The 144179-nt window shown below is 34.9% G+C and overlaps 3 protein-coding genes, 1 long non-coding RNA gene and 1 pseudogene across 4 annotated transcripts; all 5 read right to left on the minus strand.

Annotated features, from left to right (window-relative positions):
- Nucleotides 1–69397: 69397 nt before the first annotated feature.
- On the minus strand, nucleotides 69398–77162 carry LOC124360912 (probable cytochrome P450 6a14). The gene is made up of 5 exons (XM_046814914.1): nucleotides 77008–77162; nucleotides 75074–75263; nucleotides 72645–73597; nucleotides 70826–71041; nucleotides 69398–69672 (listed from the first exon to the last, which is right to left on the minus strand). Exons 3-5 carry the CDS (start codon nucleotides 72742–72744, stop codon nucleotides 69413–69415), a joined length of 576 nt encoding a protein of 191 aa, XP_046670870.1. The 5' UTR covers nucleotides 72745–73597; nucleotides 75074–75263; nucleotides 77008–77162; the 3' UTR covers nucleotides 69398–69412.
- Nucleotides 77163–80514: 3352 nt separating this feature from the next.
- On the minus strand, nucleotides 80515–92210 carry LOC124360913 (probable cytochrome P450 6a13). Its single transcript, XM_046814915.1, has 4 exons — nucleotides 89900–92210; nucleotides 88004–88219; nucleotides 82551–82795; nucleotides 80515–80707 (listed from the first exon to the last, which is right to left on the minus strand). The coding sequence occupies exons 1-4, from the start codon at nucleotides 90858–90860 to the stop codon at nucleotides 80576–80578; spliced, it is 1554 nt and encodes a 517-aa protein (XP_046670871.1). The 5' UTR covers nucleotides 90861–92210; the 3' UTR covers nucleotides 80515–80575.
- A 1125-nt stretch (nucleotides 92211–93335) lies between these two features.
- LOC124360914 (probable cytochrome P450 6a14) lies at nucleotides 93336–100298 on the minus strand. The gene is made up of 4 exons (XM_046814916.1): nucleotides 99423–100298; nucleotides 98376–98594; nucleotides 95949–96194; nucleotides 93336–94421 (listed from the first exon to the last, which is right to left on the minus strand). Exons 1-4 carry the CDS (start codon nucleotides 100219–100221, stop codon nucleotides 94237–94239), a joined length of 1449 nt encoding a protein of 482 aa, XP_046670872.1. The 5' UTR covers nucleotides 100222–100298; the 3' UTR covers nucleotides 93336–94236.
- An 8259-nt stretch (nucleotides 100299–108557) lies between these two features.
- LOC124360915 lies at nucleotides 108558–119620 on the minus strand (annotated as a pseudogene).
- Nucleotides 119621–126176: 6556 nt separating this feature from the next.
- On the minus strand, nucleotides 126177–126966 carry LOC124360916. The gene is made up of 2 exons (XR_006922287.1): nucleotides 126802–126966; nucleotides 126177–126219 (listed from the first exon to the last, which is right to left on the minus strand). It is a non-coding gene; the product is annotated as an uncharacterized LOC124360916 (long non-coding RNA).
- Nucleotides 126967–144179: the final 17213 nt, after the last annotated feature.

Here is a 144179-nt window from a genome sequence, read left to right on the forward strand (position 1 = left end):
ATTTAGAATCAAAAAATATTACTCTAGTTAGAAAACAAGTAAGAAAATTTGATAAAAGTAACATAGACATATTTCACAAACAATTAAGCTTAGAACATTGGTTAGATGTCTCTCAATCTACCATTCCCCTTAAATATGATAGTTTTTTACAATATATTTAAGTATTACTTTGATGTTAATTTTCCAAAATTGTATATTACAGAAAAGTTGGATAGTAGAAATAAATGGATTAATGAGGAGTTAAAACTAAAAGCAAACTGAAATAACTTATTTGGAGTCTCAATTTTAGAATATGTAAAGATAACGAATTAAAATTATTAATCAAAAGTAAAAAAGCAAGATCTACGAAATAATGTAATTTAGTAATAAACAGTTATACTTTGAGGAAAAAATTATGAATTCAAAAAATAAGATTTAAAACTACATGGAACTTAGTAAATTTAGAAACTGGGAAAACTGTCAAAAACCTACACAAACACTAAATTATTTCATCTGGGTCACTACATAACTGATCCATCTGTTATATGTGAAACATTTAATGAATTCTTTGTGAATGCAGTTAAAGATCTAAGTAGTCCCAAACATTGAGCACTCGGCAAAAGCTACTTTATTAAATGTTAGTCAAGTCAACACAAAATTTCAATTCAAAATGGTAACAGAAAATGAAATTGCAAAAATAATAACATCCTTCGATTAATAAGTACTCTTCAGGATACGATGACATTCCTATTACAATTATAAAGGCAGCTTTTGCCTTTTATTTGTATTCCGTTAACTCATGTAATCAATCATTCCCTAATCTCAGGTATATTTTTCCAGATAAATTTAAAAATAGCCCGAGTTTATACCTATATTTAAAAAGGGTAATTTAGAGGATGTGAAATGTTTATAGACCAGTATCGGTACTTCCAGTATTCTCAAAAAATTTTAGAAAAAGTAGTATATAGTCAATTTTCTAATTATCTCGAAACTAAATGAGCTATTAGATAAACAACAACATGGCTTTAGGTCCAGTAAGTCTACTACAACGGCAGAGAGTTGAGTTTATTGAATCAATAATTGAATCTGTTGATAGAGGGCAAAAAATAATTGGCATTTTTTCTGGATTTGTCAAGGGCCTTCGATAGTGTTGAACACAGTAAGTTACTGAATGTACTTTATACTCTTGGAGTGAAAAGTACAGAATTGACATGGTTTTAAATCATAACCTGTCAGAAAGAAAACAATTTGTTGAAATTAATCATTATAAAAGAAAATGTAAAAGTTAGATATAAGGAAAAATATGCTTCTCGTCTTTTTAACTGTTCAATATGGTGTCCCCCAGGGATCGATATTGGGCCCATTACTGTTCCTATGCTATTTGAAAGGTCTACCTGGAATAGTATGGGGCAATGATAATAAAGTTTGGCCTTTATGCAGATGACACAAACATAATTGTAACTGCGGAAAGTGAAGAGCAAATAGAAAATTTCCTCTCACATTGGCTTGTCGTTGGTTGAAAGACTTTTTGGACAGTAAAAATCTCCTTTTGAATTCTAGTAAATCTAATTTTATTTCCTTCTCAACAAAGCAAGCTAAGAATAAATTACGGCCCACAATATTTGTCGAAAAATAAGATACTGGACCAAGTACAAGAAACTAAATTTCTAGGATTAGTTATAGATGAAAACTTAACGTGGGATGAGCATGTAAATCTTGTTATGGCGCAAAACATCAAGTGGCCTTTATGCTCTAAGAAGAATGGCACTATCATGTAACATAGAAACATTAAAATCTATTTACTACGCCCTTAATCCACTCCCACATTTCTTATGGTATTTGTATATATGGCACAACAACAAAACGAAATATGGACAGAATCTTAATCCAACAAAAACGGGCCTTAAAGATTATGCTCCATTTGAAACAATCCGACTCTGTTAAACATATATTTTCAGAATTGAAGATTTTTACAGTGTACAGCAGCTTATATATTTTTGAGACAATAAAAATTCATACTTTTAAAATAATAAAACTACAATAGGGAAAAAATGTACATACATATAATATACTAGATCACATCGACAAGTTGAACAACATAGATTTTGTGTTTTTTTCGAAAAGAAAACTTCTTTTAAAGGAAACAAATTTTTTGACTGTTTACCGCAAAATATTAAACAAGAGAAAAATCCGAACAAATTTCTTAAAATCATTAAAAAATTTTTTAATAAAATCTGCATTTTACTCAAACTGAAGAGCTACTTACTCTAAGAAAACCATTGAAATACATTGTGCTTTTCCCCTTTTCGTTTTATTCAAAAAGAAAATTGTTAATGACTACTCTAATAGAACAGGTATGAAAGTTGAAAGAAGGTGAAAACACTTAATTTTAATATTTTTATTTGTAGGCTCAATGTTTGTATGATTGTTTGTAAAACCTGTATTTAGAACTAATGTTGTTCTGGCCCGAAGAAGGGGAAAACCCCTAAACTAATCTGCACGAACCTAGTTAAGAATGTGTAATTTTGTGTATAAAGAGGTTCTTGTTTTTCTGTTTTATCTCATTTGTTTTTATTGTTCACAGACATTGTAAATGTTTAAATTAAAACCAATTACTTTGTTGACACTATTTCTTGTACGATATGTACATTTTTATGAAATAAAGATGTTTGATTGATTGATTGATTGATTGATGTCTAAAATAAATGTAAAGCCGCATGGAATATTTTAAAGCTAAAAAAAAAAAAAAAAACGCAGACTCACAATCTCATGAGTCTCCTATTGATTCTAATGTTTTTGAATGAATATTTTATAAATGTTGCACTAGATATGAATAAAACACAAGTACCTGCTGATTTTACTTTAACTCTTAACTTAGTAAATAATTATGTAAATAGTTGTACTCCAAGAAATATGTTATATTGGAAAGTAATTGTTGTAGAAGATGTCCTAAAGTGTGCTTCTGAATTAAATCTATCTGGTAGCGAAGATCTATTGGTTTTTTGAATAAGATTACTAAACTTATCAGTGTCATAACTGAACCACTAACTTAACTTATATATTTAGTCAAATGTTAATTGAAGACATATTTCCTCAATGTTTAAAAATAGCAAAAGAGGTTCCTATCTATAAGAAGGGTGATAAAACAAACCCTTCCAGTTATCGTCCCATATCTTTAATACCTATTTTTAGCAAAATATTTGAATACTGTATTAAAAACCAATTACCAACCTTTTTCATGCTAAATGGTCTATGTAAAGAATAGTTTGGGTTTTTACCAGGACTGAATACTACAAAAGTTGTAGAAACTGTAGTTGGTAATGTCATACATAATTTTGAACATAAAACAACATCATCTGCAACCATAATTGATTTGTCTAAAGCCTTCGACAGCATACCTCATGAGTTACTTATAAGTACAATTTATTGCTATGGTGTTCGAGGTAATGAGTTGAATTTTTTAGTATCTTATTGGAAAAATAGAAAACAAATGGTTGTTCAGGGTTCTAATTCGTCTCTTATAAAAAAACCATTCAAATCGGTGTGCCACAAGGCTCAGTTTTAGGTCCTTTTTTATTTATCGTTGCAGTTAATGATTTTGCTTTCAATTTATCCTGTATGTCAGTTTTGTTTGCTGATGATACTACTTTTCTAAATTACCATAGTACACTTAATAGTTTAATAAAACAACAAGAAAATGAAATGAAAGTAGCAACTGAGTGTTTTCAGGCTAACAGGCTTGTTTGTAAACAATATCAAAACAGAAAATATAATTTTTCAATGGTCAATGCTATTTACAAATGTTTTGAGCCTGTTAAACTATTAGGAACTGTTTAGACAGTAGACTAAGCTGGGAAAGCCTTATAGAAAGTCTTTGTAAGAAATGGTAATAACTTCCTACTATGCCTTTTTCCACTCCCACTTAGTCTATGGAATTATCGTACTTTATGGGGAAATAGTTGCCATTCAAATAGTGTTTGTCAAAAAAGGCAATAAGAATTATAAAAAATTTTAATGAAAGGGAATCTTGCTGCAAGCTTTTAGGGACTTAAATATCATGAAATTGCCCTGTTTCTATATACAGTATATTATTGTTAACTGGATGTGAAAACAAATCTGCAAAATTATACTGTTAGAGAAACCATACACACTTATAAAACTAGAAACAAGTACATGTTAGAGCTGCCAAGGACCAGGCTTGAAAAAACAAAAGGTAGTCATATCTTATGAAAATAAGACTATTTAATAAATTACCAAAAGGAGGATGGATTGTAAATATAAATAGGTTTAAAAGAGTTGTAAGCAAACGGCTTAAAGAAAAGGCATTTTATTCTGTGAAGAAACATTTGGCCTGTGATATTAGTTCCTTAAGTTTTTAATTTTATCAAGTCAAGTTTTAAGTTTTAACTGTTGTTTTATAGTTTCAGATTTTAAGCTTTAACCACCTGATTTACATATTTTAAATATTTTTACTGTTACATTTTCATTGGGTTTTAATTGTATATGTTCTTGTTCAATTTGTGTTTTTGATTTTTTTACCACACAATGCTTTCATTATTTCTTAAATAATTTCCTATGACCACTCTCTGTTTATACCAGTTAGTTGTAGTGTAAATTCTTGTGTCTTATGCAATGTTCCTTTTAATTTTAAAATAAGTATTTAGTTTAAAAATTATTATTTTTTAAGTATTACTGCCCAATAGTTTGACGAAGTCTATTGTAACTTGTTATGTTGCTTAGTGACTAATAAAGACATCTTGAATCTTGAACCAAATTGAATCAATTTTGTGGGATTAAACCATACGTATGGTATTTGAGTAATGGCCGCTAGAGACAGGAAATACTTTCGTTTTCAACACTTATTATAAAATAATGATTTGAGTTATTAGGTTCATGTGGCCTGGTAACATGTTATCGGCTAATCAAATCTCGGTAAATTACTTATAGAAATTCATAACTAATCATTGCCAGCTGATTAACGATATAGTTGAAAATAAATTTAATTCAGTAAAGTAAAACCATTTACGTATCAGTAGTAATCAATGGTGATTAACGAGGTTTGTGTGTAATAATGCTTTCTTTAAACATTGGGCAATGTCTCAAATGGTTGCAAGAAAATGAACATGTTTCTTTAAACCCGAATTGTCCTGTTTGTGGTGAGATGATGAAAATTAGAATTAGAAGTGAAAATCAAGTATTGTTTCGTTGCAAGAAAAATCAAATCAATCATGAAACAACAAAAACGCACCACAGAACACTTTTTTCAAACACTATAAATTTCGTTTAATGAATATAATGTTAATAATATAATATTTCACTTTGAATCAGACCAATTATGACTTTTTAGTTAACGAGTGTAGTTTTAACAGCGTCAGCGCATGTAGAAACACAATTTCAGATTGGCTATAATTTTGTAGAGAGGTTTGTTTTGTTTGGTTGGATGATAAATTTCAAAGTGAAGAATTGTTAGGTGGTGAAGGAGTTGTAGTAGAAATTGGCAAGGCTAAGATAGGAAAGAGAAAATATAATCGTGGGAGATTACTAGAGGGTACATGGGTGACAGACATTATGGAAATAAACACAAATATAGACATTTCCAAAAGGGAAAGAAGATGTAGTAGGTTCCGTTTGGAGATTTGCCCACAAAATAAACGGAATGTAGACTAACTTATCCCGTAATTAAAAAACATATGAAACCATGAACAATTATTGTAACAGATTTGTGGAAAGCGTATTTTGCCTTGAAAACATAAGGTTATGACGAATTTAGTATAAACCAAACTACAAATTTTGTCAATCCAATAACTCATGCAAATACGCAAACAACTATCCAATGGAGAGCTACTAAAAAATCTTTAAAAGCAGGTCTCAGGAGTGACTGCATTGCTGAATCTTCTTGCAGAAAACATGTATAGAAGAGAAATAATAATAATTGGAGGTGATCCATTCCAGCATTGTTTAAATGCAGTCAAACACGTTGACCCTGTAATGTAATAATTGTAAGTCCTACAATGTCAAACTTAGTAAATAAAGTTGTATTATTTTCTATAATCTAAAATGCATATATTTCTTTTCCATATAGTGATATAGCTCACTAGATAATACAATTAAGTCTATAATGTAATTCAGTTCAATATCACTGTTCAAAATTAATTGAAACAAAGATGAATCATATGTATTGTATTTGTAAGTAATGGCTGCTACACAGAAGGGAAATACTGTTGTTTGTCAATATTTATTACAAAATAACATGTTTGAGTTAATACGTTCTTGGAAACCTGTTACCGTGGTAACATGTTAATATACAAAAATTTAACTAATTCACTAAAATGTAACAAACTAACTTAATACATTTATAAATGAGTTAATTCAAATTTCACTATGTAACACAATTATTGGGTACTACAAAATCCTTATCTACTAATTGTTATTAGGTTAATATATAAAAAGTTAAAAATAACCTTAACAAGTGCTTACGTGATCTGAGCTTGAATTTGGGTACTTTCTCGAGGGAAGTTCTTCTTTTTTGCCAGAAGTGCGGGGTGGTACCAGGTGCCACACTTCTGGCCAGGGGGGGTTTCAGTTTGGTATTTTCCTGACCTCAGATTATGTCCCAGATCGTCAAACTTCTAGGGCGTCAGATCATGTTGTACGATTTAGGAAGTGGTCTAAGATTGGGAAAGTACCAATTGGTACTACTAGTAACATATTTACGATAACCTGATCTAAATCTACTTATATCACATGATATTAAAATTGCACAGTGTAATATTTCCATTCCTAGCCTCATTGCTTTGACAAAATTATACTAGTTACCAATTAACCCAAAACCAAAAAATCGTCCAAGTCAATACAATAAAACCCAAATTGCATTAAGTCATTTTTGAAAGTGTAAAGCATGAATTGGAATTGTTGGGGTCAGCTAACACTACAATAATTAGTTATCTTTCCCAACATTAACGCATATATGTAATATTTAGTCAACAATATGTCTACGGTATATTTTTAATGTTGAAATAAAATATAGCCTACATATACATTTAAACTAATTAGTGTTTATAAAGTAAAAGTTTCCAGCATCTCTTATTTTGTAAAATTTTACAAAATAACTAATTAAATACAACTACATATTTTACAAGATATAGGCTACTGTAACAATGGTTACAGTAAATTCATAATTTTAATTAATCTAATGGTTAAAAAATTTTAATAATTAATACATAGCCTATTTTAATGTTTGAAACCAACTTACTGATGTATTAAGTTGTTATTGAAGTTGTAATTTTCATAGGATGAAATAACCACTAAGTTATCTGTAAAAATGTCTAACCAATAAAGAAGTAATCGACAATGAACAATAAAGGAAGTGTTTTAACTTTCTATGTTTGATTGATACACATAAACATTCACCGCACAGTTAGCAGACAACCACCACACCTCCATAATCAAAACATAGATGTAATGCAGGGTTACCACCAACGCGAAACTGTATTACTCTAGAAATATTTTAAAACTACTTTAAAATTCAAAAGATTATAATCACAGATTCACAGATTGTTCAAAACGTTTTGGTCGTTCAACTTTTCATCCTAAAGATTATGTATTCAAACTAATAATTAAATAAGCATTGTATTTGCACAATTCAGAGTTCAATCAAAGATATTATAACAATCCATCTGCTCTTTTTCTCTGGTTTACTTTTAAAAGAAGTTTTTGATGACGTCATGAAGACCCGAGGCACACTTACATGAAATTACTTCTATTATTTATATTTGATAGGAGTTTGTAGCATTCAATATGACATGCAACGATGTATAGTAAAGTTTGAGGCATGGTTTACGTAAAAATGTTAAATACAAACATATATCAATTTTTTGGAATTGACCGAAGGGTGTCCTATCAGTGAAAAAGTGTGTTAAAGATGGAAGTTTCTGAGGGTGGTTAGCATGGAGGATCGGGAGTCAGGAGATAAAATTTCTTCTTGTTTGAGACACGAGCTCCTCGTGGGCCACATTCATGGGCTGATCATACATCTCGGAGAGAAAGAGTGGGGGTGGAGGGGGCCCTCCTGTCAACTACAGATAGTCCGTGTATTGAAATAATGGAATGAGCAGTATCACGCAGTCTCGCTCTGTACTCTTCTGGATTTAATTTAGTTCAGTACCTGGCAAACCTATTAAAATGTACCACTGTTCAGCTTATACTCCTTTCAGAGTTAAACACCTTTCAGAAATTTGTACAGAATACGTATATTTAAATTACATGTTCAAGCTGAATGTTGCAGGATGCAGCACAATTACATTTATTTAATTAAATCTTTATTTTACAACGCAATTAATAACAGGCAATTAATCTGGAAAACCTCTTTAAATGTACCATTGAGTGTTAAGCTTATACTCTGAGTCAAATACCTTTCAATTTTATATTTTATTTATGTAATTTATATATAAAAAACGTAACGTTCTCTTGTGTAAGATTTAAAAATATTAAAGAATACAAATCTCAAGTCAAATATTATTTAAAAGACCGCTATATTTATGGTTGTGTACATACAGTTTTTGCGAAAATTTGATTTTTTAAATATGTTATAAAATCAATTAAACGCATCATTGCATAACGTGAGCATATCAGGAATAATTTTATTTCTTTAGGTAGATCTACTATAAAAACACGTTTTGATTAACATTTAATTTTTTTGTCGTGCACTCTTAGATTTTTGGTAAAACTGTCTACCATAGTTAGACAATCTTAGTAGAAACTTATCGATAAGTATAACAATAAAAGCGAATGAAATAAAAGATTTGAAATAGAACAATCGGCAAACTAAAGGTGTTGTACTCTTATTTCTTCGTTACTACTAACAATGTCAGCATTTATCATCAAAAAGTTACTAAAACACAACTACACTCAACAACGAGAGATAAGAATGATGCCTATATAATCGGCAGGTGTTCATTGGCATTACTCGATCTGTCCGTACAACATATACTACATTTTTTCTTTTTTGAAGACAAAAAGAAAATATGTTGCCATCTCCCCTATTACTAAACATAAAAGCAGTTGGAAACCCTTCTGGGCTGACATCTAAAGTTAGGCATATGAATGTGTTACTTCTCCCTATTAATTTTAATAGCTTTCCAATAAATATATTTTCCGTCGTTTTAAGCCTATATGCAAAATATGGTGAATTGATAACAATTTATTCGTTGTGCACCATCTCACATTTTTTTCAAGTGCCTTGGAGGTGTAGTGTACGTTCTATATAATTTCTGTGGTTTTCAGATATGTTCGGATATAAAACAACTCATTAATTTGTAATAAATAATAGAAATCAGTACCGTTCTGAACTGAGGTCGCTGATCAGCCGAATGTTCGGGGGTTTGTTGGAACTACGTATTCGGCTCTGATCCTTCTGAGGATCTATAATCAAGGGTACTGATCGGCTCTGCCTCCACTCTTTCTCTCCGAGGTTTATGATCAGCCCATGTAGGTGGCCCACGAGAAGCTCGTGTTTGGGACCCGTCAGACGTACCTTGAAGGGTGGGGGTCACGGTTTGAAGACCAATAATCATGTACACATTAATATGTGTTTAAAGTTATTTCAAGACCCGTATTTATAAAATACACATAATATAAGGTAATATCAAAATTAATTAAGTAACTTATGGTTTTTCTGCTCCTCATGTACAATCGAAATAATATAATGAAGTAAAATAACTTTATGAAGTGGTATTGATAGATGCATTACCTATTCTTAATCAATGCCCCTCGCCTATTAACGAATGTGGAGCCCTTGTTTTTCTTTTAAACGACCTGACGGACGGTATGGAACACAACCTATGCACAGGGAGTTAGGGTTTTAATTGTTTAAAAAATGTTAATTACTAAAAATCCCTTTTCACGCTGTTTTAACAATACAAATCAACAAAACAAGTACATTTTTAACTGAGAACCATGAGCTTTTTACTTTTAATAAGTTAAAATAAAATGAAATAACATGACGCCGTGACGCGAGTTTGAATATCATGTTGAATATATAACAGTGTTTTTCTTTTGTAGTTTTCCCAAAGCAGCAGACATACCTCGTCTTCGCTGCAAAGTTTCCTTTGATTAAATGCACACGATTAATCTAACTGTAAAGTAAAAAAAAAATATTTTTCATAATAACAAGAATTTATAATAGCCACATTAGGTAAATTATTAATAATGAATAGAGTACACTCTAAGTGCAGCACTAACAAAGACGTTCTTGTCTGTTTCACGCTACATACTCAATAACCTCTAGATAATTAAAACAATTTCACATAACATTGACACATGCCGTGAGATCTGTTGGTTATGTTGGCAAAGGAATTGTGTAGAAACATGTTTAACGTTTGGTTATGATTTTTAAGTTACATTATTTATAAAATACCGCAAAGAGTTGAACTTTCCTTCCAAAAACCATGCTGCGCGTCTGTAAAGAGACAATGATAAATCAGTTGTTTTATCACGGTTGTCTTTAGGATCCTATTAAAAGATTAGTAATATTGTAATCGGCCTAACATTTTATCCTTTTTGGGTTTATTTATCTTTGAAGTAGACACAACCAGTTCTAAATGCACGACACCAAGAAAGATGTTTGGACTTAAAGGTTCATCACCACAGCTGAAGAATTTGCAATGACTTCCGCAACATATTTAATGCTGCCACTGATAATTATTCCTAGGTATCCTGGCAGACTGAATATTTTGGATTCATGACTGTTTCTACAAGTTAGCTCTTATTTAGAGCATTTTTCTAAAGGTAAAAACTCTTTAATTTCAGTTTCATCAACTGTAAGTTGAATAGACGAAGATTGTTTAACTTCTCTCATTGTTTATTATACCCAAGCGGCTTATGAGCGATTGTCACTAAAACAAAGTTATTTATTGACGTACGCTTTTTCCCTCTAATCACTGTACGGTATATCCGTTTGTGTGATTGTAAAAATGTTTTAAAATTTTGTTCATTAGACAGTTTTGCTTGTTTGTGGGAAATTCAAATTTTTTTATTAATACTGAGATACTTTTAGTAATCCATTTAATTATTCTAACAATTTTCTAACCGTATATTTGTTAGTTAAATATAAAATAAGTTATATAACAAAATATGTAACATAAACACTAAGAGGCGTGTGAATACATGTTATTATTCTATCCTACTTTTAACTGAGGAATCCCCGTTTTGTATTTGACGTAGCTTTATGGGACTAGAACAAGTCAGCAACGCCAAAAAGAGTATGTTGCCGAGCCCTGAGCAGTTCTGAACTGTGTAAGTTTACCTGGTACTTGTTTAGTTTGTGATGACTTGTTACCCGGTACAAAGTATCTTCTGGAAGAGTCTCGATATGATCAGTTGTCCCAGTAGTGAGTATGTTGCCGAGCTCTGAGCAGTTCTGAACTGTGTAAGTTTACCTGGTACTTGTTTAGTTTGTGATGACTTGTTACCGGTACAAAGTATCTTCTGGAAGAGTCTCGATATGATCGGTTGTCCCAGTAGTGAGTATGTTGCCGAGCTCTGAGCAGTTCTGAACTTTGTAAGTTTGTTGTCATTCTTTTGAATGTTATTTTTTTATTCATAACGTATATCTATTTTACAAAATTCTGAAGGTATAAAAATTTAAATTTGAGGTATAACAGTTGTTTTAAGTCATTACAAGTATTCCTGGCGACAGTAATTTTTATATAACTGGTACCCATGTATGACAAATTTAAAATTAGGTTAAATGAGACGACAGACTCCCCTGAGTGAACAACTGAATTTCTTGTAGAGTTTAATTATCCCAGATAGGCTTACTGATGATTGGTGGTAGAGTGATTACACTGCTAACTTTATGACTTTTACTTTTACTGGCCCTCCACTTTGCCCTCCTTTCACTAGTTCAAAAGTACAATAAAATAACCATTTTAGAACCTAATATACTCGTATAAAACATTTCCTGGGGCCTCCCCTTCTGATCTGTCGCTGTTTCCATAACCCTGATTCAACGGTGTACCGGAAACCCCCCCCCCCAGAGAAGATTTCTGTGTGCGCCACTGGTATACAAATATCGATTTTCAGTATTAGCATAAAATAATCTGTTTACAATTAAAACCTATTTGCTTTGACATTCTAAATCTGAATACTCAAGGTCAAGAACGTAATCAAAAAAAAAAAAAAAAAATGTTGGGAGGGCTAAGACAAGTGATATTTTTCCCGTAGTGGACAGAAAATAAGGCCCCATTTTGTTGCTTAAAAAGTTCTTGGTCCGTTTTTATGTTGAGAAAAATCTTTCAGCAGTACATGTATGTAGTACTGAAATATTTAAATAATAATAATTGTTTAGTAAAATTTGTTTTAATTGCAAATGTGGGGGGGGGGAGTCTGACCCCTCACTGCCTACGTCCATGCTCAAGGTATAGATCCTAACTAGTATTATAACACTGTTGAACTGAGTTTGTATGTTTGGTTTGCATTACAGTGAATAAATGCTATATTGAAAAAAAAAAACAATTAAATGTAATCAACTGTTCTATGTAAACATTGTTTCATGTCAACACACCATTTATGTTTGTTTAATTAATTGAACACTACGATTATAAATATTTTACATTTACTGTCTTGAAAGTATAAAGTAAGCTTGATAGTATCCACACTTCTTATTTCAATCTGTTCTGCATACCCAGAAGAATCACTTCTGGCTAATTTATAACTTCCGAAAATATCGAGATTCTGAGGTGCAAGGGTAATTCAATAGGTCTAGTCTACTGCGGGAGATGGCTGTTGGAGTTGGTGGGGTTCGTTCACTAAGTATCAGAGATTCTTGCTAGCCTCAACAAGGGTGTGCCACCCCTTCGTGCTTTGACTGGAGACACTGATTCAGAGCTGGTCTCCCCTTCTTTCGAGAGGACATGACTTGAGATTAGTGTCCTAAATTCTTCCTCGTGGATCTCAATAGGAGGCGGCTCCTACTCCCTAACCTTACCCATCCTGAATATCCTGTCACTCCAGAAGCAGCGCAAAGGTCCTTTTAAGTCTAGGTGCAACTCAAGGACATAGACAGAGAAGGTATCTAAGGGACCCGGACCTCCCAAATTTTAAATTTTTCAATTACCTTTTTAGCAACAAATATAAATAATTCAGTATTACGGACATGTACTGCTAAAAGATCGTTATCCGCTTTGACATGGCGTCAAGAAATTTTTAAGGCACAATGGCGAATGTGCGGTTGAATGCACTTACTTGCTGTCCACTACAAGAAAATATCAGATCCCCCCTTAATGTTTTTCCTGGCTACATTCTTGGCGCAATTTATAAGCTTCTTGTTCTAAGAGAACAACAAACCCTTTCTGCTACATACTATTGTTGAGTACAGAATAACAAAAAAGTTCTAGTAAAAATATAGTTTTAATTAGGCCTACTGTACAGTAGATTTTAGCAAATATTAAGTACTAGCAGTTGCCCGCGGCATTGCTCGCAATTTAGTACGTTTTTTACCTGTAGTATGAGTGCTTCTGGTTCGAGAGAAATATATTTTCGACGCCAATGTTGAGTTTGTATTCTTACCATAATCACGAAAATATGTTTAAAAGTGTATATTTGTCGTAATTGTAATTTACTTTGTTTCATAGCTGATTATGCTTCTTTCCCGCTCAAGAAAATATATATATACATACAAAGTTCTGAGAAGCTTAGACTACTTCTGTCAAAAGACAACTAATTTAGGTTTCATAACAGTCTTTAAATATAAAGTAAAAGTTAGATTATTGTCTCTTAAATCAGCACTGCTAGCAGTTACCTGCGGCTTTGCACGTGCATTTCCACTGCTGGTTCGAGTGAATTATATTTCCGACGCCTATGTTGAGTTTGTCTTGTTACCATGATCAAGAAAATGCGCCAAAAGGTTTATAATTATAGCAATTGTAATTTTCTTTCTCCTTAGTATGTTTTACTCTACTGTTGACTTTGATTTACTTCCCGATCAAGAAAATATATATTACAGATCGGAGAAGCTTACTTCTGTCAAAAGAGAACTAAGATGGGTTTTATACCAGTTTTTAAATTTATAGTAAACTTTTTTATATATTTTAGATAATTTAGAGTTGTAGCTGGTACATTCCTTATGTTTAAGGATATTAGGGCCTATCTAAGGTAGATTGGTATAACGTAATCGCTGGAATCCAAATCGACTTTGAATATATATATATATATATATATATATATATACATATACATTTATATATACATATATATATATATATACATATATATATATATACATATATACATTTATATATATATATAAATGTGAAAAACTGAAATATATAAACGATGTTTCAAAATAGTTTTCTCATTAATGGCAAACTTGTGACAGGTCGATAGTTACTACACTGATCAGTGTGAGGTCGTCTTGTTTGAAGATTTGTATTACTTTTGAAATTACAGATTTATTAACACAAGCCTCAAGGGCATTCTTATATGCTTCTGAGGATTTCTAATGAGCACATTGACACAGAGTTGAGATGGTTGATATTTTTCTAGGACCTGCTGAATTATTCTGTTGATCTCTTCCTCAACGACGGGAGTCAGGATTACGTGTGCTGCTGGATTCTGCCTAAACTTGTAGCCCTGCCAACCACAAATTTATCCATAATTTTATTGTTATTATCGCCCCAAACAGGTTTCGAAATGTTTTGTGGAATAATTAATTTATTTTAAGACATATTTTGCAGCTTTGGTCACTTCACTGTAAATGGTGTATAGTTTCTTAGAAAACTTAAGTTGTCAATTTTGGACTATTTCTGAGAATATATTTTAGTTTTACTCTAGAAACCACGATTATTTTGTGATACTTGATTTTTCTGGCGAATTTTACAGTATTTAAGGTAGAGATTCAGGTAAAAAAATGCAGTAAGAAGTTTAAAATGTCGGACTGATGCAGGTCGAGCAAAAGTTAAAGAATTTCACTTTCGTAAGTGAAAGGTTGACACAGTGCGACCTTCTGGACTCGGGCCCCTCACTTACTGGTCTGTAAATTTTGAACTTTAGTTTGAAATCTTCTGTTTTAATTGTGGCTTCTACGCGAAAGTGACAGGAAAGGCAGTGTTGACCACAGATACTGCGCAGGCTTGGGACGGTTGGGAACGGTATCTACAATTTTACAATGTTACTTAGGAGTGCGGAAGCTGTATTGGACAACGTGATGGGCAGTGACATCGAGTTTGGGTTCCACAGGACGGTAAGACTGAGAGTGCTGCTCGTGCCGGGCCCAGCTGTAGGCTGAGGCAGTCAGTTAGCACCAGTCGGCCAAGGTTAAGGTCACTGACCCGTCTAAAGAACGTTCACTTCCCAACCTCTATTGGACAACGTGATGGGCAGTGACATCGAGTTTGGGTTCCACAGGACGGTAAGACTGAGAGTGCTGCTCGTGCCGGGCCCAGCTGTAGGCTGAGGCAGTCATTTAGCACCAGTCGGCCAAGGTTAAGGTCACTGACCCGTCTAAAGTACGTTCACTTCCCAACCTCTATTGGACAACGTGATGGGCAGTGACATCGAGTTTGGGTTCCACAGGACGGTAAGACTGAGAGTGCTGCTCGTGCCGGGCCCAGCTGTAGGCTGAGGCAGTCATTTAGCACCAGTCGGCCAAGGTTAAGGTCACTGACCCGTCTAAAGTACGTTCACTTCCCAACCTCTATTGGACAACGTGATGGGCAGTGACATCGAGTTTGGGTTCCACAGGACGGTAAGACTGAGAGTGCTGCTCGTGCCGGGCCCAGCTGTAGGCTGAGGCAGTCAGTTAGCACCAGTCGGCCAAGGTTAAGGTCACTGACCCGTCTAAAGTACGTTCACTTCCCAACCTCTATTAGACAACGTGATGGGCAGTGACATCGAGTTTGGGTTCCACAGGACGGTAAGACTGAGAGTGCTGCTAGTACCGGGCCCAGCTGTAGGCTGAGGCAGTCAGCACCAGTCGGCCAAGGTTAAGGTCACTGACCCGTCTAAAGTACGTTCACTTCCCAACTGCACGGCACAACTCTGCCGGTCTGTTCTTAGACAATGCTCCCACATCTACGCCTTACCTGTACACGGGGTGAATCTAAATCCTGGTGATACATTTAGGATATTTTAAAAAAGTTATTAAAAATGCTTTATTATTCTTTTTATTAGTTAAAGGTTTATTAAACTGTTAATAATATATTAATATAGTACACTTCAATAAACCACTATACAAATATTATAGACCGAGCGTTAGCTAAGCCTGTCACTGTCCGCACGATGACCAGAAAACTAATTGACATATTTTTTGTACATTTTGCTCAAAGCTTCAGGTTCGATGATAATGGATATGTCACTTAATGGGAGTTCGCTTGGCGTTAGTGAATATTTTTACATTGGTCTTATGGGTACCTAACAGTGATTAGAAAATAGAAGAATTCATAAATATTTGTAAAGAACTGAGTTATTTTTAACATGGGACATGTTAGAACGTGCCTGTAGAATAACTTGTTCAACGCACACCGCATCGTGTTGAGATGGCTGTGTGTAGACTTTCATCCATAGAGTTAAAGGTCGGTGACAAGATTGTTGTCTCAGTGCACAGTTCAGTTCACAGAAACTTGTATTATTTAATTAATGCTATTAAAGTTAACGAGTAAAACTGTAAATGTAACATATAGCAAGACATTCGAGAAAGATTTAATCTGTACACTTCAAGTTTTGCATGGAACTACATTTTTACTTTGGCAAGAATGAGTTCTACTGTGGTACATGTCCAACCATGGAATTTGGCTGAGCGTCATTGAAGTTTATCATTGTCCGCAGGATATATCGAGAATAAAATGAGGTATATAATTAAAAGATTACCAGAAAAGTTTGTTGAGCGACACGTGGCATGGCGTACTCCTACATTCTCAATAAATGATGATGCAATGTTGTAATCACTGGATACAAATATTGTTACGCTCCTCACAAATCAACTTAATTTAGAAACAATCCATAGAAACCATAGAAATAAATACAATTTTGTACTAAAGTTTCGACACTCTAATTCACGGCATTACTTCACTCGTATTCAATTAATTTTACGAATTATAGGATTTATCACATTTGCCATCGTTATATGTTACAAAATGTGTAACACATGACAAATAACGTTATAAATTTTGTAACACATAACGATGTCAAATTTCCGAAATCCCATTACCCTATCAAAGATTTTATCGTCAATAACAAACTTGAAACAAAGAACAATGTAATAATTGTCGTTATTTCAGTACAGAGGTGCATTATATTACTATTATCATTTGTTGATGGCCGATACCAATTAATAACTTTCATGGCTTTTTTTAAACCAAGAAGAATTTGTTATGAGATTTAGTATCTCCATGAGTGGAGCACCACTGGTACACCCGTACTCGGTGGTCAGACTAGGTATATTCTCCTGGCTAGAATGTATATTTTTATTTAAGGTTTATGTCAACAAGGAGTAGGCTATAATTTGGCCCCATAATAATTCAATGTCAATACAATATTCGGTCCTTGCTAGTAATGGTTTATTGATAATACATGTTATCAGTCCTACTCCATGTAGGCTCTTATTGCAATATTTAAATTTGGAATTTCTTATACCATAAATGCAAGCCTCGATTAAAATGGTCGCAATGGAAACAATATCCGCGAAAGTAAGCCTTGAGATTTTGTGTGGACGCCTTAACAGTAAAACCTATCGAAACCGTGTGTCTTAAGACGTGGGTTCGATTCTAGTGTCGAGCGAAGGTCGTGACAGATTCGACCGTCTCGCTTGCTCGACTTTCACGCCACCTACACCGGTTGGTCACACTTCAACTGGAAGTTGCAAAGCCCTTAACAATTGGCCAGACTTCTGGTTAGTCAGTGGAACTTGCATCAGTTGATGTTAAGTGCCACTCCATGACAGGACACAGTAATACCGTTGTTAATGTCAAGTGCCACTCCATGACAGGACAACGTAACACCATTGCTTTAACTGACGCACAGTGATTTGCTTGATACACATGATTAACCCTTTAGGTGTTGTATGGCTTATCCTGGTCCAGGAGAACTAAAACTGGGTACAACACAACTGACGTCACAACATCTAGATACCTGGTCCTGGGCTGGTTAGGAATACGCGGTCCATGATTCGTGTTCACAGAGGATGGTGGCTGGAGTAAGTGGGGGTTTCCCAACACAAGAGGTTGTTTACCTGCCGAATTAGATCGATACAGAGTATAACAGAGCTGACCTTCCTCAATGTTCATGCTGAGAAACCTGTAATCCACCATCTTTGCCATCCCCCGCTCCTCCTATCCAACATCTTACTCTTATCACTACGGAAACCACGAATCCAAGGAAATTGTCTTAGTGTTTGCCATCCCCCGCTCCACCTATCCAACATCTTATTCTCATCACTACGTAAACCACGAATCCACGAAATTGTCTAAGCGTTTGCGTTCCCCCGCTCCTCCTATCCAACATCTTACTCTTATCACTACGGAAACCACGAATCCAAACGAAATTGTCTTAGTGTTTGCCATCCCCCGCTCCTCCTATCCAACATCTTACTCTTATCACTACGGAAACCACGAATCCAAGGAAATTGTCTTAGTGTTTGCCATCCCCCGCTCCACCTATCCAACATCTTATTCTCATCACTACGTAAACCACGAATCCACGAAATTGTCTTAGCGTTTGCCATCCCCCGCTCCTCCTATCCAACATCTTACTCTTATCACTACGGAAACCACGAATCCACGAAATTGTCTAAGCGTTTGCCATCCCCCGCTCCACCTATCCAACATCTTATTCTCATCACTACGTAAACCACGAATCCACGAAATTGTCTAAGCGTTTGCCATCCCCCGCTCCACCTATCCAACATCTTACTCTCATCACTACGTAAACCACGAATCCACGAAATTGTCTTAGTGTTTGCCATCCCCCGCTCCTCCTATCCAACATCTTACTCTTATCACTACGGAAACCACGAATCCAAGGAAATTGTCTTAGTGTTTGCCATCCCCCGCTCCACATATCCAACATCTTATTCTCATCACTACGTAAACCACGAATCCACGAAATTGTCTAAGCGTTTGCGTTCCCCCGCTCCTCCTATCCAACATCTTACTCTTATCACTACGTAAACCACGAATCCACGAAATTATCTTAGTGTTTGCAACCCCCCGCTCCTCATATCCAACATCTTATTCTCATCACTACGTAAACCACGAATCCACGAAATTGTCTAAGCATTTGCCATCCCCCACTCCTCCTATCCAACATCCTACTCTTATCACTACGTAAACCACGAATCCACGAAATTGTCTAAGCGTTTGCCATCCCCCGCTCCTCCTATCCAACATCCTACTCTTATCACTACGTAAACCACGAATCCACGAAATTGTCTAAGCGTTTGCCATCCCCCGCTCCTCCTATCCAACATCCTACTCTTATCACTACGTAAACCACGAATCCACGAAATTGTCTAAGCGTTTGCCATCCCCCGCTCCTCCTATCCAACATCCTACTCTTATCACTACGTAAACCACGAATACACGAAATTGTCTAAGCGTTTGCCATCCCCCGCTCCTCCTATCCAACATCCTACTCTTATCACTACGTAAACCACGAATCCACGAAATTGTCTAAGCGTTTGCCATCCCCCGCTCCTCCTATCCAACACCCTACTCTTATCACTACGTAAACCACGAATCCACGAAATTGTCTAGGCGTTTGCCATCCCCCGCTCCTCCTATCCAACACCCTACTCTTATCACTACGTAAACCACGAATCCACGAAATTGTCTAAGCGTTTGCCATCCCCCGCTCCTCCTATCCAACATCTTACTTTTATTACTACGAAAACCACAAATCCACGAAATTGTCTTAGTGTTTGCTTTCCCCTTTTCCTCCTTATCCAACATCTTACTCTTATCACTACAGAGACCACGAATTCAAGCATTTGTCTTAGTAGTCCGTGTGCGGTGGATTTTCCCCTAGAATAAAAAAAAAAAAACAGAATATTAAACATTTTATAAGAGAAAGTACAGGTTTGGGACGGTTTATAGTTTCATTGGCTACATACACATGTTTACAATACAGACGATGAAAAAGTGTTTGGTGAAAAAATTGATTTGGCTTCCTTTATTTCCTAATTAAGAATATATTACATATATCAAAAAAATTAGGATAAAAAATACTGACTTATAAAAGAAATAAAAACAAACGTATAAAACTACTGAAAAGTTCTCTTCATGCCAGAAGCATGCGTTATTTTCGTCTTACTTTAATTTCCTATTATTGAATAACAGCTCCATAATACCACTGCAGGGCAAATAACGGCAGTTTAAGAACAAAAACAGACCAACAACTACTTACATCTGAGCAATACGGTTGATGAGGTGAGGGATCTGGGTGTCATCACTGCTCCTTCCGTATCTCCTTTCCCTCATCTCCAACACATTTCCTCAAAAGCTTCTTCCCTTCTTGGTTTTGTCCTCCGCTCTACTAAAGAACTCAAATCTCCCCATACCCTTGTTATTCTTTTTAAAACCATAGTTCGTCCTTTGCTGGAGTACTGTTGTCTTGTTTGGTCACATCATCAAGCCTTTCACATTGAAATGCTCAACAGAGTGCAAGTCCTCTTTATCAGAGTTCTGGGAACAAGGTTTGGGTATCAGTACATGGAGACCCCAATCCACACCGTGGAGGAACTGTTCGACATCCAACCACTCTTTTTGCGGCGGGCTTATCAAGACCTCAACTTTCTGCGAGGGCTGGTCAACGGCGATATAGACTGTCCTGACCTGTTGGGAGCTGGGACTTTCACAGTGCCGAGAGGGACTCGCTCGAATTCAGTTTTCAGTAGGCGATTCCAGCCAACTAATTATACTCAAAACCACGGCATATCCAGACTCCGAGGAATGGCGAAGCGGCTTCTTCCTCTGTCAATTTCTTCAGGAATTCTTCTTTCAGGACGGATGCTATTGGTTTCCTGAGAGACTGGAAGTAATGCGTGGTGCATGAGCTACGTAGTCTCTGTTTTACAGTTGATTCATATCTGTTAAAATACATTGATATTGTTTTGTTTGATTGTATACTTATTATCTATTGTTGGTTTCATTCGGATCTACTAGTAATATTTGTAAAATTGGTGTTGTACCGTTGAAATAAATAAATAAATACGAGGTAACTAACAACTAAATGCATCTGAGTAATATTAAGTAACTAACAACTATGTGCATCTGAGAAATATTAAGTAACTAACAACTATGTGCATCTGAACAATATTACGTAACTAACAACTATGTGCATCTGAGCAATATTACGTAGCTAACAACTATGTGCATCTGAGCAATATTACGTAGCTAACAACTATGTGCATCTGAGCAATATTACGTAGCTAACAACTATGTGCATCTGAGCAATATTACGTAACTAACAACTATGTGCATCTGAGCAATATTACGTAGCTAACAACTATGTGCATCTGAGCAATATTACGTAGCTAACAACTATGTGCATCTGAGCAATATTACGTAGCTAACAACTATGTGCATCTGAGCAATATTACGTAGCTAACAACTATGTGCATCTGAGCAATATTACGTAGCTAACAACTATGTGCATCTGAGCAATATTACGTAGCTAACAACTATGTGCATCTGAGCAATATTACGTAACTAACAACTATGTGCATCTGAGCAATATGAGGTAACTAACTCGAACAGTAACAGAAGCTCATTTGGGCTGATTTAAATAATCTTTGAATATAAATTTGCTCTGAATCACTTACATGTTTGTAAGGTGTAGTACATTTTTACCAGTGACTTAATCAAGATATGTCAACAATTTTCCGCTTTGGACACATTTTTGTAATTATTCCCTACTTAAGTGTAACTGCTTTAACGCTGTATTAAAGTGTGAGAGTAAATTGTAGCATAGGGGAGCTCAGAACCAGGCACTGTAAACCATCTGACCTGATAGTACGATTTTAATGTCGCTAGCCTACGTTAGAAGAAAGGCACTATTAGCGGCACAATTGACTATTAATGTTTAATAAATTATAATCACTAATGTAGTAGCAAGCATTAAAGTCTTTAAATTGTCCGTTAAACGTAGAAGCCCCGAGGAAGTTGCGAACAACATACAATAACCTCAGCCTTGTGCGTCATCTGAAGGTCTCATTTTATTGACACAATACAGAATAAGAGTCACATTCGATCGTTCTTGTAGTTTTTATATCTTATTCCTAATTTTAATCCACATAAAGAGGCACTGAACATATTTGAGGACGTCGGAAAAATCCTTATTACCCATTAATATTACGTCAGAATGGTTTAATTTAGTGTAGTAACTAAATTTTATTTCAAGAAAACGAAATTATTTTCAACATCGATGTACTTAATGTTGGGTTTAGCTCCGGTTCACCTTCCTCTCACGTGCAACATCTGAAATCTGATGTTGCAGTCCTGACACCTAAATCTGGAGTCATGTTCGCCTGAAGGGATCTAAAAATAGTCGGGGACGAAGAACGAAGGAGCTCAAAACGAAGCTCATAGTTTCGTCATCAGAGACACCTAGACTACAAAAAGAAGTGCAGTCTATTGAACATACATTCTCACGTGAGAGGAAGGTGAACTCAAAATTCTCATTGAATAGGTCCTTCCCACCAGAGCTGCGTTATGTGTGGACGACCGGTGTAATAATATAAACTAAGCAATGATATATAATTGGCCCCAACATAATTGAAACACAATATTAATCAACTTATGAATGTAAAATAACATATTTAGGTGAATATGTTACAGTTGTTTTTAAGAAACGCGTCAAAACCGCACAGTACGGGAACTACAGATCACGAGGTCACACTGATAACATATTTAGGTGAATATGTTACAGTTGTTTTTAAGAAACGCGTCAAAACCGCACAGTACGGGAACTACAGATCACGAGGTCACACTGATAACATATTTAGGTGAATATGTTACAGTTTTCTTTAAGAAACGCGTCAAAACCGCACAGTACGGGAACTACAGATCACGAGGTCACACTGATAACATATTTAGGTGAATATGTTACAGTTTTCTTTAAGAAACGCGTCAAAACCGCACAGTACGGGAACTACAGATCACGAGGTCACACTGATAACATATTTAGGTGAATATGTTACAGTTTTCTTTAAGAAACGCGTCAAAACCGCACAGTACGGGAACTACAGATCACGAGGTCACACTGATAACATATTTAGGTGAATATGTTACAGTTTTTTTTAAGAAACGCGTCAAAACCGCACAGTACGGGAACTAGAGATCACGAGGTCACACTGATAACATATTTAGGTGAATATGTTACAGTTGTTTTTAAGAAACGCGTCAAAACCGCACAGTACGGGAACTACAGATCACGAGGTCACACTGATAACATATTTAGGTGAATATGTTACAGTTGTTTTTAAGAAACGCGTCAAAACCGCACAGTACGGGAACTACAGATCACGAGGTCACACTGATAACATATTTAGGTGAATATGTTACAGTTGTTTTTAAGAAACGCGTCAAAACCGCACAGTACGGGAACTACAGATCACGAGGTCACACTGATAACATATTTAGGTGACTATGTTACAGTTTTTCTTTAAGAAACGCGTCAAAACCGCACAGCACGGGGAACTACAGATCACGAGGTCACACTGATAACATATTTAGGTGACTATGTTACAGTTTTCTTTAAGAAACGCGTCAAAACCGCACAGCACGGGAACTGTAGATCACGAGGTCACACTGATAACATATTTAGGTGACTATGTTACAGTTTTCTTTAAGAAACGCGTCAAAACCGCACAGCACGGGAACTGTAGATCACGAGGTCACACTGATAACATATTTAGGTGACTATGTTACAGTTTTCTTTAAGAAACGCGTCAAAACCGCACAGCACGGGAACTGTAGATCACGAGGTCACACTGATAACATATTTAGGTGACTATGTTACAGTTTTCTTTAAGAAACAGGTCAAAACCGCACAGCACGGGAACTGTAGATCACGAGGTCACACTGATAACATATTTAGGTGACTATGTTACAGTTTTCTTTAAGAAACAGCGTCAAAACCGCACAGCACGGGAACTGTAGATCACGAGGTCACACTGATAACATATTTAGGTGACTATGTTACAGTTTTTCTTTAAGAAACGCGTCAAAACCGCACAGCACGGGAACTGTAGATCACGAGGTCACACTGATAACATATTTAGGTGACTATGTTACAGTTTTCTTTAAGAAACAGGTCAAAACCGCACAGCACGGGAACTGTAGATCACGAGGTCACACTGATAACATATTTAGGTGACTATGTTACAGTTTTTCTTTAAGAAACAGGTAAAAACCGCACAGCACGGGAACTGTAGATCACGAGGTCACACTGATAACATATTTAGGTGACTATGTTACAGTTTTCTTTAAGAAACGCGTCAAAACCGCACAGCACGGGAACTGTAGATCACGAGGTCACACTGATAACATATTTAGGTGACTATGTTACAGTTTTCTTTAAGAAACAGGTCAAAACCGCACAGCACGGGAACTGTAGATCACGAGGTCACACTGATAACATATTTAGGTGACTATGTTACAGTTTTCTTTAAGAAACAGGTCAAAACCGCACAGCACGGGAACTGTAGATCACGAGGTCACACTGATAACATATTTAGGTGACTATGTTACAGTTTTCTTCAAGAAACGCGTCAAAACCGCACAGCACGGGAACGGTAGATCACGAGGTCACACTGATAACATATTTAGGTGACTATGTTACAGTTTTCTTTAAGAAACAGGTCAAAACCGCACAGCACGGGAACGGTAGATCACGAGGTCACACTGATAACATATTTAGGTGACTATGTTACAGTTTTCTTTAAGAAACAGGTCAAAACCGCACAGCACGGGAACTGTAGATCACGAGGTCACACTGATAACATATTTAGGTGACTATGTTACAGTTTTCTTTAAGAAACAGGTCAAAACCGCACAGCACGGGAACGGTAGATCACGAGGTCACACTGATAACATATTTAGGTGACTATGTTACAGTTTTCTTTAAGAAACAGGTCAAAACCGCACAGCACGGGAACTGTAGATCACGAGGTCACACTGATAACATATTTAGGTGACTATGTTACAGTTTTCTTTAAGAAACAGGTCAAAAACCGCACAGCACGGGAACTGTAGATCACGAGGTCACACTGATAACATATTTAGGTGACTATGTTACAGTTTTCTTTAAGAAACAGGTCAAAACCGCACAGCACGGGAACTGTAGATCACGAGGTCACACTGATAACATATTTAGGTGACTATGTTACAGTTTTCTTTAAGAAACAGGTCAAAACCGCACAGCACGGGAACGGTAGATCACGAGGTCACACTGATAACATATTTAGGTGACTATGTTACAGTTTTCTTTAAGAAACAGGTCAAAACCGCACAGCACGGGAACTGTAGATCACGAGGTCACACTGATAACATATTTAGGTGACTATGTTACAGTTTTCTTTAAGAAACAGGTCAAAACCGCACAGCACGGGAACTGTAGATCACGAGGTCACACTGATAACATATTTAGGTGACTATGTTACAGTTTTCTTTAAGAAACAGGTCAAAACCGCACAGCACGGGAACTGTAGATCACGAGGTCACACTGATAACATATTTAGGTGACTATGTTACAGTTTTCTTTAAGAAACAGGTCAAAACCGCACAGCACGGGAACTGTAGATCACGAGGTCACACTGATAACATATTTAGGTGACTATGTTACAGTTTTCTTTAAGAAACAGGTCAAAACCGCACAGCACGGGAACTGTAGATCACGAGGTCACACTGATAACATATTTAGGTGACTATGTTACAGTTTTCTTTAAGAAACAGGTCAAAACCGCACAGCACGGGAACTAGAGATCACGAGGTCACACTGATAACATATTTAGGTGACTATGTTACAGTTTTCTTTAAGAAACAGGTCAAAACCGCACAGCACGGGAACTGTAGATCACGAGGTCACACTGATAACATATTTAGGTGACTATGTTACAGTTTTCTTTAAGAAACATTTAAAAACCGCACAGCACGGGAACTAGAGAGCACGAGGTCACACTGATAACATATTTTGGTGACTATGTTACAGTTTTCTTTAAGAAACAGGTCAAAACCGCACAGCACGGGAACTGTAGATCACGAGGTCACACTGATAACATATTTAGGTGACTATGTTACAGTTTTCTTTTAGAAACAGGTCAAAACCGCACAGCACGGGAACGGTAGATCACGAGGTCACACTGATAACATATTTAGGTGACTATGTTACAGTTTTCTTTTAGAAACAGGTCAAAACCGCACAGCACGGGAACGGTAGATCACGAGGTCACACTGATAACATATTTAGGTGACTATGTTACAGTTTTCTTTTAGAAACAGGTCAAAACCGCACAGCACGGGAACTGTAGATCACGAGGTCACACTGATAACATATTTAGGTGACTATGTTACAGTTTTCTTTTAGAAACAGGTCAAAACCGCACAGCACGGGAACTGTAGATCACGAGGTCACACTGATAACATATTTAGGTGACTATGTTACAGTTTTCTTTTAGAAACAGGTCAAAACCGCACAGCACGGGAACTGTAGATCACGAGGTCACACTGATAACATATTTAGGTGACTATGTTACAGTTTTTCTTTAGAAAACAGGTCAAAACCGCACAGCACGGGAACTGTAGATCACGAGGTCACACTGATAACATATTTAGGTGACTATGTTACAGTTTTCTTTTAGAAACAGGTCAAAACCGCACAGCACGGGAACTGTAGATCACGAGGTCACACTGATAACATATTTAGGTGACTATGTTACAGTTTTCTTTTAGAAACAGGTCAAAACCGCACAGCACGGGAACTGTAGATCACGAGGTCACACTGATAACATATTTAGGTGACTATGTTACAGTTTTCTTTTAGAAACAGGTCAAAACCGCACAGCACGGGAACGGTAGATCACGAGGTCACACTGATAACATATTTAGGTGACTATGTTACAGTTTTCTTTTAGAAACAGGTCAAAACCGCACAGCACGGGAACTGTAGATCACGAGGTCACACTGATAACATATTTAGGTGACTATGTTACAGTTTTCTTTTAGAAACAGGTCAAAACCGCACAGCACGGGAACTGTAGATCACGAGGTCACACTGATAACATATTTAGGTGACTATGTTACAGTTTTCTTTTAGAAACAGGTCAAAACCGCACAGCACGGGAACTGTAGATCACGAGGTTACACTGATAACATATTTAGGTGACTATGTTACAGTTTTCTTTAAGAAACAGGTCAAAACCGCACAGCACGGGAACTGTAGATCACGAGGTCACACTGATAACATATTTAGGTGACTATGTTACAGTTTTCTTTTAGAAACAGGTCAAAACCGCACAGCACGGGAACTAGAGATCACGAGGTCACACTGATAACATATTTAGGTGACTATGTTACAGTTTTCTTTTAGAAACAGGTCAAAACCGCACAGCACGGGAACTGTAGATCACGAGGTCACACAAGCTTACAACGCGATCCAATGGCCGGATCTAACAACTGCCTTTGGTGTGTATAACTCTGTTTATTTCTCGTAATTATCAATCTTCGTCAATCATTTGTACTTGGATTCTTTTTGGCAGAGTATATTTGATTTTTTCAAGTATGTTTGGCGCGATTTGATTTTAAACTGCTTTATGTTTTAAATTGTTAAATAATACGAGCAAGTAGAATAAAATACTTGACTTACGGCTACTGTATATTGCATTATCATCACATTTTAATATGCTATTATATTGAACTTTTAGTTTATTGTTTACTGATTTACTTGAATTGAAATAACTAACGTATTGAAATTGAAATAAATATCTAACGTAAAACACTTATTTCTTCTAGGGTGCCGACAAACTATTATAATGGAAGTGTGTGTATTACCAAATACCGTGGTCCTTGTAGTACTCAGTGTAGGTATGACCATAATCTCTGGTTGGATGATTTAGTCGCTGAGGCAGTTGGTTCGTTCACAGAAGAGAAAGTTAGATTTGTCATTCGTGGGACGTTATCCTTTTTAAGAACATCGTGAGTCAATATAAATCAAGATCCTTAACTAAAAGTGAGAATAGTAGTATGAATAACTTGCAAATGAAGTGTTCAAGGTCAAATGTAACATATCCCAAGATTAGGTGCTATGCAGTGGTGGTGCTGTTGTAAGATCACTTTTGTCAGCCGAACTTATATCCTAATTACACCAGTAACTGTAAAATATCTCGTTGATTTCAGTTTTGCAACACGTTTTCCTGGTATCGAAGTTGAGTTTAGCTCCATTTCACTTTCTGCCAAGAGCAGCGTCTGAAATCGCACAATCTAGACATTCAGCTACAATCAATATTTGAGTTGAGTCAACTCTTCCCGCCGTAGTTACGTTATTATTGTGGAACGTTGCATTATTTGACGCAGTAGTGAAATGTTATAAATGTGGACGTGGATGTGTTATAAAATAGTTCTTGGGGTCACCCTTGCCAGTCAATTAAATGGGTACCTACTTCTTCAGAATGGAAATTAACTTCTCGTATAATTCACTCATCATTCAGCTACCTACACTAGGCCTACATCGAAGAGAAACAAACCTCACTTGTGTGGGATTATGTCTTACCACAATTTTGGCAAACGAAGTCAGAAGTTTCTAAAATTAGTATTGACAACATTAATATCAATTAAATTTGAGAAGTACCTACATCTGAACGAACAATACAGTTTGAAGATAAGTATAGGTACAATTAATTAGTCATCGATCCTAGAAAGTTTACTTCGCTCTGGTATCTAGCTAGAAGGTTCACCACGGCTTCGTCCATGCATTCATTCATAAGCTAATTATCATCGAATTGCGTAGTGCGTACCCATCATCTCATATTTCATGAGGGGTTAACCTATCATATCTTTTATGGAATACAAAGTAGTCTAAAGATAAGAGCGTATCAACACATTCTAAACGTTCGATATGCTTGTATTATTGGATTAACATTTAATGTTGTTGGTAAATATCTACGGTATTTGCATGTTCAGTTCGAGTGGTGAAATGGTGGAAGTAGTGCATCACTCAGAAATAAATATTTTAATATTTGATCACACTGACTCTAATTCTATGAAAACTACCATATGATTATATATTCGAGTCATTAGCACATATAAGCAGAAGACATTCCTTATAGTAGTCTCAGCTTGCCCTGCTTACAGTCATGTCGATCTCTATCTGTCCGTGCAGTAACTATTGGTGAACTGGCCAGACAATATACAAGTTCTTCTTGGTCCTAGGAGGAGTTAGTTTTGGGGCGCGAGTCAAGTAGGAAGCTGCCTCCTACTCCTCACTGGGTACGCCCACGGCTAGTGCAATCGGTCAACTCACCTTTCTAAAGTATCAGCAGTATTATGTATTATCTGTTTATGTAAGCAGGGCTGCCTGAAATACTTTAATATCAAAGAACTTTGTGCAAGTGAGGATAAAAACAATATGCTTGGCCTATAAAACACGCACCTGGCTGATCCAAGAGCGAACTGAAATCCAAAACGCAGTCCTCTTTGGGGCCCGAAGACGTCGTATTGAAAGGCGCAGGGGACATGGTCGTCACCGGTGTCATGACACTTGTTCTTCACTTCTCACTGACACACACATCTCACTAGCCGGTCACATGGCAGTATATATCAAGGAACAACACTATTTTAAAACGATACAGACACAACTAAAATGTGGAAGATAACTCGCGGAATACCCGGTGTTTAAAACAATAGTTGCAGATTGAGGAGACTAGACACTGACACCACGTGTCACGAGCACACACAGCTGTAGTATGTGGTATCAATGTGGACACTCCGTGTAGTATGACTCACACTACAGTCCGGCACCGACTGCGAGCGGAAGGTAACCGGTGCAGACAGCCACGTTGTGGCCCGCCCCTCCCGCCCCCCGACACTGGTGATAACTTATCAGACCGCGCCGACCGCAGCCGCGCGGTCAACTAAGAGCATTGCGTACTACAGACCTATCGCGTTCATATCTCGTTCTGGAAAATCTGAGAAATTATTATTGCTTTTAGAGATAACGTTAGAAATTAATTAATCTACATCAACCACAAGCTTTCAGAGCGAATATATATTTTAACACATGGAGTACGTCAAGCTAAATAATATAGTGTATATTACAATGTTAGTTGTAAGAGGCCCAAGATAAGTAAGTTTCACCAAGGCCACACAAGCTGTGCAATATTAATTGCATTGCATTGGATGCCAAATTTGCGTAATGGCTGTCGACTTCGACTGGAACATATGTAAATCTCATAAAATAACAATATTTTTGTTTTCCTTATGATGGAAGAGAATTTAAGGATGGTTTTATACTCTGAACATTCTGGATAATATTCTAAATAAATCGTGTTTGAATTTTATCGATATTTTCATTGTTATAACCAAATTTGAAAAATATATCGAATATATATATATATATATATATATATATATATATATATATATATATTTTATATATTTATGACGTGAATGCACATGCTATGGAAAACGTTTAAGAAGAAATAATCAAAAAACTGCAGTAGCTTGTCTTCTTCTCAAGTGAAACTGGTACGAAAATTATCGCTAAATGTAATACTTACTTTAATAAATTTTTATAGCAGCATGACAAAGAGTTTATTATATTTCCCACTGTGCGATTCTTATTTTACTTCTATAATATTAAATATTATATTTATTTATCAAGCGAATATTGCAGTATTTATTGTTTCATATATTTAACAATTTTTATATACGATTTTCAACATTTTATAAAAAACCGATAGAAAAATTGTCGTATATACATGCAATATAACGAGTACATATGTTGCTTGAAAAAGGATTTCGAGGAAATTTGTCCTTGTAAATATTACAAAAAATGACAAAAAATATTTATTCTTAAGGCAAAAAGAAAGTTTTCATTGCACTATGGGATATATCAAAATACACTGACAAACAACGAAACTACAATCAATTTCAAAAATAGAAGGTTCTATTTTTTCCAGCATATATTAATTATGAACAGGTTTGGTGATGTAAACACTGTGAACCAGAGATAAACTGTAATGCGTATCTAGAGCGATCAAAAGAGAAGTTATAGTAAACAATTCAAGTGTGTGAATTGTGCTGAGATAAGTGAAGTGAGGATTAATAAAACTCTGCTAAGTGCGCAAGCCCGTGACACACCTCTGAGTCGACAACCTCGACAGTAGCGGCCCAACGCACCACTAACCTGCAAGAAACTAGTCCGATGTCATTAGGCGGAGATACCGTATCTCTACTGAACACCAGCTGCGACAGTAGCGGCCCAACGCACCACTAACCTGCACGAAACTAGTCCGATGTCATTAGGCGGAGATACCGTATCTCTACTGAACACCAGCTGCGACAGTAGCGGCCCAACGCACCACTAACCTGCACGAAACTAGTCCGATGTCATTAGGCGGAGATACCGTATCTCTACTGAACACCAGCTGCGACAGTAGCGGCCCAACGCACCACTAACCTGCACGAAACTAGTCCCATGTCATTAGGCGGAGATACCGTATCTCTACTGAACACCAGTTGCGACAGTAGCGGCCCAACGCACCACTAACCTGCACGAAACTAGTCCCATGTCATTAGGCGGAGATACCGTATCTCTACTGAACACCAGTTGCGACAGTAGCGGCCCAACGCACCACTAACCTGCACGAAACTAGTCCGATGTCATTAGGCGGAGATACCGTATCTCTACTGAACACCAGCTGCGACAGTAGCGGCCCAACGCACCACTAACCTGCACGAAACTAGTTCGATGTCATTAGGTGGAGATACCGTATCTCTACAGAACACCAGCTGCGACAGTAGCGGCCCAACGCACCACTAAACTGCACGAAACTAGTCCCATGTCATTAGGCGGAGATACCGTATCTCTACTGAACACCAGCTGCGACAGTAGCGGCCCAACGCACCACTAACCTGCACGAAACTAGTCCGATGTCATTAGGCGGAGATACCGTATCTCTACTGAACACCAGCTGCGACAGTAGCGGCCCAACGCACCACTAACCTGCACGAAACTAGTCCGATGTCATTAGGCGGAGATACCGTATCTCTACTGAACACCAGCTGCGACAGTAGCGGCCCAACGCACCACTAAACTGCACGAAACTAGTCCGATGTCATTAGGCGGAGATACCGTATCTCTACTGAACACCAGCTGCGACAGTAGCGGCCCAACGCACCACTAACCTGCACGAAACTAGTCCGATGTCATTAGGCGGAGATACCGTATCTCTACTGAACACCAGCTGCGACAGTAGCGGCCCAACGCACCACTAACCTGCACGAAACTAGTCCCATGTCATTAGGCGGAGATACCGTATCTCTACTGAACACCAGTTGCGACAGTAGCGGCCCAACGCACCACTAACCTGCACGAAACTAGTCCCATGTCATTAGGCGGAGATACCGTATCTCTACTGAACACCAGTTGCGACAGTAGCGGCCCAACGCACCACTAACCTGCACGAAACTAGTCCGATGTCATTAGGCGGAGATACCGTATCTCTACTGAACACCAGTTGCGACAGTAGCGGCCCAACGCACCACTAACCTGCACGAAACTAGTCCGATGTCATTAGGCGGAGATACCGTATCTCTACTGAACACCAGCTGCGACAGTAGCGGCCCAACGCACCACTAACCTGCACGAAACTAGTCCCATGTCATTAGGCGGAGATACCGTATCTCTACTGAACACCAGTTGCGACAGTAGCGGCCCAACGCACCACTAACCTGCACGAAACTAGTCCGATGTCATTAGGCGGAGATACCGTATCTCTACTGAACACCAGCTGCGACAGTAGCGGCCCAACGCACCACTAACCTGCACGAAACTAGTCCCATGTCATTAGGCGGAGATACCGTATCTCTACTGAACACCAGTTGCGACAGTAGCGGCCCAACGCACCACTAACCTGCACGAAACTAGTCCCATGTCATTAGGCGGAGATACCGTATCTCTACTGAACACCAGCTGCGACAGTAGCGGCCCAACGCACCACTAACCTGCACGAAACTAGTCCGATGTCATTAGGCGGAGATACCGTATCTCTACTGAACACCAGCTGCGACAGTAGCGGCCCAACGCACCACTAACCTGCACGAAACTAGTCCGATGTCATTAGGCGGAGATACCGTATCTCTACTGAACACCAGTTGCGACAGTAGCGGCCCAACGCACCACTAACCTGCACGAAACTAGTCCCATGTCATTAGGCGGAGATACCGTATCTCTACTGAACACCAGTTGCGACAGTAGCGGCCCAACGCACCACTAACCTGCACGAAACTAGTCCCATGTCATTAGGCGGAGATACCGTATCTCTACTGAACACCAGCTGCGACAGTAGCGGCCCAACGCACCACTAACCTGCACGAAACTAGTCCCATGTCATTAGGCGGAGATACCGTATCTCTACTGAACACCAGCTGCGACAGTAGCGGCCCAACGCACCACTAACCTGCACGAAACTAGTTCGATGTCATTAGGCGGAGATACCGTATCTCTACAGAACACCAGCTGCGACAGTAGCGGCCCAACGCACCACTAAACTGCACGAAACTAGTCCGATGTCATTAGGCGGAGATACCGTATCTCTACTGAACACCAGCTGCGACAGTAGCGGCCCAACGCACCACTAACCTGCACGAAACTAGTCCCATGTCATTAGGCGGAGATACCGTATCTCTACTGAACACCAGCTGCGACAGTAGTGACCCAACGCACCACTAACCTGCACGAAACTAGTCCGATGTCATTAGGCGGAGATACCGTATCTCTACTGAACACCAGCTGCGACAGTAGTGACCCAACGCACCACTAACCTGCACGAAACTAGTCCCATGTCATTAGGCGGAGATACCGTATCTCTACTGAACACCAGCTGCGACAGTAGTGGCCCAACGCACCACTAACCTGCACGAAATTAGTCCCATGTCATTAGGCGGAGATAATGACATTAATACAATAACAATAGTAACATTTCATAGTATGTATACATTGTATGCGTATTTAGTGTCAGAAAAATTCACGAATAACGATAAAAAGTACATCATATTATTCTATATAACTTATTATAGACCCAAAGTCTGAAGTCTTAGACCGCTCGGCCATCGGCACTCCCAATTTGTATCAATAATTATATACTGTGTAATTTATTCCTTATTTTGTCGCTATTATTGTACATTTATGTCCTGTACTTAGATGAATAAATCATTCAATTTAATTTAAGTGTACCTTGGTAATCATTCGCATTCAAAAAATTATATGCTCCCAATTTTAGGAAAGAGTGCTTAATAATTCAGAATCCATTAGCAAAGTGTCCACCTTTATTCGAAAGCTATAGAAGAGATACAAGGTACTATCACTATCCGATATTTTACCAGCTCATAACAGTTCATTTATGAAAGTATTTTACAATTCCAATACAATATAGAAGTTGAAACCCGTTTTGTTTACATGAGAAAAATGTTAATGTGTAGACAAACAGCAGTGGTGATATAATTGATGACTAGTAAATATCTAAAACAGAATAATGCTAGGTTTTATACTAAGGGAACATTTCAAGAAATGGGAAAACTATAAACGCAACGAGGTCAAGAGGTAATGCATTCGTGGCAAAAACATTTCCGTTAACCCTAGAACTTGTTAGGGTAATGCTGAAAAGTACGCTCTGAGTAAAAAGATGAATACATTATCATCATTCTACAAGCACACCTACGTGAGTGAACTGTTAATGATGCATGGCTAGAACAAATATGCACGTGAGAATTTTATATTTTCCAAGAGTAAACAGCAGTGAAGGCCAACTTTCCTAGGAACTTGTGCACGAGGCATGTTTATCATCTCATCTGTCAGAGCAAGCTGTGCGAGGCTGCAGTTTGTTTTCTGAGTCTCATGCGGGAGGTGGATGAGTCAGTGATATTATTTCATCAAAGAGAACACACGTGCAAGTGTCAAGTCTCCGCACCGTGCTAGCAAGAGTTACTGCACAAACGTACAAACAACGACACGATGTTAAGAAGGATCTGTCGCGTGTAGGAGGAAAGAGTGTACATAGTACCTCAGTCACAGACAGGGTTCCCAAACCGAGTATGGCTACCTGATCCTGGCTGTGTAAGAACCGTTCCGTTCGCTACGGAAAGGTTGGCTACAGGGGTGGATTAAGAGGGTGAAGAGGAGGGGCGACCACCCCCCCCCCCGTATCTCGGCTGGGTGGCCTCTCGGCCTGGAACACCGGGAATTGACTCACAGGGAAAGACGACGAACAAGCCGGAGTGTCGCTGTATACGACAAAATCTAATAATCGATTTTTATCCCTCAAAGATTTGATTAAATCGTGATATAAATTGAGCAGCGCTTGAACCGGAGTTGTATAATCCCGTACACGAACCTCGAGGATGTGTAAGGTCCCACCTCCGAGATGGCCTCACTATTGTAGCTGAGTTGCTCCTACCCCGTCACCTCGCTCGTGGCGATTCAGAGTACGTCACTGTACTCATGTAGTCTTGTACTCATGTAGTCTTGTACTCGTGCAGTCTTGTACTCGTGTAGTTTTGTACTCGTGTAGTCTTGTACTCATGTAGTCTTGTACTAGTGCAGTCTTGTACTCGTATAGTCTTGTACTAGTGTAGTATTGTACTAGTGCAGTCTTGTACTAGTGTAGTCTTGCACTCGTGCAGTCTTGTACTCATGTAATCTTGTACTCGAGCAGTCTTGTACTCGTGCAGTCTTGTAATCGTGTAGTATTGCACTCGTGCAGTCTTGTACTCGTGTAGTTTTGTACTAGTGTAGTCTTGTACTAGTGCAATCTTGTACTCGTGCAGTCTTGTACTCATGTAGTCTTGTACTCGTGTAGTCTTGTACTAGTGTAGTCTTGTAATAGTGTAGTCTTGTACTAGTGCAGTCTTGTACTCGTGCAGTCTTGTACTCATGTAGTCTTGTACTCGTGTAGTCTTGTACTAGTCTAGTCTTGTAATAGTGTAGTCTTGTACTAGTGCAGTCTTGCACTCGTGCAGTCTTGTACTCGTGTAGTCTTGTAATAGTGTAGTCTTGTACTCGTTTAGTCTTGCACTCGTGCAGTCTTGTACTCGTGTAGTCTTGTACTAGTGTAGTCTTGTACTAGTGTATAGTGTAGTCTTGTACTAGTGTAGTTTTGTACTCGTGCAGTCTTGTACTCGTATAGTCTTGTACTAGTGTAGTATTGTACTAGTGCAGTCTTGTACTAGTGTAGTCTTGCACTCGTGCAGTCTTGTACTCATGTAATCTTGTACTCGAGCAGTCTTGTACTCGTGCAGTCTTGTAATCGTGTAGTATTGCACTCGTGCAGTCTTGTACTCGTGCAGTCTTGTACTCATGTAGTCTTGTACTCGTGTAGTCTTGTACTAGTGTAGTCTTGTAATAGTGTAGTCTTGTACTAGTGCAGTCTTGTACTCGTGTAGTCTTGCACTCGTGCAGTCTGTACTCGTGTAGTCTTGTAATAGTGTAGTCTTGTACTCGTTTAGTCTTGCACTCGTGCAGTCTTGTACTCGTGTAGTCTTGTACTAGTGTAGTCTTGTACTAGTGTATAGTGTAGTCTTGTACTAGTGCAGTATTGTACTCGTGTAGTCTTGCATTCGTGTAGTCTTGTACTAGTGTAGTCTTGCACTCGTGCAGTCTTGTACTCGTTTAGTCTTGCACTCGTGCAGTCTTGTACTCGTGCAGTCTTGCTCCGCGCGCTGGTTGACGATTGACACAAGAGTTCAGTCGCTTCGTACAGTTTGTCACGTCTGAGCTGTCCCACGCGCTGGTTGACGATTGACACATGAGTTCAGTCGCTTCGTACAGTTTGTCACGTCTGAACTGTTCCGCGTGCTGGTTGACGATTGACACATGAGTTCAGTCGCTTCGTACAGTTTGTCACGTCTGAACTGGCCCGCGTGCTGGTTGACGATTGACACATGAGTTCAGTCGCTTCGTACAGTTTGTCACGTCTGAACTGTCCCGCGTGCTGGTTGACGATTGACACATGAGTTCAGTCGCTTCGTACAGTTTGTCACGTCTGAACTGGCCCGCGTGCTAGGTTGACGATTGACACATGAGTTCAGTGGCTGGTACAGTTTGTCACGTCTGAACTGCTGCGCGCGCACATGGCGACGTGACAAGTCGGACTGTTATCAGTAGCTTATCTCCTGCCTGTGTGACGGTCTTCCTGTTTATTGTACTGCCTTTCCTAATTTGTTCACCTATTAGTATCAACAAGTTAAATTTTGTCATCTTCATTCTGTTGTAGCTTTAAACATTGATTCAACAATTTCTTGTTCCGCGATAAGAAAATGTTCTCTTCTGGTTTATAGGATGACCACCAAAATTACTTTCCGGTTGCAGCTGTAGCACTTGTGTGATATCTCGCAATAAAACGCGAACGACCACATTCTTGTTCGTTGTAAAGTCCCACACACAAACACAGCTCATTGGCCAGTGTGAACTATTAATGTTGTTTCTCGAAACATTTTATGAGACAAAGTTCTCATATGTACGTGTGTGGCCGGCCATGGTCTCGGTATCGTACACCTACTAGAATAACGCCCTCGTCTCTGTTGTTGTGTTGACGAGCTGATCACGTTTTATATGGTGCTTTCATATTATACGGTGGCCATTCTGTCTCTATTTAATATTTGTTACTACGCGATTTAAACAGGAAATACATACTTACGTATTATATATAAAAAAGAAATTAACCTTCACGACAACTAACATGATATGACCTTGAATTCAGGTACTATCTCAAAGGGATGGTATTCTTTATCGAAAGAAGTGGTTGGAGCCGTGTGGCCAAACTGGGTACGTCCCCAGTACAGTCCTCTGCCGAAGTTACCCTCCCACTGTCGATGCTGGCGAAGCGTCAACCATCAGCATTTCGCAACAGTAACGGTTGTGTGAACGTTAACAGTTGAATACAAATGCAGAGATACGTCCCTGGTCCTCTGCTGACATTGCAGTCCAACTGTCGATGCTGGCGAAGCGTCAACCATCAGCATTTCGCAACATTAACCGTGAAATACTAATGAATACCTTATTCAGACATGGTTGTGTAGAGGTCTGGGTCCATTCTCTCACTGTTTGTTTTGTATTATTATATTTTCAATGCCATAATTATTTTAGGTGTTAAGTAGTGTATTTATAGTAAACAGTAGCAGTGTACAATAACATTTTGTAATGTAGCTGGAGCAATCTTTTAATTGTTTTAGGTGTTAAGTAGTGTATTTATAGTAAACAGTAGCAGTGTACAATAGCATTTTGTAATGTAGCTGGAGCAATCTTTTAATTGTTTTAGGTGTTAAGTAGTGTATTTATAGTAAACAGTAGCAGTGTACAATAGCATTTTGTAATGTAGCTGAGGCAATCTTTTAATTGTTTTAGGTGTTAAGTAGTGTATTTATAGTAAACAGTAGCAGTGTACAATAGCATTTTGTAATGTAGCTGGAGCAATCTTTTAATTGTTTTAGGTGTTAAGTAGTGTATTTATAGTAAACAGTAGCAGTGTACAATAGCATTTTGTAATGTAGCTGAGGCAATCTTTTAATTGTTTTAGGTGTTAAGTAGTGTATTTATAGTAAACAGTAGCAGTGTACAATAGCATTTTGTAATGTAGCTGAGGCAATCTTTTAATTGTTTTAGGTGTTAAGTAGTGTATTTATAGTAAACAGTAGCAGTGTACAATAGCATTTTGTAATGTAGCTGAGGCAATCTTTTAATTGTTTTAGGTGTTAAGTAGTGTATTTATAGTAAACAGTAGCAGTGTACAATAGCATTTTGAAATGTAGCTGAGGCAATCTTTTAATTGTTTTAGGTGTTAAGTAGTGTATTTATAGTAAACAGTAGCAGTGTACAATAGCATTTTGAAATGTAGCTGAGGCAATCTTTTAATTGTTTTAGGTGTTAAGTAGTGTATTTATAGTAAACAGTAGCAGTGTACAATAGCATTTTGTAATGTAGCTGAGGCAATCTTTTAATTGTTTTAGGTGTTAAGTAGTGTATTTATAGTAAACAGTAGCAGTGTACAATAGCATTTTGTAATGTAGCTGGAGCAATCTTTTAATTGTTTTAGGTGTTAAGTAGTGTATTTATAGTAAACAGTAGCAGTGTACAATAGCATTTTGAAATGTAGCTGAGGCAATCTTTTAATTGTTTTAGGTGTTAAGTAGTGTATTTATAGTAAACAGTAGCAGTGTACAATAGCATTTTGTAATGTAGCTGAGGCAATCTTTTAATTGTTTTAGGTGTTAAGTAGTGTATTTATAGTAAACAGTAGCAGTGTACAATAGCATTTTGTAATGTAGCTGAGGCAATCTTTTAATTGTTTTAGGTGTTAAGTAGTGTATTTATAGTAAACAGTAGCAGTGTACAATAGCATTTTGTAATGTAGCTGGAGCAATCTTTTAATTGTTTTAGGTGTTAAGTAGTGTATTTATAGTAAACAGTAGCAGTGTACAATAGCATTTTGTAATGTAGCTGGAGCAATCTTTTAATTGTTTTAGGTGTTAAGTAGTGTATTTATAGTAAACAGTAGCAGTGTACAATAGCATTTTGTAATGTAGCTGAGGCAATCTTTTAATTGTTTTAGGTGTTAAGTAGTGTATTTATAGTAAACAGTAGCAGTGTACAATAGCATTTTGTAATGTAGCTGAGGCAATCTTTTAATTGTTTTAGGTGTTAAGTAGTGTATTTATAGTAAACAGTAGCAGTGTACAATAGCATTTTGTAATGTAGCTGAGGCAATCTTTTAATTGTTTTAGGTGTTAAGTAGTGTATTTATAGTAAACAGTAGCAGTGTACAATAGCATTTTGTAATGTAGCTGAGGCAATCTTTTAATTGTTTTAGGTGTTAAGTAGTGTATTTATAGTAAACAGTAGCAGTGTACAATAGCATTTTGTAATGTAGCTGAGGCAATCTTTTAATTGTTTTAGGTGTTAAGTAGTGTATTTATAGTAAACAGTAGCAGTGTACAATAGCATTTTGTAATGTAGCTGAGGCAATCTTTTAATTGTTTTAGGTGTTAAGTAGTGTATTTATAGTAAACAGTAGCAGTGTACAATAGCATTTTGTAATGTAGCTGAGGCAATCTTTTAATTGTTTTAGGTGTTAAGTAGTGTATTTATAGTAAACAGTAGCAGTGTACAATAGCATTTTGTAATGTAGCTGAGGCAATCTTTTAATTGTTTTAGGTGTTAAGTAGTGTATTTATAGTAAACAGTAGCAGTGTACAATAGCATTTTGTAATGTAGCTGAGGCAATCTTTTAATTGTTTTAGGTGTTAAGTAGTGTATTTATAGTAAACAGTAGCAGTGTACAATAGCATTTTGTAATGTAGCTGAGGCAATCTTTTAATTGTTTTAGGTGTTAAGTAGTGTATTTATAGTAAACAGTAGCAGTGTACAATAGCATTTTGTAATGTAGCTGAGGCAATCTTTTAATTGTTTTAGGTGTTAAGTAGTGTATTTATAGTAAACAGTAGCAGTGTACAATAGCATTTTGTAATGTAGCTGAGGCAATCTTTTAATTGTTTTAGGTGTTAAGTAGTGTATTTATAGTAAACAGTAGCAGTGTACAATAGCATTTTGTAATGTAGCTGGAGCAATCTTTTAATTGTTTTAGGTGTTAAGTAGTGTATTTATAGTAAACAGTAGCAGTGTACAATAGCATTTTGTAATGTAGCTGGAACAATCTTTTAATTGTTTTAGGTGTTAAGTAGTGTATTTATAGTAAACAGTAGCAGTGTACAATAGCATTTTGTAATGTAGCTGAGGCAATCTTTTAATTGTTTTAGGTGTTAAGTAGTGTATTTATAGTAAACAGTAGCAGTGTACAATGGCATTTTGTAATGTAGAGGGAGCAATCTTTACTGAAATTAAAACTTGCAGTTACGTGGATTCGAAGTGCAGCGTTCTCAATAAATTCGGGTCTAGGCTCTCAACTGTTTTTGATAAAACTTCAGTAGGCAGAATGAGACGTAGTCAGAGTTGCAGGGAAAGAATGCGTGGAGATGTTTATCCATCCATCTTATCATTTCTTTTGTATTTTATCCTTAACCCTTGTCTTTTTTATTTGTATTGCTTGCATGGTAAGAAAATGTTTAGCAAATAATGTTAATATATTGATTTATTACTTAATGAAGACAGTGACAAGCAATATGTAAATATAAAACACCAATATTTTGTATTAAGCTAATATTGGAAAGTGTGAAGTCCGACACTCGGTGAGAGAAGTGGTAACCCTCCAAGGCACCGACAGCTGTATACGAGTATGTCTCCGGTGTTATATCCAACAATTTTATTTTTATCATTACATTATTAAGATATTGTAAACAATCTGTGTGAATTTAGAAATTTTTACAGGATTTTAATTGGTCATAATCCTTAATTTGTGTATATATATCAATAAATTGTTATTATTGCATAAAGAACATTTTGAAGAGATGAAGTGGAAGTTACTTAAACATCCACCGTTTTTAAATATCATATTATTTACAAACTACTATCAAAACAAATGTAGCTATTCCAAACTATTTTAAACTAACACAACACTTTTTTAACGGTGATAGGATCAAAAGACTACCAGTTCAAAGAAAAATACAATAATTAAAGAACATTACAAAAATAATACAATTCTTCTGCAAAACTTAAAGTTTAGGTTAGTATTATTGTTCATAGTTCAAATAACTATCACCCTTATATTTAAATACTAGACACAATTTCAAAAATTAAAACAATTTTTATACCTTGGAGACAAATATTGAAGCTCTTTCAATCATGAAATTGTGTTCTTTGTACACTTAGGTTACTAAATTAATTATGTTAAGAAAATATTTTTTTTTCCAACAGACCCCCAGTTCATTATATTGAATTATTTCCAATATATTACAAATTACAATTAGAACTAGTATTTAGATTCAATATAAAACTGAGTAAAACCTCTCACACAAAATTCTACAAATTTATTTTTTTGAAAACTACTTCTATTAGTTAATTATAAATTAAATATACAAAAATCAAACATTAAAAAATGTATCATCCACAATTTTACAGAGTCACTTAGCAGCTTTAATTTCTCCTATCCCAATGAAGTCTCTGTTCACTTAACTTAAAATGATATTAATTTATTTAAATAATATTTGAAGATATCTTCAGTTGTTAACACAGTATTTGTAAATAAATGTTTAATATTGGATTTGTGTTTATGTGCACCGAAACAGAACAGTTACCTACTTTGTAGCTTAAAATGATGTTAATTTATTTAAATAATATTTGAAGATATCTTCAGTTGTTTAACACAGTATTTGTAAATAAATGTTTAATATTGGATTTGTGTTTATGTGCACCGAAACAGAACAGTTACCTACTTTGTAGCTTAAAATGATGTTAATTTATTTAAATAATATTTGAAGATATCTTCAGTTGTTTAACACAGTATTTGTAAATAAATGTTTAATATTGGATTTGTGTTTATGTGCACCGAAACAGAACAGTTACCTACTTTATAGCTTAAAATGATGTTAATTTATTTAAATAATATTTGAAGATATCTTCAGTTGTTTAACACAGTATTTGTAAATAAATGTTTAATATTGGATTTGTGTTTATGTGCACCGAAACAGAACAGTTACCTACTTTGTAGCTTAAAATGATGTTAATTTATTTAAATAATATTTGAAGATATCTTCAGTTGTTTAACACAGTATTTGTAAATAAATGTTTAATATTGGATTTGTGTTTATGTGCACCGAAACAGAACAGTTACCTACTTTGTAGCTTAAAATGATGTTAATTTATTTAAATAATATTTGAAGATATCTTCAGTTGTTTAACACAGTATTTGTAAATAAATGTTTAATATTGGATTTGTGTTTATGTGCACCGAAACAGAACAGTTACCTACTTTATAGCTTAAAATGATGTTAATTTATTTAAATAATATTTGAAGATATCTTCAGTTGTTTAACACAGTATTTGTAAATAAATGTTTAATATTGGATTTGTGTTTATGTGCACCGAAACAGAACAGTTACCTACTTTGTAGCTTAAAATGATGTTAATTTATTTAAATAATATTTGAAGATATCTTCAGTTGTTTAACACAGTATTTGTAAATAAATGTTTAATATTGGATTTGTGTTTATGTGCACCGAAACAGAACAGTTACCTACTTTGTAGCTTAAAATGATGTTAATTTATTTAAATAATATTTGAAGATATCTTCAGTTGTTTAACACAGTATTTGTAAATAAATGTTTAATATTGGATTTGTGTTTATGTGCACCGAAACAGAACAGTTACCTACTTTGTAGCTTAAAATGATGTTAATTTATTTAAATAATATTTGAAGATATCTTCAGTTGTTTAACACAGTATTTGTAAATAAATGTTTAATATTGGATTTGTGTTTATGTGCACCGAAACAGAACAGTTACCTACTTTGTAGCTTAAAATGATGTTAATTTATTTAAATAATATTTGAAGATATCTTCAGTTGTTTAACACAGTATTTGTAAATAAATGTTTAATATTGGATTTGTGTTTATGTGCACCGAAACAGAACAGTTACCTACTTTGTAGCTTAAAATGATGTTAATTTATTTAAATAATATTTGAAGATATCTTCAGTTGTTTAACACAGTATTTGTAAATAAATGTTTAATATTGGATTTGTGTTTATGTGCACCGAAACAGAACAGTTACCTACTTTGTAGCTTAAAATGATGTTAATTTATTTAAATAATATTTGAAGATATCTTCAGTTGTTTAACACAGTATTTGTAAATAAATGTTTAATATTGGATTTGTGTTTATGTGCACCGAAACAGAACAGTTACCTACTTTGTAGCTTAAAATGATGTTAATTTATTTAAATAATATTTGAAGATATCTTCAGTTGTTTAACACAGTATTTGTAAATAAATGTTTAATATTGGATTTGTGTTTATGTGCACCGAAACAGAACAGTTACCTACTTTGTAGCTTAAAATGATGTTAATTTATTTAAATAATATTTGAAGATATCTTCAGTTGTTTAACACAGTATTTGTAAATAAATGTTTAATATTGGATTTGTGTTTATGTGCACCGAAACAGAACAGTTACCTACTTTGTAGCTTAAAATGATGTTAATTTATTTAAATAATATTTGAAGATATCTTCAGTTGTTTAACACAGTATTTGTAAATAAATGTTTAATATTGGATTTGTGTTTATGTGCACCGAAACAGAACAGTTACCTACTTTGTAGCTTAAAATGATGTTAATTTATTTAAATAATATTTGAAGATATCTTCAGTTGTTTAACACAGTATTTGTAAATAAATGTTTAATATTGGATTTGTGTTTATGTGCACCGAAACAGAACAGTTACCTACTTTGTAGCTTAAAATGATGTTAATTTATTTAAATAATATTTGAAGATATCTTCAGTTGTTTAACACAGTATTTGTAAATAAATGTTTAATATTGGATTTGTGTTTATGTGCACCGAAACAGAATAGTTACCTACTTTGTAGCTTAAAATGATGTTAATTTATTTAAATAATATTTGAAGATATCTTCAGTTGTTTAACACAGTATTTGTAAATAAATGTTTAATATTGGATTTGTGTTTATGTGCACCGAAACAGAACAGTTACCTACTTTGTAGCTTAAAATGACCGGTGCTGCTCCAAGTGAAAAACAGCTTAAGGGTGCTCCCCTACCCCCGGCCACTATCTCATGTAAGTTTGAGACGTCTGCCATGATTTGTGTCGGTGCTGTAAATTTTTTTTGTGATTTTCAAGGTTTGAAATATTTTTAGTGGTTACTTGGTGACACATCTGAAGCTATAAAGAAATGTATGTTTTGACTTCTACTATATATTATGTAACATAAGTGTCGAATAGTCTGCTTTAATTATCTGCCGTCAAATATTGCGTAGCGGTCTAACTTTTAAGTTTATGTCTTTGTTTTCCACGAGTTTGCCATCGTCCTAATATCGGATATCCTTGTGGTGGTATGTATGTTTTAGATGCCGCCAAGAAAGAAGTGGAAGAAAGAAGACATGCTTAAGGCTGTGATTGCTGTCAAAAGCATTTAGATGTGGGGTATCTAAAGGCTTCGAAAAAGTTTAATGTTCCTCGATCTACGCTAGAAAATTATGTTAACCACCCAACACAAACTATTGAAGATTTAGTGTCAGTTCTTCTTGGTAGAAGGCCAGTTTACGTACATTGGAAGCAGAGTTAGTTACTTACTGTAAAACTATGGACGAACGGTTTTACGGCCTTAGACGAAGAGATATCAGAATTCTGGCCTATCAACTTGCAATAAAAAATAAGTTGCGTAACAATTTTACACAGTCTAAAGGAATTGAAGGAGAGAAATGGTTGAAAGGGTTTCTAAGGCGCAACCCTAGTCTCGCTGTCCGCTACCCCGTGCAGTATCTTTGTCAAGAGTAAAAAACTTTACAAAAGAAAAAGTAATAAAAAAGGATTTTTTTGACATTTTGCATCCAGAACTGTTGAATTTTGCACCACAAAAAATTTACAATGTTGACGAAACAGGAATTACAGTTGTTCAAGGTACTATATCAAAAGTCATAAGCTTAAAAGGAAAAAAGGAAGTCGGAACACAATAAATAAATGTGTTTTTCAGAGTTCAAACTAATGTCTTTTTTCCTATATTAAAACTGTATCCCTTATTGGAACCCCCCTATCCGATATTAGGACGGTTTTTTTCAATCTCAAAAAGTCCAATATTTTATTGAAAGAAGATTTTTTTGTAAGTATGTAGTTGTTTCAATATTTAAAAGTTCAAAACTTGTAGCCAGGTATTTTTTTGAAGTTTTGACCAATTTTGGTAGTGTTCTAAGGATATTTAGGTAGTAAAAATTAAGCCTAACAAAAAGTATCTGATATTTGGTCGGTTTACCTTATTATTTCACATTTGCAAAATGCTGTAGTAAAAAAGAAGTGTTCTTATAAGAAAACATATTGAGATGTAGGAGTAACCCGGGGCAGAAAGGTCTAATGATAAGTTATCAGTTGCAACAAAATGTGTCGAAGGCACGAGTACGAGTATATTACAATGAATTTGTACATTACACTCAAATAAGTAACAAGTATGACCGTACTGATAGTGGACACTGTATTTTAGCTAGTCAAGATAATAAATTAAATTGAAAATTAATAGTTAAATGTAATGCCAATGAAACTGAAGACTACATACCTTATTGTCGTATAAGAAAATAATCATCCTCAAAACAATATGATATTATTCACCCATAAAACACAAGACACAACGACGAATACAAGTTTCCAAGTCGTTAACCTGTCTAGTTTACAAACTGGAAACTCTTGATAAAAAACATACCTGTAGAAATAAAAAAATAAAAATGTTCATATATTTAAGAACATTAAAATAATTTATTATGACTGAATTAACTTAAAGTTTAATACAATAATATTTGAAAATAAGTGGTAATAAAATCAAAATAATTGTCTACCGCAAACAAAATAACCTAAAAATGTGAACCAATAATAAAGCTTATACGCAAAATAGGATAATGGCCTTCGTAATAGCGTGGATAATGCTGTGGTTATGTAACCAATGAATAAGTTTGCCACGAGATGAAAGATGAAATTCGATGTTCGTTTATTAACATATGCAGAGTGAGTTTTATGTCCTGGCACACCTGGATATAATTTAAACGGCCCGAGATATCTATGTGAAACCTTGACCCTACCTATTATAACATATTTTTTTAATTTTTCAAGTTGTTGAAATTTTCCCCCCCCTTTTCATTCGTTTTTTTAACTGATGCTATGATAAATTTACAACTGAGTAAAGGGGGGCAACTAAAAATTTTCAAATACAAACCCCTATCATGTCTGAAGTTTTTACACACGTCTAGCACACTGTCAAACAGCCGAAGGTGAACAGTTTGAACACCTGCTACATTAAAACTGGTAACTGTTTTTAGAATTTGCGTTAGTGTTGACTCATGTTACGATAAACAGGACAAGGCAGTTAATGATTGAATACTGTCTCAAGTTTTTACACACGTCTAGCACACTGTCAAACAGCCGAAGGTGAACAGTTTGAACACCTGCTACATTAAAACTGGTAACTGTTTTTAGAATTTGCGTTAGTGTTGACTCATGTTACGATAAACAGGACGAGACAGTTACTGATTTGGTTACAGTTACAGATACTGTAAGGTTCAGAGACCTCTAGTTTGGATTATTGAATTAATTTTTTTTATTCCCTTTAGAATGAGGGGTCACATGATAGGGGTTTGTATTTGAAAATGTTTAGTTGCCCCCCCTTTACCCTCCCTTTACTCAATTGTAATTTTGTCATAAAATCTGTTAAAATAAACGTAGAGACCTCTAGTTTGCATTATTGGATTTATTTTTTTATTACCTTTAAAATGAGGGGTCACATGATAGGGGTTTGTATTTGAAAATTTTTAGTTGCCCCCCTTTACCCCCCTTTAGAAAAGGGAGGGAAAATTGTCAACAACTTGAAAAATTAAAAAAATATGTTATAATAGGTAGGGTCAAGGTTTCACATAGATATCTCGGGCCGTTTAAATTATATCCAGGTGTGCCAGGACATAAAACTCACTCTGTATAATACATTACAATATAAACAAGTTACGAACTACTAAGATGTTATATTTCAGAAAATATTCTTAAGTGGGTTTGTTTTAATCTCACCATTCCTTTGTAATGGCCTTTTCTTGTTTCACTGTAATCAGAAAATGCTATAATTGGTTATATTGTCATAATATGTATCATCACAGTTGAAGATAAGGCTTTGACATTGACAAGAACACTTAGCATTATTACTGTTAATATCTTAGGATTGGGTTTGTTTGAGAAAAATGTCTTAACTTATCCCAGAAACAGATCGTTCGAGTACAAAATGTTTGTCTATCTCCAAATTGCATCTTTTGTATCACGTAATTACTCTTTAGTAGATTTAAAATTTTGTGACATCTTCAAAAACTATAAAGTATTGGCTTCGGGTAACTTTAATTTGATCAAATTAAAATTGTATTTTATTTTTTAGTTCCTTATATTTAGAACATGTATTAAAGTTAGTTTATTTGTATTTTAAAAATAGAACTATTCTTTATTTGTATGGCTTGATATTGTGTATTGCTTTGTAATTAGGAATACAGCTTAAGATAGTCAGAGTCTACAACGCAATATTTGGTGACTACATTTAGCAAATGTGTTTTTTTGTCGGAGAACGCACCGAATTCTTAATGGGGAGTTTAAAGACCTATTACGTACTGTTCTACAGAAATATTTCTTGGCATCTATGAGGTAAATGATAGCAACAGCTAGATAAGTACATCTCAGCAAGATATTCCACCTTGTTCCTCTTTGCGTATGTAAATATTTCTCAACTGTCTGTGGGGTAAGCTATACTTCACATTGTTTCCAATAGAAAACTCACCACAATGTATGAACGTAGCCTACATGGTGGTGTATAAGTACATCTCAGCAAGATATTCCACCTTGTTCCTCTTTGCGTATGTAAATATTTCTCAACTGTCTGTGGGGTAAGCTATACTTCACATTGTTTCCAATAGAAAACTCACCACAATGTATGAACGTAGCCTACATGGTGGTGTATAAGTACATCTCAGCAAGATATTCCACCTTGTTCCTCTTTGCGTATGTAAATATTTCTCAACTGTCTGTGGGGTAAGCTATACTTCACATTGTTTCCAATAGAAAACTCACCACAATGTATGAACGTAGCCTACATGGTGGTGTATAAGTACATCTCAGCAAGATATTCCACCTTGTTCCTCTTTGCGTATGTAAATATTTCTCAACTGTCTGTGGGGTAAGCTATACTTCACATTGTTTCCAATAGAAAACTCACCACAATGTATGAACGTAGCCTACATGGTGGTGTATAAGTACATCTCAGCAAGATATTCCACCTTGTTCCTCTTTGCGTATGTAAATATTTCTCAACTGTCTGTGGGGTAAGCTATACTTCACATTTGTTTCCAATAGAAAACTCACCACAATGTATGAACGTAGCCTACATGGTGGTGTATAAGTACATCTCAGCAAGATATTCCACCTTGTTCCTCTTTGCGTATGTAAATATTTCTCAACTGTCTGTGGGGTAAGCTATACTTCACATTGTTTCCAATAGAAAACTCACCACAATGTATGAACGTAGCCTACATGGTGGTGTATAAGTACATCTCAGCAAGATATTCCACCTTGTTCCTCTTTGCGTATGTAAATATTTCTCAACTGTCTGTGGGGTAAGCTATACTTCACATTGTTTCCAATAGAAAACTCACCACAATGTATGAACGTAGCCTACATGGTGGTGTATAAGTACATCTCAGCAAGATATTCCACCTTGTTCCTCTTTGCGTATGTAAATATTTCTCAACTGTCTGTGGGGTAAGCTATACTTCACATTGTTTCCAATAGAAAACTCACCACAATGTATGAACGTAGCCTACATGGTGGTGTATAAGTACATCTCAGCAAGATATTCCACCTTGTTCCTCTTTGCGTATGTAAATATTTCTCAACTGTCTGTGGGGTAAGCTATACTTCACATTGTTTCCAATAGAAAACTCACCACAATGTATGAACGTAGCCTACATGGTGGTGTATAAGTACATCTCAGCAAGATATTCCACCTTGTTCCTCTTTGCGTATGTAAATATTTCTCAACTGTCTGTGGGGTAAGCTATACTTCACATTGTTTCCAATAGAAAACTCACCACAATGTATGAACGTAGCCTACATGGTGGTGTATAAGTACATCTCAGCAAGATATTCCACCTTGTTCCTCTTTGCGTATGTAAATATTTCTCAACTGTCTGTGGGGTAAGCTATACTTCACATTGTTTCCAATAGAAAACTCACCACAATGTATGAACGTAGCCTACATGGTGGTGTATAAGTACATCTCAGCAAGATATTCCACCTTGTTCCTCTTTGCGTATGTAAATATTTCTCAACTGTCTGTGGGGTAAGCTATACTTCACATTGTTTCCAATAGAAAACTCACCACAATGTATGAACGTAGCCTACATGGTGGTGTATAAGTACATCTCAGCAAGATATTCCACCTTGTTCCTCTTTGCGTATGTAAATATTTCTCAACTGTCTGTGGGGTAAGCTATACTTCACATTGTTTCCAATAGAAAACTCACCACAATGTATGAACGTAGCCTACATGGTGGTGTATAAGTACATCTCAGCAAGATATTCCACCTTGTTCCTCTTTGCGTATGTAAATATTTCTCAACTGTCTGTGGGGTAAGCTATACTTCACATTGTTTCCAATAGAAAACTCACCACAATGTATGAACGTAGCCTACATGGTGGTGTATAAGTACATCTCAGCAAGATATTCCACCTTGTTCCTCTTTGCGTATGTAAATATTTCTCAACTGTCTGTGGGGTAAGCTATACTTCACATTGTTTCCAATAGAAAACTCACCACAATGTATGAACGTAGCCTACATGGTGGTGTATAAGTACATCTCAGCAAGATATTCCACCTTGTTCCTCTTTGCGTATGTAAATATTTCTCAACTGTCTGTGGGGTAAGCTATACTTCACATTGTTTCCAATAGAAAACTCACCACAATGTATGAACGTAGCCTACATGGTGGTGTATAAGTACATCTCAGCAAGATATTCCACCTTGTTCCTCTTTGCGTATGTAAATATTTCTCAACTGTCTGTGGGGTAAGCTATACTTCACATTGTTTCCAATAGAAAACTCACCACAATGTATGAACGTAGCCTACATGGTGGTGTATAAGTACATCTCAGCAAGATATTCCACCTTGTTCCTCTTTGCGTATGTAAATATTTCTCAACTGTCTGTGGGGTAAGCTATACTTCACATTGTTTCCAATAGAAAACTCACCACAATGTATGAACGTAGCCTACATGGTGGTGTATAAGTACATCTCAGCAAGATATTCCACCTTGTTCCTCTTTGCGTATGTAAATATTTCTCAACTGTCTGTGGGGTAAGCTATACTTCACATTGTTTCCAATAGAAAACTCACCACAATGTATGAACGTAGCCTACATGGTGGTGTATAAGTACATCTCAGCAAGATATTCCACCTTGTTCCTCTTTGCGTATGTAAATATTTCTCAACTGTCTGTGGGGTAAGCTATACTTCACATTGTTTCCAATAGAAAACTCACCACAATGTATGAACGTAGCCTACATGGTGGTGTATAAGTACATCTCAGCAAGATATTCCACCTTGTTCCTCTTTGCGTATGTAAATATTTCTCAACTGTCTGTGGGGTAAGCTATACTTCACATTGTTTCCAATAGAAAACTCACCACAATGTATGAACGTAGCCTACATGGTGGTGTATAAGTACATCTCAGCAAGATATTCCACCTTGTTCCTCTTTGCGTATGTAAATATTTCTCAACTGTCTGTGGGGTAAGCTATACTTCACATTGTTTCCAATAGAAAACTCACCACAATGTATGAACGTAGCCTACATGGTGGTGTATAAGTACATCTCAGCAAGATATTCCACCTTGTTCCTCTTTGCGTATGTAAATATTTCTCAACTGTCTGTGGGGTAAGCTATACTTCACATTGTTTCCAATAGAAAACTCACCACAATGTATGAACGTAGCCTACATGGTGGTGTATAAGTACATCTCAGCAAGATATTCCACCTTGTTCCTCTTTGCGTATGTAAATATTTCTCAACTGTCTGTGGGGTAAGCTATACTTCACATTGTTTCCAATAGAAAACTCACCACAATGTATGAACGTAGCCTACATGGTGGTGTATAAGTACATCTCAGCAAGATATTCCACCTTGTTCCTCTTTGCGTATGTAAATATTTCTCAACTGTCTGTGGGGTAAGCTATACTTCACATTGTTTCCAATAGAAAACTCACCACAATGTATGAACGTAGCCTACATGGTGGTGTATAAGTACATCTCAGCAAGATATTCCACCTTGTTCCTCTTTGCGTATGTAAATATTTCTCAACTGTCTGTGGGGTAAGCTATACTTCACATTGTTTCCAATAGAAAACTCACCACAATGTATGAACGTAGCCTACATGGTGGTGTATAAGTACATCTCAGCAAGATATTCCACCTTGTTCCTCTTTGCGTATGTAAATATTTCTCAACTGTCTGTGGGGTAAGCTATACTTCACATTGTTTCCAATAGAAAACTCACCACAATGTATGAACGTAGCCTACATGGTGGTGTATAAGTACATCTCAGCAAGATATTCCACCTTGTTCCTCTTTGCGTATGTAAATATTTCTCAACTGTCTGTGGGGTAAGCTATACTTCACATTGTTTCCAATAGAAAACTCACCACAATGTATGAACGTAGCCTACATGGTGGTGTATAAGTACATCTCAGCAAGATATTCCACCTTGTTCCTCTTTGCGTATGTAAATATTTCTCAACTGTCTGTGGGGTAAGCTATACTTCACATTGTTTCCAATAGAAAACTCACCACAATGTATGAACGTAGCCTACATGGTGGTGTATAAGTACATCTCAGCAAGATATTCCACCTTGTTCCTCTTTGCGTATGTAAATATTTCTCAACTGTCTGTGGGGTAAGCTATACTTCACATTGTTTCCAATAGAAAACTCACCACAATGTATGAACGTAGCCTACATGGTGGTGTATAAGTACATCTCAGCAAGATATTCCACCTTGTTTCCTCTTTGCGTATGTAAATATTTCTCAACTGTCTGTGGGGTAAGCTATACTTCACATTGTTTCCAATAGAAAACTCACCACAATGTATGAACGTAGCCTACATGGTGGTGTATAAGTACATCTCAGCAAGATATTCCACCTTGTTCCTCTTTGCGTATGTAAATATTTCTCAACTGTCTGTGGGGTAAGCTATACTTCACATTGTTTCCAATAGAAAACTCACCACAATGTATGAACGTAGCCTACATGGTGGTGTATAAGTACATCTCAGCAAGATATTCCACCTTGTTCCTCTTTGCGTATGTAAATATTTCTCAACTGTCTGTGGGGTAAGCTATACTTCACATTGTTTCCAATAGAAAACTCACCACAATGTATGAACGTAGCCTACATGGTGGTGTATAAGTACATCTCAGCAAGATATTCCACCTTGTTCCTCTTTGCGTATGTAAATATTTCTCAACTGTCTGTGGGGTAAGCTATACTTCACATTGTTTCCAATAGAAAACTCACCACAATGTATGAACGTAGCCTACATGGTGGTGTATAAGTACATCTCAGCAAGATATTCCACCTTGTTCCTCTTTGCGTATGTAAATATTTCTCAACTGTCTGTGGGGTAAGCTATACTTCACATTGTTTCCAATAGAAAACTCACCACAATGTATGAACGTAGCCTACATGGTGGTGTATTCCGTAGCACCTATGAGTCGTTTTGTTCATTAAAAGAAATATACAATTCAGCAACTTATTCCATCTCATTGCTCCATGCCATGATTCACACGATTACTAGAACAATATTATTTGGAATCCTCATGTAACCCGAGAAGCTTCCTCAAGCAACTCTGAGGCATCAAATAGTGATTTCGAAAATTCCAATCTCCGCATTCAATCCAACAATAATATTCCACTTTGACATCAACAGAGATGTTACTCATTACTACCATTACTATGATAAACAATATGTTCCCTAGCATCTGTCAAGTAAGTTATGATCATTAGAAGAAAACTAAATCTCAATATCCCACTGTACCCTTGCTCCAGGTAGTGATTCAAAGGACTCCTACAGGAATTTGTTGGACCCTCATGTAGACTAAGAAACGTCCCACAACAATTCTGATGTAACTTACAGTGATTTGGAAAATTTAAAACTCGGCAATGCATCCTGTCCCGTTAATTTCAGGATGGTTTTTATATTGTTTACGACAGGGACACCATTCTGACGTCAAACATAAAAAGTGATGTTCCTATCCATTCTGAGGCAAGTATTAGTCATATAAGAACATCTCATCTCCACAAATTTGCTTTGTCTGGCTTTTCCATATGGTTTTACATGTAAAACTTCTAAAGTAATTTCCTGGTCAGAACCTGTTTAATCCATAACAAAAGTCAAGTGGGACCAATCTGGGCAGCCCTTTTTCGTTTAAAAAAGTTTTCATCAAATTGGTTCAATAATTTTGGAAAATCATTGGACATACGTAAAAAAGAACATAGAAATTTGTCAAATTTTAAAACCTCCTGCATTTTGAAGATGGTTTAAAAGAGGTTATAAGTCTGAAACAGTATTTAGAATCGCTGCTAAGACAAAAACAAGGCGATTCCCATAGTTAAGAAAACGTCTAATTTCGTTATTGGAGTACATGTGTCCTTCGCGTGTGTCTGATATTGTGTAAACTGTTTAAAGCGTTTTCCCATCTCTGCCATATGTTTGATAAAGTGATAGCATCTACCTTTTTTGGTGGATCACCTTGAATATATTCTACTCACACACTCCACTGCTCTTGAGCTACTAGCATTAACAAGTGGTGTGTATTTTAGAAGTGATGTTATTATTTGTGTAGGAAAAGGCTATTCCCAGAAGCCATGCTATAACTATTGTTATGCCTGAAGACCAGAAAAAGGCCACTTTATTAGACATTTTAGTTTTATTTATTGTGTTATAAATTTATGACATAATTTGCTAATTAAAAAAGTCAGTGAAAAAACATTGGTTAGTAGAGTGAAACGCCGCCAACCGCATCAGAATACGACGATCCAGTCAGAAATGGCAGGGCATAATGTACTGTACTTCACAATGTGTACCTAAAACAACCCGCCATTTCTGATTGGATAAACCTTTTGAGATGCGGTATGCGGAATTCAACTCTACTAAAGGAGCTCTTTCAAATGAGGTATCACTCGACCCATGCTTCAATTTAAGATTTCCATGTTTTCCTCTGTGGGCCGTCCCCCCATGGTTGGCATGTCATGGTAATAGCAAGGAAAAATAGTTTACATAGCCATATGACACTGTGCAAAGTTTATAGATGTTATCTCCTATTGTTTTTAAAATATTAAGCCGTACCCATACTTTTCAAACACCCTGTATACTATAAGCATGGTTATCTATTTAAAAACATACGTTTATAAATAATAAAATGTTTTTTTATAATTTTTAATAATTTTTTTGTTACGTCCAGTCAAGCGGTCGTTGAAATGTTAAGCGTAGTTTTAAGAACGATAACCGGACGTAGGCCTAAGCGTTTGGATGGTATTGAAAATATTTAAAAAAACGAGACACCTCCCATATTATATGTCCAAAGTTCTGGTTTTGAAGTGTTTTTGAAGTTTAACATTTTTCTCATGGAGTAAAACCTAAGGTTGCCTCACTATATCTCACACTGTCAATAGCATATTATTGTCCTGCTCTGTGAACAATGTCACAGAGAAACTTTTGTAAAAACTGTTATGCTAATACTACAAAAATAAAAGGAAAGAAGCCGAATTAAAAAGCTATCTATCTATCTATCTATATATATATAGTATATATATATATATATATATATAATATATATATATATACTATATATATATATTATATATATAGATATATAAGCTTATTTTAATTCGGCTTTTTAAATTATATATATTTATACATTTTAATGATATAAATGTATATATATATATCTATAAATGTATATATATATATATATATATAATAGTATATACATATAGAATATATAAAAATAATTATTGTTAATAATGTATATAGGTGGATATCCTATATAAATACCCCTTTGTAATGTAAATCAGTGAATTATTCTAATAAATAGCCCCTTGTAATGTAAAGGTAAATAGTGAATATTCTAAGTAAATAGCCCCTTGTAATGTAAATAGTGAATATTCTAAGTAAATAGCCCCTTGTAATGTAAATAGTGAATATTCTAAGTAAATAGCCCCTAGTAATGTAAATCTGCTTCGGCGAACTGTTCAAAGTATAAAGAGTAAAATGTTGAACTCGAACATTGTTGTGGTTACTTAATTTTACCTTATTGAAAAAAGTAAAGTATGAAGTGTCATTTATTTACATAAAGAATGGAACTTACGTCACCGTTATAAAAGTTGAACAAACAAAGTTAACTTTGAAATTGGTTATGAATTTAGTCATGTAAAATTAGTTAACGAATTTAGTTCTTATATATACCTGTTTGACTATATGAAATCATACATAATTTTGAGTTAATTCTAAAAAGGGCTTATTGCAAAAAAGATATGGTGACTTCAATAGTGAATTGACAACAACCAAAATTCAACACGCCATTGTACTTATTTGGCATTCTCTAGTACTGATAGTCAACTTACATTGTTAAATTTTTCAAAATTTTTCATGAGATAATACTAGGACAGTTTGCGTCACCGACTTGTAATGAAATTTTTTTACAATTTTATAGTTAATTGTTTTATATTAATTAAAAATATTAGTATGCAATGTGTAAATTTGAGGCACTGCAGCTCTTTCAGTCTGCAAACATGTTCACTGAGAAAAGAGCCAAGGGAAGGGAATTCACACTAAATCTGTTTTCCACCTGCCAGTAGACTTGAGAGAGTACAGTCAGCCAACCGTATACTGCAAAAAATGATTGTACATTTTGCGGCTCTTATCAAGTGTCAGCATGCGTGGGATGTTATTTCTCAAGGGTATCGTTGATCGCGTGTGAGAGACATTGTGCAGTCAAACTAACAATTATATTAATCACTCCGTAAACCTGTGGGCCAATAACGTCCTGGTCACTAACAGAAACATTATTTATGATTAATTACGCATCAGGTCAGTTGCATCTTTTATACTTTTTATTGAGCAGGGATATATAGTAACTAACACTGTTTCCAAACTTTCAAATTCAAAATGTTTAGGGTTTATTTTTTTACTTTAAATTGAAACACACAATAGAATTATATATAACAAACCAGTAGCATACATTACAAACAAATGTCTGTTGCGTGAATATATTTCTGACTTGATGAACATTTTACAATTATTCCAACTTTTGAGAAAGGATATAAGTATTACTAGTAAGTTAGCAATTATTTTGATAATTTCACCTGTCTCGATTGTGTTTAAAAAAATGCAAACATGCGAGGGCAACTTAACTATTTTGAAACCCATAGTTTATTTTATAAATCACAGTTTTGTTTTAGAAAAGTGTGCTCTCTAATTAATGCAGTAATGTATGTAGTTAAAAATGCCCTTGTTTGTATCTGGTAGATAGTCGTTGTTTTATCTCTATTTCATTTAAGCAAGGCTGCTTGATAATATTCATTTGTGTCTTTGCTAATGTGTTCCATTAATTTTGATAATGCTACATTCTAACAAAACTGAGTTTGAATGTTGGGTTTAGCTCCCGTTCTCATTATTTCTAAATTTCCAAAATTATTGAAAAGAATGTTCCTAAAAATCTGGTGCATCGTCTCCAGCATCGCACCATTCTAAAAAGCCATCAACATGGATTTATAAAACGCAGATTAACAGCTACGGCTTTAATCCATTGTACTTATTTTTATTTATTTTATTTTACATTTCAACGGACATCTCCATTTTTACAGTTTTGAACAATAAACAAACAATGAAAGTAAACAACCACAGTGACAAATAGAGCAATAACGATTAATAAACTATTTAAGTGTCGAAACGGATATAAACTATGAATGACAATAACGTAATTAATTATTAGTGTACCGTGATTTGAACTATGGAAAACAACGAATAATAACAGCAATAAATTAGCACGAAACAATGAGAATAAAACCATGAATAAACAAGAATAGACAAGAATTAACAAGACTCAATATATAAATAACAGCAATGAGAGACGTACAGGTAAAGTATAAGAACGAGTGTCATTGTGCAACTCCTAGGCAGATAACTCATGCAGACCGGCGATCCTCCTCTTGAGCACTGGTATACTGTCCACAAAAAAGTCAACGATGTCGGCGACGCTATTACCAGAACTCTGAAGTTGGTACATCGTATTGTTTGCTGCGTGGTTGGTGCGATGTTGCTGCATAGCGAACAGGTCTCTGGAGCGAGTGGCTGAAGGGGTCCTGATGAGGATCTGGCTCAGCATATCGGGACAGTCGATCTTGCCGTTAAGGATCTTTGACAGCAGTACAACGTCAGCGGAGAATCTGCGATCCGCAAGAGTAAGGAGTCCCAGATCACGAGACACTGGGTACTGAAACACATTATTGATAAGTTAGAAGAGTGCTTTACAGAACCAGCCTTATTCATTCATTTCAGCAAAGCTTTTGACTGTCTCAACCACAGTCACTCACTCCACAAGCTGAGGACTATGGGCATAGAGGGAACAGAACTAAACTGGTTTCAGAGCTTCTTAAGAAATAGAAAGCAGCCTGTAGAATTCCAACACCATGGAAAGGGCCCAATCAGAGCTCACAGATGTACAAAGGGAGTGCCGCAGGGATCAGTGCTGGGCCCAGTACTAGTCTTGTTGTTCACCAATGACCTGCCCGACTGGTTACAAGATACCAGCCACAGTTATGTATGCGAATGGCACAGTCCGCACACTTGCAAATAAATCAATAGACCATCTCAACAGAAACACAAATACAACGCTAAACATCACCAAACAATACTGCTACTATGGTTTAAATGAGAAACACTGTGTACAGATGAATTTTTACTGCACAACACAGAAATGTGGATCTTGCACTTCCTGGGTTGGAAGTAAAATCCTTCAGTAAACATTTTGGCATCATAGTTGACACAATCCTAAACTGGAGATCTCATGTTGACAAATTTTGCAAAAAACTATGCTCAGGCAATTATGTCCAGATTATTTAAAAATTGGTTATAAGTAACTGGAAACATTCCTGATATCAGAGAAGAATTAACCAAATGTGTTAAGGGTTTGATATTAAATGTCATTAGAACCAGCCATTACAAGAACAGGTGAAAATTTCACCTGTCACCTAGAATAGTAATATTAGTTTCAGCAGTAGAAATCCTACTTTCCAAAGGCCAAGAGATCTCTGTCTGAGCTTCTGCATCAATTACTGGTGTACTCTTTAGTTGTAAATCATTGCTAGCCTTTTCAGATAGCTCCGTTATATTAGTGTTACCCATATTAGACTCCACTTAACTTTCTGTACAGGGTTTTGTTTGTCCTTCCTTGCCACAGATAAGGTCTTTCTTTCACTGTACACACATTAACCTGTTACTGTTCTCTATGATAAACGTCATAATAGCTCTGTTTTGCGTGCATTCAACAGTGCCAAAATTAGGAAACTCAAAGTTTAAGTCTAGTAGTTGAGTGTTAGTCGTGTTAATAATGATACAACGTAAAGGTCTCTTTAATCTCTGTAAGGAGACTAAAGCGGCCACCTAGTGTAATAACCTGTGTGTAACTGAAATATTTCTTTATTTGAGGCGAAATGCGGGCTTCATGGCCCTTTCTTATATTTAACCTCATATAGAAGCTAGGACAAAATATTCTTATTTGTTAATGATAATAAAACTAAATATTTTACTGTAAACATTTTTAATATGAACAACAAAAAGTCCAACTTTATTAAAGAATATAACAAAATGTACAATGGTAAACATTTTATAAAAACATACACACAAAATAATAACAATGTACTCGTATTTAATGTACATTAGAAACACAATATCCTCACACCCACTACTCATGCTAGTGCAACCGCAGCGAAGAGACCTATGCCGATTCTTCCCCAACCATCCGCCCCAGATAGTGCTCCCTCACCGACGTCACGAACCGAGGACGACTCTCTAAGGATGTTATGCTACGAGGAAGGGAATTCCACAGACGACATGCCGTTACTACAAAAGACTTGTCATGTACAGCAGTTCTGTGCAACGGCATGCGGAGCAGAGACGAACCAGAGCGAGTTCTATTCACAAAACTTGGGGAGACAAATTGGAAATCGTTTAGGAAATAATTTTGAAAGCCAGAATTTAAATTTAATGGACCAGTGTTAAGGTTTTTATCGATCTAAGGTTATTCAACTTCAAAATATTTTAACTAATGCAATATAGAGTTATGTTGCTTATCTCTCCTGAGATCAAATGCATTTCTCATACAACAATTTTGGGTTTTCGGCAGTTTTTCACACAAAGCCACAGTCATGTCGTTCATCATACTGTTGTAGTAAGTAAAATAAGGCAGCATGAGTGCTTTGACCACATGTGTGGAGTGTGTTTCCATCGAATCATTGACTGGGATGATAAGTACATTAAAATCCTTTATTTGCAGGGGATCAAGAATGTTAGCAGTCTCATTAGTGCCGAAGAACTTAATTGCTTCAGACGTGCTTGGATGAAGTACGCACACGCTGTTCCTTGAATGAATAACACTATTTAGGAGTACATCAAAATAAATTTGAATTTGATCGTTCAGAAGCCATCTGTTTGATTAGAATATTGTGTGCTCCAGCATTTTTTTTCCTTGAGCTGCTTCTGTAGTTTGTATAGTTCAATTTTGAATCCTTATTTTCTCTATCGCTAGTAGCTATGGCTACCTGTATAAGGCGGTTTTGAATTTCAATATGAAAATCACCTTTTTATGCTGCTGGTTTTTGAAGGTGTGAGCCAGCATTTGCGGGTATTATTGAAATGTTTCACTACTTTTTCTTCTTAACCTGAGCTCTATTTTTTACACCAGGGCTGTTGTTCATAGCATTTGTCTGGTACATTTCACAGTTTATCTGCCATTATTTATGTATTTGTTATGGGTTTTCTCCTGGTCCGAGGCCTTTTCTTAACTTACTTATTTTTGATTTCAGTTTCTAGTTTGACTTTTCTGTTATTCAATTTATTACTAATAACAAAATTATTCAATTAAAAAAAATGAACATTTGGAGTATTTTTTCCTTTTTTAGTTCCAACATTTTTTCCAACAGAAATTTATTCTGTGATATTTTACTTTTCAAACTAAATTCCATTTCGTTAAATTTTTACACCAAACACAAATATTTACTGTTTAACTTATAATGTGCAATTACATGATAATTACATTGTTCTAGTACAGCGTTTCCCAAACGGTGGGTCGCGACCCACTAGTGGGTCGCGGGCGAATTTAAGGTGGGTCGCGGCGTGACTGTCATTCGTAAGGCCATGTCACACTGCCGTGGCGTCGCGTCAGTCCATCCATAGTATGAACGTCCGCGTACGCCGCGACGGTCTCGAATCTCTTCAAACTAACCAGACACGCATCCGCGTCCGCGGCCAACGCCACGTATTTCTAGGAGGGTGGAAGCTCAGTACACAATAAAATGTTGTTACTCACCCTTATGATTGTAGTTCACATTGCAGCTATATGTGTCCTGAGTAACTCGTAAAAAACTTTGTAGCTGAAGCACAAATAGTTTTTGAGTTTTGACGGTAATATAAAACACAGGTTTCGGAAAATCGCTGTCAAAGTTTTTTTAACACTAATATTTACATTAAAATTGTTTAAAATTTTAATTTAGCATATCTAACCAGAAGCATAACACCTTCCCTTTCCTTGTATTTTTTTGTTCTTTTTCAATTCTTAGATTGCTTCTTGCTCTTGCTCTTCTTACTTCCAGTGTTACCAATTTTGCCTTTTTCTTCGAGTATCCCACTCTCAAGATGTCAAAATTTTCAATGAGATTCCTAATGGTTTTTTCGACAACATATCTTTGTGTGCGTGCCTTTTCAACCTTGGTTTCACATCAAGAATAAGTATAGAAACAGACTGGTGGACGTTGAAAGTGATTTACGCCTCAAAATATCTAATTTTTAGTCCTGACATTGAATTACTTGTTCAGTCAAAACAATGCCAGAAGTCACACTAGTATTATAGAAAAATTATTTGTAATCTTTAATAATCAATAAACTATTTCTATGTTTTCAATACTAAGCTGTATACATATTTATTTACATTTTACTTTTTTTTCTATACACGTATATAAATATAAATCATGTGTATTTTATATTAATGTTATATATACATAATATACATATGTATATATAAAATCACGGCGGTGAGGGATGGGTCGCGAATGTTAAAAAACATTTGGAAGTGGGTCGCCAAACACAACAGGTTGGGAACCATTGTTCTAGTAGGTTGCCCACTAGTTTCACTATTTTTCAACTTGCCCAATCCCAACTTGTTCAGTTAAAATATGAAGCTAATAGTGTCATGACACAATAATTTCAGAAATACTATGGACAATATCCATTTTATATATTTATATTATTTATTTATTTTCCATAGATACAAATACATATACTCATTTATTTTCATAAAATTCAGAGGTTTGAAAGCAAGCTGAACACTTAGATGTAAAACTGATACAGATTAGGCTGTGGGACAATAGTAGTTTGGATTGTTTATATATTGTTGATTTACAGCATGATAGTCATTTATTACTGGTACAATTTGTCATACATTGTCACATTGAAAACACATCATTGTACACTTCAATGTTAAGAGCAATGCAATCCTCTGGTTCGTCCAGATCTTTAAAAGAAGTAATACATTAAATAAATAAAAAACGTAAAAAAATAATTAATTAAATACCCGTTTACAACAGAGATAAAAGAATTTATCCTACGATCAACGATAATTTTTAATTCACCATTAATCACAAAAAACTCATCGACTTCATAAATTGGGTGTTCCAAGAGGAAGAAACCAATTTCTCTTTGGAAAAATACCACATGGCAGTGATCTATTTGGCAGTGCATTCCATAATTTTGGTCCATGAGATAATGAGTGTTGAGATAATGACTAGCTAATGAATATTGTTTGGGGGTCAGATTTTTGGTTACAATATTGTTTGCGCTCTTGTGTTATATTTAATGGATGTTTTGATATGCGAAGTTGTTTGACGTAGCCATATAAAGCAACAGTCTTTGCAGCAGCAACAATATGCAACAGCCATAAAACTAAACAAGAGACTGTCATAAATATGAAGTTCTTGAAATTTTTTTACATGAATATTTGTAACCAATACCAGAAACATAACGTACTGCGTTTTGTATCAATAAAATTGTATTAATGTTTTTTTTAAATGTATTTCAATACCATAATCCAATTGAGGGTAAAAAATGCACAATATTTATATTATATTTATTTTAAGAGCTTTTTCATTGCAGGAAAATACGAGTTTGACCAGCACATTAATGTCTCTGCTGTGTGTGGTTTAACAGTCTTCACCAGGAAATAACCTCAGCAGCCAACAGCAGGTCACCTACTACTGCCTTCTAAATTCTTGAGTAAGTTGAATAAATTAATTTCTAATTCTGTTAACTTTTCATTTTTTTAGTATGTTGATAAGAATTGCTTAAGCTGTTATATTATTTCCCCCCCCCCCACCCCCCCCCCCCCCCACCCCCCCCCCCCCCCACCCCCCCCCCCCCCCACCCCCCCCCCCCCCCACCCCCCCCCCCCCCCACCCCCCCAAAAGGAGGACAAGTCTCAAACAGAACTCTTTCTTCCCGTGCGGGGTTGGCAGAATGTACTTAAAGCGGTTGTCTACTCTCGGCACACCATGTGCATATTTTGTTTTTAGGTGGTCGCCCTGGAATCATAAATTTTTATTAAGGCCTATATAATGAGTCCCAGTGCAGTTATATGTTCTCCCTAACAATTTTTGCATACAATCATACCGAATTAGGATGACTTAGACTTCCGTCCAATGACCTTGAGACTTTTCCACACCAGTATCTGCAATGTCCTTCCACTTGTATGTTCCAAGCTGATCACTCAGTGAGCAATCTGTATAGAATGTCCAAGACATTTGTGGACTCAGTATAAATGATTCAATTTAAATATATGTAAGTTTTTTCCATACTCATATGTGGACGTTCTTGGATACAGACGTGAAATAGCCTTTTAAATGGTATTTTATGACAATCAAAATTCTCTGCATTTTGCTGCTATTAAATTTTGTCCTTCTTCTTTCCTCATTGTGCTGCTACCTTACATTAGTGTATGAAACTTTATTACGTCACTTTAGTAAAATTAATGACCTTTAAGACTTGATTCTGACAGAATCGTAAATTCTTAAATTGTATGCTTAGAAAATTTAGTGGTAATTCTAAGCAATATACGGGTCAACCTCGATTTTTCTCATATTACAATATAATGTTTCCAATAGTCAATTAGAAAAGAAATGACTAGAATTTCTTGCCGGAAAGCAGTTATAGGGAGCAGCAACTCATATTACAATATAATGTTCCAATAGTAAATTAGAAAAGGAAATGACTAAATTTCTTGCTGGAAAGCATTTATAGGGAGCAGGCAACCGCGAGAATACCTATTAGTGATCAGGGGCACTGACGTGATCTGGGCTTCAAATTGGAACTACTCGAGTTAATTTTTTTTCTAAAAGAGCAAGCAGCGCGAAGCGCTGCGCAGCGGCAAGCATCGTGCGTGATCTTCGTCTATACTGAAATGATTCAGGCCAAAGGAATGACACAGATTCCTTTACCAGATTTTTAACGGAGATTTGTATTGGGCGGATTATATTGGTTTACTTTGCTTTTCCAGCATGTAATTATGTGTTTTAAAATTGTTTTACATACATTACCTACATTATATTGTAATATGTAATAACAATTTATCAGAAATTTTTAATAAAAAAAGGATCACGCACGATGCCTGCCCGCTGCGCAGCGCTTCGCGCTGCTTGCTCTTTAGAAAAAAATTAACTCGAGTAGTTCCAAATTTGAAGCCCAGATCACGTCAGTGCCCCTGATCACTAATAGGTAACTCTAAGCAATATATGACCGTCTGGCGGTTGCCCTGCTCCCTATAACTGCTTTCCCGGCAAGAAATTCTAGTCATTTCCTTTTCTAATTGACTATTGGAACATTATAATTGTAATATGAGAAAAATCGAGGTTGACCCATATATTGCTTAAAATTACCAATTTAGTAAGCCTATTATAATGTGTTTATACAGTAATAAATGATTTAAATTCAAACTGTTAACACTTACTTTCTTCATTAAATTCAATACAGTAACTTTTTTAGAATTATTGCAATTAAAAAAAAAAAAATCTCTGTTCCAACCACACTTGAACTGGTGCAAGAGTTTGACTTCACTATTTTCAACTAAATTCGGGAATTTAAGAATTGCAGTTTGATGAGTTTAATTATGTTAGCAGACAGCAAACTTTTTCAATATAAAATCATAAATAAACTTCTAAACAACAAAACACACACAATAATTTTTTTTTAAATAACAAACGCACGATCATTTTGATGTTTATAATAGCTAGCTTACCTCTAACTTTTCCTTGAGGTGTAGTCATTATATGTCAAGTGATTAACTGCTCAGGATGTATTTCCTTTGGGATTGTCACTGCAAATCTGTAAAAGAGCACAATTTAAAACAAGTTATTATTTTTCAGGAGAAAAATTCTATCTTTTGATTTTGTCCAAATTTATTTGTCTATGGATTTCAACAGACAGTACCTACTTTGTCTCACTTTATCATGACCTAGTCATGTGTATTATTAAAGCACTGCAGAAGCAGAACTCTAGACCTTGCAATAGGAAAGATAAAAATGGAATCTGAGGTTACTTAAACCGTATTATAAATATAGCAGCTGGCCTCAACAATTTCTATCCAATTGGGGAAGTAATCCTTAACTTACCTAGCACCTATACCTCATCATTGATGGTAAAATCCCTACTGTTTACGATCATTCAAAGATTGTTTTTCATTAGGTTGCTTTTAATGTTATAGCTCTTAAAACATGTTTCCTGGAGACAAAAAAATTGTTGGTCTTTCCATGAAAATTTATAGATTTAGTGTGGTAATAATTTGGGGCCACGATGAAATCAGGCCTACAAAAAAATCAGCTGAAGCTATTGGTGTTTACAATATACTGGAGATGTCTGGAGCAATACAGTTTCTTATATTAACTACGTCACATAGCATTGGGAGAAGGGTTGATTTAATACAAAATTGAGTTAACCTCCATTTCACTTTGCATTCAGTGCAGCTTCTGGTACAAACTGACTCGTGGTATCTGGAGTGAACATCTGTCTGAAGAGAAGCCATAAAAAGTCCAAAGACGTTGAAAATTAACTCTGCCACTCTAACACTTAGCCTAAAAATGCTGTGCTTTGGATCATGTCCAAAACATCATAATCCACTTCAAATGTGCACCTGAGACGATGGTACTTTGGTATTATCATTAGAAGGCTTTTGGAACTTTTTGAAACTTTTGGAAGAGTTTTTCTCACCCCGGAGAGTAAAAAAAAACTACATGATTAGAAAGAATAGACTTTACTTGACACTATGGAAATTATGTCCATTGTGATGATCGGTACTTGTTTCTACCTCCCAAAAGGAAACATTATTTCTTTACTTTGATTAAATTTGATACTTTGGTATTATATGGAAGCCACACCGCCCCTATCTACTATTTGTTATTAGGTTATATAAGTAGATAATTATGTATGAATATAAATATAAAATGTTAACAAGCGCTCATGTAATCTGATCTTGAATTTAATCCTGGATGATCTGTCTCTGTTAGATAAAATAAATTGTTTCGTTGAATTATAGAGGCTACAAGGTATATCAGGTTCACAAATTTTATCCTGCCTTGGGTCAAATAGATTATAAGGAGTCATATACTGTAAATTTACTCTTTCCAACATTTTTTTTCCGCGCTATTATTGGTGTAAAAGGTTGTAAAGAAAGAATGCATATTTGAATAGCCTAGCATATTAGTTTGTCATTGCATATTCTAAATTGTACAGGTCTACACACCATAACAAAAGAAAATCCCTTTGTCGTTCAGGCATGAAAATTAATCTGAATCAAATATAAACCGAATTAGCAGAAATAGAGGATGTGCCGGGTGGAACTACATCATTACTGCACCCATAATTCTACTTTTTTGAAATAATTACCATTTTTTTGTCGTGTCAAGGGGATGGCCCGCAAGGAGTCAGAAGAAAATCTTAAATGAGAGCATTGGTCTAGTAGTACATCAAATTAAAGGCCTTTATTGGTAAAGTACAATGCTGCAAATCTGACCTCAAAGGGTTCACTCTTTAAAAAATTACACTGGTTTAAAGTTTGAAACATTTACAATGTAGGTCATGGTCTAGATGGTTTAATATTCTTGTCTTGGCTCAAGTTGTGGACGTTAAACTTAGTACATGTAATGCAATAGTAAACGTAGACGTAATGATGTACCAAGTTTTATTGCTTTACCTGTAATCGTTCAGGAATTATCAAGCCCTTGCACGACTTTTTTATACCCTATATATATCAAAATCAAAAAAATAAAGCTATATAATTTTGAAGTAAACATAAAAATATATATTTCTGACTGTATATGTTGTACATTTATTATTTGACATGTGAAAAAATATATTTTACGTCAAAGTATCCATATTGTCCAGAAGTCTTGTTATATGTGCCAGTAGGCTTTTGTGTGGGTAGTGTTTATTGCCAGAAGCCTCTAATTAGAAGAGGGGGTTGCAGTGTATATGTAACATTTATGTATATATATATATATATATATATATATATATATATATATATATATATATATAATATATATATATGTATATATATTATATAAATTATTAAATTAGAACATTTATGTGTAGATTTCGTTTTTGAGGTTACTGGTGCTTTTTATCATTAAAAAAATGATTAGTTTGAATTTTATCATTATAACAATTTATCGAACAACAAATTCTCTTGTTAATTATTTTCTAAGCCTTTTTGATGAGCTACTTGGTTATATATAAATCAAAAATATTCTAATGTGAAATTGATCATATGAGTGATTTTAATATCAATATAAAATAATGATGTCGAGGTAGATTCTTTTTCTTAATTTACTGCGCTCCCATAACATGTATTGTTTAAATCTAGAAAACACACAAGGGGTGAGGCATACCTTGATAGTAGACTTACTAATGTAATAAAGTAACTAAGTATTAAATGGTATACAAAAAATTAAAAAACCTTGCTAGTCTTAAAGAGTTTGAGGTGTAAGAAACTAATCTGTGAAATTTACTTTGCTCATAAAACCTTTTCAAATAACACCCACAGGACTTGATTCTGGAAATTGTTACTTCAACCCCACCCACACTTACACCTCAGCTACCCAAGAGTGAGAGATGTTATTGAGTTCATAATTGAAAAGCTTTAATTTATTCAAGCAAAGTTTTCCATAATAGTCATTTCAAACTGATATATACATTTTTGGAACTTACAAACAACCCCCAACACTACAGCCGATTTTGCTCAACAAACTTAACAAAAACTTACAAATCATTAAAATTTGGTAATGATATGTTTAAAATTACAAACTCTACTTTAGAAAGAATATGTCTTTTGTAATCAAGTTAACAATCTGCAGTTACCTGATTTAAAAATATATCTATTATTAGTATTTGGATTATTTTTCCTCTGTAAATTCAAGGAGATGAAAAAACTGTATGTTACTGAATATCAGTTTCACGTTTTACACGTGTAATTAAAAAAAAAATTGATGTTTTCCTTGGCCATAATTTTGTAACAAAATTATTTATTCAAGTTATAAAACCTGATATAAGATTAAACATTTAGAAAAAGCAGCAAGAAATGTGAAGCTCAACACTCAATTGCAAAGCTATTCAAAGGACATATAATGTGTGTCAAATTTACCACTAATTGAAATAAAGCGTCCACAAAATCACTGCGATGATAATTGTAAACATGACATCACACAACAGCAATAGACAACTCGTATCACTGATGTATATTATGTGTGTAGATCATGTGTTTTGCAATTTGTCACTCCTGTCAGTGGTGTAACTAGAACTTGGCTTTAGGGGGGATAAATCTGATTGAAGAGCACATCACAAAACGTAAATTTAAATTCATTAATATGACTGATTTAAAGTAAAACATTTAACTCCTATATTTCAAACAGGTTTGATTGCTCATACATTTTTTTTTTTCAAAAACTGGGGGTTTTTGGAAAGAATTCTATTGCCCTTACCTCTCTCCCCACTTAGTTACCCCACTGGGACTTCTACATGTATAATTTTAGATTTTAGATTTTGCCACCTGAAGAAGAGATTATATGCAAATTTTTATAAAGCGTTTTAATTACTCTTATAACACCTTTTGATGATTTTTGTAAATTGTAAAATAAATTTTGTATACAATTAATTGAATTAACTTAGTAACTATTCAACTTCCTTTACCAATACATATTCTTGGGCCGTTTCCAAAAGGCAAGTAGGTAGAGCTTGGTTTGTAGTTGTTGCCCTCAAACCTCTCTGGCATGAAGAGATCGGGGTCGGGGTAGTAGTTAGGGTCACGGTGAAGTGCCACAACTGGTATCAGGACAAGGACCCCTTTCTCAATGGTCAAGTTAGAGTCCGGTACCTTGTAGGGCCTGGTACACTCCCGCATCAATGTCGGAAACAACGGATACATCCGCTGCACTTCTGTTGACAACATAAAAGTTCTACATGTGTTACAAAACCACCTATATAATAATAAAACATAAAAAATCAAATAATAAAGTTCTCCTTTGAAAAACCATATACTGTCTCTATTGATGAAAAGGAGAAATGGATTAAAAAGGAGGCCTACCTTACAAAAGGAGTCGTGAAGTTTTATACAGATGGTTCGTGCTTTGACTCTAGGGCAGGATACGGAATATACAGGCCAGGTGTTAACCTAGCAGTGCCCATGGGAAAACACGCCACGGTCTTCCAAGTGGAAGTCATGGCAATAGACTCATGCTCCAGAAGACTCATACATATGAGGACTAAAGGATTAAAATACTTGATACTTTCTGATAGTCAGGCTGCACTTGATACCTGTTTGTTTGACTCAAAATCAGTCTAGGCATGTAAGAATGCTCTAGCTGAGCTGCCTACGAATAACAGAGTAACACTCGTTTGGGTGCCGGGCCATGAGAGCATTCATGGAAATGAAAAAGCAGACATCCTCGCCAAAAAGGGAGCGGAGTCCGTAATGGTCGGGCCTGAGCCAGGTTGCGAGATAGCTTACTCCAACAGCAAAGCTCTTGTAAAAGATTGGGGGAAGAGGAGGAATCAGCGGAGCATATTTGGTTAAATATTGTCTTGCCATATCAGAAATTCGGAAAAGATCCTAGGGGCATATCTCCTCAGCCCCAGGGACATCAGAGAACATAAAATAGTTATGGTGGGAAGGCTTGATTGAATGTGAATGTTAAGTTTAGTTTCAGTTCACCTTCCTCTTAGTGCAGCGTCTGAAATCTGATGCAGTCACAGACTTGACTCCTGGAATCTGGAGTCATGTTCGTCTGAAGATTCCAGGAGTTAAGTCTGACAGTGTCAAATTTCAGACTGCACAAGAGGAAAGTGAACTGGAGCTAAATGCAACATTCACAATGAATCAACCTTTCCCACCATAGCTACATTATGATTAGAAACTTTATTGGTGGATCGGGCATTGAACTAATTGCAGGTAGAGGCTACTGTGAAATACAATGGAAAAGTAGAAGAATAAAGGAAGATGAAGCTAATTTTGGTGATATTGATAAATTTTGATGAAGTAAATGGTATAACTGAGCAGCTAATCATAGATTTCGTCGGATCAAGAACTAACCCTGGATGACCTGATCCAAGTAAGTCATCTCCTGGAGGGCCTGGTACGACCAACTACCATGCTTGGCCAGAACTGAGATCACCTCCTGATGCAGTCTTTCCTGGCTATCTGGGTGGCGGGACAGCTCCAGCAGGATGTGGCTGATTGTGCTGGACACTGCCTTGGCACTCGCCAAGAAACTGAAGCTGTTGGCGCACACTGTGTCTTCTGTAAACTCTGGATAACACAACAAACCTTATAGCGATAGAGCAATCAAAGAGTGGGTGGCAGGACAGTTCCAGCAGGATGTGGCTGATTGTGCTGGAAACTGCCTTGGCACTCGCCAAGAAACTGAAGCTGTTGGCGCACATTGTGTCTTCTGTGAACTCTGGATAACATAACAAACCTTATAGCGATAGAGCAATCAAAGAGTGGGTGGCAGGACAGTTCCAGCAGGATGTGGCTGATTGTGCTGGACACTGCCTTGGCACTCGCCAAGAAACTGAAGCTGTTGGCGCACACTGTGTCTTCTGTGAACTCTGGATAACACAACAAACCTTATAGCGATAGAGCAATCAAAGAGTGGGTGGACATGGTAAATTCTGCATGATAAAGTTTGTAGAACTAAAAATTCTTACAGTTTACGGAGTGCACATTTATGAAGTTGTAGCATCAGAATGGGAGATCAAATACATGACTTAGAAGTAACTATCATCAATATAACACCTGGCAATGGATTAAATTGGCAACCCCTTTTTATTGGATGGCACTTTTTTCTGAAAAACTTAAGTATGCAAGAATTATGTCCTAAAAAAAATGCCAGAAAATATTAAATTGTAAATTTTTTCCCTACATTTAAAAATAAACTTAAGCAATATTTAACAGATAAAACACTTTTAATCTGTGATCTTCAAATTCAAACAATAAATTAATGAAAACATAAATCTATAACTATCCTATATACTATTGAGAATATGTTTAACTGAGAATTTAGTTTTTATGCTACACAACTGTACTTAATTATTTATTAATGTTCTGTGTAAGTGTCTGTATAATTTTATTAGTTAATCATATTTTGTTAGGTAGTTGTTAAATGTTAATCAAAAATGTCTAAGTTGTTTTGTTTGTATTGTTATTTTAGTTTCTAGTTTTCATAATGATGAGGTGGAGAATTGATAACACAGTAGCTATTTTTTGTCTGTCTTTATTCATTAACTTATTTGCCATGTTTTTAATACTGTCATATTATTTATTTAAGTAGGCTAGAGGCATAGCAATACTATAAATCTGTCAATGCTTTAGTAAGCCTGAATGACAAAAATGTTCCTGACTATATGAATTCAATCTTATTTATTTAATACTTTTTTATAACTTGTTTTATCCAAAGCTTGGATTAGAGTTCAGATTATTTCAGATTATCTATTCGTAAAATTCCACGCCAGCAATTGTGTATCATAACTTAGGTTTAGGTAAATACAACATTAATTTCCAATAATGCTTATGACATAATTTTCAGGAAACATTATTAATTTTTCATTTTTAATTTGTAGCTGATTTCAATTTATTGGGTATTTTAAACCAATTCTCAATTAATTCTGGTAAATAAATACTTACAAAAATGCGTATTCCCCAGTTTTATTATTTTGTATGTGTATGTTATAATAATTTAAGATTCTACATATACAGACAGATGTTTTTGTTCTTGTTAGAACCAAATATAATAATATTATGTTAAAAATTAGTTGTAATAAAAGGAGACTTCCAACATCATTTTCAAAAGTAAAGCATCTTCAATGCGAGTTTACCACTACCTAAATTTCTACAGTGACTATATACTTACTTGTAGTGGTGTCCTCTGTAAATTGCATCTGGTTGACTATGACATCATCTGTAGTGTCGTCTGACAGTACCGCTTGTACATTTGATCTCCACAGTCTCATCTTTATCTAAGAGATCAACTAACTGTTGGAAATAGTCATCTCGTCGGATCTTACTGTCTCTTCGGAACTTTAAGTTAACTTTTGTCAGGTTTATGAAATAATCACAGATTTCGCTTGGAAATAGTCTAAGATTAACGAACCATGCTAGTTTTGGTAAAAATATAATTATCGCAAATCTTAAAATCTGTAAAGGTGAAGTGCTAAAAACGTGTTGAACGATCGCCTTAAACATGTTTAATCTGAACGAGGGGAACTGGATTCCGAATGCGCAATTTGAAATTACGTCTAATACGTAATCGAACATTATTGACTGCCACTGTCCTCCATTACTCTGTACAGGGATGTCTTCCAACTTCTCCATCATGTTGTCCCCACAGCTTGAGATCTGTCCGTACATCCTCTCTAGTTTGTCAGGTGTAAACGTAGTAAGCAGTTTGTATCTTTGGTCACGCCACTCCTTGCCTCTTAAGCTGAACAGATTCCCAGCTAACGGTTCATGTGTGATCTCTGGTAACTCTCTGTTTTGGAAATACGAAAAGTTTGTTACCAATATTGAATCGACCAGTTCTGGGTCACGGACGATTAGTACTGGTTTATTGAAGAAGAAAAGCCCACCGTATTTCTCCGTGGCTAGTTTTCGGTAGATTTGTAATATTGTTTCGGATTGTTTCCCAGTAAAATATTCTGTTAGATATTCATTTTGGATGTAAGACACATTTCGATTACGCCAGTAGTCCCTATTGCCCGTAAAATATCTGTAGATACCGTAAACCACAAGAACTACCCCCGTGCAAATGTAGGAGTAGACAAGATTATTCACAAAGTTTATAACCATCATGGTGAACCAGTGGAACTAGAACAAAAAATAATCATTGCTACATCACTGGTATATCCGTAGATAATGTACACCACAAGAACCACCACCAGGAAGAAGTAGGAGAATACAAGATTCTTCACAAAGTTTATAACCATTGTGATACAGCAAAATAGTTAAAACAAAGAATAAATTATTCTATATAAAGTGTGCCCCACAAAGAGGTTTACATGTTTAAGTTTCCAAGAAATGGTTTAAGCTTCCAACACACTTTTCAATTAGCATATTAAGAATGGTGTGAAAAATTGACAATGAAAAAATGAACAACTCTCTCATGTTTATAGAAACGGAATGGTGAGTGTTATCAAAGAGGAATTTCTACGGATACCGCAGAACATTTTTTAAGAGTGTACAAATAATTTTTTATTGTTGTTATCAGTGTGTCACTGTGGATCGGTTTCAGTTTGAATAAAATGGTTTTACTATCAAATTTTCATCAGTAATTGAATTTAAAACAGTCAATCAAATTTTAGTAATAACAATTTATTTTGTTAGCCTAATAAAACAATTTATGCACTTAATTTTAAATATTCTTTTTCGGCCAGCATTCCATTTTTGTGAACATGAGAGAGTTGTCAATTTTACACACCATTATTGATATTCTAGTTGAAAAGTCTCTATAGTTTCAAAATGAAGTGGATCAGGAGATGGGAATATCTTTCAGTGATCCCGTATTTTCAGGAGTGTTTATTTATCTATTTAAAAAAGATATGCTTAAGATGTACCTGTTATGTAATAGGAAATCGCATTCAAAGTCGAAGATAACTGTTTGTTTAAATTACAAACAATGTTTAAACCAATAAAATAACACCACATTATTATGGTTGTACTTTACTTATTTTTATTCTCAAAACTGAAACATCGCTGTTTAGAATAAGGTAATTTAAAACTGTTAAGTGAAAAAAGCCTATTTAGTCAAAGTTTTATCCAGATGCGATGATCTTCTTTAAGATTTAGCAACAAGTAGTAAACCACCTATAATGGGAAGGTCTGATTTGTTGTGAATGGTGAGTTTAGCTCCAGTTCACCTTCCTCTTAATGCAGCATCTGACATCTGATGTTGTTGCAGACTTGACTCCTGGAATCTGGAGTCATGTTCGTCTGAAGAGATCCAAAAATAGTCGGCGATGAAGAACGAAGAAGTTCAAAAGGAACCCCCCTGCATAGTTTATCATGAAGTGTCAGTCAACATCGTAGTGCACTCAATTCTGCACCTTATGAGACAATGAGAATACCTCTTCACCTAGATTGCACTGTTTTCGTAATCTGAGTGTCTCTGATATCGAAACGATGATGCAAGGGGGTTACTTTTGAACTTTTTCATCGCCGACTATTTTTGGATCCAGATTTCAGGAGTCAAGTCTGCAACAGCATCAGATTTCAGACTCTGCACGTAAGAGAAAGGTGAACTGGAGCTAAACTCAACATTCACAAGTAGTAAACCACTGTACTCACCAGTACGATTAGAAACAGGATGCAAGTTACTGAGAGTACAGACTCCGTTACTGTCACTCCTCGAGGATTCTGACTTGACTAGAGGCGCTGGTGTTCAGAAGCCCAAGTAACCTGACGCTTGTGCAGCTTCTGTCCAGTGGGATCGATGATGGATTCTGTCTGCGTACTCTTTAAAATACTCCTGATCTCCCTTAAAGTCATTTAAATTCTTAAAGTTATGCCAAATCAGGATTTTGTTAGTGTTTTGAGTATATTAACATTAGGCTGAAAATTTAAATTGATCCTGTGCTTAGTTTTATTTTCGTCTACTGATTTAAGCCATTGATTGACTTCAACATGTTGACAGTTACAAAAAGTAATTTATATGAAACATTTAACAACTATTCTGTGTTACTTTTGTATGGATATATGAATTCGGAGTTTGTTGCAAAGAGTGGGCGTAGGGAAGTGCTTGTTTTAGTCCTCTAAAAAGATGTAATACATGTTTTTCTTAATCCGAAATTTAAGTGATAAAAACCTGGCTTTAAGAGTTAGCTATCTTAGTTTTAGCCCCATAACAACAAAATCAAGCCCAAAACCCATTATATGCTCATTATTGGTCGCAGAATTTATTTGAGATGTCATTTTAAATGTCTATTTGTCTATTGTCTATTTTAAAGACATACATAATACAAATCCAAACTTTTTTTCTAATTTTAAAATACTTTTATTAGTTATTTAAAAATCTCCAATTTTATATATTTGTTATCATTGAAATATCTAAAAAATACACAGTTTATTTGAAAAACTAAAACGTTGGGATAAATATTAATCCTATCTATAAATTATAAAAAACATCTCTATGATTCTATAATCAATAACAAAGGCTTTAAAGTGTTTAAGATTATTTAACATTGTTCTTCCCTAAGAACAAAATATGTCTTTTCAATACAATTATTGGCTATCTCATTAAGATAATTTTTCTGAAGTAAACAATAAAAATATTGAAAAAAATGTTAAAGCGACTGGATGAATAGTAAATATACTTTTAAAGCGAGACATCTTCTATAACTCTGCAAAGTATATACGAATTGTAAACAATTCAATCTCTACTAATGTCTGATCATAGACAGAATAAGGAAACTGGAAAGTTTTTTTTAGGGTTATAATCAGGAATTTATTTTGGAAATTGACATAATTCCATGGCTAAGAGCGTATTTATTTATTTTATTTTATTTATGTATATCTTCAAGGAAAACAACAGAAATTAAATATAAAACTTCTCTATATTTCATCTAATTATATTTTTTCAAGAGAGAAAAAAGGTTGTTAAATACTCACAAAAATATAATAAACAAAACAAACATCACATGTTAATTAAAGTAGTTTTGAATGTACAAAGAATAAATAATTTTGCTTTACCCAAAGAATATTAATCACTTAAATAATTTTGTATGTTGATAGTGTAATTTAATAAAATTTGAAATTTAAATAGTTAATTTTTTATCTATAAATATCCATATCTTAAATTTAGACTATCAGGATTTTTAGTGCATGTATAGAGCTAGTTCTAAATTATTAATTTTAATCTTGTGTGCATTTTTAATTTTGTTAATAGCATTTAAAGTAAAGCATTCATTGAATTTTTTATTATGCTCCATTGCATGAGCCAAAATAGGATTAGATTTAATTTTAGGTTTGTACCGCTGTGGTTTTTGTTCATTCTAATATGCAGTGGAGTTACTGTCTGACGAATGAAGTCTTTTGGACTTTTATTTGTATATACCATTAGACTTGGAGTACTTGATAATGTGGTAATTATAATTTGTGGTTATAAAATACCTATCAGTATTCTTAAAGGACAAAATTAATTTAATGTTAAATAAGCAATAAATGATTTAAATAAGAAAAATTATTCATTTATTTTAACACATGAAATAAAAAAATGTACTTACAGCATGTACTTCAGATATATAAACATATATTTATCCTAAATTAACTGTTTCAAAATATATGATCTAGTTGTAAATGTTTAAAACATTGATTTTGCAACCACTTAGAGCTAACAGGTAACTTGATTACCAAGTGAGTTTTGATAACTGATGCAACGTGTGTGAACATGTTCATACACGTCCTTGATACTGGATTTCAGCCCTTCAATAAACTACACCTGTTCCAATTTAGTCTTATCATGTCTTTTGTTTTGTATTCCACATACATTGTATTGTAGCCATAAGACAAATTTTATTTTTGGTAAATAAAAAGCGTTGGTTATTCATAAGACATTTATTAAATTAAAATGCTTAACTTATTTTACATTTTACCACTTAAAGTAAAATGGTCAGAATTTGAATTGTAATTAATCTTCAAAACAAACATTAAATGCAATGTTTACTTGAAGAACTCGATTTGACCTATTTAAAAAACTTAATACAAACTGTGTTTGTTAAATTAGGTTCTGTTTGTTTAATACAGAGCATATTTTTCAAATCCACTAACTTATCAGTATTTTATTAATCTTACAAAAGATGATTGATTATGTCACATCAATTAATAGTAGCATCAGTTGTAAAAGACCTTTATTATAAATTCTGTAAATTTCACACTGCAACTTTATTTACACAAAACATTTTTGCACCGTTTTCTTTACAAATTTTTGAAACGGTTAAAACAGAGAAAAGGCTACTCCAATCAGCAAAAAACAAGAAACTATTATAAAAAATAGTTGAAAAAGTTAAAAATATATTTATAATATTATTGCTTACAAGTAAATGTTTAAACTAAAACATTGCATTATTTTTAAGATTTTGAATGTTGTAGAAGTGTCAACGTTTCATAGCTTTGAGCCTATGACACGGCTGATTCAAAATGCTGTAGCTCTGTAGCCTACCACAGACAAAACTGTGAAATCATATCGTATTTCTGTTAAAATTCTTAACTCAGTTAAAAATAACTAATTTTTCATTTGTTGTTACAAATCAGCAATTAGAGGTGTTGTAATGTAAAAACTGTTTTTTAAAACGATAGCTATTAGTAAATTGTTGTGTACTTGTAAAACACATACAAAGTAATTTTAATTCACATTACTAAAAGTTCACTTTGAAACTAAACACTGCGTATTCAAACTATGTAAATATGCAACAAACCTAAAGTATAATACTGGCAATGGCTGTGAACATGTACTTTAGATGTGGTTGCAGAATTGTCTAGCTACAACACACATCAAACTGCAAAATAGTTCTTGTAATACACGAGAAAGCAGTGAACGTTCTTTAGAATGGCAAAAATAGTCGATAAACGGCTGAAACTACATAAAATAGTGCTGAGGGCACTAGGCTGACTGGATTGCTCAGCAATTAAAGGGTTAATTTATTGTTTTCTACTGGTACATACCCATGGCTTTGCCTGAAATTGCTATAAAACATTCTGTGTATTTGATTGAATAGATCCCATGATTTCAGTAACAATTGAACTATTTTAAACCAATGATGTAGAGGAACTCCAGAGTCAAAGTTCATAACTTTCTTAGTGAAAGTACTTGAAGCACAATACGATAAGGTCCTATAATATTTTAAAAATGGAATTATTCATATATCACGCATCAGGTACCCATTTTACAGTGTTCATGAAGACCAGTGATTAAGCAAAATTGCGAGTAATTCTTATTTCAGGTTTTAATTAATTCTATTTCTAATGCAAAATTGGAGGTTACTATTTTGACCCAAGAAACAATATTTATATATGTAGACTTAATTTTGTAATGAGGTTGGATTCGAAACAGTAGTTTTCTAAATTGTATGGATATAAATATTGTTACTGAAAATTAAAAACTAAAATCAATATTCAATAATACTTACACAGTTCATTATGACAGTTGTCATCTATATGTAAAGATAAGGCCTACATGGTACAGTAAAGTAAGTTACACCTTGCTTCCCAATCCATGTTCGCTGTGTCATACATTTCCTCGGTCCAGTCTAGGAATTATATCAGTATTTATATACCTAATCAGTATCGTATACCTCATCAGTGAAAAATGGATGCTGTGTCCTCTCAACGATTTTCTGTCATTAAAATTGTACTTCGTGTCTTGTGTACTGCTTTGTGACTCCTTTTGCTATAATCACGGACTCACTACGCTCACTTGTTTCTTCAAATTGTAGGCACGGAGCAAATAGTTTGTTGACTCAAGCTAATGCCCAGTCCTTCCATTTTTGTTCCTTGAGATACTGTAAATATGACATCCCACAATGTCTAAGGAAACCAAAGTTAATATCTTACATGCAAAACATTTGCAATTTAGTTCATTAGGTAAAATCCAGAATATATTAATTGGTTTCCTTGTTGCCTAGATATTAAATAAGAATTGTTGTTACTTTTGCTCTATAAATTTAAACAAATTGAAAATAGTGGTTAAATTAATGAAACATACGGTCATACTTGTCATAATACAATTTTCACGCAGAACAGTTTATTACATTTAACACTTCAATTCATATTACACAACTTTAGAGACCAATCGGATGTATCCTGGAGGGATTTTCGAAATAAAAATAAGCCTATACTCTTCCCAGGGACCCTAAGAATGTCCATGTAAGATTTCAGTACAATTGGTTGAATGGTTTATGCGTGAAAGCAAAACCAACAAAAAAATGGACTTTCACATTTATAATATTAACTAGCACATGCCCGCGGCTTCACCCACAATTTCTATAGAAGATTACGTGTATTTGATTCAATAGTTCACACACGATTTTAGTAACACTTATTTTATTTTAGTATACACTAGTATTTTAGACCAATCTAGAAGAACTCCAAAGTCGAAAATCCTAGCTTTCTTAGTGAAAGCACTTGTGATGTAATACAATAGAGTCCTACAATATTTTTAAAATGGATTTAGTCATATATCATGCGTCAGGAACCCATCTTTCAGTGTTTATGATGAGAACTAGAGGTTGAGCACAATTATTGTGCTTAAAAATTTATGTGTGATTTTTAAAGTATTTGTTGCCCCGTAGTAAGTTTTGTGGTTTAGTAAGCAAACTTGCTCATTAAACATATTTATTCTAATATTAATCGTGAAGTGGCTGATCAAAGGCAGACCTGCACACAGAGACATGGCTGTTTCTGGGTACAGCCGACTTTCCACAGATCTCACTGGCAAGCAGCCATAAAACCTCTTCAATTAAACTTTGACAATCTAATTTCTCCCTCGACTTCGTTGTGGATAAATGGAAAACAAAGCACTTACAGAAAAAAACCACATGTAAAGAATTTTTCTGGAGTTTGGAGAGGGTCTGGATCCCCTGGTTCCCCCTCGTATCCACCCATTGTTAATATGTTTAGCTACGAAGTTATTGTGTAGTAGACTGTAGAAGGCATTTTAATGCGTATTGGAGACTCTGGTATATATCTGCAATGAAGGTATCAACTGGTCGTTGAAAAAATAACTTCCGTTTATACTCTAAAACCATTTAATTTATGCTGTTCTCCGTTTTGTAAATGACAACCATATTCCACCTTTCACTGAAGGAGTGTGAACAACCTTGGGACAAATTTGAGAGGCACTTGAGTCTTGCTGCTGAGCTTCACCGAGTACTGGGACATGATTCTGGCCAAACAAGACTTCACTTCCATCATTGCAAACCTCATAGCTGTAACATGCAATAACCACTTGTATATTGCAGTATTTTATTTGAGAAGTAACAAGTTGTATAGTGACCTAGACGGAATGTTACAGCAATTACGTGTCACTTATAGATTTCAAGCATATTGTATAGATTTTTAGCATCATGTATAAACTTTGAATGCCATGTATAACGATGTTGAACATCTTTGTATTTGTTATTATATTGAAATTATAACATTAATATTGAAATCTATGAAATTTCAACCATTATGTATAATTTTTAACATCATATATGGATTTCAAATAAAACCACTATTTAAGCTCACCATACTTTTTCATTATACAATACTATATTTTTTGTTTTTTTACCACTTTATTCCATAATATGTACAAAGCACAAAGAATAGCATCACTACAATAAAACTAAATATTAATTTTGAAATATAAATTAAAAAATTGTAACATCTTAACAATTTATCTTCAATTCTTCTTTAAATTAATAATTGGGTTTTATATTGAAATATTCTTCAAAAGAATATAGAGATAACTTAGTTAAATAATCCTTTAATTGTTTTTTTTATTTTAACAGATCTGTGTCCATTATAAAATGTGTTGGTAAATGATCTAATTATCTCACACCTCTCATTGTTAACTTAATCAATAATGAGCAGTTTATTTAAAAATAAAAACAAAACTACTAACTATTTGTCTTTTTAAACATCCATTGTATTTAATCTAGACTCAGTAATTTGTGTAGAGTTTCATCTAAGAACAGTTTTATTATTTATTTATTCACCACTACATTTGAGCCCAAATACCAAGAGAGAATGTATATAGATGTATTGGGAATTTAAAAAGTCCGGCACAGGCTTGATAATTCACACACGATTATAGGTAAAGTGATAAAATTTGGTACTTTATAACTGCTTCTACTTTTTGAAGTAAATACCATTATTTTGTCATGTCAGGGGGATGGCCCACAAGGAATCAGAAGGAAATCTTAAATGACAGCATAGGTTGAGTAGTATATCAAACTAAAGGTCTTTATTAGTAGAGTACAATGCCACAAATCCGATCTCAAAGGGTTCACTCTTTAATAAATTACGCTGGTTTAAAGTTTGAAACATTTACAATGCAGGTCCTGTTCTAGATGGTTTAATATACTTGTCTTAGCTCAAGTTGTGAAATTTACACTTAGTAAATGAATACTGGATTTGAGAAATAGGTTTTAAGGTAGTTAGTGTTTCTTCAAATCTAATGGAGGATGGTCTACAATAAGTTCGGCAAAACAATTTAATGTAAGCGTAGCTCAAGATGTAAATCGTTTTAAAGTGTAACGAAAGACGTACATCAAATCTAAAAAAAAGTAGTCCAAAGCTCAATCTAAAAATAAGAACTCTATATTATAATAACTGATACCAAGTTTTCCCCTTTAGCATTCATCTTTGCTAAACAACCCCTTCCTTTATAATACGTTGTATATCATAGCATGTACATGCACATATGTTATTACATGTCTCATATTCTCGATCTTCTCTGTACTGCTAGTGCTGTCTGTTGTTAGTGCAGTCAATGTTTTACAAATCTCATATTTATAATAGTGCGTTATTATTGACAGTTTATCAATACAATTTCAGTTTAATTGAAGAATTCAAATTATGTGGAGAATTGAGTGATGACTTTGAAAAAAATATAAGAGCATTATTTGAAATTAACTGTGTTTAATACTTTTTAACTCTGTTGTGAGTATTATGTATGAACCCTTGCTTACTAATTCTTACATAACCTCAAATTTAGTAACTGATTACAGATTTATTACTTAATAATATTTTGGATTATGATAAGTAACATCAAAAACCTCTCACCGACGATACATATTCTCGGTCCATCACCGAACGGCAAGAAGGTGGAGCTGGGCTTAAAATTGTTGCCTTGGAACCTCTCAGGCTTGAACTGCTCAGGGTCAGGATAGTACTGGGGATCATGGTGCAGGGCCACCACGGGGATCATGACAAGTACACCTTTCTCTATGGTGAGGTCCGAGTCCGGGATCTTGTAGTCTCTGGTGCACTCTCTTGTCAGTAAAGGTAGGACAGGGTACATTCGCTGGGATTCTAAAATGAATTTCAATGTAGATGCAAACAAAATATTTATGCTTAGAACGCAAACCAGTCAGCTAATTGTGAGCAAAGCCACTTAGGTGGTCAGAAAAGTTAGATTGACTGATTGATGAATGCCTATTTAAAATAAATAAATAGATCTTTATTGTCAAAAACGTTTTGTAATAACATAGCACAGCTATAAAAAAGATGACATTGTCAAATATAACCTACACTACTCTTGTATGAGTAAATCCAAACACACAATACAATAAAACACGCAAAACAGCAATAACACACACACACACTAAAACAGGGTATTAATTAACTTATCATAGGAAAGTAATTATGTCAACTTGTAGACCTACTTAAAAATATAAAAATCAACATTAACAAACAGTTATACAGTACTTAAAATTTAAAAACTTAATTTAAAAAATCACTTACATTATAATATGTTTTTTTAAGTAACAACTTTTTAATGTTATCTCAAAATGCACCTGAATACATAATTCCTTAAACCTTAAAGGTAATTTATTGAACAATTTGTTTCCCATGTAGGATGGTGTTTTTTCCACCACTTTCAAATTTATTATGTCTGAGATATTGAAATACATGACCCACTGTGGTTTCAATATGGGAAAATTCACGCTTTTGGCTATGTGAGAGCAAACACCACTCTAGCACAGGTTATTGAGTCCAGTGCCTTAGAAAGTAAAAATCCTCTAATAATTCTTGGTGGAACCCAATGACAGCCTGAATGGAAGTTTTGATTATATTTACAAAGACCTTGATAAACAACTACAAATAATTAGTAAGTTTAGGCCTGTTTTTATCAGTACTGTACCTATAAGACATGATAAAACACTATGGAACAATCCCATAAATAAATTGCTAAGATTAGCAAATAAAACTATATAATTGAACTAACAGCTAGAATGAAAAATGTCTATGTACTGAACCTAAACTGTCTTAGAAGACTTCACTATACTAAACATGGCCTCCATTTGAATAAAAGTGGGAAATATAAACTGGCTGCTTTAATAATAAAGGCTGTTAGATTGTGGCAATCAGAGGATAGATTACCAGAGAGTTTGGTTCGAGAGTTTGGCTTACCAGAAAAAAACCACATGAAGAACTAAAACAGATCAACATCATTGAGGCAGACATGAACAGACTAATAAAGGATAACTGTACAGACAAAAAGTGTTGCCTTTGCGCATTGTGTTTTTCGGGAGACTTCAGCAATGACAGAAATATGAGCGCTGGTGTAGCTAAAGTTTTCAAGAGGCACTTCGGTAAACCAGATATTAGTAAGGATTATTTCAGTGATCACTTGGCTTGCCAGGTAACTGAAACCGTAGTGGCTGTATATAGTCTAATCACTAAAGATAATTATTTTCAAAAACCTAATGGTGAAATATATGATCATGCATTTCAACAACTCAAAGAGGACTTCAAGAAAAGAAATTTCAGTCAGCTGATTTGTTCACCCATGGGATGTGTGCGGGATGGTATTAATCCAGAACATTTTTGTGCTCAAATAGTTGATTTTCAGCGTGTCACGGGGAACCTCTGTAACTATTGTAACGTATGACGAAAAAGGCAAGAAGAGTGTTAAGGAATGGTTTAACACATGCCGAGTTTGTTCAACATCTGCGACATACCATCTCTGCGCTGCTGCAGAATCATGAAAATCCTGACGTGTCAAACCCAAATATAGTGTTAGACATCTACATCATTTGTCGATGGTGACTCCTGTGAAGTGTTGAACACAACAAAGTCTACGGACACCAAACGCCTCAACAATGAATCGGTGGCCACTAACTTTTCAGGATGGTCTACTCCACACAGTGCAATTAAGAAGAAAAATGTTTTCAGTGATATTCTTTCTACTAGGGAGCATTCAGTATCTTGTTCAAGTGACACTTTAATAGTTTTTAATGTAACCTATAATAATAGAATAGATTTTGAATTAGATTAGACAAAAAACTTGCAAGTATCACAGGCAGAGACAAATGTATAACAGACTTTAAGATTTTCCATCAGAATGCAAGGAGCTTACAACCAAATTGAACCATTTTGAAATTTTAATTGGCCAGATAAATCCTGATATTTTACTGATAACTGAACATTGGTCGAGCGGATAACATTCTTGAATGCATCAAATTTAATAATGGAATGTATACATTGGCTAATTCTTTTTCTAGAACCTCAATTAAAGGTGGTGGAGCTGCAATTTTCACAAAACGTTCTGTTTCATTTAAAAACTTGATATAACTTCATGTGAAGGATTACTGGAAGCTACAGGAATTATAACTAAAATAAACAATGAGAATTACATAATTATTTGTACCTACAGGCCGCCCAATTCTGATATTGATAGTTTTATATGTAAATTATCCAGAATAGTTGACTCATTTGATTCTAGTTCTAATAATTGTATTCTGATGGGAGATTTTAATATTGATATTTTAGTGCACTTTAACAATAAATTTAAACTAATGACTTTTCTTAATGAATTCAATTTTAGATATCTGATAAACCAACCAACCAGAGTAACTCAGAATACACAGTCAGCTTTGGATAATATAGTAATCAATAAAAAGTTGGGCTTAAAAAAATTAACTTCAAAAGTCATAATTACAGGATTATCAGATCACTTTGGTATCACACTTAATATTCCTATTAATGATGCAACAGATTATTCCTTAAAGCGAATACCAACAAAAGCAAGGTCTTTCAATGCAGAAAATGTACGCATACTAAATTATTTTCTTCAAAAAGAAAAAAACTGGGATATAGTGACATCAAGTTGTGATGTCAATAAGCAATATTCTAGTTTTGTTGAAATATTAAATTATAATCTTGATATTTGTTGCCCAATAAAAATTAAAAATATTAAGAAACAGATTAAAGATAAAACTCCATGGATAACTAAAGAAATTACGGAGACAAAAATGTTTTAATTTTCCTTGAATCACTCTGGGTTCGAAATCGTAATAAATTTGGAATTAAGAATCTTTTAAAAATGCAAAAGCAAAAATATGAAAGTCTGCTAAGAAAAAACAAAACAAGAATATATGACAAATAAAATTTTTGAATTCAAAAACATAAATGCTGATACATGAAAAAATCATAAACAGAGATTTAGGAAAGAAATACAAAAAATAGAGCTAACATTTCACTAAGATGCAATGCTAATTTGATAACTGATCCCATTGTTATTGCCAATCAGTTTAAATAAATATTTTAAGGGCATCCCTGAACAATTGGCCATTAATTTTTAATAATCTGAATTACTCTTTTAAGGGTAAAAGAATTGAAAGCAGCATGTTTCTTCACCAACCTCTGAAAAAGAGATTTCTTAAAAATAATAAAGAACTTGAAAAATAGTTTTGCAGTTGGTTGGGACTGCATAAGTACTAATTTATTAAAGAATATTTTCAGATGTTATAGCAGGAACCTTTATCATCTATAATCAATATAAGTTTTTGAATCAGGAATTTTCCCAGACAGTCTAAAAATTTCTAAAATTGTGCCTATTTTTAAAAACAAGGGAAACTGCTCAGAAATTATTAACTATAGACCAGTTGCACTTCTGCCTGTTATTTCTAAAGTTTTTGAGGAGAAAGCTATTTGTAATAGGTTAATTGATTTTTTAGAAGCTAAGAGCATACTTTTTGTAAATCAGCATGGATTCATGAGGGGAAAATCCACTTTGTCAGCCATAATCAAATTTCTTAATGAAATAATGGAAGGAATGATAAATGGTGATTTTATTTGTGGTGTGTTTCTGGATTTGCAAAAAGCTTTTGACTGTGTAAATATAAATATTTTTGCTTGATAAATTAGAAAACTACAGAATAAGAGCGATACCTCATGATTTACTGAAATCTTACTTGGTCTGTCGGAAACAGTTTGTCACCCATAAAAAATGATCAGGGTGAAGTCACATCTAAAAGATCAGACATTAAGTGGGGTGTGTGACTCAGGGTTCCGTTCTTGGTCCATTGCTATTTTTAATATATATTAATGACATTGGAAATGTAAGTAATCCTAACCAGACAATTTTATATGCAGATGACACATCTATACTATACACAAAAAATTTGGAGGATTTAGAAATCATAGCAAATATACAAATTAATAATATAGCGCAATACTTTAATGAAACTTTTTAACAGTAAATGCAAATAAATCAACAGCTCTCAATTTTACTTCAAATAAAAAATCTTCCTTTGAAATTCAAATAGCAGTTGACAATTTAGTAATACCAATGTATGATTCTACAAAATTTCTCGGATTGGTTATCGACAAAAATTTAAATTGGAATGACCATATTAAAACTACTCTCTGTTTAAAGTTATCTAAAGCAATATTTTATGATGAGAAAAACTGTCTGAATTTTGCAACGAAAAAGCTCTTAAAATGGTATATTATGCATTTTTTTTACTCTCAGTTGGTTTTTGGTATTGAAATATGGGGAAATACATTTAAGAAGAACATTAATAAAATTTTATTAATACAAAAAAAGCAGTACGTTATATTTCTGGTATTGGCTATAAGGATTCATGTAAACAAAAATTTCAAGAACTTCATATTATGACGGTCCCTTGTTTAGTTGTGTATAAACTGTTGCTTTATATGGCTACGTCAAACAACCTAACATATAAAAACATCCACCAATATAACACAAGGGGCGCAAACAATATTGTAACCAAAAAAATGATTTCCAAACAATATTCATTAGCAACATTATCTCTTGGACCAAAATTATGGAACACACTGCCAAATGGTTAAGATCACTGCCATTTGGTATTTTCAAAAGACAAATTGGATTTTTCCTTTTGGAACACCCACTTTATGAAGTGGATGAGTTTTTTTGGGATTAGTCATAAATTGGATAATTGTTGTTGATCTTGGGAAATTCTTTTATCTGTGTTGTAATTAGTTTTTAATTAATTAATTGATATGTTTTAATTGATTTATTTTATTTAATTTACTGTATTCACTTCTTTTAAAGATCTGGACGAACTGGAGGATTGCATTGCTTTTTAAAAATTGAAATGTACAATATTGTGTTTTTCAATGTGACAATGTATGTAATCTTTACCAGTAATAAATGAGTATCAATATTAAAATGTTTCCTTAAAAGTATACTACAGTGAGCCTTTGCATCAATAGTCTGAATCGATATCCTTACTGATTTCACAAACTGACCTTGGATGATCTGATCCAAGTAGACCATGTCCCTGACAGCCTCGTAAGACCAGCCGCCGCACTTGACCAGCATTGAGTCCACTTCCTGTTGCAGTTTCAGCTGGACGTCTGGATGTCGGCACAACTCAAAGAGTACTAAACTGATAGTGTTTGATATGGACTCTGATCCAATTAAGAAAATGAAGCTGTTCGCGCAGATCACTTCCTCTGTGAACACTGAGGTATGGTTAGTTTTACTCTTGTAAACTTCGCAAGCCTCGCACTTTCCAATATCACTATAGCTATTTTAATGTGCTTTTGAACACTTTTAAGATAGTGTTTAGCTTCTGGTCTCCCAAAATATGTATATAGTCATGTATATACAAACAAATCATTTTTCTTACCTGAATCGGAAGATTTCCGCTGTGGATTACCTCTCTAAAGTATAACAAGCATATTTTAAATAAAAAACACCAAGTATATAGCAAACAAAAACCTTGCTGTATCTTAAGTAATATTACAAGTAAATGTCAGTCCCTGAAAGAAACCTATTTTTCTGTATATGCTACAGGTTTTGTGAAGAAAACAGGATTTTTCCGGACGTTTGCCATCGTTCAGTGGAACAAGAAATCAGTAACACTACGTTTCGAGATCTGCAATCTGATCTTTTCTTCAGGTAAAGAACTAACCTAATACATAATTACAAACTATACACAGGTTTTGTCTTTAGAGTTTGATGTAAGAGATAACATTCCAGTCTGTCTCTACACATATTATGGACATTCATTATGGACATTCTGGCTTAATTTTTGTAAATAACTAAATTATGTTGTAACACACAAGTATATTTGAGTTATTTTATTAAATAAGAGTACAAAGATGAAAATAAATAAAGATCAAATTATGGAAAATACGTTTTATATTTTTGTGAACTCAGGCACCAAACATCAATGACTAATTCCATGAGGTATGAACAGCTAAGAAAAGTACCTGGAAAATTGGCATTTTCATACCATGTTATGGTTTTATGTTATAGTTGCAAAACCTGTTTGATTCTATCATTTGTTTTTTTTTTTTAGTTTAAACTGCATTAAAACATTTTTTATACAATTTAAATATTGTGGAGAGCCAGTGGTAGTCTCTCATTGAGCCAAAACTGACAGAGCCAATAATACTATCTGCTTATAATACTGAGTGGAGAAGGTGTACCGTGATTGGCTGACATCAGCAATCAATATGGCTTCCTTATTGCAGGCTGAAAATGAAAGAGTGCCAGTATCAGATTATCAAAAAGTTGGCACCTTACGATAAAGATTGTTTGATCTCAAGCCAATTCCAATACAGCTAAGTTGACAAATGGATAGCTTAGTTTGCTTTGTGTTGGTTACTGAGTGTTTTTAGCATCCATCAAGAACAAAGTGGTGCTTAAAATATTCAACAGTAAAGTTATTCCTTTATTTATTAACTTGAGAGGCTATTCCTCTTTTAGCCATACTCTGCCCATTCCCCAAATGAATCAGGATTTTAACACAGAGGGGGAGGGTTGATAAAATACAGGTTGGACAGTACTGACAAAAAGTGAGAACGTTTGAACAGGATTTAAACCTGCATTATCTGCAGCTGAAATCTGAAAACCAATGCTTTCATTCATGCAATAATCGGTATTCCCAAGTAGCATTTTCTTGTATACCAGTTGGCACGTAAGTTATATTACAATTTGTAGCTTTAAACTAAACATTAGATTAAGTATTTAGCAAAGTATGATGTCTTGTAGACATATGTACTATTAAAATGCAGATTAAACAAAACATTCAAAACCCACTTAGCGTTTAATAACAGTGATAATCTTAATATAAAAAGAAATTAGTCTCATCTGAAAATATTATAAAAAAATAACTGCTACTTTTGACAACTTACATCTTTTATTGTCAGAAGATGAGAATTGAACATTTGAGTCTGCTGTATAATGTGCCTCAACATCAGCATCCTCTTCAGTAACATCTGATGTTGTCAGTCCCACGTGCTTCTCACCCTCTTCTTGCTCCTTGAGTGTCAGCAACAATTGGAAGTAGTCATTCCTCTTAATATTGTTATCTTTACGATGCTTCATTGTTGCTCTTGTCAAACCTATAAAGTAGTCTCCAACCTCATTTGGAAATGGCCTCAAGTTCAGCTTTTCAGCCAGTTTTGGCATTAGAATGACTATTAAAAATCTCACTACTTGCAACAATGATGGTGTGAATATATTTTTAACCACTGTTTTAAATTTATTGAAGTCAGGTCTTTGTGTTGATAAATGGATACCAAATGCACAACTCGCAATCACATCCAATGTAAATTCTGATAGTGCAGCTTTAGATTCTACATCAGAACCATCTCCAGCACAACCTTCCAGGCTTTCTATCATTTTCTCAGATGACATTATTACCTGATCGAACATACCTTTTATTTTACTGCTACTAAATGTTGGGATCAATTTAGAGCGCAAGGTTCTCCACGCTTGACCTTTTAAACTAAACAGATTTGCTGATAAAGGATCATAGTTAAGCTCTGGCAGATCTCTGTCGTGGAAACACGTGAAGTCCTTTACAAGAACTTTGTGTATCAGTTCTGGGTCTCGTATCATGAGTATTGGTTTCCTTAATTGGAAGAATCCTCCATATCTTTCACCCCCAAACGTCTTGTACAGTTCTAGAATGCTGTCGGCTTGAGACTGCCTCCCTGTCAGAATACCAAGAAAAAGTTCCTTTCTGATATTTGGCACTCCTCTTTTACTCCAATAGTTATTGTTGTTTGTGAGGTACCAAACTAAAAAGTATACTACAGGGGTTAAAACCAGTAGAATGTCTATGAAAAAATAATCAGTGATTATAGCCATCCCAGGATTACCCCCTGCACCTGCAATACAAAAGTTTATTTTTCACCCAGGATCATATTTAACCTCACTGATCTCTACAATACTCTGAATGAAAGACTGGTAAAGTTAACCAAAAATGAGGAGGACAAAAACGTCAGAATTTGGGATATTGCAAATTTGAGTACCAACGATTATGTGGGCTTGGAAGCTTAAACTTTGACTACTTATGTATTATTATCATTATTATTGTTATTTACCAACGTAATATCTGGTTATATTAAAATTATTATTAAAGATGGGTGATGATAAATCCGTTAACTTAACTACTCAGTCATCTATTTGGAACTAAAATAGGTGATGTATTTAATATAATATACTATTTTTTATCACTGAATGATGGTTCAAAAAAGTTTTATGTCTTTAACATACCTAACTGTAGTTGATTCCATCCTAGCTTTAAAGCACAAAAATGAATCCCAGGGCTGGGCATAGGCAAGCAAAACGATCACGTTTTTGTTATTTATATCCAAGAGATATTAAAAAAATGGCATAGATTCATTTTTCTGGTAATATGCACAAAAGTTATAAAAAATAGAGTTTTAATTTTTAAGTAAAACAAAATGAAACTAGTGGTATAGAATGTAAGGATTTTTTTAAATCAGCCGTAAAAACTTCTTTATAACTCAAGTAACTAAATGAATAATGAATAAAACAAGTAAATACAATGAATGATTTTAATTTTTAACATTTTGTTAAATTAAATTTACTTATTATATTTTGGTGTAAAATGTTACAAATGCTCTAGCCATTAAATTTCTGGTATTTAAAGCTCATTAAATAGTTGATCAATATCATGGACTGTGTGTGTACATACAAATATTATAGTATACAAATGCAACCCAACTATCTGTATACAATTCTAAATTGTCAAATGCAAAAAAAGCAATACAAGCCTCTTTACGCTCTTCATCAATAAATTAATCAGTTGGTGAACTTCAAGTTGGTCTATATTCACTCTGTACACTTGTAACAATTTACACTTTCAGTAAGATATATCACTCACTATTAAACTTCTCACTGACTTAATCTATGCCTGATTGCAACTTTCAATCAAGGTTATTCAACACTTTACTGATAATAAAATCAATGCTAATATATTCATACTCTGAAATAAGTATGGCTGATTATGTGTCTGTCTTTCTGTGTTTTAAAAAGTCTTTTTGTAAGTCTATGATGTAATTCAAAGAAGTAATATGAATATGATTATTTTATAGCTATAATACATTTAATATATGTTTACTTTCCTGTAAAAATATTAAACACAATATGATAAGAATATATTGAGAGTTATTAAAAATATGATTCATTTAAATATTATTAGTATTAAAATTATTACTGTTCAAAGTAGACAAAATATTAAATAATAATAATATTAAAACATTCTACAAGATATGAAATGAAAAAAATTAAAGACAAATTTTTGTTTTTTTTTTACTAGAATAAACGGTATTACAATTTATTTTACAGTACTTGTATTTTTAAAATAATTAAAAATAGACCACATTTTTCGAGTTTGAGTATTTCAGTTTTATAATTAAGATAAATCAACTAAGTTTTTTGGGTGTCTCTGATGTCGAAATGATGTAAAAAGTTCCTTTTTAAGCTTCATCGTTCTTCGTTGCCGACTATTTTTCTATCCCTTCAGATGAACATGACTCTGGATTCCAGGAGTCAAGTCTGAAACAGCATCAGATTTCAGATGCTGCATGTAAAAGGAAGGTGAACTGGAGCTATCATTCACATTGAATTATTTTCATTGCCATAATAGTAACTAGCTTCTGGTGGTTACATAATTTTAATTATCCATATTGTTACATATATATATAGTAGTTATAATGTAGCCAATAAAGGGCAATTTTCTATATCATTTAAAAATTACACATAAAAAATTAACATGGTCTTATCCCTTCACCATGCCCTTCTTTTACACTACTTATATAATTCTTTTAAAACAGTAAAATATGTTTTGTACAAGTCATAACATCAATAATGACTTGGGGAAAATAACAACTGCTGGGTATATAATACATTTTTAATTATTACATAATGTAAGTAAAAACTAATAATAGAGTGATGTGATTAGAAATTTATACAAGAAATTACTTCACATGGTAAATAAATATGAACAGAGTAGGATAGTATGGACATTTTATAATGCTATCCAAGAGAGGAGTAAATTAAGTGATGAAGAAGTACACACTAAGATGCATATATAATGCACATGTCCAGCTGAGACTGCATTGTTTCAACTCACAGCTGTTCTACTGTGTCTCAGCACTGCAATAGTTCTGTTCTTTTGTCCCTATCAATGTTTACATTCAGTGACGAAACCTGCTGTAAAGTGTTTACAGTAAAAAATGTAATTGTCACCATCAGAAGTAACAAACTAATACAATCTTGGCAAATGTGGCATAGAATTTGCATTTTTTTTTTTTTTTTAGAAGAAGAGGTCTAGACCAGAAAACTAATACTTCATTACCTTTTTTTGGTTCTCTTAGGACAAGAAGCTTAGAAATTGTGTCTAGTCCTAAAAGGACCTTTGTGTTGCTTCTGGAGTGATAGAATATTCAGGTTGGGAGTAGGGGTTGCCTTCTGTTGAGATCCATGAGGTAGAATTTAGGGCATTAATCTCAGTCATACCCTTTGAAGAAGGGGAAACCAGTTCTGAACCAGCCTCTCCAGTCAAAGCAGGCAGGGGTGGCACACCCTTGTTGAATGTGGCAAGAACCTTTGATTCTTAGGGAAGCCCACCAACTCTAACAGTCATCTCCCGCAGTTGACTAGACCTATCAAATTACCTTTGCACCCCAGAATCTCAACATTTGCGGTTAATGATGTGCCGCTCCTGGACATCTATGAGGTTGCCCAGATTTAAGTGACACATCTGTTTTTGCTGTGTTCAGTGGAAGGTTCACTTAGAAGGTATAAACCAGCGAGAAGTGAACCCTCCTGGGGAATTTCATTAACTTACTTAACACCAATAATCAGACACATAAACAAATGATTAGTCAACATCAACTAACTGTGTACAGACCCCTAAAGCGTCAACTTTCATTCTCTCTTAAGAGTTGTCGAGTGTGGTATGAGTATTTTTTATGTGCCTGAAAATCGGTTTGAGTGTATCAAGCTAGAAAAAAGATAATCTCAGTAAAATCATCTTAGAAAAAATTCCTGTTTCGATTTAAAAACCAGGTTGTGTGCTTATACAGTGCACATTAGCTCTCGGATCCTAGACTAGAAGAGTGTGAAATATGTGACTTTTTACAGCACTGTTAAAAGTTTTGTAGAAGACCAAATCACCACATTCTACCCGTACACAACCAGAGTAAGGTGTGTCTCAATGGCTTGACTTTTGATTGTTCCGTTTTTCAAACTGCAACCATATTTCTCCATCTACTGTCGGCATAAACGCACGGATCTTGAACTTGAGAGGCACTGGAGTTTTGCTGCTGAGCTTCACCGAGTACTGGGACATGATTCTGGCCAAACAAGACTTGACCTCCATCAGAGCAAACCTCATGCCTGCATAAACATATGTCTCAATTATTATTGTACCTAATAGGCTACTTGTTTTAAACTAAGCACAAAAAATGAATAAACAACACAATTTATTTCACAAAATTAATACATTAAGTAGTGTAGTAGCATTTATCTTATGTGAAAGGTTCACAATATTTTATTGTCATTAAGCAATCAATTAACAATTCATTAGACAAAGTCAGAGCAGCAATATTTAACCGTTTACCCTAAAACAATAGTATATTTAAAAGCATAAATAAATTATTAATTAAAATTCATAACTAAAACTTAATAAATAAAAATAACTAAAAACTCAGGGTATTAATATCACAATGTTAAATATTGGTCAACGGAGTAGAAAGCATTTATTTTTAACCATTTACTTAATACTAACTTAAATTTATTCATTTCTACACTAAAAGCTCTCTGAGGTAGTTTATTAAATAATTTAATTTTTATGAAGATGTGGATACTTTTTGATTTTTCCAACGTTACTGAAACTTGATTAAAAAGCTCTCTGAGGTAGTTTATTAAATAATTTAATTTTTATGAAGATGTGGATACTTTTTGATTTTTCCAACGTTACTGACACTTGATTAAGTAAGTAGTTATTCTTTGTATTGCGGGTATGAATATCTTGTCTAAATTTAAAATGGTACAAATTTTCCTGAACACTTCGTTAGACATGGAACTTTGAAGTAGAACTCTGGTGATAGTCTGAACCTTGGGTGCAAACTCATGATAAACTCCAAAGCAGTCAAATAACATGGTTTGGACTTAACTTGATAAGTTTTTGATGAGACTTAACTTGGAACACTGCACTTTGGCCTTGTATGTTATGAGAAAGGGTTACTCTGTGCGTGTTTAAACATGCCCTGAACAATTTTAAGTTGCTACTGCTTTTGTTCTACTGACAGTTGTTTGGAACAGATTTTGTGGTAATCTTCACATAGCAAAGGTTATTGCTAAAGTATAAAAACTGAAACCACTACTGATGCTTACTTCAGTAAGTAGTTAATAGACAGTAATACATCAGATAAATATTTTAAACTAATCACAACACTATCAAACGATGAAGAACAATAACGAGATACATAGTAGACGTGCATTCATGACAACCAAGAAAGGTAATACTTTGTTTGGTTATGGCTCTGTAGGAGACACAGAACTGACGAGCAGGTGGTCGGAGTTAGACAAGGGACGCTCGCCTCCTCCTGCCGTAGAGTGATGGTTGTTTATAAATACTTCCTTGTCAACCGCTATAAGCACGGAGCGTCCACTTTGAAGGCCTTTTGTGAACTAAAAAACTCTCCAAGAGACATAATCTTTAATTTCGGATATAACTGTATTTGGCGTTTTGGTCAAAGTCTACCATTCTAATATATCTGTCTACGGCATGGGAAGGGTTAATATTCTATTTTCAAAATACTTGCCTTTCTATGTGCTATTAATTTATGTTCTACCCTTGTTCTAGAAACTATAACATTTTACAACATATTATATTATTGATAATAATTTATGAGCTCTCACCAATACATATCCTCGGCCCATCACCGAACGGCAAGAATGTGGGATTGGGCTTGAAATTGTTGCCTTGGAACCTCTCAGGCTTGAACTGCTCAGGGTCAGGGTAGTACTGGGGATCATGGTGCAGGGCCACCACAGGGATCATGATAAGGACACCTTTCTCTATGGTGAGGTCCGAGTCCGGGATCTTGTAGTCTTTGGTGCACTCTCTTGACAGTAATGCTAAAATCGGGTACAACCTCTGGGTCTCTGGTAACAATATCCATAATTAAGTTTGACACCAAATTTGTATTAAATTAATTTTAGACAATGGAATATTAAAGACCAAAAATGGTAATAAATGTAAGAGAGAGGCATAATTTCATGTCACACAAAATTTTTATTCTACTTTTAGGACTACTTTTTGGAAATCTCCAATCCGGCCTCTTTTAGAAATAACACTACGAATTTAGAGTTAATGGTAAAATAAACCCATGATAGTGGGAATGCAATTCAAAAAGATAAAGCGAGTCATTAAATAACTGAGGATAACGCATTGATTCCAAACTCATCTGGATTGTAGGTAATGCTGCACTATATTAGCTGTCACAAAGTTAGTAATGCTAGTGCTCAGTCAGAATGATGAGCAAATACTTTACCTCCCTGCACCTATTACAATATACTAAACAAATTCCACTAGATATCACAGATTTTATTATTATTGCATTTTTGATTAACAAGGAAAACGTCCATGGACATCACTTGTGAAAAGGCTCTTGACGTATTGTTCACCAAAGGAAATGCCTACACTTTAGACTTGTCACTGTCAACAAATGGACTGTCGAGAGTCTGATGTTTTATTTCTACTACTATCAATCAATCAATAATTCTTTATTCATTAGTTGTACAATAAGGTACATCGAATAGTGTCATACATTACTTATATATATATTATAAAAAAGTATATATATAAAAGTACTAAACATACTCAAGTTCCTATATTGAATACAAAACTAAATCAATCAAATAGTTTTTTAGTTTTCTTTTAAATTTGGTAATATTATTTTCCATCTTTATGCTTTGAGGAATATTTTTCAAAAATCTTTTCCCGATATACATAGTTTTTTTCGTGTATATTTCAAGTCCATGATCATCACTGATGATTTCATTCTTATGGCGTGTGTTATATTTGTGCACATTATTTTCTAAGTTAATTTGTTGGCCATGATTGAATATAAAATATAGGATGGTTTCATATATATAATGTCCAAAAACTGTTGTTATTTTTAATTCTTTAAAGCAATTTCTAACAGATTCTGAGAATTTAAGCTTAAGTATACTTCTAATGGCGTCTGTTTTTGCACCTTTAAAATGTCAGTTAGGTTTTTCTTAGTTGTGGCACCAAATATGGCTTATAAATTGTTGTAAAGGCGTAATGAATACACCTCACAGGCTATAGTTATTGATAAATAAATAAGGCCTTTATTCACAAGTGATTTTTAACATTATTACTAATTTACAAGCTACTTATGTCAAGTAAATTGAAACAAACGTAAACATGCAAAATAAATTTTGTAAATGTACTCTTCTACTGCTAATGTGTCAAACAAATATTTCTTTTTACTTCTGTTTTAATGTTCGGATTTAGATATTTAAGAGTGAGCAGCAAACTACTGTGCTGCTGAATGCCGAAGAAAAAATCACTTTTCTTTTTCTGGACACACATCGGCATTGCCAATGTGGCATTCGGCCTCATACATAGTGAAAGGCTTTCAAATTGTGTAGGCTACAGAGCGCCTTTAACCAAACATAACCATAGCATTGTTGTTACAGTTTCCTGTTTCTTCTCCTTCACCAGAGAGCACCAAAGGAAGACTTATTTTCTTTTGACATTAATCCAAATTAAAATAATATTATCCAACATAAGTATTTTGGGCCCAGCTCAAATCAATAAAACTTTGTGAATGTTGAGTTTAGTTCCAGTTTACCTTCCTCTTAGTGCAGCATTTGGAATTTGATGCTGTCACAAACTTGACTCCTGGAATCTGGAGTCATGTTCGTCCGAAGAGATACAAAAAAAGTCAGCTACGAAGAAGCTCAAAGTAGACTCTTTGTCTATTCTCATTGTCTCATCAGGTGCAATGGGATAAGACAATTAGAATGCCTCTTCACCTAGATTACACTATATTTTGTTGTCTAGGTGTCTTTGATGTTGTACAGATATACATAGCAGTACAGGTCATCTTTAAAAAAATAATTATAATTTTACCCTATTCTAAACACTAAGACTTTTTTAGACTTGCAGACAGTATTACATATTTTTGTTCAACCTCAGGCAGAGTTCAAGACAGATTTAGAGGTGACCAAGTCAAGCATAAAGGATTGACAAGGTATTAGGGGATGGAGTATCAGTAAATTCTTCCATAAAGACACCTTAACAATCTAGCTGACCTTGAATAACCAGATCCATGTAAGTCATTTCTCTGAGAGAGTCGAAAGACAGTCCACCGTGTTTGGCCATCACAGAGTCCACCTCCTGTTGGACCTTCTGCTGGACGTCAGGGTACTGTGTCAGTGCAAAGAGAACAAAACTGATAGTGCGAAGTACGGTGTCTGCACCGCCCACCAGGAATACGAAGGTGTTAGCGGAAATCATCTCATCTGTGAACACTAGAAAATGTATTTATTGATTAATTTTATCTTAGATTAATTACGTGGCCAGTGCCATAACAACAATCTAAGTTTCCTGATAAAAAACTGTAGACACCTGGTTTTGCTAACCATGAAAGAGCAGTACTGTTTAATATTTTTATCCAGAAGAAATAAATCTATTTTCATTCCATCCAAGAGGTAATTATTGTATTTATATTTTAATTTATTTTTCTGATACAAACCATGAACAGCTGGTTTTGCTAAACCTGGGTGTAAAAGAGCAGTAAAAATCTGTTTTCATAATTTTTACTGCTGTTTTTACTTTTTGTTATTTTTATCCAAAAGTAATTAAATTCTTCATTTTCATTCCTTCAAGACATCATTCTTGTATCTATATTGAGATGTTATGTTACTTGTAGAGTATTAAAAGTTATATACACACACATTTCTTTTTATGTATGTTGTATTTTTATTTTTACTACATGTTTGTATATTCATCCAACTGTAATAAAAAATACTATTTTTTTATGTATTCCCTTCTAATGGGCATTATTTTATATATTGATATATTTTGCTAATACATATAATTTGCTGTATAATACACCATAAAAATCTGAAATATCTGTTATTTTTTATTTTGTAAAGGTAATTTAAAGTGGTTGTTATCATGTACGGCTCTAATAGCCAAATTATAGTATTCAGGCAAAATTAAAACACTATAGAGGTTTTGAATTACAAATAGTCCTAGTAAAAAGAAACATGTATACTTTAAACAATGAAGAATAACGTGCCAACAAGTTATAATCAATTTTTCAAAGTTTATATACTTATCACCTAAAAACGTACATTTCTCTGATGCAGAAGCCAAGTTACTCTCCCCTGTGTATTGCATCTGGTTGACAACAGCATCCTCCTCAGTAGCATCTGACATCGACAGTCCCATGTCCTTCCCACTCTCTTCCTGCTCCTTGAGTTTCAACAACAGCTGGAAAAAGTCATTCCTGTGGATATCATTATCTTTGCGGTATTTTATCGTAGTCTTGGTCAAACCGATGAAATAGTTAATCACTTCACTGGGTGTAGTACACATTTTAAACACTTCCGCTACTTTTGGTAGCAAAAACACTATAATAAATTTGAAAAACACTGGGAACGAAAAAGAGAATGTCTTTTCAAAGTACGATTTGAATTCATCAAATTCTGCGCTCTCCGGTTGAGCTTGTATTCCAAAGGCGCAACTAGAAATCACATGCATCGAGTATTCGTACAGTAAAGTCCTAGAATCTATCTCTTCTCTGGGTGAGCGCTTCTCGATCTTCCCCATCACGCAGTCTCCACACTTGAATACTTGTTGGAACATTCCTCGTAGTTTGCCAGTTGTGAATATTGGCGTTAGTTTGTACCGCAGCGCCCGCCACGTCTGACCTCTCAGTCCAGAGACGCTCTTCGACAAAGGATCGTGTTTAGGCTGGGGAATTCCCCGATCTTGAAAGTGAGAGAAATCTTTAGCCATTATCAGGTTTATCAACTTTGGGTCTCTCACCATGAGCACCGGATTTCTGATCTGGAAAAGCCCAAAATATCTCTGACCAGAAAATTTGTTGTACAAATGCTTGGCCTCATCGATCTGTGATCGTTTTCCCATCAGAGTCGAACATATGAATCCCCATCTGAGATTCGGCACTCCTCTTTTATCCCAGTAGTCATCGTTGCCTGTGATGTAACGGTTTAGAGCAGATACGAGAGCGTGATGATTGCTAAAGTGAGGTCCACAAGCACATATTCAGTAATCACAGCCATGGTGGTTTTTTGCCTGAAATCATTTGTAATCGGGGTTAAAACATTAAAATTACAACTGAGCAACAAAAACTCTAGCTACTTAACCAAATTATTGCACAAAATATGTTAATTTAATAGGTCTGTTAATTTATCATGCTCTAACTTAATCCAAAATTGCACTTGAACTGAAAAGCTCCACTGAATTTTTATCTAATCTTGCATTTATGTTTCGTAATGAAATGAAATCTTAAATTTTGTCATGTATACATTCATCATCACATCACAGTTATCATACATTATAATAAGTTAAACGTAATTTAATGAATGAAACCCCATCCCCACCATGATAGCTGTCGTCATACGGTGCCTGCTGGGCGGTAGGTCCTACCTGCTAATTGACATTTAACTTACTTGTCTCACTCCACATTCCAATATTAATGAAATTTGTAAACTAAATTAAAGTAGAGAATATCTGTTTTCATGTTTGTCTACTAACAACAAAGTATAATTAAATATCATCCACAACAAAGGTTGCCCACTTTATTTGCCACCCTGACACCAGAAAAGGCAATTAAGATAAGATTCCTGGCTGGCTACCCTTCAGCTGTATACATAGAATTCCACTAAACATTGAATCACAAAAGTACTTGCTCCACGGGTACTTGAACCCGAATCTCTCGCTTGCTGGTTGAGTGCGCTACCACTATACGTAAAAAGTCAGGGGTTCTGTGGAGTAGTGGTAGTGCACTCGACCAGCAAGTGAGAGATCTGGGTTCGAGTCCTGGTGGAACAAGTACTTTTTGTGATTCAATGTTTAGTGAAATTAAATTACGCTATTGCCATTAATACAAATTAATGCAAATCAGTCATTTTACAGATACTTGGTCTTAGTATTTGGTGTTTTATAGTGATATTATTTAATAGTTCTTAGGTGCATAGTAAAGGTTTTAGTAAAATATGAACAATAATATGTAAAATGTAACCTTTAACAAATTTGGTCTCAGTTTTTAGGTGGGATTTTAAGTTGTACATTATTTTATACAGGAGGTTTAAAATATCAAAATTTGTAGAAATGAATATGTATAGAGAAACCTAAAACTGGTAAGTGATGAGTGGGTGATAATTTTTTTATTAAAATCTCAACCACCCACTCTCAAAAGCATATGAACATTTTATGGGGATCCCAATTCATAACACCTTTTTTATATTTCTTAATTCTAGATTATATTCAGTTGGTGTTTTATAAACCTGATATATGGAGTGTAAAATGATATAATTGTATTTAACATTCAATGTTTACAATATTCTAAATAGCTGCCATCCTGTTATTTCTATTTCATTTATGCATATAACTGCCAGTTCAGTTTTTTTGATTTTTGAAATGGTACAGGACATGAGCTACAGATTTTGAAGATTTTCTATAAATTCCTTTATTAGTCTTTCTGGTCACAAGGAATCACTGACTCCAAACAGTTTATTTCAAGCCTTAAATTGATGTTCAAGGATATATCTATTTATAATAAGTTAAAACATTTAGAAATTTTAGAAGACCATTCTGGTACCCTCCGGCAATTTTTTATAACAAAAAAGTTTACGACATAAACAATCTTGTGATAACTCCCAAAATGCCAATTTATATTGTAAATAATAACGAGAATTTGCTCATTTTTCAATTTTATGTTTACTTTCAAGATTCTTCTTCACAGTAAGAGTCAAACTCATATTCTCAGTTACTACAAGCATCCACTCCAAAAATTTCTCTTCTTACTCAAACAGTTTTTCAAGCTGCCAGAGGAACAATGTTTAATGAATCGAAGGCGAACTCAAGTTTCGCTCAAGTCGATGCAATCTACCTGGACTGCAGTAAGGCATTTGACAAGGTTTGTCACACTCTTTTGGTCTCCAAACTTGATTCATATGGCATATCTGAACCTCTTTTATCCTGGTTTAAGAGTTACTTGACCGGAAGATTGTCTATAGTCAAGTTTGGTGGTGGTTATTCTAATCCCTTTCTAGTCAAGTCTGGAGTGCCTCAGGGTTCTCTACTGGGACCTTATCTTTTCAACATATTTATAAATGACATTGGGGAAGTCATCGAAAGCTATTTTCTTATGTTTGCTGACGATATCAAGCTGTTTAGTGTATTGAATTCAATTGAGGATAGTGCTAGTCTCCAGAGATCCCTTGATGGGGTCTCTAGATGGTGTGATGAAAACTTCATGCAACTAAATGCTAAGAAAAGCATGGTGATGTCTTTTCACAGGGGTGAAGAATTTGTACATGCCAATTATTACATTCAGGGCGAGGGATTGCAGCGGGTGCAGGTTGTAAAGGATCTTGGCGTGCATCTCAATCACGCAATCTCTCCTGATCATCACATTGACATCATATGTGCCAAAGCTAATCGTTTGTTGGGTCTTCTGTCACGTACAGCTAGAAGTGGCCTATCTACACACTCCATCTCAATCTTATATAAGTCTCTTCTACGTCCGATCTTAGAATATGCTTCAGTTGTTTGGAACCCCTACTACCAACATCACATTATCAGGCTTGAAAGGATTCAAGGGAGATTTGTTGGACTCGTTGGAACTACATTGGGCTTTCCTTTCCATGAGGTCCCTGTCGATGACGTTATGAAACAGTTCAACCTCTGCCCGCTGGAAGTTCGCCGTGAGCTTGCTGATCTAGCTTTTCTCTCAAGGCTTATCAATGGATCCCTTGATTGTCCTGATCTTCTTGCCATGATTAACTTTCGAATTCCACGCACTACCAGGTCAACTGAACTCTTTGTTCGCAAATATTATCGGACAAACTACCTGAAGAACGGACCCATGGCCAGACTGCATCGCGTTGGAAACTGCGTTCCTGCCGAGCTAGACCTGTTCTGCACGAATCTGAAAACACTGAAAAAGAAATGGGTGTCCTTATCTGTGGATTGAGAGGAATGAGGATAACCAAGCTGTCCAAACTCTTTGCTACACTATCCACCACCTTCTGCAGCTCAACATAACTCTTCCCCATCCACTGACCAAACTTCCTTTGCCTTTACTTTGACCCTTCCTGCCATTTTTCTCTCTCTGACCTACATAACCCAGTTCATGCTCTTTTTTACTCATAAATACTGTGCTTACACTTGCACTTCAGTTGTCGTAGTTTATACTTTTGTGATCTAATTAATGGATTTGTTGTTACGTCATATATTATTGTTGTGTATATATTATTGGTTTATTATATTTTTACTTATATATTGCAATTTATTACATTGATATAACAAATTGTATTATTATGTTATTACATACCCGTATTTATTATTATCATTATTATATATTCTATTATTATGTTATTTAACACGTTTATATAATTGTTTGTAGTTATCTTAAGCATGCAATTTTGTTTCTTTGTATCCATGTATGTTTGTACCAATTATTCGCATGTCATCAATTCATTGTATTTTTAAAATGGCATTGCCGTTGGGATGTATAAATAAAAAATAAAAAAATAAAAAAAATAGACCTAGGCTAGTACCTGACAAAAAGACACCATTTCCAAAATAGATAAACTAATAGTTTTGAAGCTTAGTTACTTTTTAAAAACCTATTCATATAGAGTTTCTTTCTAATAACTTACTTCAAACATTTTTGCATTAGAAAGTTCAAGTAGAACATTCAAAACCAAGATAGCAAATTCTAGTAATTTACTAATTCTGTTAGGAGTATTTACTCAGTTACAGCTTCATGCCCAAGTGTATGACTTAAAGACACCTAAACACTAAGTTAAGTTTAGATTTTGAAAGTACTTACAAGAAACTATTGACAATTTAAAATATCCACATTTAAAAAATATAAATTGGTGCATGAACTTGCTAAGTTAGTCATAATAACAATGTTTACATTAATTTTATATAATATCTTAATAATAATGTCAAAACGTTTATTAAATTCAATTTTGTAAATTTATTCTGTAGTGAAACTGGACAAAAATTACAATTATTACTGGGCAAGTCTTTCTTAATTTTTAATCGCTAGGGTGTGAAACAAATGTAAAAAAGATGCATTTATATTCCTACCTAAAATAAGTTTACAATAGTGGCATTTTAATTTACAATCTCTTTAAATATTATCAGATGGCAAACTATACAATAACAACATATAACAGAAAACACAATTATCTATGTTGAGTAAGAGCTTATCAGTATTTTCTGTTTTTAATTCTATAATGATACTCATTATTATTAGTAACTACTAAGGACAAAACGTTAATGATGACAAACAAAATGTGTTTGGGAAGACCGAGCCTTGGGTAATTGTGATCTAACAACTTACCATTCACAGGCCAGGCGTGAACGAGATGAATGACTGGGCAAAATCTGCCTCAAGGTCGGCTCCCACTTTTCTCTCGTTCCGTCGTATCAGTTTCAATTTATCCATTCAGACTCAATTATTTTAAATGGGTTCCGTTTTACCCTAGAATCAAGAGTAATACGCATGCTCTGAAAGTTAAGTACATATCTTAAGTTAACGAATGAGTTCAATTTAGAGAGAAACAGCAAATTTCCTTGGTACAGCAATAACAACAGTTATTTAAGAATAAACTATACTCCTATTTTTAAAATTCTTATCTTTTAGTCCTTACTTTATACTTTTTTACGCACTCCGTTAAAAAAATTAATATTTTTTAATTTTATTTACTAAAGAAAGACGATTATATACAATAATGTTTTCCAAGTCAAAATTATATGAGTACTATAGCTTTCAGGTTCAGTGAACTAAATTAAATAAACTTAAAAAATCAATGTACAAAATTGCAGGTGCACAGCTTATGGGTGTAACCAATGGAAAATTAGTTCTTTAGTTAAAACAAAACAAAAAACTAACGATACAAATTTCATCACCTATCTGACAACTCCGTTTTGTTCAAATAAAATTCAAATTCAAAGTATTTATTGCACATTGACATTTCAATAATTACATAAGTAATACAAACAGGTCCATGGTCAAGTTTTTAAAATGTATAACTAAAATACAACCATTGCAGTATGCACTGCATGTATTAACTATATTGTATTATGTCTATAAAGAATACCAAATCATCCTTATTTTACATAGACTGAAGTGATAATATGGTGTAAGAATGAATAATTAGATATGATTAGATTGCATGGGTTGGGATTTTAACATTTGATTAGTTATAGTATTTGAAAAATCTTTCTGAATTTCATTTACACTGTAATAAGCTTTTTCTATTGGGAGGTTTCTAATACTATTTTGAAAATTACTATTTTTAAGCTCTTTTAGTGATAGAGGTAAAGAATGTTACCTAGTATATGTCGCTTATTATATAAGCTAATTCCCACATATAGTGGACTTTTTTTCAAATAAAGAAGTTTTATGAATTGGAAAGGCAAGATTTTATGATTTTGTGTCTAGTATTATCATTATGCTAATTTTTGTATTGGTGAAAGGTGTTTGGATTTTTATGGACTAAGTTGAACAATTCAACAATATATAAATAGGTAGTGTGAGTATTTTGGATATTTTTTTTTTTTTTTTTTTAAAATATGATTAGCATTGGTATAGATTTCTGTGTACATTTAATCGTCAACAACTAAGGTTAACACATTTTTTTTGTTCCAGACTGTTAAAGCTGACTGGATTTTAATGTCTCTAATTCAGAGCCAAAGTCTGACGTCTTCAACTTCGAGGTCACCAGCTCCCTCATGGCCTTTCACCTCTTTGTTTACTTCTCAGTCACTACTATGCGTTATTTTTAGTCAATATATTAATAACAAATTAATGGGTTAGCAATAAGTAATTATTAATACATAATTAATTAATTAAGTAAAGTATGTCTAATTAGTAAAATTAATTTAGACATACACATAAATTATAAATTACTAATATTAATTAGTCACAATGATTAGATGAGTAACTATGCTTTAATTACATGATTAAAGGGCCTTATTTATCAAATTACTCTTTTGAATAAGTTAACTTCAAACTAGCTGTAATTATTATGTGCTTGCTTTATATAATTATGATATGTAAAGATATTAATAATAATTCTAATAAATAAATTCCTGTCAGTTAAAAAAATTTCATTAATTGAAACTTATGATCCACTCATGGAAAGTTATGGTTTTATTTTAGTTCTGGATACAATGTTTAACTACCTATCAATTATAAGATTATTTAATCCATTATTTTTATTTACAAAATATACTGATGACCTAAATAATTTATTATGAAATGCTAGTATTTCAGGATTTTAATCAAATCGGTTTTGGCTAGTAATGAACCAATCAATAATAATAAACTGAATAAAAAGGAAAAACATCATAGTTCCACAATTTTAAGTCAGACTGTTATTTTATCAAATAGTTTGTTTATAAGTGGATAAAGAAAATTATTTGTTAGTGCACTTTATTCAGGTCAGCATCGATTAGATATGGCCTTAGAATCTGGGGAAGGTCCTCGGAAACTCTCGAAGAGTACTTGTACTACAAAAGAAGGCAGTTAAGACCATTGCAAAGCTGTCGACAAGCGTATCCGACCTTAATACTCATAGTACTTGTGCTCTAATTATATGTATCCATTTTATATGTAAACAAACTAAATCTGCAGACTCACATGGACATTCAAATTCAAACTCAAAATGCTTTATTGTTGTTGACAATGTAGATTGCATAATAATTGCCATTACATAAAATAACTACAACTAAATAATATACCTTAAAAATAAAAGATTTTATCTGTTAAAAAACAATGGGATCCTGTAGTAGGCCTATTCTTTTAGAATTAAAACTTTTTCAACTAACTAAAAAATGTGTTTAAATTAGCGGCCTCTTTGAACCTTGTGGGCAACTTGTTAAAAAGCTTGATGCAGGAACAAAACGTATGTTTTTCAAAGAAGGATGTCTTATGTATTGGAAGGGCAAAAGAGTTATTTCCTCGGAGGTTATAAGTTTTTTGTTTTATTGGAAACAAGTTTTTGTTTTAGGCAAATTTCAAGCATTCCAGAATGTATGTATTAGGAAAAGTAAGTAAATTACTTTCTCTAAAAACACCTTTACATGATTGAGATCGGCTGAGTCCAAAAATGACATGTATGGCTCTCTTTTGAAGAACGAATAGGGATTTAGTCTTGGAGTATTCATAACCCCAAATGTAAGGTAATAAGTAAGATTTAACATTAACCCAGCAGGGATTACTTCTGGCTGGTTTGAATCTTGAACCTATCACTAGGCACAGCAAAAAAGTGTCACTTAAATCTTGGCAACCTTATGGATGTCCAGGAGCGGCACATCACTAACCGCAAATGTCGAGATTCTGGGTGGAAGGGTAATTCGATAGGTCTAGTCTACTGCAGGAGATGACTGTTGGAGTTGGTGGGGTTCGTTCCCTAACTATCAAAGGTTCTTGCTAACAAGGGTGTGCCACCTCCTGCCTGCTTTAGACCGGAGAGGCTGGTTCAAAGCTATACTCCCCTTCTTCCGGGGGAACATGACTGAGATTATTTCCCTAATTCTTCCTCATGGATCTCGATAGGAGGCGGCTCCTACCCCCTAACCTTACCCATCCTGAATATCCTGTCACTCCAGAAGCAGCGCTAAGGTTCTTATAGAGCTAAGCTTATTTATAAGCTTCTTAACCTAAGAGAACAAAAAAAAGGGTTTACATTATCAATGTAATCAGATCTCTGATTGATTCGCCTAAATTGATGGTCCACCACCTAAATTGAGCTCCAAAGGTCAAGTGGGTGCCTTTATAATCTGTCAGACGCTCTTTATTTGACTCATCTGTTACTTCTTCTCTTGCGATGCCTCGAGTAAGCAGATTAGGAATCTCTAACCACCCAGCTATTGAACTTATGAGGTTTTGCAACAACAGTAGTTTGCTAAGGGCAGAGTAATAGATATGTGTACAGTCATTATTTTATGCAGTCTTCAGATGATTTCCATAAAGTTCCCTCAGACATCTAAAAGAAGATTGTTTCGCTAGCAAATGTGGCAAAATAGTAACTTTTGTTGTACAACTCTTTTATAAACCCTCGATACATGCAGAGTTTTAACAATCCATTGCCTTATAGTAATCAACATAAACCGTAAAAGAATAACAAATTTAAATTTATTTATGACACGAATAAGATACATTGCTTTCAACTTTGCGATATTTACTTTCAACGGGGTAGGAGAAAAAATTTGACTAAACCTTTTATAACGTGATTTTAATCCAGTAAAATATTAGTACAAAGAAACAATGTCATGTACATATAGTTAATAAACTAATTGCTGATATAAAATTTGAAGCTTATATTATAATATCATCTTTTATTAATTATTCCTCGAACACAGTGTTCCCATATTAAATATTAAGACACATCGGAACAAACATCACAGTTATTTTAAGGCACAAACATTTATGGTGTCTAACACTAAGCTATAAGCGTATAAATTTCATGTAGAGCAAGTGTTGCTAATTACTAAAAATATAATGGCAATCAAGTACAAAATATGGATTGTGAGGAATGATGGACAAGTATAAAACCTAGCCTAAAGTGAAATATTAACAACAAAAATACAATAGTAATCACATTCTGAGGTACTTAATACTCAATCTGAGGAAGCGAACTGTAACATAAATATTATACTTTGGTATGGTATGAAGATCTGTTCGGTACTCTTCTACCAAAAGCTGTAACCTAATTACTAACTACCAACTTGAAACATCGACACAATTGAAAACGTATTTTAAGGCGAATAAGTTATGAAGAATACATTCAACTACAGTGACAAATTTCACAAAGGGACATTGAAAGAAATGTTTTATAAATTGTAAATTAAGAAAATAAGTATATAAAAGGGATAAAATATAAAAAATCTTAAAAAAGTAAAAGAAATTAAAATGAACATAGTAAACAGGTATTTTTAAATAGTTGCTTCACATGATAAATCCACTGTTATGGGAAAGATTATGGGATTGTACACTACAGATAAAAATATTTAAAATTTGTTTCCGTAGCTTTAGAGTTTAACTAGTTACCATTGCTGTTATGTGTTACATAAAAGTGCAAATTACTGTTAAGTTAAATATTATTATAACTTGATTCTTTGTCAGAGTCAACATAATTATGTTTCAGTACATTCACACTGAGATTATTCTTATTGAATGGTTGCTTTGAAAAAAAAGTTTAATGTAAACAACCGTAATCTTCATCATTAATTTGAAATATATTTTAATGATAAAAATATTTATTATAAAACAACAAAATAAAGCTGTACAAGTGATAACTTCAAAAAACAAACGTCAATAATTTGGCAGAAATGTCAGAGCTAAACCTAAAGCAAGTTTGCCAGCCACAGTGAAGGTTAAATCTTCATGTCTAGCCAGGCTAATTGTGTAATTCACTGGTTTATATTTTTAAGCCTTGAATGTCACACTAGAAGCTTGATAAGCTGAGCCCTACACATACGTTTAACTCCACCCTCTTGTTTTGTAAAAATTAACAAAACATTATACATTTTTGTTAATTTTTACTTATACTGTATTTATTATCTTACTGCACTTCGTATCTGCCTTCATAAAAATAAATTAGAATCTCATTAAAATTATTTCTCAAAATAGTTTTTATTTTAAAACTAATTATTATAGGTACTGTGTCTAAAGCTAATTTGATTAAAATTGATATCTAAAGCTAATTTGATTACATTTTTACCTAAGACTATTTTGATTACAATTGTAACTAAAGCTAATTTAATTTTTTTTTTAAAGCCATAACCTTCCAATAAAAATAGTTTAAAATGCATTGACAAATACTGTTATGTGTCATGTGGTTAGTTAACTCTTCGTTTCTTGAATGACAGCCATATGTCCCCCTCCACTGCCGGCACAAACGAACGAACCTTGAACTTGAGCGGCAACTGCGTCTTGCTGTGGAGGTGCACCGAGTACTGAGACACCACTTTGGCCACACAAGACTTCACCTCCATCAATGCGAATCTCATTGCTGCAACAAATAAATCATTCACTACTTTGCAACTATAAAATACCGTAAGTAGTCTTGATTATCTAAATTTCATGTTAACTGTCTCCTGCCGAGATCTCATGGAACAGTCCCCCGGGATGTTCTCATCTTTGCCTCTGCGATGCCACCTCAGGGATACTAGTGCTGTTCCAGTCTCACCAGCTCTGGGCTTACTGGATCCATAGGCACTGACAGTGCTGTTCCAGTCTCAGCAAGTCTGGGCTTGCTGGATCCATAGGTACTGACAGTGCTGATCCAGTCTCAGCAAGTCTGGGCTTGCTGGATCCATAGGCACTGACAGTGCTGATCCAGTCTCAGCAAGTCTGGGCTTGCTGGATACATAGGCACTGACAGTGCTGATCCAGTCTCAGCAAGTCTGGGCTTGCTGGATCCATAGGCACTGACAGTGCTGTTCCAGTCTCACCAGCTCTGGGGCTTGCTGGAGCCATAGGCACTGACAGTGCTGATCCAGTCTCAGCAAATCTAGGCTTGCTGGATCCATAGGCACTGACAGTGCTGTTCCAGTCTCACCAGCTCTGGGGCTTGCTGGAGCCATAGGCACTGACAGTTCTGTTCCAGTCTCACCAGCTCTGGGCTTGCTGGATCCATAGGCACTGACAGTGCTGTTCCAGTCTCACCAGCTCTGGGGCTTGCTGGAGCCATAGGCACTGACAGTGCTGTTCCAGTCTCACCAGCTCTGGGGCTTGCTGGAGCCATAGGCACTGACAGTGCTGTTCCAGTCTTACCAGCTCTGGGGCTTGCTGGAGCCATAGGCACTGACAGTGCTGATCCAGTCTCAGCAAGTCTAGGCTTGCTGGATCCATAGGCACTGACAGTGCTGTTCCAGTCTCACCAGCTCTGGGGCTTGCTGGAGCCATAGGCACTGACAGTTCTGTTCCAGTCTCACCAGCTCTGGGCTTTCTGGATCCATAGGCACTGACAGTGCTGTTCCAGTCTCAGCAAGTCTGGGCTTGCTGGAACCATAGGTACTGACAGTGCTGTTTCAGACTCAGCAGGTCTGGGCTTGCTGGATACATAGGCGCTGACAGTGCTGATCCAGTCTCAGCAAGTCTGGGCTTGCTGGATACATAGGCACTGACAGTGCTGATCCAGTCTCACCTATGTCTGGGCTTGCTGGATCCGTAGGCACTGACAGTGCTGTTCCAGTCTCAGCAAGTCTGGGCTTGCTGGAACCATAGGTACTGACAGTGCTGTTCCAGACTCAGCAGGTCTGGGCTTGCTGGATATATAGGCACTGACAGTGCTGATCCAGTCTCAGCAAGTCTGGGCTTGCTGGATACATAGGCACTGACAGTGCTGATCCAGTCTCAGCAAGGCTGGGCTTGCTGGATCCGTAGGTACTGACAGTGCTGATCCAGTCTCAGCAAGTCTAGGCTTGCTGGATACATAGGCACTGACAGTGCTGATCCAGTCTCAGCAAGTCTGGGCTTGTTGGATACATAGGCACTGACAGTGCTGATCCAGTCTCAGTATGTCTGGGCTTGCTGGATACATAGGCACTGACAGTGCTGATCCAGTCTCAGCAAGTCTGGGCTTGCTGGATACATAGGCACTGACAGTGCTGATCCAGTCTCAGTATGTCTGGGCTTGCTGGATACATAGGCACTGACAGTGCTGATCCAGTCTCAGCAAGTCTAGGCTTGCTGGATACATAGGCACTGACAGTGCTGATCCAGTCTCAGTATGTCTGGGCTTGTTGGATACATAGGCACTGACAGTGCTGATCCAGTCTCAGTATGTCTGGGCTTGCTGGATCCGTAGGCACTGACAGTGCTGTTCCAGACTCAGCAGGTCTGGGCTTGCTGGATCTGTAGGCACTGACAGACCCTCATCCACTCTGACTTTAATGTTTAACCAATGGCACAGTGTAGCGGGTACTGTGGTTGTTGCGAGATAACCGGATCAAGTAACGTCGAGCGTGGCTGCTGTTTGATGGTTGACCACTGAGTGATCCTGTCTTTGCAAGCAGTCCGCCTGCCCGGCCATTGGTGGTGGTTCGGAAGTCACTTTTAAGCCGTAGGTCCCCAGGTTAAATGTTAGAGAGGGCTACTTAGTTTTATCTTCATCTGATAAAATAAGACATCTTTACTTTACTTTACTTTAATGTCTTGGTAGCTATTTCCTTAACCCAATACCTTCATAATTACTCTAGTGTAGCCACGTTGGTCGCCATGTGCTCCATTCAGAGGTTAAAAATTATGGAGTGGTGTTGAATTTCAAATCACTTAAAAGTAAAAAGTCTTCTTCAAATCTTATTTACTTTCAGTTTTGCTTGTTTAAAAGTCAATATTAAGATTGATTTCACACCGAGTTCAGTCAGGATAAATGAAAGAATAATCATTTGTTCAGTTACAAATTAAATCAAACTTGCTTCAACCCGTTAACCACCATGGTCCTGGATTTGTGGTGACACCCGAGTGCCGGGCTTTGTTACATACTAAGACTCCCAACACCAAGTATTTTTTCCCATTTTTAGGAGTTTTTTGACATAATACGTTAAAAACGTTATTTAAATTTTAATAAATAGAGTAAACAATTTCTAATGTTTAAAAACTTCTCAAATAATGTTCAATTTGTCAAATAATTACAACATACTAACACTATCAAACAGATATCTATGAATAAACATTGTAAACATCTTGTAAAATATCAACGTAACCATTTCCGAACTCGTGTACAATACAAAGGACGTGGCGTCCAAGTAGTTTGTGTAATATCCAGAAGATTGCACCACCAACTGGACAGCTATCTTCTGGACATTTCTAACATAATAGAACATCAAGCAACACAATATAACAGCTGATACAACAAATGTAAAACAGCTGATGAAAGTTTTATGACGTCACTGACATCATTGATGCCAAAACAGCAAAACATATTTCACAATTGAAATCAGCAATTCTTTTAATTTGAAATGGTATGTAAATAGTGGTGATGGTGTTGAGTTATGTACTACATGAACTGTCAAAACATCCATGTCAGATCGACATTATCAACAAAAGGCTAAATTTGTTACTATGGTTACTATTATTTTCAGAAATTTCCAAAAAATATAATTCTTACACTAAATGTTTTCAAGATATACCAAAATTTATAAAATTATATACACTACAAAACAATAAATAAATGAATAGCCAATTTCAATTTTATTTTTTTTAATTTTTGAAATGTGATGGGACATAACTAAATTTGTTACTATGGATATGATTATTATAAAAAATTAACAACAAAATATAATTTTTACAGTAGATATTTCCAAAGTTTAGCATAGTATAGCATAAAACAAAGCTATACTTTAAACCAACATAATAAACCATACCCATGATATATACCACTAATTTTCAAAATGGCTAGATGAAGACATCTTCCTGGGAGGTTTTATGATGTAATTGACATAACTGATGCCAAAACGGCAAAAAAATTTCACAATTGAAATTAGCAATTCTTTCCATTTGAAATGGTATATAAATAGTGGTGATTATGTACTATATAAACTGTTAAAACATGTCCGTGTCAGATCGACAATTATAATGTCGACTGCCATTTTTAAAACGATTTAGATCAACATTATAATGTTGATTGTCAGTTTGAGAATTAACACGGAATTTCCATGTTATTATTTTTATTTTACTCTTTGAACAAAATTTTACATGCATGTACAAATGTCACATGCTAAAATCATTTGTATATTCTTATTCGGTTTGTTTACAAATTCTTTTAATCTGCTATTTTCTTGTTGTCACCATGGTTACTCTTAAGACCAATGTAAAAATATTTGTTAATACTCAGCCAAAGACCACAGAGTGATACATACCATCATACATAAGTGTTGCTTATATAGAAATAAAGCTTCACGTAAAATTTCAAGTCTATAGGTCAGTTCCTTCTCAAGATATCGTGTGGACAGACGGACAGACAGACAGAAATGAAGACCAATGAGTAACAGGCTTCGCTAACACTCAGGCAATAAGATTAAACTTTTAGGGTAAGTTGTCTCTTCATTAACAACTAATTTGCATTTTTCCCTCAAAATTATTCTCAGTAGTGAAAATAATGAGCTCTCACCAATACATATCCTCGGCCCATCTCCGAACGGCAAGAAGGTGGAGCTGGGCTTGAAATTGTTGCCTTGGAACCTCTCAGGCTTGAACTGCTCGGGGTCAGGATAGTACTGGGGATCGTGGTGCAGGGCCACCACGGGGATCATGATAAAGACACCTTTCTCTATGATGAGGTCCGAGTCCGGGATCTTGTAGGGTTGAACACACTCCCTGACCAGCATGGGCAAGAGGGGATACATCCTTTGGGTCTCTGCATACAACATTCAGGAATTAAGGTTTAATTCTAAGAACGTGTTAAAATTATAGATAATTAATGTACAGTTCAATGTATCTTGATAAAATTCCAACACACACAAGGATTTTGCGATAAGAACAAAAACGTAAGGCCGTAGATTTTATCTCTCTACCATCCCTCCCAGCTATCACCATTGTGTTCAACTTATGGTGTGTCTTCATACTGGTCATTCTTTGTACACTGGTAGGTAAAAACTTTATATATTTTTTTTAAGAACAACTTTTTACGATATTAGGTACACTGTAGTGAGTTTAACACTATACTCTCTTTAATACTGCCTAAAGATTTTTTGACACCACACGGGTAAAGATAAATACCAATCCTCGAAATATTGTGTTCTATTTTTGTACAATATAACAATGGCAAATGTCCAAAATGCTGTTACCTCTGACATACATTTAAATCTACAGTATTAGTGACTTTTACATTAAATTAATTTTAAGTTTAAGACTTATTGTGAATTCAAAATTAATGATGTTTTTCATATTTTATATTGTAAATATTTTTGTATGATTTGTGTTAAAAATAATATTACAATTTCTTAAAATCCTAACAAGTTAAGCTGGAGAGACCAGATCTTCTGTACGGCGGACAAGGCTGCTAAGGTGGTCTCTTTTCTTAATACGTTGATAGCCAATGTCGGGGGTCCTCGGTCCAGCAGAAGACGGTTATTGATGTCTGCAATCCAGTCTGTGCTCCTTTATGGGGCAGAGGTGTGGGACAGAGTAGTGGCTCTCACCAAGGAATTCTATAGGTTGTGACTCGCCCGGGTTCAGCGTCAAGCTGCGCTCCGGGTGTGTTCCGCCTATCGGACAGTATCCGAGCCTGCCGTCCTGGTGGTTGCCGGAGTCATCCCTGTCAAGCTCTTGGCAGGGGAGAGGAAGGCGATTTATCAGAGACAAGGCGAGATCGGCAAGGACGCAGCAAGATCCGAAGAGCGCACCAGAACCTTCCAGCAGTGGCAACACAGCTGGGAGCACGAAACCCGAGGACGATGGACTGCGCGACTCATTGAGCAGGTTCAACCATGGGTCGAAAGGCGGCATGGCGAGGTGGACTACTACCTCATGCAGTTCCTGACAGGTCACGGCTATTTCAAGTCGTACCTGAACCAGATGGGCAAGACCGATTCACCGGAGTGCATCTACTGCCCGGGCGTTCCCGACGACGCGGAACACACTTTCTTCCGCTGTCCGCGTTGGGAAAGGCCCTGCCTGGAGGCCACAAGAAAACTCGGGTGTTTTTTCGGTGGACACGGTCTGCGAAAAGATTATGGAGGATGAGGGGAACTAGGATTGTTTGTCACAGTTCGTCCAGGGCAGGAGGGAAAAGAAACCCGATCTGGACCGCGAAGTGGCCCAGATCCCTTGACCGAGCGGCTGGATAAGGAGCGAGCCCTACGGGCTTAAGCCAAATGTAGGCCTAGCCTGAAGTAATGTGATAAACAATCCCAGGTTAGAATCCTAAAGAATAGAGGAGGTTCTTTAGTAAACCCGTTTTTAGGGGAGTCCCTAAAACTACAGGCTGGCCACCTGCGTGCATAATTGCATTTTTCCTTCCTCTCCCTCAAAAAAAAAAAAAAAAAAAAAAAAAAAAAAAAAAAAACATCTACATGATCAAAATAGTGTGTACATGATAATATATGTCCTAATAATTTTTTTGGTAAGTATGTAATTTTAAAATTTCTCTATATGAATGTAAAACATAAAACATTTATCTACCATTTAGAAAGCATTAAACTGTCACTTCAAGGAATAAAAGTTTCTTATTGGTTGGAGGCATGCCTGAATACATCTATCTAGCAAACTATAAATTTCTACTAAACATATGGTACATCAATAGATGTTGCACTTTCCAGTAGGACCTTCATAGAAAACGCAGTGATCACAATTAAAGTCACACCGCTCTAGAGTTACAAATTAAAAACTCTTCTAGCAACAAAACACACACATCATTTTCATTTTGTAGGGTTTTCATATTAAATGTTTATACAAGATGCCATCTAAGCTTTATCAGATTGTAGCAATAGCTACAACAAACGGATTAAATAAAATATTAGCTGTTTCGATTCATAGTTCCAAATTAATAAAAATTACAATCAGTTGGTGACTACAACCTTTAAAATGTATCATGACTTTATGGATATACTATGCTACTATAGAGCACAATGTAGTGTATTTTATGTACAATGGGGACTCTCAACTAACCCTGGACTACTTGATCCAAGTAGACCAAGTTCCTGATAGCTTCGTAAGACCATTCCCCGTGTTTGGCCAGCACAGAGTCCACTTCCTCTTGCACTCTCTGCTGGATCTCCGGGTGTTGGGTCAGTGCAAATAAGACGAAACTGATCGTGCGGGCCACTGTCTCGGAACCAGCTATGAGGAAGATGAAGGTATTGGCAGAAATCACTTCTTCCGAGAACACTAAAACAAACCATCATCGTTTACGTCATACAAGAATCTAATATTCATTCTACTTTTATTAGCCAAATTATCTAAAAATCTGACTAACCCTTTCACTGCCAACAGTATCATACCTATACATTACACTCACAGTTTACTAGTATGCTAAGATAACATGTCACATTCTGCATTATACAATTATAAACCTTTCAGTGACAACGTTTGTAATACACCTCTTTCTGTATCTATTAACTAATGTGGCAATGAAATAGTGCTCATTTACAGTAAAAAGATAATAATATCATCAGTTCAATTCAAAAATGTTTAACTGATAATTTACATAATTTTTACTGACTTGTTTATTTTCACCATTAATGTTAACATATTAATTATTTGTTTAACACATTCACTGCAGCACTGGTCATGTACTGATCTTAGGACAGCCGGTATAGTAGGACAGCCGGTACAGCCGGCTTCCGCCACAATCAATGTGTGTTCAACAATACACTTTATTAAACAAATTTGCTAATTTTTCTGAATTGAAAACAATTTAATCATGATGCTGTAGAAGTTTGCCTTAAACTGGTGTATTAGACAAAACCGAGTCATTATGGGTATTGTGCAATAGATCAAGTTTATAAGTTGTATGTACGGGAGCCCCTAGAAGATGTTTACAGTACGCGAAGTTTATCAGTAGTACTGCATTCGGGAGCCATCTTCCAGTTATTGTGTGGGATTTGAAAACTTGAAAACTTTAAATTCAATTCAATTCAAACAAACTGAATAGTTAAAAATTACACTGAATTTAAAGTTTTCATTGTTAATATTATAAACTAACTATTCCAACATTAACTCTGCAGTTTTATACAATAAATTTGACAGTAGCATATTGATCTTCACGAATAATTTCATCTATTCTATTTTTAGTGAAGGAATTGAAACTTCAACTGGCTGACCATGTGGGTAATGAAGTTTGAAATTTCCCGCAATTGTTAAAAATTTCATCATATACTTTGCCCATTTGATGATAAATATTGGTTGGCTTTTAATTTTAAGTATGAAAAAATCCACCAGTTTATTTTCAATTGGATATGTCACTGTTAAGATAAATTTGAAGTCATAATAGCAATTTTAATGTATCAACAGATTAAGCTCATCTCAGTGATACCAACCTAAACCTTAAATAATCAAAATTTCTCCCATAAGCAGGTTTTTGTTTTTGTTAGCCAAAATTTCGATTGAAGTATATACATTTTGTAGACTAGATTGACAAATACTTTATTTGTTTTCTTGTCAAACAACAAAATAACAACTTACATTTCTCCGGTGTATCAGAAGCCAAGTTACTCTCGCCAGTGTACTGCATCTGGTTGACAACAGCATCCTCCTCAGTAGCATCCGACATCGACAGTCCCATGTCCTTCCCACTCTCTTCCTGCTCCTTGAGTTTCAACAACAGCTGGAAGTAGTCACTCCTCTGGATATTGTTGTCTTTGCGGTACTTTATCGTAGCTTTAGTCAAGTTGATGAAGTAGTTTCTGGTGTCACCAGGGAGTTGTAGAAATTTTAAAAAATTCAGCGACTTTTGGTAACATTAACACAAATACCAATTTTAAAAGCACAAAAGGAGACAAGGCGAACGCCTTTTCCACAAATGATTTGAACTCTTTAAACTCCGCACTATCCGGCTGGTACTGGACTCCGAACGCACAACTTGAAATCACATCTAGAGTGAACTCAAACAATACATTTTTAGAACTTACGCCTTCGGTGGGCGAGTGCTCCTCGATTGCCTTCATCATATTATCTCCACACTTTGAGACTTGATCAAACATCCCTCTCAGTTTACCTGTTGTGAACGTTGGCGTTAACTTGTAGCGCAGTGCTCGCCAAATCTGACCTTTTAGACCGAACAGGCTTTGTGATATTGGATCGTGCTTGGGCTGGGGAGGCCGATCTTGAAAATGAGAAAAATCTTTCACCAAAATCATGTTTATTAGTTTCGGATCTCTAATTATAAGCCCTGCTTTCCTGACCTGAAAGAATCCGAAATATCTCTCTCCGGAAAATTCTTTGTACAGCTGTGTGATTCGATCACCTTGAGATAGTTGGCCGAGCAGAGTTTGTCTGATGAGTCCTGCTTTGGTATTGGGCACTCCTTTCTTATCCCAATAGTCATCATTGCTTGTGATGAACCAGTAAGCAAAGCACAGTAGAGATGCAATAGCCAAAAGTAAATCTATTAAAACCGATCCAGTAAGCACAGCCATAGCTGCTAATCAATCTCCTCCTGGAACACAAAACTAATGAGTTGTCAAATTGTACAGTACTAGTCAATGTGCTAAAATATGCTCTATTTGGATTGTACTAGCCCAGTCATAAGTGAGCGAATGTTGCAATTTATTAGTAAAAGACTGAAACTCCTACAGTCCTATTGAAATGAGTTTGCATGTTATGTTGATCTGAAGTTTCGATTATAGCCTTTCTTCCAAATAATTTTACAATCAAAGCTTGTAGTCTTTTAATCAGAAATATTTTTCCAAAAACTTGATATATCACAGAAATTACATTAGTTTTTCTGTTGAATGTGAAAAACATTCTTTCTCAAAATAGTATTTTTGTATTGTATTAATTCTAATTTTGAGCAATAAAGTACAAAATTAAGAAAATTACTAATACATTTCAATTAAAAAGAAAGGTTTTAAAACGTTTAAATTATAAATTCTGATTTAATAACAACAAAAATAAAGTAAAATAATAAATAAAACCAAAAACAATGCAAGCCTTATCTAACAGAGTCACCTTTATATATAAGAATTACTGTCACAATGTTTACGCTAATCTCTGAAACCACTCAATTGAATTCAATTATATTTTATAGGTATGTATTGTTTGGTCCTACTTAAAAGATAGGGTCGTTTTATCTCGATTAATAAACGTCAATTTTTGTTATTGTGAATTTTAGGTTTGTTATAGATAAAAGCCTAAATTCACTTCTAGAGCCTGTTAAATGTAATCAACTGTTCTGTGTAAACGTATTTTTGACAGTACAATCATATGTTTAATTAATTTAACCATAGTTTTTTTTTTTTTTTTTTTTTTTTTTTTTTTTTTTCCTTGGGGCGGCCTACTGCCATGCACTTAAGCCTCAAGGGCCTTTTGCGCACCCCGGAAACACCATGAGGCCTACCAGTCTACAACTTCAGCAGTTCAACAAACCGCCGAAAACAACCTATCAAGTCCTCTTGGGAAAACTCACCACCCCTGTTCAAGCTACCAAAGATGGCATACCGCTCTCTTGCTATTGCTGGGCAATCAAAGAGCAGGTGCTCAGCAGTCTCCTCCTGCTCATTACACCTTCCACAGAGCGGATCCTCCTGAAGGATGCCAACTCTGTGTAGATGCTTCTTCAGGTGACCATGCCCCGTAATGTGACCATAGTTTAATAAATCAATTAAACTTTTTAGTTGAAATCTCCAATTCATTTATTTAATTCAGCGCTAGAGTTTTACACCATATTTAATTTTTCGGACCTGCAAACTTGATAACGTTCATAGTACCATGGCTTCCAAGGACTGTATAACAAAGCATTGTAATCACTAATCATTGTAATATGTGTAATTACTGAGCCTATCCTAGAACAAGACCAGGCTTTAAACCTGCATTCGGCCAACTAAACACAATTCCTACTAGTATGCTGATATATTTTTCTTAACTTTCTTCAGTACTTTGTAAAAATGTAAAAAAAAATGAAAAATGTAAAAAATACATTTTTACTATAAATCTATAATTGTAAAACATGATTTTTCAAAATAATTTGGAGATAATTATAGTATAAAAACATTTTATATAAACCACAAAAAAAAACAAAAATAATGACTACACTATGTTTTGTTTGTTTTTATTTAAGTGATAGGACTGCTCCTGGTAAAGTGTGATAATATTACAAACATTAGAATCTGACAATTTATTCTTCATTTTATCTAGAATTATAATTAAATAATCTATATTTTCATTATTATGTTTTATTATCTGAAAATATATAATGGTATTCAAGTTCTCTTGAAGAAAAATTATATTTATTATAAAAACCACAAATACAGTAGTACATGATAGGCTAAATTTGTTGCTATGGTTACAATAATTATATTCAAAAATTTATAAAACATATAATTCGTACACTAAATGGGTGAAGTGAATAAAAAGTAGTAATTTACTTGAAGTAAATACTTCGAAGTAGTAGCATTTTCTCAGAACGATGTGAATAATAATATACTTCCACTGGGTAGTAAGTACTTCGGGCCGTCCGGATTTGGTGAAGCATTTACTACCGTAGTATTTACTACCCTATAGCACTTACTTCACTTTAGTTAATTTACCTGCAGAAGAGAACAAATTCCAGTTCTGGAAACGTCGTGTTTAATTTGTAAACACTTAACGATGACAAATGTCCGGAATATTTTCTTTTATTCATTTCAGATCAACCATCGTCAAACAATTAACTTTAAACATAGAATTAACCTGTAAATAGATCCTGATGTCCACCTCCTTGACAATAAAACGTGACAAAAATACAGCCCACATTTTAATGTTTTACACCTGAAAAAGAGGATGATTTCCATTCCTCGAAACGTAGTGTTTATCATTTATTGTAACATTTAAAGATGGCAAATGTCCCGCAATCATGTTTATTCCTTCAAATCATCCATCGTCAATAACAAACTTTAAACAAAGAATACATACATATATATATTTTTAATTTTTTAATTTTTTTTATAATACTTTAGAACAAACATACATTTAACATAAGAGGTACATCAATAATGCAAAATATTAACTTCAGATTTCACAAAATATGCTCGATAAAATTAAAGTTTAAGTATGAAATAATAACAGACGCCTAAACAAGCCTTAAAAATCAACTAAAAACAACCATCAATTACATTAATATATACATTTTGCAGCATAAAAAATGTCAAGTATTATTTAAAACAGAATTTGGATAATCTCTTGACGCTTTTCAACACCTCGAGTTTTTGTTATGGCATTTTCTATTTGTTCTTCTGCAGCTAACTCTTCTTGTTCTTCTTCAAGGGCAGGATTTTCTTCAAGCTGATAGTCAACGTTATCATTCAAATGTTTACTTATGTTATGTAGAACTGCACAGCTTACAATGAGTTTGGAATTTTTTCCAGAGAAATCCTCACACAGTTTGCTATTATAGAAACCTTTTTTTAACTTGACCGAAAACTCTTTCAACTATAACTCTTTCTTGAGCGTGCAGCCGATTAAATTGTATTTCGTCTTGATTGCGGGGAGGTTTGAAGGGAGTAATAAGCCAAGGTGAAATGCCATACCCCGAGTCTCCCAACAGACAAGCAGCCCCATCATATCTGGCTATAACATCTCTTACCTGGCTATTTCTCCAAATTCTCGAGTCGTGAACACTACCCCGGCCATTCTGCACAGATGCTGGTGAATTGTTCGGTCGCATCACAAGTTGCCTGCACGTTTTATACTCGGGTATCCTTTCCGGCACACATATTCATCACCAAACAATCTAGGTTTCAGAATTTCAATCTGTGTACAGTCAAGTGCACCAATAACCGAAGGCAGCCTAAAACGGGTCTGCCACAAGAGTTGAGCATCATTTATTTTTTCTCACTGAATTCGGAAATTTAATCCAATGATGTGCTCGGTCAGTAATACAGTCCATAACATAGTGAAAGGTTTTACAAACCGTTGAGCGATCGACTCCGACATCTTCAGCCACTCCAATTTGAAATCCTGGATCAGCCACAGCGCGTAAAAAAATTTCCATTTTCCCCCTTGGTGTCAAAGCCCCTCCTCTTGTCTCATCACTTTCAGGCAGAAATTCAGCGGTCAAAAAATTAATGCTTTCATCCTCAAAACCGTAAAAAGTTGTTTGTCACTGACGTGCCGACGCTCACGATATAACTTACGTTCACGAACGTGCATGAACATCGCCATGATGCCGACTGAACTAAAACGAAGTCTGACCTACACCAGACTCCACAAAAACGAAGCAGTTACTACAGCAAGGTAGTAGTTGCTAGGTTTTATTCACATGAATCTGGAGCAAATACTACGGGGTCCGGAAATATGAAGCAAGTACTACCCTTTGGTAGCGCTTTCTTTTTTATTCACTCGAAACGAAAGTAATTGCTTCAAAATCAGTGTAACGAAGCAAGTACTACTTTTTATTCACTTCACCCAATGTTTCCAAAATTTAGAATTTTATGTGCACTACAAAACAATAATTAAATTAATAACCAATTTCTAATTTTTTTTATTTTTGAAATGTGTTGTGACTTAACTAAATCAGTTACTATGGATATGATTACTTTCCAAAATATACCAAAACTTAAGCATTGTATAGCCTAGAACAAAGTTATAAACCAACATAATATACCATATCCATGATATATCACTAATTTCAAAATGGCTAGATGAAGACATTTTTCTGGCAAGTTTTATGACGTCATTGTGACATCACTGTTGCCAAAACACAAAACAAATCTCACCATTGAAATCAGCAATATTCTTTCCGATTGAATTGTTATATAAATAGTGGGTAGTGTTGATTTATGTACTGTATAAACATGTGCGTGTCGGATCGACATTATATTGTCAATTGCCAGTTCAAGGATGAACACGGAATTTCCATGTTATTATTTTTATTTCACTCTAAACAAAATTGTACATGCATGTATTAATATGTCACATGCTAAAACCATTGTATATTTGTATTCGGTTTGTTTACAAATATATTTATTCTGCTATTTTCTCATTGCCACCATGGTTACTCTTAAGACCAATGTAAAAATATTTTTTAATGCTCAGCCTAATCCCATGGAGTGACATGTACAATTATCGAGTGTTGCTTATATAGAAATAAAGCTTCATGTAAAATAACTAAAAGTGTTAGTAAGTAAGGATAAAAATTGCTAACAGTAAAATCTTGATATATTACATCAAGGAATGTATAATATCTTCCTCCTGAAATAGCTCCTTTTCCGCTTCTTCTACGCCCCAAACAGAATTTGTTCCCCCAAGTTAGACCGTCAATCAACTTTTTAATTGAAAGTTTTAAGAAGATTGCGAAACAGTGTTCGTCAAAATAGACCTAATTTGTGGCAGACAGGAGACTAGTTCTTCCCCCACAACGCATCTGCACACACAGCCATCTCTGTTTAACAGTTTTTTGCTAAAAATTGCATGGTTCCGGACCTTACCTGCCCTGACACAATGTGACTTTTTCTTATTTCTACGCATGAAAAAACAAAGATTTGACAGCATCAAAGAGGTCGAAAAAAAAAAACGAAGGACTAGCTACAGCCATTTCTAAAGATGAATACAATAAAATGTTTCAAACAGTGGAAACACCAGTGGGACAAATATATTAGATTTAATAGGAAGTATTTTGAAGGGGATAAGGTTTGTTGTAAAAGATTTGAAAATATATAGCTCTTCAAAAAATTATTTCGGTTCCTTTTGGGTACTTCCTTGTATGGTGATGTACATGTTTGTTTGTGTCATAAGCTATCAGACACGTTTACCCTTCAAAATAGTAAAGAGTAACTTAATGTTTATTACACTATTTTGTTATCACATTTTATAAATAATAGCCTAGATAGTTTTTTTGTACATTATTACTTTTTTAGATACAACAACGGCCGAGCTTTACTGTATTTCAAATAATTATAACTTAATTTAGTTCAACATTTTGGTTTCAGAAGTTTAGATAATCATGAATATCATCAATAATTGTCATGGTGCATAATATAGTGTAGCCATTTGATTCACTCATTTGATTGTCATGGTGGCCATTTAGGCCTATTGGGTAGAGTATGATAAGCAGACCCGGTTTTTATATCAATTAGTATGATCATTGATACTTAATATTCATATATTGAATACTAGGAAAAACTCATAAATAATAACAAAATGATAACAACATAACAAACATTTATAACAGAAAATACGAAATATGCGCACCTATTTGTTTTCTCTTTGGTAGCAATGATTAACCGCTTTCAAGAAGTTGAAAGAATCCTCTCTAGAAAACAGTACTTTATTCTCTACAAATACCTATAGAGATGATCTGCAAGCAAGTCGGTTGATATGCCAATTTTTAAACTTCGTTTCATGGTCCTCCACCAGCTTTCTACTGTCTTTTCTCTATAAAAGACAATACTTTTAATACATGAAAAATAGTTTAAAGTTGGTACAACTCAGTTATTGTTAAAAAAAATCAGTATAGGTTTATTATATTGATACTTATAATTAAGTAATCTACAGTTTTTCAACACCAATATAAAAAACCAGGTCCGCTTATACTCTACCCTGCCAATTATACTGCAGCCCAATCGCTCCAATTTTACTATATTTATTTACTAAATATGTCATAACTAACATAAAACTAAATACAAACAAATGAAACTTTTAGGAATTTTTTAAAGTTACCAGTACATAATATTTACAGTTTTAAACATGATATACAATAAACAAACTTATGCTATTAATTGTTAAATGTAAAAAAATAAAAATGTGTACATTATGTTTTGTCTTTAGTAAATTAGTTCTAAAACCTATATTTTGCTTTCACAATTTAAATATATCTCGAAAAAACATTACCTACAAAATAAAAAAAAGATCTGCTCAAATATCTTTAAATATAAAATAATTACAGAATATCTCTCAAAATATTGTAATATAATAATTTCCTTCCTCATATTTCATATGTAAAATAGCTGGTATTTTACGGATATGTTAGAAAGAAAGTCTGGCAATGTTGAGAAGTAATTTCCTTAAAATCTGGCACTCAAATTGTTCAAACATTACAGACTTATAAACCAGGAAAACTGGCCCGCCAGTAAGTTACAGTGTTATGTAGATGCCTATCCTTGGGTTGTAACAAAATTGCGACACAAATTAATGTGAAATACTTGCTAAATGAATTAGATTAGTATCATGTAAATCACCTTGAAGGATTAAAAATCAGTGTTGCCAATCCACTTTTGGAAAATTCCCACCAGTACCTGAAAAAAATACCACCTATGAGCCCAAATTACCACCTTGCTTTAAAAGTATATTTAGGCTACTAAAGTGTGTTATCGACATCGTATGACAGTCTATATTTGTAAATGCAGGGTGTCTACCAAACTGAACATATAAAATTCCCTGACTTTTTCCAGGTTTTCTAGGTTAGACACTCTTAAATGGCTTAACGAGCAGGATTTTTTATTGCATTGAATATGGTTGATTTTAGAGCATAATATCATAACTTATATTGTAAAAAAATTAACTTTTTACTTTTTTACAGAGACAATTTGCATGAAAAAGTTAGTTTCAGAAAAACAAATTTAACTTTCAATGAGCTTGGATCCATGCCAAAGTTTTTAAATAGAAACTTGTAAACTGATAAAGCAGACATTAATCATGCAATCCTGCTGTGATTCAAAGAAGGAGTAAAGGAATATAATATGTAAATGACTTCTAAAATCTCACTGTCAACCAGCTAAGCACAGGCTTTAGGTTTGAACATACTATAGGCCTACAAAGTATTATTTTAGGAAAGGCCTACCAAAACCAAACATGCAAGGTTAAGCAAAAATACTTACAACACTCTTTCATGATATCCTACCTCCAAAATAGGTTGTTTACTGATGTACAGTTTAATAAATTTGTATGATAAATCACATGAACTGTTATGTGTTGTTCTAAAAAATCCACTTTTTTCCTTTAACTCAACTTGTAGCTTTATGGAAAAAATTACACTAGATCACTGTTTTTTAAATGTGTTAACCACAATTTTTTTAATGTCAGGCAAAGTGCTAGGCACACATAGTCTTGAAATTAAAACCTTAGAAGGCTAGCATTACCATGATGTGTTTAGCCTACTCTATAACTCAGGTTCAAATATTTATTTATATATAAATATATATATATATAATATACACACAAAATTTATTTCACAATATATCACTTGATGACCAAAATATGAATCACAATATATTTGGCTATATTAACACAGTTTTAGTTTTTTTAAAAGCCAAATAATAATAATAAGGCCTAATTTCTTATTGCCATATATTTCTTGTGAGCATTTCCTTGGTAGGTTCAAATTTAACACATCCACCGCTATTTCGGATTCCTTCCCTTGTACCCATCAATGAAACGACTGTTTCTGTTTTCAATTTGTTTCTGTCATTGGTTTTGCAATGCTTCAGTTCACTGAATATTCGTTCGACAGATGAATTTGAAAATGGCAGTATAAAAAGTAAGTTAAACACTTTTTGTATTTCTGTAAACATAGCATCTCCAGCGACTGTCTTTAGACTGAATACAGCCTTCCAATATTGCATAGCAGACTCATTTGCATCAAGTTTATGCTCTTTGAAGTCTAGCAAAGCATGACTTTTCCACTGATTGTCGAGTTTTTGGACATCAACAACTTTCTTCAGAACGGGAAATCTGTTAATGACATGAGCCAAAGACCTTACTTTGAAGGTTTGGGCACTTTTTGGCTCCAAGACACTGAGGACATCAAAAACTTCATCAGAAAAATCAAATCTAGATTTGATTTGTGTGACCAATTCCACATAGAAGCTTAAAATACTTTTTAAGAAAACTTCAATATCTTTCTTTTCTGCATTTTTCTTTAATTCATTAAATGTTTCTGTTGCCTGAATGCCTAAATATATTTGTTCTAATTGCAGGAAATGACGGGGGTTTGAATGCTCAATGGACATGATGGGTGTATTTTTAATGTAGTTTAAGTCCATGTAGTTTGTACACAGATCTTGAAGCATCTTGTGAACCTCTGGTCGCAATCTATGGAGAAGTGGTGTTTCGGATTGGAACATTACATTAAAATCTGTTAGCATACCAAGAACATAAGACATAAACTCCAAGTATAAGTAGATAAATTGGTTGTTCATAGCAGCTAACATGCTATCCACTGTGTTTGACGGGTCTTCGACAGAAGCGGTCAGCAGGTAGGCCTTCAAACGGTTGAAATTGTTCAATCACTCTGTCAACGCAAGATTTTAATGACAGCCATCTTGTTACTGCTGGTGATAGTATTTTGTGGATTTCCTCTTGAAAAAACTCTTGGAACTGTACAAAGGCAGACTGTCTCCCAAAACTTCTGCTGAAGTGAGCCCCAAGATTTCGGAGCAAATCCTCCACTGTCTTTGGTAACTTCATACATGCTTTACTTGCCGCCAGGTGGATCATGTGGCAAGAACACTTGACACATGCAATGTGAGGGATTTCTATTTTCAAAAGTGAAAAAACCGAATGATGCTGCCCCACCATCACATTACATGTGTCAGAACTAAATCCCACTAAGTTTTCAATGGGTATATTTTTTGATTTCAGCGAGTTCATCATACCAGTGAATAATTCATCAGCAGTGCTAGATTTGACTTCAAACATGTCAAATAAATTAGTTTTTGGCGTTCCAGTTACATCATCAATATAGATAACTGTGAGGGCACATTGATTAACCGATGCCTGATCCGTTGTCTCATCCATGATCAAGGAGAAAAACGATCCTGGTGCCCTTAGTTTTTGGTAAATCAATTCCATGAATGCGGGACCTAAGGCTTTTTTAATCACAGTTGTTGTTTTAGTGCGTTTCATACACAGTTTAGCAGCAATTTCTGAGTCCGGAAAGACCGATTTGCACAGCGGAATCAATGTATCCATCAGCGAAAAGGGCAGGTTGTTGGTTGCAATTAGGCCGGCTAATTTTAATTCTGCTCGTTTGACACTTTTATCTGTTGTAGTTCTTTGAACAATTTTTTTTAAGTCTTTGTTTAGTGGCTATCTCCTTGATTAATTTTAGGTGCTTGAGGGACTTTCCATGACGCACAATCTCTGTTTTATGCGCCCCCATGACTGCATCACAGACACTACAATATGCCATGTCTTGTCCGGTTCTTTCTTTGACTTTTTTTTGTAGCCAGTTTTTGAACTGGGGGTCATTCAACCAGTTTGAATTGAATTTTCTTTCTTTTTTACTAGGCCTAATGGTGGCAGTATGGGTAAACCTAGACACAATTTTAGGCCTAGCAGCAGTTTTTGGTTGGGTGGTATTTGAAGTTGAGTGTACGGCTAGGTCTGTATCAAGCTCAGTTTCCTTGCTACTAGCAGCAATATTAACCTGGTCCTCCTCACTAGAGCTTTGACCTAATGGTTCTGGATCATCTGGATCTATTCCTAAGTCTTCGTACTCCATTGGGATTGCAAGAGACATTGAACTAGGCCAAATAGATTTTTTGCTCGATTCACCATGTGAGCTTTCTACAAACGACTTGCTCTGTCTACTTTCATCATCTTTGTCTTTTTTCTCATCTTCATCTTTCTTAGGCTTAGGCCTACCTTTAATAATAAACTTATCCATCTTAGTAAACTTAAGTTAGTCCAATTAGAGATTCATGTCAATAAAGCTAGTTCAAAGTTAGATGGATTGTAAATGGAAAATGTAAATTAGTTAGGCCAACACTAACTATAGTTAGGTGATGTTTAGTTAAGCTTAGGGAAAAACAATTATGAAGCAGAGCAGATAGGCTAGTAGTAGGTATTACAAAGCATAAATAGGACTAGGTCGTTACCTAGCTATAGGCCCCTAATCATATTTACAAAACAAATGATTTGTATGAACTTAAAGCAGCAAAGCTAGCTCTCAAAAGTGTCATCTACACTCTAAAAATAATAGTCCAAGAAGAAAAATAGCATTGCAAAAAAGAGATCTACGTTCTTAAGTTATATGCACTATAAAATAATGGTCCAAGGGGAAAAGATTGGCCAAGCACTACTAACAGTTATGACATGAACACAATAAAAATAATGGGCTAGTCCGAGAAGAAAAAATATTGCTACATTTTTTGTAGCCTATACCTTGGCCACAGTCTACACAATTTCACTACATACTTTACTATTCTAGGTCCACGGATTAAAATGCACGATAAAGAAAACTTGAAATCTTACGTATCTTGGAAAAACGTACTTAAACTAAAGCCAACTCACACGGCTATGAAATCTTATCATCCATTAAACTGATCAACTTATCTCAACTGAATAACTTCACTAGAAGAAATAAGAAAATAGAAAACCAAAATTCAAGAGAAGAAGAACACTAACACTATTACTAACAGCATAGACTAAATATCCCTGGTGTTGTTTGTTATCATAGACTAACTATGCCAACCGTCAATTTCTATCTTAGCATAGAGTATTAAAAACAACAACAATCTGAATACATATTGTAATATTATATCGATTGAATGTGTTGAATGGGAAATCAATCAGGATACCTGAAAGCGGAATTCTCAGTGTTCGTTGTTTTCCCTAATTAATTTAAAGTTACCACCAAATTTACCACCGGGGCAAAATTACCACCTGAAATACCACCGAGACCTTAACCCCCCACCCCCCCCCCCCCCCACCCCCCCCCCCCCCCACCCCCCCCCCCCCCCACCCCCCCCCCCCCCCACCCCCCCCCCCCCCCACCCCCCCCCCCCCAAATACGAACTCTATAAGCAAGTGAGAAAAACAAGTAACAAACTATCTAACGGATGTGTTAAAATAGTAGAATAACAGTTCCACGTGGAGTGACAAACCGTTAGAAATCCGCGTGTACGGTTCAGTGGGCTGTGATTTACTGGTATTAAAAAAAATTGATTAACGTACGAGTAATTCACCAACGTGTAAATCAATGTTTTTTACAGAAAACGCACAGATCAATGTAGATAGCAAGTCCTTTTCATTATTATGAAAACCTCGTTATATGTCTACTGTTATATATATATATCTCTCTGTTATATATCTACCTGCAATAAAAAGCTTTATGTGATATTAAATTAGTTGATACAAAAAAATAAAATTCGATGCAAACTTCACATATCAACGTGAATTCGAATAACTGCCGATAACTATGTGACAGAACAGTGAAGTAAGTCTTTCACGCGGACTGACAACCATTAGGGAGACCGCGTGCGCGGTTCAGTGAGCTGTGAATTACCGTCAACTGACGTCGGAAACTCCTCTGACCGAGAATGCAGTTATCATTTATTTTCACCTCAAAATATACAAAACAGTTTCCGCCTGCGAACGTTATTACAGAGTGAGTATATTAATCAATTTCACAGGTCGCATGTTTTGTTTTATATTAATAATGGAATTGTATCTCTAATTTCAGTTAATTCTGAGCCGAAGTTTTTTTAATTATTTGTGATTAAATTAACCAAAATTCTTACTATTTAAAATTAGTGTTAAATGGAAGGGAATTATAATAATGTTCATGTATTTATATTTTATTAACTGGCTTACACTAAAAATCGTCATCAATTAATCATCAATCTCATCATTAACCTACAAACAATTAATAAACTTCTTGTGTAGATTGATATTTCAGCCAATGTGTATTTATTACCTCGAATAGCTCAGTAACTTAACAACCTTATTGTAAAATGTTTTATTGTAAATAATATAAATATGGTCTTTCACATCATTAGTACTGGAAAAAGTACATCACTACAAATACCTCCAATACACATACAACAAAACTAATATTATTATTCTATAGTTTTAATCTATTGACATGAATATAACAAATTATTTACAACCAAGGACCAACGGAAGAACATTCGCTAGCACTCTGCTTAACCCCATAGAGTAACATGTACCACCATTGTGACTCATACATAAATTATGCCTTATGCACAATTTCAATTCTATATGTCAGTTTCATTTTTGAGATATCATCCGGACAGACAGACAGACAGGCAATCAATCAGATAAACAGACGGAAATGAGGGAATAACATTTTTCAAGTACCACTAGTGATAGGCTTCGCTGACGCTCAGCCAAATATTTTGATACAATTGCTAAATTATAACGCTGCTTGACTGCCTTAATCTAAATTTAATTCAAGGAACATATATGTACTCTTTTGGTGGTCTTGGTCTAATAGTTTTACTTTAGTACTGATAAGGTGACTCCTACGAGGAGTCCATTGTTAGATTTGTCAATGAGTTCCAGATAAATGGAATGAAGTTGAAACGACTGAGTTTAGGAACACTCAGAGAAGATTGGCTGCATCATATCAGCCTTAAAATCAGTTTAAATTAATTAGCAGAGGTAGGCCTGCTTACTTTCTGATTCGGTTAGCTTTCGGAATACTGAAAATTTCAACACTTCTGAGATCTTGTGAACTTTGTTTGCCTTCTAAAGGTAATATTCTAGGAATAATGAACTAGTTAAAACTATATAAGCACATAACTTGGATTTCTAAATCAATACAGGGAAATAATCCATTGTCAGCTATGCTAGAATTCGTGAAGGTCAAAATGGGACCGTCTTAAAGAAGTAGAAAATATGTAGCGATAATTCATTTCTTAGATAATTGTTTCCTAGCTTGGTACACTTACAACTAACTGTCCAGAAATATAAGTAATACACATATTGCAGTTAGAAAACTAGACAAAGTAAGTAAATTCGCAAGCTGAAGGCATATTTTATGGTTAGCTGACGATGGTTTTACATTATGAGTGTTATGGAAGTTTTAGTGTGTGAAGCTAAGAGACCTGAAAAAATATTGGTTCAATTTTTAACCCTTTTATACCATTAATATTTGAACCTACACCATAACTATTACTGCTAATGATCACTTGTTTTTAGTTTGAGGAAATGTCTCCGTTAATTTAATGAAAAACCAAGTTAAGTGCTTATAAAATGCAATGTGGTTCTCCACCTCTATAATAAATGTTTTCTACACTCATTAAAAATAAATAAATTTGTTCCTGGAGATTTTAATGGTCTTTTATTTTTAAGTAAAACAAAGTTATCGTAAATAATCTTTTGAGTCGTAAATATCTTTGTTACTATTGGTTAAATCGTGCCTGAATTTGTTTGAGATACATTAAAATAAAAGTTTAAAGAGTAATAAGATTTGTTCTAAATGGAAAATAGTATTTTATTGGCATAAATACATTAAGGTTAACTCAATTCGAAACAGAAAACTTTGAACTCATCATTTAAAATGAATGCAGTAATTTAAAACATGTTGAAATATTTGCTTGCCTGCAAAATAGTTGGTATAAAAACATTACATTAACAAAGACAATGTTTTTATGGTGCAACATAAAGAGATTAGTCATCTTTAACTAGGATCAGTGCAACTTTTTGAAAAAAGTTAACAAGTCCCCTACTTGTCGTGTTTAATCTGAAAGAATAACAAATTCATATCTATGGACATTTTCCATCGTTGATATTACAAAAATAGAACAGTTTGTTTTGATGATTCGCATATAAACTATTGTAAAAACCATTTAGTCATTACCATAAGCAGACAAACAAATAGAAAATATACTTATATTTTAGGCCACTCTGTTACACATTACTGGTTAGTGGTATTTGTCTGTAATGTTCTTGGAACAAAAGTCTTGGTGGAATAACAAAACCAAACCAAATTTGCAACGCGTAGCAATATATTTCTCTCTTGAATGTTGCAGCCGTTCGACAGCTCACCGGTTACCACCTCGCACGCCTTGACCATTACTAAAATTTATATTTTTGTATTAAAAGCTAGCCCGTTCATGCGAGAAATGCATTTTTATTGTATTTTAAAATACAATTTTAAATGGTAAAGTAACTTATCTGTGAAGATGTGTTATTTGTTACATTGATACAGGTATAAATTGTGGTGATATGCTTCTGACGAGACCACGTTGTCGTGATTATAACTTATTTCCATAAATGGCTAATATCGTTGTGATTTTGTTTTATTCGAGTTCTTGAGTCCTAGAGTGATTCTTATTTTAAGACTACTTTGACCCAAAGTTCCTTTTTGTGACTACAACTGCAATGTCTAGGAATAATGATGACGCCGCCCGTGTAAGTCGACATCAACGTAAAGGGAATTAAATTAAAGTTTTATTAAGCGATTAAGTACGTAGGCAAAATTTCACAGAACATTAGAAGTACCAGGGCTACCACAAAATTATGTTTTTTGTGTGATTAAGTACGTAGGAAAAATTTCACAGAACATTAGAAGCACTAGGGATACCACAAAGTATGTTTTATGTGTGATTAAGTACGTAGGCAAAATTTCACAGAACATTGGAAGTACCAGGGCTACCACAAAGTTATGTTTTTTGTGTGATTAAGTACGTAGGCAAAATTTCACAGAACATTGGAAGTACCAGGGCTACCACAAAGTTATGTTTTTTGTGTGATTAAGTACGTAGGGAAAATTTCACAGAACATTGAAAATACCAGGGCTACTACAAAGTTATGTTTTTTGTGTGGTTAAGTACGTAGGCAAAATTTCACAGAACATCGGAAGTACCAGGGCTACCCACAAAAGTTATGTTTTTTGTGTGATGAAGTACGTAGACAAAAATTCCACAGAACATTGGAAGTACCAGGGCTCCCACAAAGTTATGTTTGTTGTGTGGTTAAGTACGTAGGCAAAATTTGACAGAACATTGGAAGTACCAGGGCTACCACAAAGTTATGTTTTTTGTGTGAATTAAGTAAGTAGGCAAAATTTTTCACAGAACATTGGAAGTACCAGGGCTACCACAAAAGTTATGTTTTTTGTGTGGTTAAGTACGTAGGCAAAATTTCACAGAACATTGGAAGTACTACGGCTACCACAAAGTTTATGTTTTTGTGTGGTTAAGTACGTAGGCAAAATTTCACAGAACATTGGAAGTACTCACGGCTACCACAAAGTTATGTTTTTGTGTGGTTAAGTACGTAGGCAAAATTTCACAGAACATTGGAAGTACTACGGCTACCACAAAGTTATGTTTTTGTGTGGTTAAGTACGTAGGCAAAATTTCACAGAACATTGGAAGTACTACGGCTACCACAAAGTTATGTTTTTTGTGTGGTTAAGTACGTAGGCAAAATTTCACAGAACATTGGAAGTACCAGGGCTACCAAAAAGTTATGTTTTTTGTATGATTAAGTACGTAGGCAAAATTTCACAGAACATTGTAAGTACCAGGGCTACCACAAAGTTATGTTTTGTGTGTGATTAAGTACGTAGGCAAAATTCCACAGAACATTGGAAGTACCCAGGGCTACCACAAAGTTATGTTTTTGTGTGATTAAGTACGTAGGAAAAATTCCACAGAAAAATTGGAAGTACCAGGGCTACCATAAAGTTATGTTTTAGTGTGATTAAGTATTTAAGCAAAATTCCACAGAACATTGGAAGCACCAGGGCTATAATTTTGTACCTAGTTCATTATCACTCTACCTTAGCATCAATGTGGTAAGTCACATTTAATTTTAGCATCTAAAGTGGTTCTTTTAAGTTTCATTTGTCATAATAAAACTTATTAGTAAACTTTGCAATATCGAGTCTTACTACTACCTCGGAGATCTACAACCCCACGTTTTCCGTCTATTCGGTACAAGAGCAAGTAGTAACTATTTTCACTAGACAGACCCAGTGCACTGAAAAAGCACACCCGCAACAACCAGAAAATAGTAACACCCGAAGAAAAATTAGTATGATCACTTAGCAGTGCAAATATCTGAACACAATTTTTTATTCTCGATTTATTCATCGTCAGTAATAAACTAAACTTGTGGTATTTACTTCGGTATATATAAATGTTATTACACTTAGATTAGAGTAACACTATAATTGAATTATTATAAAGTACTTTGAACGTGACTTTCTAAATAGTAATATTTCGTCCTTATTAGAAAGGTGTTCTTCCCAAACACACTGTATAAAATTACAGTAATTCTTGGGAAATAAAATTCAGCATGAAGTATATTTTTATGTATGCCTTGTAATAGGTTTGTTTGAACACACTATAAACAGTGGTCTCCTTGAATAGTTATCCACTTTTAACTGCAATAACATTGATGAATTTTTCGTTCTCTCCCAAAAGTTTCTTCAAGAAAAGGCTGCTTTAAGAATATTAATAAGGTATTTATTCTATTTACTTACTCAATATGATGTCATTACATTTGTATAAGGATACTATTTCCATTGCAATATTATAATCTACTTTGGGCCTAAATTTATAAATCGGAAAAAATATGATGTCGTTAGTAGAGGAGATATCCTTCAGAGACTACTAAATAAAGTAATTGAATCCGTAAGTAGAGCCACCGAAAGTTATAATCGAGTATATATTTCAACACATATTAAAGACATGTCCTATCAGTGATCTCCTCATTCAACGATCAACTTTTAATTTTTGAAACAATGACGAGAAAGTATTCCTCGTTGGTTGAAAAATATTTGCTCAGAATGAATGCGCAAGAATATGGCAAGTAATCAGCAAGTGCTTCAGGTTTGACTTAGCCAACATTGCTGATTTAATTATCCAGAGATGGCTGCGGTGAGGTCGTCAGACCACTATCACTCTACAATCAGACCCCACGCTGAGCCTTGAATATTCATCTGAGGAACCTGCTGCCTGAGTAATTCTCTTAACCATCGTTAGTAGTAATGCCCCTAAGTGATGATTATCGTCCTAATGAAACATTTTGTTTGTAAAATATATCACTTGTACGAAATTTTAATTCTTAATCGACTTCATAGTTATTGATAAATTGAACTTAGCTTAAATATTAACTCCGAAATTTTTGCGCCCAAATCACCTTCCAACCATGTTTTTCATTTATATATTTCGATAAAATTAGTTTTATATAGTATATATGTACTCATTAGAAGAACAATGCTTATTCATAAATTTACAACCTCCTGCGCAGAAATGCCCAAATTTATCTCAGTTCAGAATAACTTTAACTCACGTCACTTTATAAATTAATTTCCACCCAAAAAATTCTTTTACTTTAAGTATATATGGTTCAGTTCCACAAACCTATAGATTATACTTTTCTCAAACTCACATTTTATATAATTTAAGTTTATTTTGTTTATAAAAGGCTAAGTGAATATACGAATAAATAATTTAGTTTCGATACTGATGTGGGTTGATATTCCTGGTATAATCTCTAAATGTTTGTTAAGCGTATATAATTCCTTATACTCTCTACGTATTTTATTTAGAACGATTTGTAATATGCTTAAATGGATTTAATATAAGAGGATGGACAGCAAATATAATAATTCTTGAACCTCTTATCCTGCATATATAAGTAGAATTAATTTAGTTTACATAGAGTGAAAACTGTATTTTAGGATTTTGATTGATTTCGATGAAGTTGACAATCTGAGCGAATGTTATCGGAAATAGAAATTAAATTCAAGTAAAGGTGGTATAACAGAAGCTGTTCATGAGTTTTTACTATATGTATTTCTTTGGATGGCAATAAGGGAAATTGTCACTAAAGCAGTTGGGTTTTCTCTCCGAAATTTCAACGTTTTAATTTGAGACATTTTTATTTCAAATTATGATATGGAGACATTTCTTATAAAACCAATTACCAGCAAAGCTTCAAATGATCACGATTAGGCACTCCTTTTCTCTCAATTGAGTATCTGTGGTAGTGGTTCTGCCAGTTTGGGTTTAAAATTTTTTTACTAAAGATGGTTCTCCGCAGTAACCCGAAATATTTTAAGAGTATTCATTTGTTTCAGTAGTTATTCGCTGAAATGTAAACTTTGATTAATGTGCAAATTTATCAAGACTTACTTAAGTTTAAGCCATATATTAACTGTTTTAAGTAATTTCGACTAGCATTTTTTAAGCAATTTTTTTATAAGCACAGTGAAAAATATGGAATATATTATTGGTAGAGTTGGAATATCTTACCTAACTAGCGAAGGTAGGGCTGAGAAGCCCTCTCATCAATAAACCTGGGGATCATCGGTGGCTTAAATGTGACGGTCAAGCCACCATGTATGGTACAAGAGGCAAGGAAAGGATTGCTCAGTGGTCATTTATTCGAAAGGAGTTCACGCTGGACTTTGCTTAACTGGGTTATCTTGCGATAGCCGCTGTACTCGCTAGGCTGCCCCACTGGCAAGATACGTAACTTGTACAATAGTATATTGTGACCACCTTAGTTGTAGAAACTGAGTCAGTTGTAGTATTGAGATTGTATTCAGCTATGAGTAAATATAAGTAACTTTGTTTAATTGTAATCTATTAGTCCATAATAGTTGTCCCTCAGTTACAAATTTATTCAGTGTACGAATGTGCTTCGTGACAAATGAACATGTTTCCTACTAGTAATAAAATATGAGAATAAATTAGGTGAGTTTTAGGTTAGGTAACAACAACATAGAAAAGATTGTTTTAGACATACTGTTTCAGGCAGACATATAAAGGGTTGTCTGTCAGTTAGGTTAGGGGTGGGGTGGGGTGCTCTAACCTTTCCACCCTCCAGACATCTGTCACAGAAATCTGTTTTGTTGTTCATTACAGTCCGTCTCCTTCTCAGGATTATGTATGCCTCCACAATTACATTCTAACAAAGTTTGAATGTTCACATTATATTCTCAGAGAAGATCTTATTGGTAACATATATAATATATCACCTTTAGGCGTTTCAAAATATTATGTTTTATTGTACAATTGTTACATTTGTACATTGCCATGTTCGATTGCCAAAATCATTACCGTGGAATAAGTAAATATTATGCAGGGTGACAATTAAGTCTTTAGACGAGTTTAAAACTTTAAACGACAAGATTTATACGACCAAATTTAGCATACAGATACTGGTAATACTAGTAAACTTTTTTCTGTGTATGGGATGATCAGATGTCTCCTTTGGATGACGGCCGCTTTGTCATTAAGAAGAAAATTTTTAATGACAGCCTGTCATTAATAAATAATACTCAACAGTATATACTACTCCACATAGGCTGTCATTGAATATTGTCATTAAAAAGATGACATCTGATCACCTCGTACTGAAAAAATAGCTCAGTATTACCAGTAACGGTAAAATTATAAAGTCGTCCTAAGACTTAATTGTCATCCTATATGTTACAAAGCTGAGGAACAAATGTTAATGTGATTATGTTTATTACGAACAAGGTCTATACTGTAATAATCCAGTTTAAAGTATATCAACACCCCCTTTCCTGCTGGTAAAATTATTTTCACAAATTATATACTTAACAGTTTTTACACTACAAAAATGTGTATATTTCCTATTTGTGAACCTTGTATAAACGATATGTTTTTTATGTCTTTCTATTTTTATTTGTTTTTTAATAAGCACTTTTACTTAAAAAACACACAAATACAAGCAATAACTGTATACTAGCAGATTATGTTATTAGGCCTAACTATGGAAATATTGCCACAATGTTTTAAGATGGGCGTTTGTGTTTTAATGTAATATTCATGCATTGGTGAGAAGATGCAGTTCCATCTGCGCTAGATCCAATTTGACTTTCAAATCTGGCTACTCAGCAACTTCAGAGATGATCTCAGATTAACAATAAACCACTTTTTATCCCTAATAATATTCGAAGTGTACAAAAAACCTAAAATATTAATTTTATATAACTTAACTAGTTTTTTAAATATATATTTCTATTTTTTTGTTTTTGTAACACAATAAATGACTTTTCCTCAGTTCTATGTTCTCGGTGTACTGGCCGATAAATCGTAAAAATGCGACCCTTTCGTACATAAAATATAGATATAAGATGATGAATTTTTTTACCGAGCTCAGTGGACCTTGTGAGTTTAACCTTAAATGTAGGCTATACTAACCTTGTTTTAAATTATTTCAATACTTCCAAGATATTTACTGCGTAGTTCTCATATTTTAGAGATCAAGGGTACCATTTTTTGTAAAATATTAAATACTACAAATTAAGTGTAGACAGACAGATGTAAATTCCATTTTCCCAACACCTTATATATATATTCGCTTACGGACAGCCAATTAAATAAATTGTAGAGAACTGAGCCATTTAATTAGAAAACGAAATAATCTATGGGACTTTTGTTACTGTCTGTATTATTTTAGGACTACGTACATTAACCGACATAACTAATTTTAGCTAACAAGCTATACGAGAGAGATACTTGTTCAACACCAAAGGTTGACGTGGTTGAAATGCAAGTCACAAAGGTACGTACAGCGTTCATTATCAAGCCCCGTGATGTGCGTCCCAACTGTAGTCTAGACTCGTTGTCAACTGTTCTCAATCTCTCTGACCCCACTGTGGTGTAATAAACATTAGCCTTGTGGCGTAATAAACATTAGCCTTGTGGTGTAATAAACATTAGTCTTGTGGTATAATGAACATTAGCCTTGTGGTATAATAAACATTAGCCTTGTGGCGTAATAAACATTAGCCTCGTGGCTTAATAAACAATTAGCCTTGTGGCGTAATAAACATTAGCCTTGTGGCGTAATAAACATTAGCCTCGTGGCTTAATAAACAATTAGCCTTGTGGCGTAATAAACATTAGCCTTGTGGCGTAATAAACATTAGACTTGTGGTGTAATAAACATTAGTCTTGTGGTGTAATACACATTAACCTTGTGGTGTAATAAACATTAGCCTTGTGGCGTAGTAAACATTAGCCTTGTGGTGTAATAAACATTAGTTTTGTGGTATAATAAACATTAGCCTTGTAGCGTAATAAACATTAGCCTCGTGGCTTAATAAACAATTAGCCTTGTGGCGTAATAAACATTAGCCTCGTGGCTTAATAAACAATTAGCCTTGTGGCGTAATAAACAATTAGCCTTGTGTTTTATCAAACATTATCCTTGCGTTGTAATAAACATTAAACTTAAACGTTGTAATAAAGTAAATTAACTCCTCGATCCCATCAATTTAATCATTTTATTATTTGATGTCGTATTCAATTCGACACGTAAGCGCTTTTGTAATCCAGGTGGAAAAATGATAAGTTTTATTTATATTTAACTACGAAAATTAAGTGTATATACACAATAAATCAATATATTGTCATTGTAACACAGTTTAGAAGAGAGAGAACACAAATGTTTAATAAAAACAAAGTTAGATATATTTCCTTAAACAGTTTTGCCATACATTTTCATGTTAACTATGTAATATGGGCAACATAAATACCGATAAAATTATAACCCTAAAATTATAACCTGGGTATCGATTTTATAATTTTCAGTAAATTTTCTTATTGAATTAATTAAATATTATTAATTGTACAAATAATATAGGTAAAACATTTTCTAAACGTTTGTTATTGTAAATACTCGTGTTTAGGCACAAAACTATCTCCATTTTACAGTCAATGATCATAAAACAAATAAATAAACAGATAAGTAAATATTGTATATGCTTTTAAGTTATATATTACAGTAACAGTCGTTATTTTTGATAGTTTTCAAAACTTTTCTATTAACAGGTCTACAAGAAAAATACAAACAATGACATTATAAAGTGTATCTAATTACAAAAACTATTATAAATAGTTAGAATAGTTAAATAGTAGAAACATAATAGTAATGTTACGTTTTTACAAACTAAATAATTCTCATGTGGGTTTACAAATAAGCAACACGATTATTAGTTACAATTAATAATGTTTATTAAAGCTAATTTACAATAAGGACAAATAATTACTTTAATTGAAAGAAATTACTTTTTACAATTATTACTATTAATTACAACTCCAATAATTACAATTACTATTATTAATATTTGCTAAATGACTAAGATGGCTTCTGCAAAACTAATATTATTTGCAATCACAAATATAGCTAATTAACAAGTGGCTTTACTGTCTCTTCTGCTTAAGTCCAATTTGCTTACGGTTTCCCCGGTGTCGTATCCTTCCACAGGAGTTGTCCAATACTGCGCTGAATCTTCCGGTCGATCCCACGATGCGACGATTCCCACAGCAGTATCTCCGCAGGCACTCACTATCACAGGATCCGTGTCACGACACTCACTACAGTGCCTCACTGGTACTCACAACAACCCCGGCTCCCCAGTAGACGGCCTTATATAACCTTCTAAGCATTCTTGCTAGAAGGGTCTATACCGGTGGGCTCTGGAAGGTCTAGAAGATTCCGGAGTCAATGGGCAGTGAGTCTTTTACCAGGAAGACTGCTCTAGACTTTCTATTGTCATCAGCCTATTCAGAAGAAAGGACTGGCCCAGCCATTTATGAGGGTGTTGATGGCTCTCGCAGAAGGATTTATGGCGGTCCCTTACGTCAACAGCCAGGCCGCCACCGCAGCCGCCGCGCGACGGCCAGCTCCGTGACACTGCCCTCTCCTTAAGGCTGATCGTCCCGATCAGTGTTGGAACCATGGTAAGACGCTAGACGATCTAGGTGGACGACGAGCATCTTGCCTCTTGGGTGTCTTTGGATTCGGTAGACCACGTCGTTGATTCGTGTCACCACACGATAAGGTCCAATCCAGTCCTGTTGAAGCTTTGGGCACCTTCCCTTCCTCCGCAGGGGACTGTAGAGCCAAACCAAGTTGTTCTCCTGGAATCCAGCTGAGTTGGCTTGTCGGTCGTAGCGAGCCTTCATCTTGTCACTGGCGACCTTCAGGTGCTGGCGAGCAAACTCGTGAGTGTCGTGCAATTGATCAACGAGTTCCGAGGCGAAGTCAGTCGCTGGCCTCTCCTTGTCAGGTGGTAGGCCGAACATGAGATCACTTGGTAGCCGAAGTTCTCTTCCGAAGACCATTCTTGCTGGGGTAACACCAGTTGTTTCATGGCTAGAAGATCTGTAGGCCAGCAGAAAAACTGGCACCTTCTTATCCCAATCCCGCTGGCTGGTGGAGACAACTTTCCTGAGATGACCGACGAGAGTCTTGATGTATCTCTCAACCATCCCATCGGATTGCGGGTGAAGCGGGGTTGTCCCGTGTCTTATGCACTCCCAGACGCTGAAGAACATCCCTCATCAAGATAGAACCGAAGTTCGTCCCTTGGTCGCTGTGTAGCTCACGGGGTACCCCGTACCGGCAGACGAAGTCGTTCACCAAGCATCCTGCCACAGTAGATGCCTCCTGGTTTGGTATGGCGTATACTTCTGGCCATTTCGTGAAGTAATCCATGGCCACCAGGAGATATTTATTCCCTGCGTCTGTCACGGGAAATGGTCCAGCGATGTCGATGGCGATCCTCTCGAAGGTGATCCAACGTTGTACTGCCGCATCCTGCCTCGACTTCTTGTTTTGAGGCCCTCGGCTTCCAGCACATACATCACATTGGCGGCACCATTTCTCAACATCAGCCCTAAGGTGCAGCCAGTAGAACCGTTGTCGCAACTTTTCCACTGTCCTTGTTGACACCAAGATGACCTCCAGACGCTCCGTTATGCAACTCCATAAGGACTTCCCTCCTCTTACTTCTTGGGAGTACGATCTGTTCGATTTTCCTCTTCCCGTTAGGAGCTTCCCAGATCCTTATTAGTACTCTACCGTTCTTGATCTTCATAGAGTCCCACTGTGCCCAGTAGCTCTTGTATAGGTGATCTCTAGCCGCGATGTCTTCCCAACTAGGTCGAGTTCCAGCTTCCACCTCTCGCAGGAGTGGTCCGATCTCCGTGTCTCCTAGCTGCTCGTTCCGAAGTTCACTCATTTCCCATCCACTAGCAGGCTCCACGGTGACACAACGTACTTCTGCCGAAGGATTCTTTTCTTCTACCTTGGAGCAGTGCTTACAGCCTTCTGGACAAGGACGACGTGACAGAGCATCAGCGTTGGAATGTTTTCTTCCCTTGTCGGTGTTCAGACGTGAAGTTGTACTCCTGAAGCCGCTGCACCCATCGCGCTGTCTGCCCCTCCAAGTTCTTGAAGTTCAGTAGCCAAGTCAGGGCGGAGTGATCTGTCCTTAAATGGAAAGGTTGTCCATAGAGGTATTTATGAAAGTGTTCTAGGGACTTCACGACTGCTAGCAGTTCCCTCCTTGTGACGCAGTAATTCCTTTCGGCCTTAGATAGTGTTCTGCTGAAATAGGCTACCAACGGTTTCCTGGCCATCCTGAACTTGCGAGAGTACTCCTCCTATGCCCACGTCGCTGGCGTCAGTGTCGACAATGAACGTTTTCTCCAAAGCGAGGGAATCCCAA

This window comes from Homalodisca vitripennis, chromosome 4 (genome assembly GCF_021130785.1).
Source record: "Homalodisca vitripennis isolate AUS2020 chromosome 4, UT_GWSS_2.1, whole genome shotgun sequence".
Lineage (NCBI taxonomy): Eukaryota > Metazoa > Arthropoda > Insecta > Hemiptera > Cicadellidae > Homalodisca > Homalodisca vitripennis.

Coding starts and splice junctions, on each gene's coding strand:
- LOC124360914 (XM_046814916.1), bottom strand. CDS start 100,221: ATGGGAAAACGATCACAGATCGATGAGGCCAAGCATTTGTACAACAAA. Junction 98,595..99,422: donor GGCTTCTGCATCAGAGAAAT/GTACGTTTTTAG, acceptor TACATTTTCTAG/TGTTCACAGATGAGATGATT. Junction 96,195..98,375: donor CATGGATCTGGTTATTCAAG/GTCAGCTAGATT, acceptor TATTGTTACCAG/AGACCCAGAGGTTGTACCCG.
- LOC124360912 (XM_046814914.1), bottom strand. CDS start 72,744: ATGAGACTGTGGAGATCAAATGTACAAGCGGTACTGTCAGACGACACT. Junction 71,042..72,644: donor TACAGAGGACACCACTACAA/GTAAGTATATAG, acceptor TGTGTTATCCAG/AGTTTACAGAAGACACAGTG. Junction 69,673..70,825: donor CTTGGATCAGGTCATCCAGG/GTTAGTTCTTGA, acceptor TGTTGTCAACAG/AAGTGCAGCGGATGTATCCG.
- LOC124360913 (XM_046814915.1), bottom strand. CDS start 90,860: ATGGCTATAATCACTGATTATTTTTTCATAGACATTCTACTGGTTTTA. Junction 88,220..89,899: donor ATCTTCTGACAATAAAAGAT/GTAAGTTGTCAA, acceptor ACCATACCTCAG/TGTTCACAGAGGAAGTGATC. Junction 82,796..88,003: donor CTTGGATCAGATCATCCAAG/GTCAGTTTGTGA, acceptor AATTCATTTTAG/AATCCCAGCGAATGTACCCT.